The 137,500-nt window shown below is 44.2% G+C and overlaps 6 protein-coding genes across 22 annotated transcripts in view; 4 read left to right on the top strand and 2 right to left on the bottom strand.

Annotated features, from left to right (window-relative positions):
* The window catches only part of LOC129867982 (calcium/calmodulin-dependent protein kinase kinase 1-like), a 96,991-nt gene extending 87,303 nt beyond the window's left edge, over nucleotides 1–9,688 (top strand). For 2 of the 12 annotated variants that reach the window (XM_055941516.1, XM_055941515.1), the window contains one exon: nucleotides 1–9,688. This exon is cut by the window's left edge and continues 2,662 nt beyond it. The gene's annotated coding sequence lies outside the window, so the exon portion shown is untranslated. The other 10 variants (XR_008761705.1, XR_008761706.1, XR_008761707.1 and 7 more) reach the window with 10 other exon arrangements.
* A 1,627-nt stretch (nucleotides 9,689–11,315) lies between these two features.
* Nucleotides 11,316–63,678, bottom strand: p2rx1 (purinergic receptor P2X, ligand-gated ion channel, 1). 3 transcript variants are annotated; one of them, XM_055941518.1, is made up of 14 exons: nucleotides 63,357–63,678; nucleotides 53,829–53,973; nucleotides 42,625–42,696; nucleotides 38,471–38,528; nucleotides 34,015–34,105; nucleotides 33,688–33,768; nucleotides 23,786–23,927; nucleotides 21,208–21,353; nucleotides 20,008–20,098; nucleotides 19,819–19,884; nucleotides 14,541–14,636; nucleotides 12,080–12,121; nucleotides 11,859–11,948; nucleotides 11,316–11,450 (listed from the first exon to the last, which is right to left on the bottom strand). In XM_055941518.1, the coding sequence occupies exons 1-13, from the start codon at nucleotides 63,542–63,544 to the stop codon at nucleotides 11,895–11,897; spliced, it is 1,272 nt and encodes a 423-aa protein (XP_055797493.1). In that variant the 5' UTR covers nucleotides 63,545–63,678; the 3' UTR covers nucleotides 11,316–11,450; nucleotides 11,859–11,894. The 3 variants fall into 3 exon arrangements, with proteins under 3 accessions (XP_055797493.1, XP_055797492.1, XP_055797494.1); XM_055941517.1 differs by having other exon boundaries at nucleotides 38,459–38,528; nucleotides 63,357–63,676; XM_055941519.1 differs by lacking the exon at nucleotides 11,859–11,948 and having other exon boundaries at nucleotides 38,459–38,528; nucleotides 63,357–63,674.
* Nucleotides 63,679–78,510: 14,832 nt separating this feature from the next.
* dhx33 (DEAH (Asp-Glu-Ala-His) box polypeptide 33) lies at nucleotides 78,511–94,224 on the top strand. 2 transcript variants are annotated; one of them, XM_055941512.1, is made up of 12 exons: nucleotides 78,511–78,882; nucleotides 84,849–85,009; nucleotides 85,274–85,501; nucleotides 85,844–86,014; nucleotides 87,483–87,668; nucleotides 88,004–88,115; nucleotides 88,368–88,527; nucleotides 88,876–88,964; nucleotides 89,161–89,288; nucleotides 89,444–89,647; nucleotides 91,264–91,350; nucleotides 91,600–94,224. In XM_055941512.1, exons 1-12 carry the CDS (start codon nucleotides 78,675–78,677, stop codon nucleotides 91,906–91,908), a joined length of 2,043 nt encoding a protein of 680 aa, XP_055797487.1. In that variant the 5' UTR covers nucleotides 78,511–78,674; the 3' UTR covers nucleotides 91,909–94,224. The 2 variants fall into 2 exon arrangements, with proteins under 2 accessions (XP_055797487.1, XP_055797488.1); XM_055941513.1 differs by lacking the exon at nucleotides 78,511–78,882 and adding an exon at nucleotides 82,275–82,351.
* Nucleotides 94,225–94,507: 283 nt separating this feature from the next.
* c1qbp (complement component 1, q subcomponent binding protein) lies at nucleotides 94,508–101,291 on the top strand. The gene is made up of 6 exons (XM_055941520.1): nucleotides 94,508–94,939; nucleotides 95,502–95,652; nucleotides 96,042–96,135; nucleotides 100,326–100,421; nucleotides 100,586–100,711; nucleotides 100,957–101,291. Exons 1-6 carry the CDS (start codon nucleotides 94,687–94,689, stop codon nucleotides 101,104–101,106), a joined length of 870 nt encoding a protein of 289 aa, XP_055797495.1. The 5' UTR covers nucleotides 94,508–94,686; the 3' UTR covers nucleotides 101,107–101,291.
* A 29-nt stretch (nucleotides 101,292–101,320) lies between these two features.
* On the bottom strand, nucleotides 101,321–103,788 carry rpain (RPA interacting protein). Its single transcript, XM_055941521.1, has 7 exons — nucleotides 103,571–103,788; nucleotides 103,153–103,341; nucleotides 102,895–102,967; nucleotides 102,647–102,761; nucleotides 102,480–102,543; nucleotides 102,199–102,339; nucleotides 101,321–101,798 (listed from the first exon to the last, which is right to left on the bottom strand). Exons 1-7 carry the CDS (start codon nucleotides 103,640–103,642, stop codon nucleotides 101,769–101,771), a joined length of 684 nt encoding a protein of 227 aa, XP_055797496.1. The 5' UTR covers nucleotides 103,643–103,788; the 3' UTR covers nucleotides 101,321–101,768.
* A 15,463-nt stretch (nucleotides 103,789–119,251) lies between these two features.
* LOC129867987 (serine/arginine repetitive matrix protein 3-like) overlaps nucleotides 119,252–137,500 on the top strand; it is a 163,008-nt gene continuing 144,759 nt past the window's right edge. For all 3 annotated transcript variants that reach the window (XM_055941522.1, XM_055941524.1, XM_055941525.1), the window contains exon 1: nucleotides 119,252–119,454. The gene's annotated coding sequence lies outside the window, so the exon portion shown is untranslated. The remainder of the gene's footprint in view (nucleotides 119,455–137,500) is intronic.

Raw genomic sequence — 137,500 nt, forward strand, 5'->3', positions numbered from 1 at the left:
CAGGCCGGGATTCAATCCGATCGCCTCTTTTAGATTATGCACCCTTCTTAAAGGCAATGTTCCCATGTTCGCGGTGACCACATTCATGTTAACCGCTGCATATGTCGGCTCAATCAGAAATTACCTTTAAATGTCGAGCTAACTAATAAAGCAGATCTTGCCACTGATTGGATAGAATGCCAGGGCTCAATTTTTGTCTGTGCACACAATCATAGAAAAGATGGACACAGTTTATTTACCTTTTAAAACATGTTCCCTATCGTTTTAGTCATGCAACTTTGATATGCAGTATGGAACAGCTGATGATTTCAGGAGATCTGTGATTAATGCGGCTTTTAAAGGTTCACGTTTGTAATGTCACATGCTCAAGTACAGTGAAATGCCTTTCTTGCAACCTCTAAACCAATCAATGTAGTAATCAATAACAAAGTGTGTGTGTGCGTGTGTGTGTGCGTGTGCGTGTGTGCAGGGCCCTGTCAGTGTGCATAGATACAGTGAAAAAATAAAATCCAGGTGTCAACTCAGATAGTCCGTGTTATTTAGCAGTCGTATGTCTTGGGGATAGAAGCTGTTCAGGAGCCTGTTGGTGTCAGATTGCATGCACCGGTACCGTGCGGAAGCAGAGAGAACAGTCTATGGGTTGGGTGGCTGGAGTCTTTGACGATTTTCCGGACCTTCATTTCACACCACCTGATATAGAGGTCCTGGATGGCAGGGAGCTCGGCCCCAGTGATGTGCTGGGCTGTCCTCACCGCCCTCTGATATAGAGGTCCTGGATGGCAGGGAGCTCGGCCCCAGTGATGTACTGGGCTGTCCACACCACCCTCTGATATAGAGGTCCTGGATGGCAGGGAGCTCGGCCCCAGTGATGTGCTGGGCTGTCCTCACCACGCTCTGATATAGAGGTCCTGGATGGCAGGGAGCTCGGCCCCAGTGATGTGCTGGGCTGTCCTCACCACGCTCTGATATAGAGGTCCTGGATGGCAGGGAGCTCGGCCCAGGTGATGTGCTGGGCTGTCCTCACCACGCTCTGATATAGAGGTCCTGGATGGCAGGGAGCTCGGCCCCAGTGATGTGCTGGGCTGTCCTCACCACCCTCTGATATAGAGGTCCTGGATGGCAGGGAGCTCGGCCCCAGTGATGTACTGGGCTAGCTGCACCACCCTCTGTAGCGCCATGCGATCAAGGGCGGTGCTATTGCCATACCCGGCGGTGATGCAGCCAGTCAAGACGACCTCAGTGGTACAGCTGTATAAATTCTTGAGGATTTGAGGGCCCATGCCAAATCTTTTCAACCTCCTGAGGGGGAGGAGGCGCTGTTGCTCCTTCTTCATGACTGTGCGTGTGTGTAGACCATGTTAATTCCTTAGTGATTTGGACAACGAGGAACTTGAAGTTCTCGATCCGCTCCACTCCAGCCCCGTCGTTGTGGATGGGGCGTGCTCACCCCCCAATCCCCCCCCCCCTTGTTTCCTGTAGTCCACGATCAGCTCCTTGGTTTTACATGTATGGATTACAGACTAGGACAAGGAGAGATTGAAATGATTGTGAATATGCCTGCTAGCTGTTCTGCTCATGCTCTGAGAACGCCCCCTGGAATACCGTCAGGCCCCATGGCCTTGCGGGGGTTGACCCGATTTAAAGACCTTACTCACGTTGGCCTCGGAGAGCGAGATCACCAAATCCTCAGGGTCGGTGGCAACCCTCACACCCGGCACAATGCTGTTATTGTTGAAGCGTTCATAAAATGCACTGAGTTGGTCTTGTAGAGAGGCATCGCTGGGCAGATCAGGGCTGGGTCTTCCTTTGTCAACCGTAATGGACTGTAGCCCCTACAACATACGGCATGCGTCAGAGCCTGTGTAGTATGATTCCACCTTGTTACTATAGTGTCCTTTTGCTCGTTTGATGACTTCAGAGGTCATAGCGGGACTTCTTCTACTTGTTAGTGTCCTCAGCCGTAGCCTCCGGGTTGTCTGGGATAAGTCATGTTCCTGTCCTCGGCCGTAGCCTCCGGGTTGTCTGGGATAAGTAATGTTCCTGTCCTCAGCCGTAGCCTCCGGGTTGTCTGGGATAAGTCATGTTTCTGTCCTCAGCCGTAGCCTCCGGGTTGTCTGGGATAAGTAATGTTCCTGTCCTCAGCCGTAGCCTCCGGGTTGTCTGGGATAAGTCATGTTCCTGTCCTCAGCCGTAGCCTCCGGGTTGTCTGGGATAAGTCATGTTCCTGTCCTCGGCCGTAGCCTCTGGGTTGTCTGGGATAAGTCATGTTCCTGTCCTCAGCCGTAGCCTCCGGGTTGTCTGGGATAAGTCATGTTCCTGTCCTCGGCCGTAGCCTCCGGGTTGTCTGGGATAAGTCATGTTCCTGTCCTCAGCCGTAGCCTCCGGGTTGTCTGGGATAAGTCATGTTCCTGTCCTCAGCCGTAGCCTCCGGGTTGTCTGGGATAAGTAATGTTCCTGTCCTCAGTCGTAGCCTCCGGGTTGTCTGGGATAAGTCATGTTCCTGTCCTCGGCCGTAGCCTCCGGGTTGTCTGAGATAAGTCATGTTCCTGTCCTCAGCCGTAGCCTCCGGGTTGTCTGGGATAAGTCATGTTCCTGTCCTCAGTCGTAGCCTCCGGGTTGTCTGGGATAAGTCATGTTCCTGTCCTCAGCCGTAGCCTCCGGGTTGTCTGGGATAAGTCATGTTCCTGTCCTCAGCCGTAGCCTCTGGGTTGTCTGGGATAAGTCATGTTCCTGTCCTCGGCCGTACCCTCCGGGTTGTCTGGGATAAGTCATGTTCCTGTCCTCAGCCGTAGCCTCTGGGTTGTCTGGGATAAGTCATGTTCCTGTCCTCAGCCGTAGCCTCTGGGTTGTCTGAGATAAGTCATGTTCCTGTCCTTGGCCGTAGCCTCCGGGTTGTCTGAGATAAGTCATGTTCCTGTCCTCAGCCGTAGCCTCCGGGTTGTCTGGGATAAGTCATGTTCCTGTCCTCAGCCGTAGCCTCCGGGTTGTCTGGGAAAAGTCATGTTCGCACAGAGTTCATAGCGGGACTTCTTGTAATGTTCCCCCGGTTGCAGAGATTGTATTCACACTACAGATATCGGCTCAATCATAAATTATCTTTAAATGCTGCATTGTCGACAGCCATCAGATGAAATCCCAGCCTAAGTGTGCGTCCCAATGGGCCCTTGTCAAAAGTAGGGCACTAAATAGGGAATAGGGTGCTATAGTAGTGCACTATATATGGAATAGGGTGCCATTAGGGATGTACAGTACAGAGTACTGTACCCCCTGGTGGACGTATCAGTGCTGTTAGGTGCTACAGTGACAGGATGGATAGAGGGATGGTAGTGGTAGAAAAAGCCTCATTAAACATTTCCTGTTGGCCAGGTCACATGGTGTTTTCTCTTTCACTCACGCCATCTTAACACCCTCTCTTAATCCCGCTGGGTTTTTTCTTCATCGCCCTCCAGTTGCTTCAGTTTCACGTATTTACGGCAGCCATCTTTAATTATACTTCTTTCTTTGTGATTTCTATAGCATGCTATTCCAAGTGAAGGGTTTCAATCAATCTGAAGAGCTTGCTTTGTTTTCGGTAATGGCTTCTTGTTTTTCTACTTTTACTTTTCGTCCTGCTGCCTGTGGGCTGAACTCTATATTCATGTTACGCTGGAAGTGGTTGTTATTCGATGGAGGTTTTAAGGGGTTGTCTTTGTCACCTGTCAGTCTGTGGGTTAACCGTCACTCTGTCTGTGGGTTAACTGTCAGTCTGTCTGTGGGTTAACTGTCAGTCTGTCTGTGGGTTAACTGTCAGTCTGTCTGTGGGTTAACTGTCAGTCTGTCTGTGGGTGAACTGTCAGTCAGTCTGTGGGTTAACTGTCAGTCTGTGGGTTAACTAACAGTCTGTGGGTTAACTAACAGTCTGTGGGTTAACTGTCAGTCTGTGGGTTAACTGTCAGTCTGTGTGGTTAACTAACAGTCAGTCTGTGGGTGAACTAACTGTCAGTCTGTGTGGTTAACTGTCAGTCTTTGGGTTAACTGTCAGTCTGTGGGTTAACTAACAGTCTGTGGGTTAACTAACAGTCTGTGGGTTAACTGTCAGTCTTTGGGTTAACTGTCAGTCTGTGTGGTTAACTAACAGTCAGTCTGTGGGTGAACTCACTGTCAGTCTGTGTGGTTAACTGTCAGTCTTTGGGTTAACTGTCAGTCTGTGGGTTAACTAACAGTCTGTGGGTTAACTAACAGTCTGTGGGTTAACTGTCAGTCTTTGGGTTAACTGTCAGTCTGTGTGGTTAACTAACAGTCAGTCTGTGGGTGAACTAACTGTCAGTCTGTGTGGTTAACTGTCAGTCTTTGGGTTAACTGTCAGTCTGTGGGTTAACTGTCAGTCTTTGGGTTAACTGTCAGTCTGTGTGGTTAACTGTCAGTCTGTGGGTTAACTTTCAGTCTGTGGGTTAACTGTCACTCTTTGGGTTAACTAACAGTCTGTGTGTTAACTGTCAGTCTGTGTGGTTAACTGTCAGTCTTTGGGTTAACTGTCAGTCTGTGGGTTAACTAACAGTCTGTGGGTTAACTGTCAGTCTTTGGGTTAACTGTCAGTCTTTGTGGTTAACTAACTGTCAGTCTGTGAGTGAACTAACAGTCTGTGGGTTAAGTGTCAGTCTCTAGGTTAACTAACAGTCTATGGGTTAACTGTCAGTCTGTGTGGTTAAGTGTCAGTCTCTAGGTTAACTAACAGTCAGTCTGTGGGTGAACTAACTGTCCGTCTGTGGGTTAAGTGTCAGTCTCTGGGTTAACTAACAGTCTGTGTGTTAACTGTCAGTCTGTGTGGTTAACTGTCAGTCTGTGGGTTAACTGTCAGTCTGTGTGGTTAACTGTCAGTCTTTGGGTTAACTGTCAGTCTGTGGGTTAACTGTCAGTCTGTGGGTTAACTAACAGTCTTTGGGTTAACTGTCAGTCTTTGGGTTAACTGTCAGTCTGTGTGGTTAACTAACTGTCAGTCTGTGGGTTAACTGTCAGTCTGTGTGGTTAACTGTCAGTCTGTGGGTTAACTAACAGTCTGTGGGTTAAGTGTCAGTCTCTAGGTTAACTAACAGTCTATGGGTTAACTAACAGTCTGTGGGTTAACTGTCAGTCTGTGGGTTAACTTGTAACTGAAGGGCTGTTGCGATCAGAACAAAGACAGCACCTGGCTGTGAGTTAGTTAACCTAGAGACTGACAGCTAACAGTCTATGGGTTGCGATCAGAACAAAGACAGCACCTGGCTGTGAGCCAGCTGTCTGCCACCAGGATGACAAGTCACTATTTGATATTTCATCTAAAAGAACGATGATGCACACTGTACTGTATGTATGTACTGTATGTACAGGTATGTATGTACTGTATGTACAGGTATGTATGTACTGTATGTATGTACTGTATGTACAGATATGTATGTACTGTATGTATGTACTGTATGTATGTACAGGTATGTATGTACTGTATGTACAGGTATGTATGTACTGTATGTATGTACTGTATGTATGTACTGTATGTACAGGTATGTATGTACTGTATGTATGTACTGTATGTACAGGTATGTATGTACTGTATGTATGTACTGTATGTATGTACTGTATGTACAGGTATGTATGTACAGGTATGTATGTACAGGTATGTATGTACTGTATGTATGTACTGTATGTATGTACTGTATGTACAGGTATGTATGAATGATGCACAAGCTAAAGTGAAGAAAAAAAATTGGTCTGTGTGGAGCAGTGCACAAGAACCTTAATCAGTGTCTAATGTGTATTCACATGTATGTATGTACTGTATGTATTCACCTGTATGTATGTACTGTATGTATTCAGCTGTATGTATGTACTGTATGTATGTACTGTATGTATGTACTGTATGTATGTACTGTATGTATGTACAGGTATGTATGTATGTATGTACTGTATGTATGTACAGGTATGTATGTATGTATGTACTGTATGTATGTACTGTATGTATGTACTGTATGTATGTACAGGTATGTATGTACAGGTATGTATGTATGTATGTACTGTATGTACTGTATGTACTGTATGTATGTACTGTATGTATGTATGTACTGTATGTATGTATGTACTGTATGTACTGTATGTATGTATGTACTGTATGTATGTACTGTATGTATGTATGTATGTATGTACAGGTATGTATGTACTGTATGTATGTACAGTATGTATGTACAGTATGTATGTACAGGTATGTATGTACTGTATGTATGTACAGGTATGTATGTACTGTATGTATGTACAGGTATGTATGTACAGGTATGTATGTACTGTATGTATGTACAGGTATCTATGTACTGTATGTATGTACAGGTATCTATGTACTGTATGTATGTACAGGTATCTATGTACTGTATGTATGTACTGTATGTATGTACTGTATGTATGTACAGGTATGTATGTACCGGTATGTATGTACTGTATGTATGTACAGGTATGTATGTACTGTATGTATGTACAGGTATGTATGTACTGTATGTATGTACAGGTATGTATGTACTGTATGTATGTACAGGTATGTATGTACTGTATGTATGTACAGGTATGTATGTACAGAAGTGCAATATTCTTGCCATTCCCTCTTTAGTGTTGTGTCCTGATTCTAAATGCACTCAGCTGTTCTTTCCTTCTGTCTATCATGTACATTGTCTTGGGAGTTGAGCTTGGTGATATTAACACGGTCTATATGCTAATTAATATGAACGTTTTGCACGTTTCCCCTTTAGCCGGCCCTCTATAATACTGCCTGTCACTCCAGCTACACCTGTTAACGTGCCCATGTCATTATGACACATTCACACCTCTATACTGCTGCCTGTCACTCCAGCTACACCTGTTAACGTGCCCATGTCATTATGACACATTCACACCTCTATACTGCTGTCTGTCACTCCAGCTACACCTGTTAACGTGCCCATGTCATTATGACACATTCACACCTCTATACTGCTGACTGTCACTCCAGCTACACCTGTTAACGTGCCCATGTCATTATGACACATTCACACCTCTATACTGCTGACTGTCACTCCAGCTACACCTGTTAACGTGCCCATGTCATTATGACACATTCACACCTCTATACTGCTGCCTGTCACTCCAGCTACACCTGTTAACGTGCCCATGTCATTATGACACATTCACACCTCTATACTGCTGCCTGTCACTCCAGCTACACCTGTTAACGTGCCCATGTCATTATGACACATTCACACCTCTATACTGCTGCCTGTCACTCCAGCTACACCTGTTAACGTGCCCATGTCATTATGACACATTCATACCTCTATACTGCTGCCTGTCACTCCAGCTACACCTGTTAAGATGAGTTGAGATGAAGTGAATTTAATCGAGGGCTGTGAGTCTACATAGTATTAAGATAAGGACAGTTTTTTGCATCGCTGTCATTTATCATATGTGATTGTCCTGATCTCTGTGTTGAAGGTGTCATTTATCATATGTGATTGTCCTGGTCTCTGTGTTGAAGGTATCATTTATCATATGTGATTGTCCTGGTCTCTGTGTTGAAGGTGTCATTTATCATATGTGATTGTCCTGGTCTCTGTGTTGAAGGTGTCATTTATCATATGTGATTGTCCTGGTCTCTATGTTGAAGGTACCATTTATCATATGTGATTGTCCTGGTCTCTGTGTTGAAGGTGTCATTTATCATATGTGATTGTCCTGGTCTCTGTGTTGAAGGTGTCATTTATCATATGTGATTGTCCTGGTCTCTGTGTTGAAAGTGTCATGTATCATATGTGATTGTCCTGGTCTCTATGTTGAAGGTGTCATTTATCATATATGATTGTCCTGGTCTCTGTGTTGAAAGTGTCATGTATCATATGTGATTGTCCTGGTCTCTGTGTTGAAGGTGTCATTTATCATATGTGATTGTCCTGGTCTCTGTGTTGAAGGTATCATTTATCATATGTGATTGTCCTGGTCTCTGTGTTGAAGGTGTCATTTATCATATGTGATTGTCCTGGTCTCTATGTTGAAGGTACCATTTATCATATGTGATTGTCCTGGTCTCTGTGTTGAAGGTGTCATTTATCATATGTGATTGTCCTGGTCTCTGTGTTGAAAGTGTCATGTATCATATGTGATTGTCCTGGTCTCTGTGTTGAAGGTGTCATTTATCATATGTGATTGTCCTGGTCTCTGTGTTGAAGGTACCATTTATCATATGTGATTGTCCTGGTCTCTGTGTTGAAGGTGTCATTTATCATATGTGATTGTCCTGGTCTCTGTGTTGAAGGTGTCATTTATCATATGTGATTGTCCTGGTCTCTGTGTTGAAGGTGTCATTTATCATATGTGATTGTCCTGGTCTCTGTGTTGAAGGTGTCCTTTATCATATGTGATTGTCCTGGTCTCTGTGTTGAAGGTGTCATTTATCATATGTGATTGTCCTGGTCTCTGTGTTGAAGGTGTCATTTATCATATGTGATTGTCCTGGTCTCTGTGTTGAAAGTGTCATGTATCATATGTGATTGTCCTGGTCTCTATGTTGAAGGTGTCATTTATCATATATGATTGTCCTGGTCTCTGTGTTGAAAGTGTCATGTATCATATGTGATTGTCCTGGTCTCTGTGTTGAAGGTGTCATTTATCATATGTGATTGTCCTGGTCTCTGTGTTGAAGGTATCATTTATCATATGTGATTGTCCTGGTCTCTGTGTTGAAGGTGTCATTTATCATATGTGATTGTCCTGGTCTCTATGTTGAAGGTACCATTTATCATATGTGATTGTCCTGGTCTCTGTGTTGAAGGTGTCATTTATCATATGTGATTGTCCTGGTCTCTGTGTTGAAAGTGTCATGTATCATATGTGATTGTCCTGGTCTCTGTGTTGAAGGTGTCATTTATCATATGTGATTGTCCTGGTCTCTGTGTTGAAGGTACCATTTATCATATGTGATTGTCCTGGTCTCTGTGTTGAAGGTGTCATTTATCATATGTGATTGTCCTGGTCTCTGTGTTGAAGGTGTCATTTATCATATGTGATTGTCCTGGTCTCTGTGTTGAAGGTGTCATTTATCATATGTGATTGTCCTGGTCTCTGTGTTGAAGGTGTCCTTTATCATATGTGATTGTCCTGGTCTCTGTGTTGAAGGTGTCATTTATCATATGTGATTGTCCTGGTCTCTGTGTTGAAGGTGTCATTTATCATATGTGATTGTCCTGGTCTCTGTGTTGAAGGTGTCATTTATCATATGTGATTGTCCTGGTCTCTGTGTTGAAGGTGTCCTTTATCATATGTGATTGTCCTGGTCTCTGTGTTGAAGGTGTCTTTTGTTCAATGGGTTTATTCGATGTCTGTACTGTTCTGCATATTCCTGAAGCCTCTTTCATACCCGGTGCTAACGTGCCAGTTGTCCTGATGTTGTCCACATTTTGATTGTGCCCACATTTTTAGACGGTTGTAGTAAATATGCATTGTGATCTGATTGGGATCAGATCTTACAGGTGTAAACGGGACAAGTTTAGGATGCATGTTAGAACCAGGTGTAAATGGGAAAAAGCATGGCAAACCTGTACTGAATGCAACTGTTACCATGTAAATATGTACCAATATATAAATATGCTATTTTTTTTTTTTGCATGCTTTTTGTACACTAAGACATAATCAAATAATTAAAAATATCAGAATCATTTAAAAATGTCTTTTTTTTGTAAGTAATCTGTCAAGGTAGATGCAAGAGTACAAACTTCAACTCTGAAAGTTTTATTGAATTTGCGTATCAATCGCAAAATTGTCAATGAGAAAGATTTAAATATCAAAAGTATGTCATTATTACAGTATTTCAAAGTGGAATACCCCGCGCCATCTATTCTTCCGCTTCTTGAAGACAACCTGGTGTGTGCTGTGCTGATGGAAGAGGTTGGAAAACCGGCTTTGAACTCCGTCCAGCGTTCAACTTCCTCTTGAAAGTTGTTATAGTAGAATGCACAAGGTGCAACTTCTATATTGGGTATTACATCATCAGTTCCTCTTGTGATGTCAGTCATTACAGACCCTAGAGAGCTATTTATTACCTGTCAGAAACGGCCCAGATCAACTAGCCCATTTAGGCCCATATATTTTGTAGTAATGTTTGAGTCATTCAAATATCACAGGAATACACATTAGACATGGCAAAATGTATACAATTCCAAGAAAATTACCTTTAAAACGGCAACATTTTCCCTGCACCCCATGACAAAATGTGTAGAAATGTGTCCCCATAGAGGATGTGTCACGATGTTTCTGAGTGAACCACGGCTTTAAGGTAACGAATGTGTTATAAAACGCATGACTCTGAGTTAATGAACGAACCCTAAACTAACACAGTACTAATTATGACACATTGAGAGAGCAGCGCTTCAACAGTTGGTTTGGTTTTAGCAAACAGCCTGCACGACAGCAAACAGGCTACCCGACAGCAAACAGCCTGCACGACAGCAAACAGGCTACCCGACAGCAAACAGGCTACCCGACAGCAAACAGGCCACCCGACAGCAAACAGGCCACCCGACAGCAAACAGGCTACCCGACAGCAAACAGGCCACCCGACAGCAAACAGGCCACCCGACAGCAAACAGGCTACCCGACAGCAAACAGGCTACCCGACAGCAAACAGGCTACCCGACAGCAAACAGCCTACCCGACAGCAAACAGGCTACCCGACAGCAAACAGCCTACCCGACAGCAAACAGGCTACCCGACAGCAAACAGGCTACCCGACAGCAAACAGGCTACCCGACAGCAAGCAGCCTACCCGACAGCAAGCAGCCTACCCGACAGCAAGCAGCCTACCCGACCGCTCGGAGGCGTCCGCATGGTCCTAAAGCACATCGACGCCATGTTTTGTATCACATTCCAATGATAAAACTGGGGGGGGCATAAATGCAATTTCAGAATGTGGGGGGGGCCTGTCCTCCCTGTCCCCCTGATGATTATTATTAGACAAACAAAGGAGGGTGGCTGTCTGAAAGAATGTTCCGTAATTATCTATCGGCAGGTAGCCTAGTGGTTAGAGCGTTGGGCCAGTAACCGAAAGGTTGCTAGATTGAATACCTGAGCTGACGAGGTAAAAATCTGTTGTTCTGCCCCTGAACAAGGCAGTTAACCCACTGTTCCTAGGCCGTCATTGTAAATAAGAATTTGTTCTGACTTGCCTAGTTAAATAAAGGTAAAATAACATTTAAAAAATCTCTTAAACTGAGAGCATTGTTTCAGGTCTGTTGACATGATTTGAAGGCAATAAATATCAGTTGAATCATAGAGCAGGAAAGTGGACACAGGCAGAAAACCATCACACTTGTTTAATCATTTAAAAATGTACATTTCTCAGTGCAGTCTGGAGTCAGTTTGTTGGAGTCGCAGACACCTGTTACTGCAGACTGGAGCCCAGGAGTCAGGACCCCTCTGCAGAATCACTCCTGTAGGAGAGGAACACAAACCCGGCCTATGTTCAAATGGGACTCCTTAAAAAACACGCAATATTGCCCGTTTGGTTCAATAGGCCTACGGGGGGGGGGGGGGGGGTAGATTACAGTGTGCACATCAGGCAATAACTGTCAGATGCAAAATGTATTGAACTCCTCTTAATCGATCCCCCACCAATAGTTAAACATGCTTATGTGGTTGACCAATGTGTTTCTTCTGGGCCATGTTTGAATACATTCATCCTTCCTTCGTCCCTTCTATTGGGCCGAACACAGTCTGATAGCTGTCCACTGATCAAGTCATGTCAGATCAGACTGTAGTTCAGGAAGGGAGGGAAAGAGGATGTTTTTTTTGTAAGTATTCCAACACAAACCAGAGGACCCACACCAGTCAACACAAACCTTAAGACTGATCTGATCCCGGCAGCTGCTGTAGGGCTAAGTCTCTGACAGCGGTGCCTCGTGATGCACTAGAACCTCTTCTGAATGCTTCTGTGTGGCCAAGAAGACATCAATGACATGCTACACCACAATGTGTTGGCCTGTCACCCACGGTAACCACAAACAATAACAGTTTAAAGGTGATAACTGGTGTATGACACAAACACACACTATGTGCTTACCTTGGATACTTCTTTTTCAGACTTGAGCTCATCTAAAGGTTCCTGAAAGACAGACTCAGATTTATATCGATCCATTTCGTATCTGACCATCTTCTGTTTCACTTGTTTGAAACCAGTATTACACTCTCGACTAATGTATTTTAAACATATTTACTTTGTAAGATTTGAGTTTGAGTGTATTAAATAAAGACGAAGGGAAATAATATTCCAAACTATTGTTTCATCCTTTATTTAACCAGACGAAACACATTGAGATTTTACATCTCTTGTTCAAGTGATCTGAAGGGATATCTTCTTTACACTTTAACAACAGAGTGTCAGTTGGAGTTTGAATTTGCCCAAAGGCGTGCTCTCACTAAAGACTGGGATGAAAATAAACACTGCTTTGGATAACATGTTATTTGGAAAGTCTCCAATAGATGGTTTATAGATGTTCATTTGTCAACTAACTAACCCCTAACTTCAACCCCAGAGTCATGTCCCATATCCCAGCTCATTCCTAACCCTAGCCTCAAGCCAGAACTCCACCTTCATGTCCACATCCTGATTCAACCCTAGCCTCAACTACTATCCTAAACCTAGCTTCATGTCTACATCCTGATTCGCCCCTACCCTCACCACCATCCTAACCCTAGCTTCATGTCTACATCCTGATTCAACCCTAGCCTCAACCACCATCCTAACCCTAGCTTCATGTCTACATCCTGATTCAACCCTAGCCTCAACCACCATCCTAACCCTAGCTTCATGTCTACATCCTGATTCAACCCTAGCCTCAACCACCATCCTAACCCTAGCTTCATGTCCTCATCCTGATTCAACCCTAGCCTCAGCCACCATCCTAACCCTAGTTTCATGTCCTCATCCTGATTCAACCCTAGCCTCAACTACCATCCTAACCCTAGCTTCATGTCCTCATCCTGATTCAACCCTAGCCTCAACCACCATCCTAACCCTAGCTTCATGTCCATATTCACATCCTGATTCAACCCTAGCCTCAACCACCATCCTAACCCTAGCTTCATGTTTACATCCTGATTCAACCCTAGCCTCAACCACCATCCTAACCCTAGCTTCATGTCTACATCCTGATTCAACCCTAGCCTCAACCACCATCCTAACCCTAGCTTCATGTCTACATCCTGATTCAACCCTAGCCTCAACCACCATCCTAACCCTAGCTTCATGTTAAACAGCCATCACTAGTAATGTTTGAACCATGTTTTGTGTTGCTACCATGTTGTTGTCATGTTGTGTTGCTACCATGCTGTGTTGTCATGTGTTGCTACCATGCTGTGTTGTCATGTGTTGCTACCATGCTGTGTTGTCATGTGTTGCTGCCATGCTGTGTTGTCATGTGTTGCTGCCATGCTGTGTTGTCATGTGTTGCTGCCATGCTGTGTTGTCATGTGTTGCTGCCATGCTGTGTTGTCATGTGTTGCTGCCATGCTGTGTTGTCATGTGTTGCTGCCATGCTATGTTGTGGTCTTAGTTCTCTCTTTATGAGGTGTTGTGTTGCTACCATGTTGTTGTCATGTTGTGTTGCTACCATGCTGTGTTGTCATGTGTTGCTGCCTTGCTATGTTGTGGTCTTAGTTCTCTCTTTATGAGGTGTTGTGTTGCTACCATGTTGTTGTCATGTTGTGTTGCTACCATGTTGTTGTCATGTTGTGTTGCTACCATGCTGTGTTGTCATGTGTTGCTGCCATGCTATGTTGTGGTCTTAGTTCTCTCTTTATGAGGTGTTGTGTTGCTACCATGTTGTTGTCGTGCTGTGTTGCTACCATGATGTTGTCATGTTGTGTTGCTACCATGTTGTTGTCATGTTGTGCTGCTACCATGTTGTCATGTTGTGTTGCTACCATGCTGTGTTGTCATGTGTTGCTGCCTTGCTATATTGTGGTCTTAGTTCTCTCTTTGTGAGGTGTTGTGTTGCTGCCTTGCTATGTTGTGGTCTTAGTTCTCTCTTTATGAGGTGTTGTGTTGTCTCTCTTGTTGTCATGTGTTTTTGTCCTATATTTATATTTTATAAAACATTTTATTTTTAATCCCAGCCTCCGTCCCCACAGGAGACATTTTGGTATTCATTGTAAAATAAGAATTTGTTCTTAACTGACTTGCCTAGTTAAATAAAGGTAATATATAAAATAAATACAAATCTACGTGGCTTAAATGAGGACCAGCCAACCTTTTAATCCAGGATGCAGTGATGCGTATAAAAACTGATGCGTATTAAAAATAAAGTGGGACACAGTAGCCTTCCCCAAAGGAGGAGCAAATTATTATTATTACGTCATTCTTAGAGAGACAACACATGAACTGTTGGGTAAATAATCGTGTGTACTGTTGAGGATCTGTCTTCCCAGTTATCTTCACAACTATTTTATTTAAAAAAAAATGCCTCTTTGCTGCCACCTGGTGTTTAAACTGGATGTTACGCAACAGTTAGATGTAAACTCACCTTCTCCATCGTTTCAGTGACCTTGAATTTCATGTTGTTGTAGAATTCCCTCTTGGGTAGTAGATACAGGAGAATCAGATCACATACTACAGTCGCCTTTGGAAACAGCACAATTAGAGCAGAATTGGAGCCGTGGAAATGTGATATGAATGTAATTCTGTGATCACAACTACCTCCATCACATTGTTTAATAGATAAACATATGTTTAGTCTATTTCTATACAAGCTGTTTAAGAGATATACAGTAGGCTACTGGAGATTCTGTATGTTTTGCAATATCAGATAGGATATATATTATCAGATAGGATGTGTAGTATCAGGTGGGATGTGTAGTATCAGACAGGATGTGTAGTATCAGATATAATGTGTATTATCAGACAGGATGTGTAGTATCAGACAGGGTGTGTAGTATTAGATAGGATGTGTATTATCAGATGGGATGTGTAGTATCAGGTGGGATGTGTAGTATCAGACAGGATGTGTAGGATCAGATATAATGTGTATTATCAGACAGGATGTGTAGTATCAGACAGGGTGTGTAGTATTAGATAGGATGTGTATTATCAGACGGGATGTGTAGTATCAGACAGGAAGTGTAGTATCAAATGGGATGTGTAGTATCATATATACTGTGTATTATCAGATGGGATGTGTATTATCAGATGGGATGTGTAGTATCAGACGGGATGTGTAGTATCAGACGGGATGTGTAGTATCAGACAGGATGTGTAGGATCAGACAGGATGTGCAGTATCAGACAGGATGTGTAGTATTAGACAGGATGTGTAGTATCAAATGGGATGTGTAGTATCAGACAGGATGTGTAGTATCAGACAGGATGTGTAGTATCAGACAGGATGTGTAGTATCAGATTGGGTGTGTAGTATCAGATGGAATGTGTAGTATCAGATGGGATGTGTAGTATCATATATAATGTGTATTATCAGACAGGATGTGTAGTATCAGACAGGGTGTGTAGTATAAGACGGGATGTGTAGTATCAGGTGGGATGTGTAGTATTAGACAGGATGTGTAGTATTAGACAGGATGTGTAGTATCAGGTGGGATGTGTAGTATCATATATAATGTGTATTATCAGACAGGATGTGTAGTATCAGACGGGGTGTGTAGTATTAGATAGGATGTGTATTATCAGACGGGATGTGTAGTATCAGACAGGAAGTGTAGTATCAAATGGGATGTGTAGTATCATATATAATGTGTATTATCAGATGGGATGTGTATTATCAGATGGGATGTGTAGTATCAGACGGGATGTGTAGTATCAGACAGGATGTGTAGGATCAGACAGGATGTGTAGTATCAGACAGGATGTGTAGTATTAGACAGGATGTGTAGTATCAAATGGGATGTGTAGTATCAGACAGGATGTGTAGTATCAGACAGGATGTGTAGTATCAGACAGGATGTGTAGTATCAGATTGGGTGTGTAGTATCAGATGGAATGTGTAGTATCAGATGGGATGTGCAGTATCATATATAATGTGTATTATCAGACAGGATGTGTAGTATCAGACAGGGTGTGTAGTATAAGACGGGATGTGTAGTATCAGGTGGGATGTGTAGTATTAGACAGGATGTGTAGTATCAGACAGGATGTGTATTATCAGACAGGATGTGTAGTATTAGACAGGATGTGTAGTATCAGACGGGATGTGTAGTATCAGACAGGATGTGTAGTATTAGACAGGATGTGTAGTATCAGACAGGATGTGTATTATCAGACAGGATGTGTAGTATTAGACAGGATGTGTAGTATCAGACAGGATGTGTAGTATCAGACAGGATGTGTAGTATCAGACAGGATGTGTAGTATCAGATAGGATGTGTAGTATCAGACAGGATGTGTAGTATCAGACAGGGTGTGTAGTATAAGACGGGATGTGTAGTATCAGGTGGGATGTGTAGTATTAGACAGGATGTGTAGTATTAGACAGGATGTGTAGTATCAGGTGGGATGTGTAGTATCATATATAATGTGTATTATCAGACAGGATGTGTAGTATCAGACGGGGTGTGTAGTATTAGATAGGATGTGTATTATCAGACGGGATGTGTAGTATCAGACAGGAAGTGTAGTATCAAATGGGATGTGTAGTATCATATATAATGTGTATTATCAGATGGGATGTGTATTATCAGATGGGATGTGTAGTATCAGACGGGATGTGTAGTATCAGACAGGATGTGTAGTATCAGACAGGATGTGTAGTATTAGACAGGATGTGTAGTATCAAATGGGATGTGTAGTATCAGACAGGATGTGTAGTATCAGACAGGATGTGTAGTATCAGACAGGATGTGTAGTATCAGATTGGGTGTGTAGTATCAGATGGAATGTGTAGTATCAGATGGGATGTGCAGTATCAAATATAATGTGTATTATCAGACAGGATGTGTAGTATCAGGTGGGATGTGTAGTATTAGACAGGATGTGTAGTATCAGACAGGATGTGTATTATCAGACAGGATGTGTAGTATTAGACAGGATGTGTAGTATCAGACGGGATGTGTAGTATCAGACAGGATGTGTAGTATTAGACAGGATGTGTAGTATCAGACAGGATGTGTATTATCAGACAGGATGTGTAGTATTAGACAGGATGTGTAGTATCAGACAGGATGTGTAGTATCAGACAGGATGTGTAGTATCAGACAGGATGTGTAGTATCAGATAGGATGTGTAGTATCAGACAGGATGTGTAGTATCAGAAAGGATGTGTAGTATCAGACGGGGTGTGTAGTATTAGACAGGATGTGTAGTATCAGGTGGGATGTGTAGTATCAGGTGGGATGTGTAGTATCAGACAGGGTGTGTAGTATTAGACAGGATGTGTAGTATCAGATGGGATGTGTAGTATTAGACAGGATGTGTAGTATCAGACAGGATGTGTAGTATCAGGTGGGATGTGTAGTATCAGACAGGGTGTGTAGTATTAGACAGGATGTGTAGTATCAGATGGGATGTGTATTATCAGACAGGGTGTGTAGTATTAGACAGGATGTGTAGTATCAGGTGGGATGTGTAGTATCAGGTGGGATGTGTAGTATCAGACAGGGTGTGTAGTATCAGACAGGATGTGTAGTATCAGATGGGATGTGTAGTATCAGATGGGATGTGTAGTATCAGATTGGGTGTGTAGTATCAGACAGGGTGTGTAGTATTAGACAGGATGTGTAGTATTAGACAGGATGTGTAGTATCAGACAGGATGTGTAGTATCAGACAGGGTGTGTAGTATCAGATTGGGTGTGTAGTATCAGACAGGGTGTGTATTATCAGACAGGGTGTGTAGTATTAGATAGGATGTGTAGTATCAGACAGGGTGTGTAGTATTAGATAGGATGTGTAGTATCAGACAGGGTGTGTAGTATTAGATAGGATGTGTAGTATCAGATGGGATGTGTAGTATCAGACAGTATGTGTAGTATCAGATGGGATGTGTAGTATCAGACAGGATGTGTAGTATCAGATGGGATGTGTAGTATTAGACAGGATGTGTAGTATTAGACAGGATGTGTAGTATCAGATTGGATGTGTAGTATCATATAGGATATGTAGTATCAGATGGGATGTGTAGTATCAGACAGGGTGTGTAGTATTAGACAGGATGTGTAGTATTAGACAGGATGTGTAGTATTAGACAGGATGTGTAGTATCAGACAGGATGTGTAGTATCATATAGGATGTGTAGTATCAGACAGGGTGTGTAGTATTAGACAGGATGTGTAGTATCAGACAGGATGTGTAGTATCATATAGGATGTGTAGTATCAGACAGGGTGTGTATTACCAGACAGGATGTGTAGTATCAGACAGGATGTGTAGTATCAGACAGGGTGTAGTATCAGATGGGATGTGTAGTATTAGACAGGATGTGTAGTATTAGACAGGATGTGTAGTATCAGATTGGATGTGTAGTATCATATAGGATGTGTAGTATCAGATGGGATGTGTAGTATCAGACAGGGTGTGTAGTATTAGACAGGATGTGTAGTATTAGACAGGATGTGTAGTATCAGACAGGATGTGTAGTATCATATAGGATGTGTAGTATCAGACAGGGTGTGTAGTATTAGACAGGATGTGTAGTATCAGACAGGATGTGTAGTATCATATAGGATGTGTAGTATCAGACAGGGTGTGTATTACCAGACAGGATGTGTAGTATCAGACAGGATGTGTAGTATCAGACAGGGTGTAGTATTAGATAGGATGTGTAGTATCAGACAGGGTGTAGTATTAGATAGGATGTGTAGTATCAGATGGGATGTGTAGTATTAGACAGGATGTGTAGTATCAGATTGGATGTGTAGTATCATATAGGATGTGTAGTATCAGATGGGATGTGTAGTATCAGACAGGGTGTGTAGTATTAGACAGGATGTGTAGTATTAGACAGGATGTGTAGTATCAGACAGGATGTGTAGTATCATATAGGATGTGTAGTATCAGACAGGGTGTGTAGTATTAGACAGGATGTGTAGTATCAGACAGGATGTGTAGTATCATATAGGATGTGTAGTATCAGACAGGGTGTGTATTACCAGACAGGATGTGTAGTATCAGACAGGATGTGTAGTATCAGACAGGGTGTAGTATTAGATAGGATGTGTAGTATCAGACAGGGTGTAGTATTAGATAGGATGTGTAGTATCAGATGGGATGTGTAGTATTAGACAGGATGTGTAGTATCAGATGGGATGTGTAGTATCATATATAATGTGTATTATCAGACAGGGTGTGTAGTATCAGATGGGATGTGTAGTATCAGACAGGATGTGTAGTATCAGGTGGGATGTGTAGTATCAGATGGGATGTGTAGTATCAGACAGGATGTGTAGTATCAGATGGGATGTGTAGTATCAGACAGGATGTGTATTATCAGACAGGATGTGTAGTATCAGGTGGGATGTGTATTATCAGACAGGATGTTTAGTATCAGGTGGGATGTGTAGTATTAGACAGGATGTGTAGTATCAGGTGGGATGTGTAGTATCAGACAGGATGTGTAGTATCAGACAGGATGTGTAGTATCAGACAGGATGTGTAGTATCAGACAGTATGTGTAGTATCAGATGGGATGTGTAGTATCAGATTGGATGTGTAGTATTAGACGGGATGTGTAGTATCAGACAGGATTTGTATTATCAGACAGGATGTGTATTATCAGAGGGGATGTGTACTATCAGATGGGATGTGTAGTATCAGACAGGATGTGTAGTATCAGACAGGATGTGTAGTATTGAAAGACTCACCACTCCAAAGATGCCAACACCAGATCCTATAGCTGTTAGTGTTGGAATGATATCAAATTTTCTGGCCTGGAAAATAACAATAACATCAACAATCTTTTAGACTTTTTAAATCTACAGTCGTAAGGGAGGAATTCAAAAACACTGTCTGGAACATTACAAGGATCGCAATCGTGAACTTCATGAACTTACCACTGAACGAACAATGATGTCAAATCGAATCCCAAACACTTTCAGAAGCGTTCTTTTCTCCTGCTTGTCCTCCATATAATGCTTTGCATACCTAAAGCACAAAATGTAGACACACTTTTCATCCTCTATGCTAGTGTTCAGATCTGTATCTCTTCTGCCTTTCACATGACCCTAGCCATGCAACTAAGAAGAGTAAGCTGTGTAATGAATAGTGTAATTTCCTTAGTCGCATGGTTAGCACGACCCCCAATGGCTAACACGACCCCCATGGCTAACACGACCCCCATGGCTAACACGACCCCCATGGCTAACACGACCCCCATGGCTAACACGACCCCCATGGCTAACACGACCCCCATGGCTAACATGGCCCTCATGGCTAACACGACCCCCATGGCTAACACGACCCCCATGGCTAACACGACCCTCATGGCTAACACGACCCCCATGGCTAACACGACCCCCATGGCTAACACGACCCCCATGGCTAACACGACCCTCATGGCTAACACGGCCCTCATGGCTAACACGACCCCCATGGCTAACACGACCCCCATGGCTAACACGACCCCCATGGCTAACACGACCCCCATGGCTAACACGACCCTCATGGCTAACACGGCCCTCATGGCTAACACGACCCCCGTGGCTAACACGACCCCCGTGGCTAACACGACCCCCGTGGCTAACACGACCCCCGTGGCTAACACGACCCTCATGGCTAACACGACCCCTTTCTAAGGGTTTTTCTTTGATTTATTTAAAATCTTAACTTGAGATAGGACAGGAAATGTAGAAGAGATTGTGAGTCAGAAGGGCAGTAAGTTGGATTTCAAACCCATGCTGACTCTGGTACACATTTGTGCCAGGGATCTGCAGCACTAACCACAAGACCATGGCAGATGCTTCATGTACCATGTGTGCCAGGGTCTGCAGCACTAACCACAAGACCATGGCAGATGCTTCATGTACCATGTGTGCCAGGGTCTGCAGCACTAACCACAAGACCATGGCAGATGCTTCATGTACCATGTGTGCCAGGGTCTGCGGCACTAACCACAAGACCATGGCAGATGCTTCATGTACCATGTGTGCCAGGGTCTGCAGCACTAACCACAAGACCATGGCAGATGCTTCATGTACCTTGTGTGCCAGGGTCTGCAGCACTAACCACAAGACCATGGCAGATGCTTCATGTACCTGAAGTTGTATCCCACAGATGCTCTGGCCGTGTCTTTCTCGTCGGGGTTTCCATAGAGACCGTGGAAGGAGTAGATCGGTTTACAGTCTGACTGGGCATGGTCCAGGTTACAGGTCCAATCAATGATGATACCAATCGCCCCACCCTGTCAGATCAATCAATACATCCAGTCAATGATGATTACCAATAACACCATCATTATACCTCATGACCAATAACACCATCATTATGCCTCGTTACCAATAACACCGCCACCATACCTCGTTACCAATAACACCATCATTATACCTCGTTACCAAAAACACCGCCACCATACCTCGTTACCAATAACACCAACATTATACCTCTTTACCAATAACACCATCATTATACCTCGTTACTAATAACACCATCATCATATCTCGTTACCAATAACACCATCATCATATCTCGTTACCAATAACACCACCATTATACCTCTTTACCAATAACACCATCATTATACCTCGTTACTAATCACACCACCATTATACCTCGTTACTAATCACACCATCATTATACCTCTTTACCAATCACACCACCATTATACCTCGTTACCAATAACACCATCATTATACCTCATAACCAATCACACCATCATTATACCTCGTTACTAATCACACCATCATTATACCTCTTTACCAATAACACCATCATTATACCTCGTTACCAATAACACCATCATTATGCCTCGTTACCAATAACACTGCCACCATACCATACCAATAACACCATCATTATACCTCGTTACCAATCACACCATCATTATACCTCGTTACCAATAACACCATCATTATGCCTCGTTACTAATAACACTGCCACCATACCATACCAATAACACCATCATTATACCTCGTTACCAAAAACACCATCATTATACCTCGTTACCAATAACACCATCATCATACCTCGTTACTAATCACACCATCATTACACCTCGTTACCAATAACACCATCATTATACCTCGTTACCAAAAACACCATCATTATACCTCGTTACCAATAACACCATCATCATACCTCGTTACTAATCACACCATCATTATACCTCGTTACCAATAACACCATCATTATACCTCGTTACCAAAAACACCATCATTATACCTCGTTACCAATAACACCACCATCATACCTCGTTACCTATTACACCACCATCATACCTCGTTACCTATTACACCACCATCATACCTCGTTACCAATCACACCATCATTATACCTCGTTACCAAAAACACCATCATTATACCTCGTTACCAAAAACACCATCATTATACCTCGTTACCAATAACACCACCATTATACCTCTTTACCAATAACACCATCATTATACCTCGTTACTAATAACACCATCATATCTCGTTACCAATAACACCATCATCATATCTCGTTACCAATAACACCACCATTATACCTCTTTACCAATAACACCATCATTATACCTCGTTACTAATCACACCACCATTATACCTCGTTACTAATCACACCATCATTATACCTCTTTACCAATCACACCACCATTATACCTCGTTACCAATAACACCATCATTATACCTCATAACCAATCACACCATCATTATACCTCGTTACTAATCACACCATCATTATACCTCTTTACCAATAACACCATCATTATACCTCGTTACCAATAACACCATCATTATGCCTCGTTACCAATAACACTGCCACCATACCATACCAATAACACCATCATTATACCTCGTTACCAATCACACCATCATTATACCTCGTTACCAATAACACCATCATTATGCCTCGTTACTAATAACACTGCCACCATACCATACCAATAACACCATCATTATACCTCGTTACCAAAAACACCATCATTATACCTCGTTACCAATAACACCATCATCATACCTCGTTACTAATCACACCATCATTATACCTCGTTACCAATAACACCATCATTATACCTCGTTACCAAAAACACCATCATTATACCTCGTTAACAATAACACCATCATCATACCTCGTTACTAATCACACCATCATTATACCTCTTTACCAATAACACCATCATCATACCTCGTTACTAATCACACCATCGTTATACCTCGTTACCAATAACACCATCATTATACCTCGTTACCAAAAACACCATCATTATACCTCGTTACCAATAACACCACCATCATACCTCGTTACCAATTACACCACCATCATACCTCGTTACCAATCACACCATCATTATACCTCGTTACCAAAAACACCATCATTATACCTCGTTACCAAAAGCACCATCATTATACCTCGTTACCAATAACACCACCATCATACCTCGTTACCAATTACACCACCATCATACCTCGTTACCAATCACACCATCATTATACCTCATTACCAATCACACCATCATTATACCTCGTTACCAATAACACCACCATCATACCTCGTTACCAATTACACCACCATCATACCTCGTTACCAATAACACAACCATCATACCTCGTTACACCAAAAGGAAACCACAGCCATACACGGACTGACAGGTGCTTTCAGACCCCCTTTACTCATAAATATAATAGCATATTGCTCACCACTTTGGCTATGGCGGAGAAGTTGAAGCCAGACAGCTGTACCAAGTCGCCCAGTCTGAAAATTGGACACAGTGGGGACGTCTTTGGGTCATACAGGCAACTTTTGACGTATTCATTGTCGATACCTTCTACGAGGTTACACCTGGAGTGAGAACAGTAAGAGATCATTGTTAAAAAGATGGCAAGTTTATATCATACTCTACTGGTTATGTAGCAAATAGATATTTGAATCAACATCACATTTGGGACATCCTCTATATTCAGTGCATAGCTACATACACAATATGTGTGTGACGTAATGCATGTAACAAACATAGCAACCATTGCCTGAGGCTCCTTAATGGTTACTAGGCTGAAGAGGCAAAACAGGTGGTCTCTGGTCGCTTCACTCATAGAAAGAAAAGTGCCATCTAGAACCCTGTTCCTGGAGTGTGCAGGTACTGCAGGTTGTTGTTCCAACTAGCCACCACACCTGACCAACTGAGATCATTGATCAGTTCAGTAATTAGCCTACATTCAACACACCTGGTCTTCCAGGTCGGTTTAATCAAAATCATGAAGTGCCTGCGGCACTCCAGGACCACGGTTGTCTATCCCTGATCTAGAACCTTAAAGCGTTCTTCGGCTGTCCCCATGGTAGAACCCTTAGAAGAACCCTTTTTGGTTCCAGGTAAAACCCTTTGGAACCCCCTTTTCTAAGAGCACAGGCTGGTGGATGTTATTTATTCTCCTGTCGACCTACTCTATACAAAAAAATATATATTTCACCTTTATTTAACTTGTAAAGTCAGTTAAGAATAAATTCTTATTTAAAATGACGGCCTACCCCAGATGACACTGGGCCAATTGTGCGCCGCCCTATGGAACCCAATCACAACCGGATGTGATACTGTCACGGTTCATGAATCCACTGCCTCACTCTCTCTTTTCTCTCTCTCTCTCTCTCTCTCTCTCTCTCTCTCTCTCTCTCTCTCTCTCTCTCTCTCTCTCTCTCTCTCTCTCTCTCTCTCTCTCTCTCGCTCTCTCTCTCTCTTTCTCCTGTGTTTGTGTGGGCGTGGTTCCCAATCTTGGCCTGATTGTCTGCGCCAGCTGGAATTAATTATCTTCCCCTTTATATGTTCTGTAACCTGTGTTTCTTGTTGTCAGATCGTTGTTTCTTCCCTGAGGTTGTGTCGTGTGTCAGTGCTCGTTCTCTCGCAGCCCTTGTGGGGATTATCTGCTGTGCTCCTTCCTACCCAGCCGGACTCACTCCCTTGGATTTCTCAGCACGCTATCATCAGAGGATGTGCCCTAGGCCCTGGGTTGGATTCTGTCTGAGTATATTCTGTCTGTCCTGTGGATACTGTAAACTATTTCATTAAACCATCGTTGCTTGCATCTTGCATCCGCCTCTGTATTGTGACAGAACGATCTGACCATATCATGGATGCAGCGAGTTCAACGAGTCTGACCGAATTCATTTCCAGCAGTATCACGAGAATGGACCAACAAGAGGAGAACATCTCCAGCACAGGTCGGGCAGTACAAGCCATGGCGACGCAGGTATCCCAGCTGACCCAACAATTACAACATCTGAAGGGTCTCGCTGCGCCACCTACACCGGCAGTTCCACACGCCCCGCCAGAGCTGGATTCTCAGCTAGAGCCACGACTACCGCCACCAGAGGGTTATTCAGGTGATCCGGACTATTGTAGAGCTTTTCTTACGAGATGTTCAATGCATTTCTCGTTGCAGCCACGGACCTTCAACCGTGAACAGTCTAAGGTAGCATTCGTACTCACACTGCTATCAGGCAAAGCAGCTCTTTGGGGAACGGCGGTGTGGGCGAACCAGGACCCATGCTGCACCTCTTTCCAGACATTCTCCGAGGAGATGAGAAGGGTCTTCGATCGGGCCGTGGCGGGTAGGGAGGCGGCCAGACTACTCGCTGACCTTCGCCAAGGAGACCGTTCAGTATCGGAATACTCCATCCAATTCCGCACTCTGGCCGCAGAGTGTCAGTGGAACGAGGAGGCGCAGTGGGACATAACAGACCGTATAACGACACGGAGGGCTGGCATACCAGCGGCGGGAACACGGCCAGTTCAGCCTCCGCTCACGAACCCATGCAGCTGGGGAGAGCTCGCCTCTCCCGGGAGGAGAGGGAGAGGCGGAGATCACAAGGACTCTGTCTCTACTGTGGTAGAGCGGGCCACTTTATCCACTTCTGCCCGGTAAAAGATCAGGCCCGGTAGTAAGTATGAGGCTACTATCGGGTGGTGTCACCACAGAGAAGACCTCATCATCTACTCTCCTCCCGGTAAGACTAAGATGGGCCACCCACACGCACGACACCCAAGCTTTACTGGACTCAGGAGCAGAGGGTAATTTCATGGACTTCAAGCTCGCTCACAAGCTCCAGATTCCTATCACCTCACTCACGCACAAGATATCCGTCAACGCTCTCAATGGTCAAGAACTCCCCAACATATCTCACACCACTGAACCTATCACACTCATCACTTCTGGCAATCACACTGAGACACTATCATTTCTACTCATGGACTCACCCCTTGCACCATTAGTTCTCGGCCACCCTTGGCTCACCCAACACAACCCCAGAGTTGACTGGGGTCATAACTCTATATCCATGTGGAGTAACAAGTGTCTTGAGTCCTGTTTAGTGTCTGCTTGTTCATCTGTGTCTGATTCTGTGTTTCTAGAGGAGGCAGTGGATTTGTCTAACGTGCCCGTTGAATACCTCGACCTGAAGGAGGTGTTCAGTAAGTCCCGTGCTGCTTCTCTTCCTCCGCATCGTCCCTATGACTGTGCAATAGAATTATTGCCAGGTGAGTCTCCGCCTAAAGGCAAGTTATATTCACTCTCTGTTCCTGAGAGGGAGGCTATGGAGAGATACATCTCTGATTCTCTGGCATCTGGATTCATTCGTCCTTCCTCTTCTCCAGCGGGGGCGGGGTTCTTCTTTGTGGGGAAGAAGGACGGATCTCTGCGTCCTTGCATTGATTACCGTGGGTTGAATAACATCACAGTGAAGAATACCTATCCCTTACCGTTGATGTCCTCAGCCTTTGAAAGGTTACAGGGAGCATCCGTGTTCACTAAGTTGGATTTACGTAATGCATATCATTTGGTTCGCATAAGGAGGGGGGACGAATGGAAGACCGCGTTTAACACCCCCAGAGGGCACTTCGAATATTTGGTCATGCCTTTTGGGCTATCCAACTCCCCAGCGGTTTTCCAGGCACTCGTCAATGACGTGCTGAGAGATATGATTGATCAGTTCATATATGTTTACCTGGATGACATACTGATTTTTTCTTCTTCTCTCCAGGAACACGTTCAGCACGTCAGACGAGTGCTCCAGAGGTTGTTGGAGAATGGACTTTTTGTCAAGGCGGAGAAATGCATTTTTCATGCACAATCCGTTCCATTCCTAGGTTACATCGTCTCGACTGAAGGTATTCGCATGGATCCTGACAAGATTAAGGCTGTGGTGGAGTGGCCAAGCCCAGATTCCCGTAAGGCCCTACAGAGGTTTCTGGGATTCGCCAATTTCTACCGGCGTTTTGTTCGCAACTTTAGCCAGATAGTCGCTTCCCTTACCGCCTTAACCTCCCCCAGAGTGACGTTCAGGTGGACCGATACAGCCGAGGCTGCATTCGTCAAACTCAAGAGCCGCTTTGTTTCGGCCCCCATCCTCATAGCTCCCGATCCCTCGCGTCAGTTCGTGGTGGAGGTGGACGCTTCAGAGGTGGGGGTAGGTGCGATACTTTCCCAACGTGCCGCTTCTGACAACAAGATGCACCCTTGCGCGTTCCTTTCCCATCGGTTATCACCTGCGGAACGCAACTACGACATTGGCAACAGAGAGTTGTTGGCAGTAAAGTTAGCATTGGAGGAGTGGCGCCATTGGTTAGAGGGTTCGGGGGTACCTTTTATAGTTTGGACCGATCACAAGAATTTGGAATATATCAGAACAGCCAAGAGACTCAACTCCAGGCAGGCGCGGTGGGCACTCTTTTTCGGACGTTTTGACTTCTCTCTCTCGTATCGCCCGGGTTCCAAGAATGTCAAACCCGATTCCCTTTCTCGTATTTTTGACCATTCCGAACGCCCATCCACTCCCGAGTGCATCCTACCCAGGACCCTAGTGGTCTCCACACTTATATGGGAGGTTGAATCGAGGGTCAGAACGGCCTTAGAAGGGGTAACGCCTCCGCCCGGTTGTCCGCCTAATCGGTTGTTTGTGCCGGAGGGGTGTCGGTCCGATGTTATTCGGTGGGGGCATTGCTCCAACGTAGCGTGTCATCCAGGAGTCAGCCGTACTAGCTTTTTAGTGAAGCAACGCTTTTGGTGGCCGCTGATGGCTCGTGACATTCACAGTTTTGTCTTGGCTTGCTCGGTTTGTGCCACTGGGAAGAGTTCTAATCGACCCCCAGATGGGTTACTCCAACCGCTGTCGGTCCCTTCGAGACCCTGGTCCCACATCGCGCTAGATTTTGTTACCGGTCTCCCGCCCTCCCAGGGCAAGACGGTTGTTTTGACCGTGGTGGACCGGTTCTCGAAGGCGGCTCATTTTATTCCCTTGCCTAAATTACCATCTGCCAAGGAAACAGCGGTAACGGTCGTGGATCATGTCTTTCGCTTACATGGCCTGCCGATGGACGTAGTTTCTGACCGTGGGCCCCAATTTGTGTCCAAGTTTTGGCAGGAGTTTTGTAGGTTACTGGGAGCAAGTGTCAGTCTTTCTTCAGGGTTTCATCCCCAGAGCAACGGTCAAACGGAGAGGGCCAACCAAGATTTGAAGAGAGTGTTGCGATGTTTGGTTTCTAAGAACCCCTCTTCCTGGAGTCAACAACTCTCTATGGTTGAGTACGCTCACAATTCGTTGCCAGTGGCAGCCACGGGTCTCTCTCCATTTGAGTGTAGTTTAGGTTACCAGCCACCTATCTTTCCCAGTACAGAGTCCGAGGTCACTGTTCCCTCCGCTCACGCTTTCATCCAGAGGTGCCGTCACGTATGGAGCAGAGCCCGTGAGACTCTCCTCCGGGTGGGGGCGCGCACCAAGGCTAAGGTCGATCGCCACCGGTCGAAGCCTCCGGTATACGTTGTTGGACAAAGAGTGTGGCTTTCCACGAAGAACATTCCACTCCGATCCGTTTCTAACAAGCTTGCCCCCAAATTTATCGGGCCGTTCAGGGTCACCAGGATCATTAGTCCGGTGGCGGTCCGGCTCAAGCTTCCTCCGGCGTATAGGAGAATTCATCCTACCTTCCATGTGTCCAAGATAAAACCGGTGTTTCAGGCACGCATTAACCCGCCGGTCCCGGTCCCCCCGCCGCCACGACTTGTTGATGGGGAGACCACCTTTTCTGTCAATCGGATTTTGAACTCGAGAAGGAGGGGACGCGGATTCCAGTACCTGGTAGACTGGGAGGGTTACGGTCCGGAGGAGAGAAGTTGGGTACCCGCTAGGGACATTCTGGATCACTCCCTTATCGATGATTTCAATCGACAGGTAAATTTGTCTGGGAACGCCAAGAGGCGTTCCTAGGGGGGGGTATTGTCACGGTTCATGAATCCACTGCCTCACTCTCTCTTTTCTCTCTCGCTCTCGCTCTCGCTCTCGCTCGCTCTCTCGCTCTCGCTCGCTCTCGCTCTCTCTCTCTCTCTCTTTCTCCTGTGTTTGTGTGGGAGTGGTTCCCAATCTTGGCCTGATTGTCTGCGCCAGCTGGAATTAATTATCTTCCCCTTTATATGTTCTGTAACCTGTGTTTCTTGTTGTCAGATCGTTGTTTCTTCCCTGAGGTTGTGTCGTGTGTCAGTGCTCGTTCTCTCGCAGCCCTTGTGGGGATTATCTGCTGTGCTCCTTCCTACCCAGCCGGACTCACTCCCTTGGATTTCTCAGCACGCTATCATCAGAGGATGTGTCCTAGGCCCTGGGTTGGATTCTGTCTGAGTATATTCTGTCTGTCCTGTGGATACTGTAAACTATTTCATTAAACCATCGTTGCTTGCATCTTGCATCTGCCTCTGTATTGTGACAGATACAGCCTGGATTTGAACCAGGGACTCCAGTGAACCCTCTTGCACTGAGATACAGTGCCTTAGGCCGCTGCACCACTCGGGAGCCTAATATATGGTCTGAGGCCTCAAGGTTCTGCTCCCCCACAGAAGAGCAGAGAGGGGGCTGTATTATTAACAATGATGTATATAAACCCTGGATTGCTGATGCTATGCATCGGCCATTGAGAGGCTTTGAAGCCAACGGTCGGCCATATTGGTACTACCCGGTAGAAGAAGTCTTCCATAGGAATGAATGGAATTCTACACTATTTAAATTAAATGTTTCAAGGACAAAATTACATATATTTAAGTATTTTTGGTTCTTGTAGTGGGGACAGTAACATCAGTAATCTAAAACATTATACTTGAAGGAAAATGTTTTTATATACAGTACCAGTCAAAAGTTTGGACACACCTACTCATTCAAGGGTTTTTCTTAATATGTACTATTTTCTACATTGTAGAATAATAGTGAAGACATCGGAACTATGAAATAACACATATGGAATCATGTAGTAACCAAAAAAGTGTTAAACAAATCTAAATATATTTTATATTTGAGATTCTTAAAAGTAGCCACCCTTTGCCTTGATGACAGCTTTGCACACTCTTGGCATTCTCTCAACCAACTTCATGAAGAATCTCAAATATAAAATTGGAATGGCCATCACAAAGCCCTGTCCCCAATCCTATAGAAAATGTGTGGGCAGAACTTAAAAAGTGTGTGCGAGCAAGGAGGCCTACAAACCTGACTCAGTTACACCAGCTCTGTCAGGAGGAATGGGCCAAAATTCACCCAGCTTATTGTAGGAAGCTTGTGGAAGGCTACCCAAAACGTTTGACCCAAGTTGAACAATTTAAAGGCAATGCACCAAATACTAATTGAGTGTATGTAAACTTCTGACCCACTGGGAATGTGATGAAAGAAATAAAAGCTGAAATAAATCATTCTCTCTATAATTCTGACATTTCACATTCTTAAAATAAAGTGGTGATCCTAACTGACCTAAGACAGGGAATTTCTACCAGGATTAAATGTCAGGAATTGTGAAAAACTGAGTTTAAATGTATTTGGCTAAGGTGTATGTAAACTTCCGACTGCAACTGTATATATATTGTCTATATATATATATATATATATATATATATAGATGAGTTCCACGACCTACAAGACAGATCGGTTGAGGGGTGAGTGTCGGGTAGGAGTGACGCCATCTGACATGAGGCAATACTTAAATGGAAAAATAATCTATATCACGATTTATTTATTTATATTTATATTTATATTATTATAATCATTTATTTTTAGCTCACATAATATAATTTCAAAGTATTCAATAAGGTGTCTGTAATAGAATTTAAAAAAAATGTATGTAGACATTAATACATGTATTTCTGTCTCTTCCTAAATGCTGGAATTTACAATTTAATACACCATTTACAATGGTGAGGGAGTGCCAAGATGGAGGCACGATGGCTTCAAAACAGCGGCCCCTGTCAGTCATCTAGTGTATATATACATAATGAATTATGAATCTGTGGTTGTGTTAAATGTGTATTCACCAAGCCGTTACTGTCATGCCACTGGACACAGACGGCAGTTCAACGTCTATTTTTTTTATTTACATTTGGTTGAGTTGTCAACTAAAGTGAACAAAAAATATCACCATTGGATTTAGGTTAAAAGTTGGGTGAAAATCTGACAAAATTCTCTTACGTTGATGCCTTTTGCAAATCCAATCAGTTTTCCACGGTGATTCAAAGTCATCTGGTACTGCCCTCTGTTCCTGTTTTGATCAAATTGAATCTTTTTGTTGAAATGACGTGGAAACAACGTTGATTCAACCATGTTTTCCTCTATTGGGTAGTGTATATCTCTACATGATTTTATCCTATAGAATATGTCTCTTCTCATGTTTACCTATATATTCTGGGTCTTCTCATTTTAACCTAAAGGATCTGACTTTTCTCATTTTAACCTATAGGATCTGACTCTTCTCATTTTAACCTATAGGATCTGACTCTTCTCATTTTAACCTATAGGATCTGACTCTTCTCATTTTAACCTATAGGATCTGACTCTTCTCATTTTAACCTATAGGATCTGACTCTTCTCATTTTAACCTATAGGATCTGGCACTTCTCATTTTAACCTATAGGATCTGACTCTTCTCATTTTAACCTATAGAATCTGGCCCTTCTCACGATGACTTATGTTGCCTCTCATGATCCTAGGAGAGTTACTGGATGCCCTGCCTTACCTGACCTGACCTCAGCTCACTATCAGGGAGTTACTGGATGACCTGCCACTGACCTCAGGTCACTATCAGGGAGTTACTGGATGACCTGACCTGACCTCAGCTCACTATCAGGGAGTTACTGGATGACCTGCCACTGACCTCAGCTCACTATCAGGGAGTTACTGGATGACCTGACCTCAGCTCACTATCAGGGAGTTACTGGATGACCTGACCTCAGCTCACTATCAGGGAGTTACTGGATGACCTGCCACTGACCTCAGCTCACTATCAGGGAGTTACTGGATGACCTGACCTGACCTCAACTCACTATCAGGGAGTTACTGGATGACCTGCCACTGACCTCAGCTCACTATCAGGGAGTTACTGGATGACCTGACCTGACCTCAGCTCACTATCAGGGAGTTACTGGATGACCTGACCTGACCTCACTCACTATCAGGGAGTTACTGGATGACCTGCCCTGACCTCAGCTCACTATCAGGGAGTTACTGGATGACCTGACCTGACCTCAGCTCACTATCAGGGAGTTACTGGATGACCTGACCTGACCTCAGCTCACTATCAGGGACTTACTGGATGACCTGACCTGACCTCAACTCACTATCAGGGAGTTACTGGATGACCTGCCACTGACCTCAGCTCACTATCAGGGAGTTACTGGATGACCTGACCTCAGGTCACTATCAGGGAGTTACTGGATGACCTGCCACTGACCTCAGCTCACTATCAGGGAGTTACTGGGTGACCTGACCTGACCTCAGCTCACTATCAGGGAGTTACTGGATGACCTGACCTCAGCTCACTATCAGGGAGTTACTGGATGACCTGCCACTGACCTCAGCTCACTATCAGGGAGTTACTGGATGACCTGACCTGACCTCAGCTCACTATCAGGGAGTTACTGGATGACCTGACCTGACCTCAGCTCACTATCAGGGACTTACTGGATGACCTGACCTGACCTCAACTCACTATCAGGGAGTTACTGGATGACCTGCCACTGACCTCAGCTCACTATCAGGGAGTTACTGGATGACCTGACCTCAGGTCACTATCAGGGAGTTACTGGATGACCTGCCACTGACCTCAGCTCACTATCAGGGAGTTACTGGGTGACCTGACCTGACCTCAGCTCACTATCAGGGAGTTACTGGATGACCTGACCTCAGCTCACTATCAGGGAGTTACTGGATGACCTGCCACTGACCTCAGCTCACTATCAGGGAGTTACTGGATGACCTGACCTCAGCTCACTATCAGGGAGTTACTGGATGACCTGACCTCAGCTCACTATCAGGGAAGCCGGAGGGGAGAGATGTCCTCATGTTGTTTCTTTGCTAATTGGCAAATGTTGTGGTAACGGTATGGTGGTTATGCTGTATAATGTTTGGCAGGATCGTGTAGGTTCAGAGAGACAGACACCACCTGCGTCCAGCACAGGTTATCGCATGTGCAAATACTAACGCTATTAGGAAGAAGAAGCAACTTTATTTGATGTTTTTATGAGTATTATAGACTGGATCCATGGTTACTCTCATTAAAGGATGCATGTTGTGTATCAAACAGGGGTCTTACCTCGTAACACCATATTCTGGAAAGTTGATTGTGTTTTTGATGAACAGTGTGAAGTTCTCTGCCGACATCAACAGCGCAGGACTGCACAGAAAACAGTAGAACATATGAAAACAAAGACTAACAAAGCATAAACACATCATACACACACAGACACACACAGAAAGGTCATAACAAGAAACTGGTAGAGACCGTTTTCATTTCATCAGTCTACAAATCACTCGGTAGAGTCAAAAGTTGTTCAGTACCATTCAGTACATAACACTTCTGATGAGTAATAAAACATTATACCTGTAAAGTGTTAACATCATTTTCAGTGATCTTACATACTCTGGGATATAGCGGTCATCTTCCACAGGACACCAGGCTAGCACCTCACACATCTTGGTTGTGTTCACCAAACACTTCCCCGTCAGATGACCTTGGGGTGGGGGTGGGGGGCAGTGGGACAGAGACACGGAGCAGGGATATAGCTTTTCAACATGGAGTAGCAACTATGAGCCCACAGATTAGGGTTGTCACCATATCGGTATCGCGATACTCAAGAGGTATCGTGGCAGGGAAACAAAACATGAAGCTGACTGAATTTCCTGAGGAAAACAAACAGCCTGATGTTGTCTCCCAGAATCACATGTTTCTTTTAACAAGTTATATCGCACTATGTTCCATACAGCAGGGTTTTTAAAGAATCAAAGAGTTTAGTCTGCTTTGTGTTTACCTTTTTTGCCAGGCGGAAATCAGGTATCGTAGTATCGTGATACGATTGTCGTGACAACCCTACCACAGATGAGGTTGTCTTTTAACTCGAGGAAATGATTTCCCGCTTTAAATAGAATTGCTGTTTCAATCATCCACTCATCCAAACTTCTTAAAATCTCGACTAAAATGTGTCTCGTTACAGAACGCCAAAGGAAATGTGTCTCGTTACAGAACGCCAAAGGAAATGTGTCTCGTTACAGAACACCAGAGGAAATGGGTTAAGTGAGCGATGCGTCTCTTTCATCTCTCACTGATTTTATACTGTAAGGATCATTTCTTTCTGCATGATAAGCATGGCTATTATCTGTGTGTGGTCCTGTCTCCCTGGTCCTGCCTCCCTGGTCCTGCCTCCCTGGTCCCGTCTCCCTGGCCCAGTCTCCTGGGCCCTGTCTCTCCCTGTCCCTTCTCTCCCTATCCCGTCTCTCCCTATCCCGTCTCTCCCTGTCCCGTCTCTCCCTAACCCGTCTCTCCCTATCCCGTCTCTCCCTATCCCGTCTCTCCCTATCCCGTCTCTCCCTGTCCCGTCTCTCCCTGTCCCGTCTCTCCCTATCCCGTCTCTCCCTATCCCGTCTCTCCCTATCCCGTCTCTCCCTATCCTGTCTCTCCCTATCCCGTTTCTCCCTGTCCCGTCTCTCCCTATCCCGTCTCTCCCTATCCCGTCTCTCCCTGTCCCGTCTCTCCCTATCCCGTCTCTCCCTATCCCGTCTCTCCCTATCCCGTCTCTCCCTATCCCGTCTATCCCTGTCCCGTCTCTCCCTGTCCCGTCTCTCCCTATCCCGTCTCTCCCTATCCCGTCTCTCCCTATCCCGTTTCTCCCTGTCCCGTCTCTCCCTATCCCGTATCTCCCTATCCCGTCTCTCCCTGTCCCGTCTCTCCCTATCCCGTCTCTCCCTATCCCGTCTCTCCCTGTCCCGTCTCTCCCTGTCCCGTCTCTCCCTATCCCGTCTCTCCCTATCCCGTCTATCCCTATCCCGTCTCTCCCTATCCTGTCTCTCCCTATCCCGTCTCTCCCTATCCCGTCTATCCCTATCCCGTCTCTCCCTATCCTGTCTCTCCCTATCCCGTCTCTCCCTATCCCGTCTCTCCCTATCCCGTCTCTCCCTGTCCCGTCTCTCCCTGTCCCGTATCTCCCTATCCCGTCTCTCCCTGTCCCGTCTCTCCCTATCCTGTCTCTCCCTATCCCGTTTCTCCCTATCCCGTCTCTCCCTATCCCGTCTCTCCCTATCCCGTTTCTCCCTGTCCCGTCTCTCCGTATCCCGTATCTCCCTATCCCGTCTCTCCCTGTCTCGTCTCTCCCTATCCTGTCTCTCCCTATCCCGTCTCTCCCTATCCCGTCTCTCCCTATCCCGTCTCTCCCTGTCCCGTCTCTCCCTATCCCGTCTCTCCCTATTCCGTCTATCCCTATCCCGTCTCTCCCTATCCTGTCTCTCCCTGTCCCGTCTCTCCCTATCCCGTCTCTCCCTATCCCGTATCTCCCTATCCCGTCTCTCCCTGTCCCGTCTCTCCCTATCCTGTCTCTCCCTGTCCCGTCTCTCCCTATCCCGTATCTCCCTGTCCCGTCTCTCCCTGTCCCGTCTCTCCCTATCCCGTCTCTCCCTATCCCGTCTCTCCCTATCCTGTCTCTCCCTATCCCGTCTCTCCCTGTCCCGTCTCTCCCTATCCCGTCTCTCCCTATCCCGTCTCTCCCTATCCTGTCTCTCCCTATCCCGTCTCTCCCTATCCCGTATCTCCCTATCCCGTCTCTCCCTATCCCGTCTCTCCCTATCCTGTCTCTCCTTGTCCCGTCTCTCCCTATCCCGTCTCTCCCTATCCCGTATCTCCCTGTCCCGTCTCTCCCTGTCCCGTCTCTCCCTATCCTGTGTCTCCCTATCCCGTCTCTCCCTGTCCCGTCTCTCCCTATCCTGTCTCCCCCTATCCTGTCTCTCCCTATCCTGTCTCTCCCTATCCTGTCTCCCCCTATCCTGTCTCCCCCTATCCTGTCTCTCCCTATCCTGTCTCTCCCTATCTTGTCTGTCCTGTCTCTCTGGTCCCGTCTTTCTGGTCCCGTCTTTCTGGTCCCGTCTCTCTGGTCCTGTCTCTCTGGTCCTGTCTCTCTGGCCCTAGCTGGATTGGCAGAGAAGTATGAAAAAGATTTACAGACACGGTAAAGTGAGCCACCCCACAGGACATGATCATAAGACCGGTTCACCCTGAAGGCTTTAACAACAGCTTCTGTTCTGTTTGCTTGCCTCTAGTCTCAACCACAGTCTAACCATTAACCAGCACATCCTTCTCAAGGACACAAGGTTATATAGATGCCCCCAAGTCAACATGGCAGTGGTGGCGTCAACAGATCTAAATCATCTGCCAACAGCTTTCTGATTGAAAGTGAAAGGGCTGATGTGGTTCTGATAGGTTAAAGAGGCTTGGGTGTAACCCAGGGTCACATGAGGACTGTTACAAAATACACAACCAACCCTTTCAATGTTATATAGGCTTAGAATTATTATTGGATCCGCTGCTACTACTCTACTATTTATCTGCCTGTCTCTGACTGTCTGCCTGTCTCTGACTGTTTGCCTGTCTCTGACTGTTTGCCTGTCTCTGACTGTGTGCCTGTCTCCGACTGTGTGCCTGTCTCCGACTGTCTGTTTGACTGTCTGCCTGTCTATGCCTGTCTGCCTGTCTCTGCCTGTCTGCCCGTCTCTGACTCTCTGCCCGTCTCTGACTGTTTGCCTGTCTCTGACTGTCTGCCTGTCTCTGACTCTCTGCCCGTCTCTGACTGTCTGCCTGTCTCTGACTGTCTGCCCGTCTCTGACTGTTTGCCTGTCTCTGACTGTCTGCCTGTCTCTGACTCTCTGCCTGTCTCTGACTCTCTGCCCGTCTCTGACTGTCTGCCTGTCTCTGACTGTCTGCCCGTCTCTGACTGTCTGCCTGTCTCTGACTGTCTACCCGTCTCTGCCTGTGTGCTTGTGTCTCTGACTGTGTGCTTGTGTCTCTGACTGTGTGCTTGTGTCTCTGACTGTCTACCCGTCTCTGACTGTGTGCTTGTGTCTGACTGTGTGCTTGTGTCTGACTGTGTCTGTTTGCATGCTTTAATAGAATGATAATCCAAGTCACTCAACCATCCGGGATCCTGGCTGCTAAGAACATGGAAAGTTGTTGATCTAAATCAAGCATACTTTTTCTTCTTGAATGTATGACTTCGGGCAGGGAAATTCCTGACTAGTCAAAATGTTTATCTTGGTGGCTTTGTTTTGTGTGACTAATGTATTGTACATTTAGCTCATAGAAGCCCCAAAGTACAGAATACACCCAATACACTGCTCTGACTTTCCTACAGTCCACCATTACTCTCCTGCAACAACAAAAAATGAATGGAATCATCTGTCTCTTCCTCCCATCCTCTTTTGTCACAGGATTGTGAACTGAAACTGACCACTGACCTTTTGTTGCTCTCTGACAAGTGAAATCATGTGCCGTTTTCATTTCTGATGAATAACCTTTCATCACAATTATCAGTACAGAGACACTGGTGGCTAGAAATATGTAGAATGTGAATCCTCTATATAGTAATAATTTAAGAAAGTAAGGGATAGACAACGAAGGGCTCATTATTTCCACAGAATTCCCAGCCCCTCATTGTTTATCCCTCATAGCGTAGTCACAGAGACGATGGCTAGTGTGAGTAGTTAGGTTGGGAGGGGGTAGTGGTAGTAATGGATGGCTAGATTTGTCAATGCGGAGGGTAGTGAGGAGGGTTAGTTAGTCGCAGTGTTTCTCAACCTTTTTAATACCAGGGGCCAACAAGCAATGTTTTTTCCTCCTTCGGGGGCAATTTACATTCAAACTAGCACTGTAGAACTGACGACATTAGTGTCCGTTAACTATCTCAGGGACTGGCCGGCGATTTGCCATAGACTGGCGCTGGTCCAACCTCTGGTGGCGCTGGTCCACGGACCAGCGGTTGAGAAACACTGAGTTAGTAAAGGGGACTGTGCCACACTGTCACACTGCCATGCCGTCCGGACTTTACCATCTCCCGTACGTTCTGATCTTCCTTCACAGTCTGCGTCGGAGCTGCATGGACTCTTCAAGTTTTGGGGCTGAAACACAGGAGTTGGAGTGAGTGTACAGTGTATTCGGAAAGTATTCAGACCCCTTCCCTTTTTCCACATTTTGTTACATTACAGCCTTATTCTAAAATGTATTAAATATCTACACACAATACCTTTTTGTGTGCAAATGTATTAAACATTTTTTTATACTTATTTACATAAGTATTCAGACCCTTTGCTGTGAGACTCAAAATTGAGCTCAGGTGCATCCTGTTTCCATTGATCATCCTTGAGATGTTTCTACAACTTGATTGGGTCCACCTTTGGTAAATTCAATCAATTGGACATGATTTGGAAAGGCATGATTTGAATGCCAAATCAAATCACATTTTATTGATCACATACACATATTTAGCAGATGTGTAACGGGTATAGCAAAATGCTTGTGTTTCTAGCTCCAACAGTGCAGTAATATCTAACAATTCACAACATTACACAAATCTAAAAGTGAAATAAAATGTATATATTTCTTAATTCCATTAAGACGAGCAATGTCGGAGTGGCATTAACTAAGAATAGAATACAGTATATATATATGACCTGACCGTACCACCCTCTGGAGAGCCCTGCGGTTGCGGGCGGTGCAGTTGCCGTACCAGGCGGTGATACAGCCCAACAGGATGCTCTCAATTGTGCATCTGTAAACATTTCTGAGGGTCTTAGGGGTCAAGCCAAATTTCTTCAGCCTCCTGAGATTGAAGAGGCACTGTTGCGCCTTCTTCACCACACTGTCTGTGTCGGTGGACCATTTCAGATCGTCAGTGATGTGTACGCCGAGGAACTTGAAGCTTTCTACCTTCTCCCCTGCAGTCCCATCGATATAGGGGCGTGCTCCCTCTGCTGTGTCCTGATGTCCAAAATCAGCTCCTTAGTTTTGTTGACGTTGAGGGAGAGGTTAATTTCCTGGCACCATTCCGCCATTCCGGTGTTGTTTCCTACCTTCACTACGTGGGGACGCCCTTCAGGAAGTCCAGGGCCCAGTTGCACAGGACGGTGTTTAGACCCAGGGCCCCAAGCTTAATGATGAGCTTGTAGGGTACTATAGTGTTAAATGCTGAGCTGTAATCAATGAACAGCATTCTTCCATAGGTATTCCTCTTGTCCAGATGGGATAGAGCAGTGTGCAGTGCGATGGCGATTGCATCGTCTGTGGATCTATTGGGGCGGTAAGCAAATTGAAGTTTGTCTAGGGTGTCAGGTAAGGCAGAGGTGATATAATCCTTAACTAGCCTCTCAAAGCACTTCATGATGACAGAAGTGAGTGCTACGGGGTGATAGTTATTTAGTTCAGTTACTTTTGCTTTCTTGGGTACAGGAACAATGGTGGACGTCTTGAAGCAAGTGGGGACAGCAGACTGGGATAGGGAGAGATTGAATATGTCCGTAAACACTGCATCCAGCTGGTCTGTGTATGCTTTGAGGACGCGGCTATGGATGCCGTCAGCGAGAGTTAACACGCTTAAATGTCTTACTCACGTCGGCCACGGAGAACGAGAGCCCACAGCCACAGTCCTTGGGAGTGGGCCGCATTGGTGGTACTGTGTTATCCTCAAAGCAGGCGAAGATGGTGTTGAGCTTGTCTGGGAGCAAGAAGTTGGTGTCCGCGACGTGACTGGTTTTCCCTCTGTAATCCATGATTGTCTGTAGACCCTGCCACATAAGTCTTGTGTCTGAGCCGTTGAATTGTGCCTCCACTTTGTCTCTGTACTGACGTTTTGTCTGTTTGATTGCCTTATGGAGGTAATAACTACACTCTTTGTATTCAACCATATTCCCAGTCATCTTCGCATGATTAAATGCAATGGAACGCACTTTCATTTTTGCGCGAATGCCGCCATCTATCCACGGTTTCTGGTTTGGGTAGGTTTTAATAGTCAACGTGGGAACAACATCCCCTATACACTTCCTGATGAACTCAGTCACTGTGTCCGTGTAAGCGGCAATGTTATTCTCAAAGGCTCCCCGGAACATATCCCGCATGATCAAAACAATCCTGAAGCATGGATTCCGATTGGTCAGACCAGTGTTGAATAGATCTTAGCACGGTACTTCCTTTTTGAGTTTCTGCCTATAGGAAGGAAGGAGAAAAATTGAGGCGTGATCTAATTTGCCAAAGGGAGGGCGGGGGAGGGCCTTGTAGGCATCTGAAAAGGAGAGTAGCAGTGATCCAGTGTTTTTCCTAAGCGAGTAGCACAGTCAAAGTGTTGATAGAATTTCAGTAGCGTTTTCCTCAAATTTGCTTTGTTAACATCTTTATTCCTGTCTGCGTGATGAACTGAGAAGCCAGCTGGCTGTATGGACGGGGACAGTATATCCCGAGAGAACCATGATTCAGTGAAACAGAGTATGTTACAGTCACTGATGTCTCTCTGGAAAGAGATCCTCGCCCTGAGCTCGTCTACTTTAATGTCCAGAGACTGAACATTAGTTAGTAATATACTCAGAAGCGGTGGACGGTGTGCCCGCCTCCTGAGCCGGACTAGAAGTCCACTCCGAATACCTCGTCTCCGCCGTCGGCAACTTGGAGCAGCCTCTGGGATAAGTTAAATTGCCCTGGGGGGGTACGAACAAAGGATCCAATTCAGGAAAGTTGTATTCCTGGCCGTAATGCTGGTGAGTTACCGCCGCTCTGATAACCAAAAGTTATTTCCGGCTGTATGTAATATCACAAAAAACATTCTGGGCTGATAATGTAAGAAATAACACACAAAAAAACGAAATACTGCAAAATTGCTTAGGATCTAGAAGGAGAGCTGCCATGTCTGTTGACGCCATCTTGTGCATCACGGTGGCAGCATCATTATATGGGGATGTTTTTCAGCAGCAGGGACTGGGAGACTAGTCAGGATTGAGGGAAAGTACAGAGAGATCTTTGATATAAACCTGCTCCAGAGCACTAAGGACCTCAGACTGGGGTGAAGAGTCAGCTTCCAACAAGACAACGACTCTAAGCACACGGCCAAGAGTGGCTTCGGGACAAGTCTCATAATATCCTTGAGTGGCCCAGCCTGAGCCCGGACTTGAACCCGATCGAACATCTCTGGAGAGATCCGAAAATAGCTGTGCAGCAACACTCCCCATCCAACCTGACAGAGCTTGAGAGGATCTGCAGAGAAGAATGGGAGAAACTCCCCAAATACAGGTGTGCCAAGCTTGTAGCGTCATACCCAAGAAGACTCGAGGTTGTAATCGCTGCCAAAGGTGCTTCAACAAAGTACTGTGTAAAGGGTGTGAATACTTATGTAAATACTTACGTTTTTTTTTATTATACATTTGCAAAAATTTTAATTTTAATTTTTTGCTTTGTCATTATGGGGTATCTTGTTTAGATTGATGAGGGGGAAAAAATATTTAATCAATTTTAGAATAAAGCTGTAACGTTGCAAAATGTGGAAAAAGTCAATACTTTCCAAATGCACTGTACATCTATAGTTTCTCCCATTCCTCTCACAGGAGGTTGGTGGCACCTTAATGGGGAGGAACGGACTTGTTGTAATGACAGGAGCGAAATCAGTGGAATGGTATTAAATACATCAAACACGTGGTTTCCAGGTATTTGATGCCATTCCACTTTCTCCGTTCCGGACATTATTATAAGACACTCTCACCTCAGCAGCCTCCACTGATATAGTTATATACACACACAGACTAAGTATACAAAACATTAGGAACAACTTCCTAATATTGAATTACAGACGCTTTTGCCTTCAGAACAGACTCAATTCGTCGGGCATGGACTACAAGGCGTTCCACAGGGATGCTGGTCCATGTTGACTCCATGTTGTCCCAGAGTTGTGTCAAGCTTGGCTGGATGTCCTTTGGGTGATTGACCATTCTTGATACACACGGGAAACTGTTGAGCGTGAAAAACCCAGCAGCATTGCAGTTCATGACACACTCGAACAGGTGACATCAATAAGGGACCATAGCTTTCACCTGGATTCGCCTGGTCAGTCTTTGTCACGGAAAGAGCCAGTGTTCCTAATTTTTTGTACACTTAGTCTGTGTGTATATAACTATATCTGAAACATGATCTCTGTGCAAATTTAGGAAAAGCAAAGAATGAAGAAAGAAGTTGACTTACCTCAGAACATTTTTCAATTTTCTGACCTTCGGTCATAATGTAGTTGGTCATCACCACAAAAGAAGAGTCTCCCTGAGGTACGAGAGAGAGAGAGAGAGGAAGAGAGAGAGAGAGAGAGAGAGAGAGAGAGAGAGAGAGAGAGAGAGAGAGAGAGAGAGAGAGAGAGGGGGGGGAGAGAGAGAGAGAGAGAGAGAGATGGAGAGAGAGGGAGAGAGAGAGAGAGAGAGAGAGAGAGATGGAGAGAGAGAGAGAGAGAGAGAGATGGAGAGAGAGGGCGAGGGAGAGAGAGAGGGTGGAGGGAGAGAGGGCGAGAGAGGGGGAGGGAGAGAGAGAGAGAGAGAGAGAGAGAGAGAGAGGGAGGGAGAGAGAGAGAGAAACGGGGAGAGAGAGAGAGAGAGAGAGAGAGAGAGAGAGAGAGAGAGAGAGAAACGGGGAGAGAGAGAGAGAGAGATGGAGAGAGAGAGAGAGAGAGAGAGAGCGAGAGAGGGAGGGAGTGAGAGAAAGGGAGGGAGAGGGAGAGAAAGGGAAGGAGGGAAGTATGAAATAGAATAATCTGTGAAAGGACAATGTTGCAACTGTGATGGGGATCATACTCTGGACTTCCTTGAGTGCCCTTTTAGGGAGTTTGAGGTGTGAAGGATCAGGGCTGTACAGCGGATCTCCTCTGTGGAGGTCGAAGGGGAAAGAGGCAGCAGTGTTGAAGATATGGAGGTGGACACATTGCAACCAGTTGATAGTGTTTTAAGTCAATCGGGTGATCTGGATACACTCAATATGAAGAAGGTGTATTTTATGGCATTTACAGTGCTTTCAGAAAGTATTCAGACCCCTTCACTTTTTTCACATTCTGTTACGTTACAGCCTTATTCGAAAATGGATTAAATCAATAAAAATCCTCAGTAATCTACACACAATACCCCATTATGACATCACAATACCCCATAATGACATCACAATACCCCATAATGACATCACAATACCCCATAATGACAAAGCGGAAACAGGTTTTTAGACATTTTTTAAATTCTTTAAAATAAATACAGTATTTACATAAGTATTCAAACCCTTTGCTATGTGACTCAAAATTGAGCTCAGGTGCATCCTGTTTCCATTGATCATCCTTGAGATATTTCTACAACTTGATTGGAGTCCACCTGTTGTAAATTCAATTAATTGGACATGATTTGGGAAGGCACACACACACCTGTCTATATAAAAGGTCCCACAGTTGACAGAGTAAAGGGTCTGAATACTTAAGTAAATGTGATCCGTTTTTTAAAATTTTTTTTATAGATTAGCAAACATTTCTTAAAACCTGTTTTTGCTTTGACAATATAGGGTTCTGTGTGTAGATTGATGAGGAAAAAAAACATTTAATACATTTAGAATAAAGCTGTAACCTAACAAAACGTGGAAAAAAGTCAAGGGGTCTGAATACTTTCTGAATAGCCACAGTGATTAACTGTGCAGCACAATTGTCTAAGAAGTCTAAGAAGCAGAATATAATTATATCTGCAGCTGAGAAGTTTATGGGGCTCCAAGGCATCCCGGCAGAAGCACAGCAAGGACTATTGTCGCTAGGAAATGTCCCGTCCTCACAGGAGGCTTCTGCGCCTGTGTTGAGACCTGATTAGAATTAGTTTTTTTTAAAGTAAAGCAAGTTGATTTTGTTTAGGCAATATATTTTTTGATAGTTTGTATGATATTTTATTTATTTTAACCCAAATATTTTCCTTTTTGGGATCGTTATTATCCACCCGCCACAGTAGGTGGCGAAATGCACATCCAATTGTTGTGAACGACCCATACAAGTAGAATAAGAACTTCACCAGCCTTAAAAAGGAAAGAAATATCGGCGTCGCAAAAATAAAAACTGATCCCTCTGTCACGATCATTCGTAGAAACGGACCCCCGTCACGATCGTTCATAGAAACGGACCCCCGTCACGATCGTTCGTAGAAACGGACCCCCGTCACGATCGTTCGTAGAAACGGATCCCCGTCACGATCGTTCGTAGAAACGGACCCCCGTCACGATCGTTCGTAGAAACGGACCAAAGCGCAGCGTATGTTGAGTTCCACATAATTTAATAAAGAAGTGAAACTATAGCAAAGACAAAACAATAAACTAACAAACCGTGACTACAACACTACCTAAAAACATAAACAATATCCCATAACCCACAGGTGGAAAAAATGCTACTTAAATATGATCCACAATTAGAGACAACGATAGCCAGCTGCCTCTAATTGGGAATCATACCAAAAACCCCAACATAGAAAAACAACCTAGAACCCCACATATAAAATATAAACTAGACTAACCCCCCCAGTCACGCCCTGACCTACTCTACCATAGAAAATATAAACTAGACTAACCCCCCCAGTCACGCCCTAACCTACTCCACCATAGAAAATATAAACTAGACTAACCCCCCCAGTCACACCCTGACCTACTCTACCATAGAAAATATAAACTAGACTAACCCCCCCAGTCACGCCCTGACCTACTCTACCATAGAAAATATAAACTAGACTAACCCCCCCAGTCACGCCCTAACCTACTCCACCATAGAAAATATAAACTAGACTAACCCCCCCAGTCACACCCTGACCTACTCTACCATAGAAAATATAAACTAGACTAACCCCCCCAGTCACGCCCTGACCTACTCTACCATAGAAAATATAAACTAGACTAACCCCCACAGTCACACCCTGACCTACTCTACCATAGAAAATATAAACTAGACTAACCCCACCCGTCACGCCCTGACCTACTCTACCATAGAAAATATAAACTAGACTAACCCCCCCAGTCACACCCTGACCTGCTCTACCATAGAAAATATAAACTAGACTAGCCCCCCCAGTCACGCCCTGACCTACTCTACCATAGAAAATATAAACTAGACTAACCCCCCCAGTCACACCCTGACCTACTCTACCATAGAAAATATAAACTAGACTAACCCCCCCAGTCACGCCCTGACCTACTCTACCATAGAAAATATAAACTAGACTAACCCCCCCAGTCACACCCTGACCTACTCCACCATAGAAAATATAAACTAGACTAACCCCCCAGTCACGCCCTGACCTACTCTACCATAGAAAATATAAACTAGACTAACCCCCCCAGTCACGCCCTGACCTACTCCACCATAGAAAATATAAACTAGACTAACCCCCCCAGTCACACCTTGACCTACTCCACCATAGAAAATATAAACTAGACTAACCCCCCCAGTCACACCCTGACCTACTCCACCATAGAAAATATAAACTAGACTAACCCCCCCAGTCACGACCTGACCTACTCCACCATAGAAAATATAAACTAGACTAACCCCCCCAGTCACGCCCTGACCTACTCTACCATAGAAAATATAAACTAGACTAACCCCCCCAGTCACACCCTGACCTACTCTACCATAGAAAATATAAACTAGACTAACCCCCCCAGTCACACCCTGACCTACTCTACCATAGAAAATATAAACTAGACTAACCCCCCCAGTCACACCCTGACCTACTCCACCATAGAAAATATAAACTAGACTAACCCCCCCAGTCACACCCTGACCTACTCTACCATAGAAAATATAAACTAGACTAACCCCCCCAGTCACGCCCTGACCTACTCTACCATAGAAAATATAAACTAGACTAACCCCCCCAGTCACGCCCTGACCTACTCTACCATAGAAAATATAAACTAGACTAACCCCCCCAGTCCCACCCTGACCTACTCCACCATAGAAAATATAAACTAGACTAACCCCCCCAGTCACACCCTGACCTACTCTACCATAGAAAATATAAACTAGACTAACCCCCCCAGTCACGCCCTGACCTACTCTACCATAGAAAATATAAACTAGACTAACCCCCCCAGTCACGCCCTGACCTACTCTACCATAGAAAATATAAACTAGACTAACCCCCCCAGTCCCACCCTGACCTACTCCACCATAGAAAATATAAACTAGACTAACCCCCCCAGTCACGCCCTGACCTACTCTACCGTAGAAAATATAAACTAGACTAACCCCCCCAGTCCCACCCTGACCTACTCCACCATAGAAAATATAAACTAGACTAACCCCCCCAGTCACGCCCTGACCTACTCTACCGTAGAAAATATAAACTAGACTAACCCCCCCAGTCACGCCCTGACCTACTCTACCATAGAAAATATAAACTAGACTAACCCCCCCCAGTCACGCCCTGACCTACTCTACCGTAGAAAATATAAACTAGACTAACCCCCCCAGTCACACCCTGACCTACTCCACCATAGAAAATATAAACTAGACTAACCCCCCCAGTCACACCCTGACCTACTCTACCATAGAAAATATAAACTAGACTAACCCCCCCAGTCACGCCCTGACCTACTCTACCGTAGAAAATATAAACTAGACTAACCCCCCCAGTCACACCCTGACCTACTCCACCATAGAAAATATAAACTAGACTAACCCCCCCAGTCACGCCCTGACCTACTCCACCATAGAAAATATAAACTAGACTAACCCCCCCAGTCACACCTTGACCTACTCCACCATAGAAAATATAAACTAGACTAACCCCCCCAGTCACACCCTGACCTACTCCACCATAGAAAATATAAACTAGACTAACCCCCCCAGTCACGACCTGACCTACTCCACCATAGAAAATATAAACTAGACTAACCCCCCCAGTCACGCCCTGACCTACTCTACCATAGAAAATATAAACTAGACTAACCCCCCCAGTCACACCCTGACCTACTCTACCATAGAAAATATAAACTAGACTAACCCCCCCAGTCACACCCTGACCTACTCTACCATAGAAAATATAAACTAGACTAACCCCCCCAGTCACACCCTGACCTACTCCACCATAGAAAATATAAACTAGACTAACCCCCCCAGTCACACCCTGACCTACTCTACCATAGAAAATATAAACTAGACTAACCCCCCCAGTCACGCCCTGACCTACTCTACCATAGAAAATATAAACTAGACTAACCCCCCCAGTCACGCCCTGACCTACTCTACCATAGAAAATATAAACTAGACTAACCCCCCCAGTCCCACCCTGACCTACTCCACCATAGAAAATATAAACTAGACTAACCCCCCCAGTCACACCCTGACCTACTCTACCATAGAAAATATAAACTAGACTAACCCCCCCAGTCACGCCCTGACCTACTCTACCATAGAAAATATAAACTAGACTAACCCCCCCAGTCACGCCCTGACCTACTCTACCATAGAAAATATAAACTAGACTAACCCCCCCAGTCCCACCCTGACCTACTCCACCATAGAAAATATAAACTAGACTAACCCCCCCAGTCACGCCCTGACCTACTCTACCGTAGAAAATATAAACTAGACTAACCCCCCCAGTCCCACCCTGACCTACTCCACCATAGAAAATATAAACTAGACTAACCCCCCCAGTCACGCCCTGACCTACTCTACCGTAGAAAATATAAACTAGACTAACCCCCCCAGTCACGCCCTGACCTACTCTACCATAGAAAATATAAACTAGACTAACCCCCCCCAGTCACGCCCTGACCTACTCTACCGTAGAAAATATAAACTAGACTAACCCCCCCAGTCACACCCTGACCTACTCCACCATAGAAAATATAAACTAGACTAACCCCCCCAGTCACACCCTGACCTACTCCACCATAGAAAATATAAACTAGACTAACCCCCCCAGTCACGCCCTGACCTACTCTACCATAGAAAATATAAACTAGACTAACCCCCCCAGTCACACCCTGACCTACTCCACCATAGAAAATATAAACTAGACTAACCCCCCCAGTCACGCCCTGACCTACTCTACCATAGAAAATATAAACTAGACTAACCCCCCCAGTCACGCCCTGACCTACTCTACCATAGAAAATATAAACTAGACTAACCCCCCCCAGTCACGCCCTGACCTACTCTACCATAGAAAATATAAACTAGACTAACCCCCCCAGTCACGCCCTGACCTACTCTACCATAGAAAATATAAACTAGACTAACCCCCCCCAGTCACGCCCTGACCTACTCTACCATAGAAAATATAAACTAGACTAACCCCCCCCAGTCACGCCCTGACCTACTCCACCATAGAAAATAAAGGCTCTCTATGGTCAGGACGTGACTTCCCCCTTAAAACCCGTTTCTTTCAATTGTTCAGCAACTCCGTTTGGAAGCCTATAATCAATCAATCGATCAATCGATCCACTGTTTGGAGAGGCGCACCGGAACGGGAATGCTTTGCGCTTATTCCAGATGCCTAACAGAGATCTAAAAAAAAAAACATTTTACAGATTAAATGCTGTAGAATTTTGCGATTCTAGGTCACAAACAGATACCGCGTTCAAAACAACTGGGAACTCGAAAAATACGACGTCAGGTCAGATATTTGACACCTCTTTTCTCCCATCAGCCCCCGGCGGTACTTAAAGATACACCATTTGACAGTGCATTCAATGAAAAAATAATAAACATAAGATCATAGACCAGACATACCCTTCTTGGTCAGTTGGAAAAAATACATAATCTTACCTCTCTATCTACTGGGCTGTTCCCAACTAACTTGATAGTTCACTGGCCTAAATGTGTAACATGTGTTACAACATGACAAACCTTTTGTCACTGTTGTTATGGTAACAGACCTATAGCCCTCCCCATAGAAATATAATGACTGAATTAACATGAGGGTGCAGTAAAATAGCCCTGGTCTAGGCACTTCCTCATTCTAGTAACTGTAACGGCAGTCTAGCTCTTCCTCCTCCTCGGACGAGGAGAGGCGAGAAGGATCTGAGGACCAATGTGCAGCGTGGTCATTTTCCATGATTTAATAAACACAAAACAAGACACTATACAAAATGACAAAACAAACTAACCGTCACAGTCCCGTGTGGCACCAACACTGACACAGGAAACAATCACCCACAAACAAACAGTGAGAACAGCCTACCTTAATATGGTTCTCAATCAGAGGAAACGTCAAACACCTCCCTCTAATTGAGAACTATATCAGGCAACACATTTAACCCAACATAGAAACAGACAAACTAGACACACACCATAGAATTCCCACCCAGCTCATGTCCTGACCAACACTAAACAAGCAAAACACATACGAACTCTGGTCAGGACGTTACAGTAACAATATATCTATGACCCTCGCTATCTGCTTTCCTTCTATTGGCCCTCTCCCTAGTCTTGACCATGATGTCATTCATGTCAATGTAAACTAACTCATATGTAGAGGCCATATATAGTACAGTACATGTGGCCCTGCATTAATAAGGACTGGTACAGGACGCCTTCCTGCCTGGGTAACTGCATTAGATGTCATCAGACTTGGGTTCAGATACTATTTCAAATCATTTAGCCGAGCTTGATTAAACTTGCTTGTGAGCTTGGCCCAAGCTTTCCAAAATGCAAACCTCGGGCCGTCTGACACTCAAGGCAGGCTAATGTATTTGAAAGATATGAAACAGTACATAAACCCAAGTCTGGATGACATGCTTGAGTCATTTCGGTCACTGGATCCTAAGTCATTGATTGTGACCACATCGGGAAGAAGTGGTTATTATCATGCAAAGAGACCGATGGGATAGCATCTACTCCTGTCAATGTTATAGAATGGCAGATAATTGACAATGCAGTTGGTCAGTATGATTGAATTGTGGATGAATCTAATTAAGACATGTCTGTGTAGTGACAATAGTACAATACCATTTGTACTACTACTACTGTAAATGCTCAATGTACGACCTATTTTCATACTACTGTAAATGCTCAATGTACGACCTGTTTTCATACTACTGTAAATGCTCAATGTACGACCTATTTTCATACTACTGTAAATGCTCAATGTACGACCTATTTTCATACTACTGTAAATGCTCAATGTACGACCTATTTTCATACTACTGTAAATGCTCAATGTACGACCTATTTTCATACTACTGTAAATGCTCAATGTACGACCTATTTTCATACTACTGTAAATGTACGACCTATTTTCATACTACTGTAAAAGCACAACCTATTTTCATACTACTGTAAATGCTCAATGTACGACCTATTTTCATACTACTGTAAATGCTCAATGTACGACCTATTTTCATACTACTGTAAATGCTCAATGTACGACCTATTTTCATACTACTGTAAATGCACGACCTATTTTCATACTACTGTAAATGCACGACCTATTTTCATACTACTGTAAATGCACGACCTATTTTCATACTACTGTAAATGCTCAATGTACGACCTATTTTCATACTACTGTAAATGTACGACCTATTTTCATACTACTGTAAATGCTCAATGTACGACCTATTTTCATACTACTGTAAATGCTCAATGTACGACCTATTTTCATACTACTGTAAATGCTCAATGTACGACCTATTTTCATACTACTGTAAATGTACGACCTATTTTCATACTACTGTAAAAGCACAACCTATTTTCATACTACTGTAAATGCTCAATGTACGACCTATTTTCATACTACTGTAAATGCTCAATGTACGACCTATTTTCATACTACTGTAAATGCTCAATGTACGACCTATTTTCATACTACTGTAAATGCACGACCTATTTTCATACTACTGTAAATGCACGACCTATTTTCATACTACTGTAAATGCACGACCTATTTTCATACTACTGTAAATGCTCAATGTACGACCTATTTTCATACTACTGTAAATGTACGACCTATTTTCATACTACTGTAAATGCACAACCTATTTTCATAGTCTAGAAAATAAATGCCTTTGGGTGTAACACAACGTTGAATCACTGAATCAAATACTATATAACCAGTATCAATGTAATTGTTTTGGAAATCACCGGGATACTCAGGTAGATACCGCGAATAGATAAACAAATACCATACTGTATATCATTATAACAGACAAGGTCATCTTCAGGTAGATACCTTGAATATTATAGGTAAATAGATACGGACATAAACTGAATAATCTAGATATGTGTTTTATCATCTTCTTACGGTTTGGCATTGATCTCCCTCCTCCTCCTCAGTCAACCAGTTCAGAATGAAATAGACCAACCGTGGCCACCCCTCTCAGAGCACACAGTAGTGTTTTCTTTATGGCTTAGACATGGGCAAACAACGGACTGTCACTTTGTTTACAGAGAGTCTCATGTTTGTCTCTGTATTTGCCTAACGTGTGAGCAGGATCAGGGTGCGTACAAAAGGAACCACTGGTGAAAGTTAGGTACAGTCTCTCTCTCTCTCACGCCTGTTTGTTGACAATCAGGAGGTGAGTGTTTTAAACTCCTGTCTCCGTAATCTTTATCTTTGTCAGTCTGTCAGACGTCTTCTGACTTCCGTAGATGAATCTCTCTGTAGTACTTTATACTACACTACTATTACAATACTACACTACTACTATTACACTACTACACCACTACTATTACACTACTACTACACAACTATTACAATACGTCTACACTACTACACTACTACTAAAATAATACTACACTACTACTAAACTACTACTACAGTACTATTACAATACTATTACCTTACTACAATGCTATTCCAATACTACTACACCACTTTTACCTTACTACACTACAACTATTACACAACTACACTACTACTATTACACTACTACTAAACTACTTCTACACTACTATTACAATACGTTTACACTACTATTACAATACCACTAAACAACTACAACACTACTACCACACAACTATTACAATACTATTACCTTGCTACATTACTATTACAATACTACTACACTATGTTCACCTTACTACAGCACTACACTACTATTACCTTACTACACTACTACACTAATATTACCTTACTACACTACTATTACAACACTACTACACTACTGTTACACTACTACTACACTACTATTACACCACTATGCTGCCAGCAGCATACCACCCTGCTGGCTTGCTTCTGAAGCTAAGCAGGGTTGGTCCTGGTCATTCCCTGGATGGGAGACCAGATGCTGCTGGAAGTGGTGTTGGAGGGCCAGTAGGAGGCACTCTTTCCTCTGGTCTAAAAAATATCCCAATGCCCCAGGGCAGTGATTGGGGACACTGCCCTGTGCCGTCTTTCGGATGGGACGTTAAACGGGTGTCCTGACTCTCTGAGGTCATTAAAGATCCCATGGCACTTATCGTAAGAGTAGGGGTGTTAACCCCGGTGTCCTGGCTAAATTCCCAATCTGGCCCTCAAACCATCATGGTCACCTAATAATCCCCACTTTACAATTGGCTCATTCATCCCCCTCCTCTCCCCTGTAACTATTCCCCAGGTCGTTGCTGCAAATGAGAACGTGTTCTCAGTCAACTTACCTGGTAAAATAACGGTAAAATAAAAAAAACAAAAAAATAAAAAAACACTACTACACTACTACACTAATATTACACTACTACTACACTACTACACTAATATTACACTACTACTACACCACTACTACACTACTACACTAATAGTACATTACTACTACACTGCTACACTAATATTACACTACTTCTACACCACTACTACACTACTACACTAATATTACACTACTACTACACTACTACACTAATATTACACTACTACTACACTACTATACTAATATTACACTACTACTACACTACTACACTAATAGTACATTACTACTACACTGCTACACTAATATTACACTACTACTACACCACTACTACACTACTACACTAATATTACACTACTACTACACTACTACACTAATATTACACTACTACTACACTACTACACTAATAGTACATTACTACTACACTGCTACACTAATATTACACTACTATTACACTACTACACTAACATTACACCAGTACTACACTACTATTACAGAACTATTACCGTATTACACTACTACACTACTATTACAGAACTATTACAGTATTACACTACTACACTACTACACTACTACACTACTATTACAGAACTTTTACAGTATTACACTACTACACTACTACACTACTACACTACTACACTACTATTACAGAACACTGGTAGATGTACTGTGAGGCTCAGTTCCTAAAGGTTCTAGAGATCGGTGACCTTTCATGTCATTCATTCATTCAGTAAAATGCCCTTCTTATAACAATACTACCTTAGTAGATCCACACTCAGCCAATGACCCACCTGTACAGGGAAGACATAGTCGGCCACGTCCCAGATCCTCTCCTCTCCGGTCACGTTGGTGTAACCCACCCCCTTCATCTTAGTCAAGACAGAACCCACGGCCGTGTCTGACGACTGGTAGCCTTTCTCATAGATGAACACCCACCTGGACAGGACAGAGGATACCACCAGTCAATCAAACATTTTCAGAAAGCCCCAACAGTCGTTGTTTACAGTAACCCGGCCAAGACCCTAAAAAGCAGAAGAACAGTGGTAAGGAAAACATCCCTGGAAGGCAGAAACTTTGAGAGGAACCAGACTCATGCTGGTCGTTTCAGCGTTTGGACACCTGCTTGTCGAACATCTCGTTCAAAAATCATGGACATTAATATGGAGTTGGTCCCCCCTTTGCTGCTATAACAGCCTCCACTCTTCTGGGAAGACCTTCCACTAGATGTTGGGACATTGCTCCTGGGACTTGCTTCCATTCAGCCACAAGAGTATTAGTGAGGGGGCACTGTTGTTGGGCGATTAAGCCTGGCTCGCAGTCGGCGTTCCAATTCATCCCAAAGTTGTTCGATGGGGTTGAGTTCAGGGCTCTGTGAAGACCAGTCAAGTTCTTACACACCAATCTCAATAAACCATTTCTGTAAGGACCTCGCTTTGTGCACGGGGCATTGTCATGCTGAAATAGGAAAGGGCCTTCCCCAAACTGTTGCCATGAAGTTGGAAGCACAGAATCAACGAAAATGTCATTATTTGCTGTATAGTTAAGATTTCCCTTCACTGGAACTAAGGGGCCCGAACCATGAAAAACAGCCCCAGACCATTATTCCTCCTCCACCAAACTTTACAGTTGGCACAATGCATTCGGGCAGGTAGCATTCTCCTGGCATCCACCAATGCCTCTAGCACTGAGATGCACTGCCTTAGACCGCTGCACCAGTTGGGAGCCCAGAATTATTAAATGAGATGATTTAAATTGCAGACAAATCCTAATTGAACTACATGTTGAAAACCAATATGAGAATAATACTGGTAGAGAAGTTATAGCACTTCTGTTTCCTCAGTATCAGGAAGTGAATTCATATCATTACAGGTCTAATACCACAGCTCACTGTCCTAGTACTGAATATTAAAACACTGAACTTCAATTAGGTGGTCATTGGGTCACTAAAACCTGACAAAACAAATGTACTCCATATTATTCAATGCCATATCCACATGTCAATTTCAAAAACGGATCCTCAATGCCAATACAAGAATGATAAAATCGAAATAATGATTGTCAAATCTTTCATACCATATCAGAGAAATGATTATGAAGGTTGGTGAAATAATAACATAAATATTCACAATCCATTGTTTAAATGTAATTACTATTCCTGCTTTACGTCACCTACTGTAGGTGAGGTCACAGCCGGTAAGCTACTACATAACCCCAATATTTAAATTGAAACACAAAGTACAAACAAAACAGGGCAAATGATAACATTTCAATTGTCTATGCTAGTCAAAGTGCATTAGAAAATGCTTATAACAAAGACATCGTTACAGACTTGAAATACGTCTGTGTTGATAACACAGTTTCCAACAGATCAAGTAACTGTGGACTCGAGAGGGCTACAAAACTGTGCCTCTATTACCTGATTACACTACTACTACTACACTACTACTACTACACTACTACTACTACACTACTACACTACTATTACACTACTACTACACCACTACTACACTACTATTACACCACTACTACACTACTATTACACTACTACTACACTACTATTACACTACTATTACACTACTATTACACTACTACACTACTATTACACTACTACTACAATACTATTACACTACTATTACACTACTACTACACTACTATTACACTACTATTACACCACTATTACCTTATTACACTACTACTACACTGGACTCGGGAGGGCTACTAAAAGTTGGAATATCAACATCGGCATGAGCAGACAACCCTCAGATGCAAGGCAAAACACATTCCTCCTTAATAAAAGGTTCATTTACAGAAGAACAAATCTTAACATTTGAATTCTTCATATGCACAATTGTCACTTCAATATTATTAAAGTTAACAGACAAGTGTTTAAGTTTAACATAGTAAACAAGTGTAGATGTTGTTGTAAACAAACGACAGGGAAGTACAACAGTCATTTTCTCTAAATGAAGAGATGGTTGTGACATTGTGTGGCAGATTTCTTAAATTAGATTGCACTTCTTCAGAAAAGAGGAAATAGACAATGCAATATCTTCAAAGCGTGACTAATCTGAATGTGAAAATTACAAAGCAATATTGCTAGTAATCAGTTGAGATAAACATAACCTAGATCCAGATGAACTGAACATGTCTCCTAAGTGTTAACTTAAAGAAGGGGGGGGGGGGGGACTTCACAATCATACACCGTCTAAAAACACAAGGTCCCTATTCTCATCTTATTCACATTGAGGCCTTGGGATTCAATATGGCCCCACTACAGATAATCCCTGATATAAAGCACCTTTTCCTGGTCTACAGAGTGGCTATTAGTAGCAGCTGTGGCTCCTCCTGTACCATTTCTTCAGTAGATATTCAGACTGGCCATTTAGTGGACTCACTATAGCCCTGAAGAGAACAAGTGGGGACAAAGTGGTCAAATATGAGGACTAGTTTCTACCACTCAACTCTGTTAGATAAAAACGATAAACAAAAGAACTCAAATATATTAAACACATTTGCACATTTGTGGCCTGCTGGAGGTCATTTTGCAGGGCTCTGGCAGTGCACCTCCTTGCACAAAGGCGGAGGTAGCGGTCCTGCTGCTGGGTTGTTGCCCTCCTACGGCCTCCTCCACGTCTCCTGATGTACTGGCCTGTCTCCTGGTAGCGCCTCCATGCTCTGGACACTACGCTGACAGACACAGCAAACCTTTTTGCCACAGCTCGCATTGATGTGCCATCCTGGATGAACTGCACTACCTAAGCCACTTGTGTGGGTTGTAGACTCCGTTTCATGCTACCACTAGAGTGAAAGCACCGCCAGCATTCAAAAGTGACCAAAACATCAGCCAGGAAGCATAGGAACTGAGAAGTGGTCTGTGGTCACCACCTGCAAAACCATTCCTTTTTTGGGGGTGTCTTACTAATTGCCTATAGTTTCCACCTTTTGTCTATCCCATTTGCACAACAGCATGTGCAATTTATTGTCAATCAGTGTTGCTTCCTAATTGGACAGTTTGATTTCACAGAAGTGTGATTGACTTGGAGTTACATTGTGTTGTTTATGTGTTCCCTTTATTGTTTTGAGCAGTGTACATAAAGACAGCTAGACCCTAACAGTCCAATATGCATCAAAACAGCTAGACCCTAACAGTCCAATATGCATCAAAACAGCTAGACCCTAACAGAACTGTATATTATACATAAAGACAGCTAGACCCTAACAGAACTGTCTATTATACATAAAGACAGCTAGACCCTAATAGAACTGTCTATTATACATAAAGACAGCTAGACCCTAACAGAACTGTCTATTATACATAAAGACAGCTAGACCCTAACAGAACTGTCTATTATACATAAAGACAGCTAGACCCTAACAGAACTGTCTATTATACATAAAGACAGCTAGACCCTAACATAACTGTATATTATACATAAAGACAGCTAGATCCTAACAGAACTGTCTATTATACATAAAGACAGCTGGACCCTAACAGAACTGTCCATCATAAATAAAGAGAGCTAGGCCTTTGATATTGGATACTGGCAATGAAAGGTAAAGGAATGTCATCACAGACTATCCTAATTCACAATTACCTGTTTTAACCTGTGAGAATGCTAGGACTTCAACTTATCTCTAACATCTTTAACAAACACAGGTGTTGCAAGTTCAATCAAACATTGTCGATATGTAAACCTTTCCATTTGAACAGTGATTACTGATGAGGTCTTCTGTCAACACCCACTGCTCAAGACATTTTCACATCTACCACTGACCATCCTAGCTGTCTGTATGTATAATGACGGAAGGGGTCGGATGACGTGGATGAATTGAAATTAATTGCAAAGTCCCTCTTTGCCATGCAAAGGAACTGAATCCCCAAAAAACATTTCCACTGCATTTTAGCCCTGCCACAAAAGGACCAGATGACAACATGTCAGTGATTCTCTCGTTAACTTCTACTTGCACACAATCCCGGATCACCCCCATCAGTAAAAAAGCTGACTAGCATAGCCTAGCATAGCGTCACAAGTAAATACTATCATCTAAATATCATTAAATCACAAGTCCAAGACACCAGATGAAAGATAGACATCTTGTGAATCCAGCCATCATTTCTGATTTTTACAATGTTTTACAGGGAAGACACAATATGTAAATCTATTAGCTAACCATGATAGCAAAAGACACAACTTTTTTTTCCCACCATTTTTTTCCTGCATAGGTAGCTATCACAATTTCGACCGAATAAAGATATAAATAGCCACTAACCAAGAAACAACTTCATCAGATAACAGTCTGATAACATATTTATTGTATAGCATATGTTTTGTTAGAAAAATTTGCATATTTCAGGTATAAATCATAGTTTACCATTGCAGCCACCATCACAACTCTCACCAAAGCAACTAGAATAACTACAGAGACCAACGTGAATTACCTAAATACTCATCGGATCATAGGAAGTATATGATTCCCTTTGGGAATCTAGTGCAGAGCTAGAGTATATGATTCTCTTCGGAAATCTAGTGCAGAGCTAGAGTATATGATTCCCTTCGGGAATCTAGTGCAGAGCTAGAGTATATGATTCCTTTTGAGAATCTAGTGCAGAGCTAGAGTATATGATTCCCTTTGGGAATCTAGTGCAGAGCTAGAGTATATGATTCCCTTTGGGAATCTAGTGCAGAGCTAGAGTATATGATTCCCTTCGGGAATCTAGTGCAGAGCTAGAGTATATGAGTGAGCGGAGCGAGGACTGCAGAGCTAGAGTATATGGTTCTCTTCTGGAATCTAGTGCAGAGCTAGAGTATATGAGTGAGCGGAGCGAGGAGTGCAGAGCTAGAGTATATGATTCTCTTCTGGAATCTAGTGCAGAGCTAGAGTATATGAGTGAGCGGAGCGAGGAGTGCAGAGCTAGAGTATACGAGTGAGCGGAGTGAGGAGTGCAGAGCTAGATTCCCAAAGGCAGGAGTGTAGGCCCACTCCAACTTCACTCCAGTAGGCTCACCTCGTGAGCTCAGGGCACTTTGTGAGCCCAGCATGTATTTGTAGTCTACTTGCGCACTGCTATAGCCCCTTGCTTTAGTTACTGTCATGGAGTTCACTAAATATTTTCATAAAGAAACTGATAAAACACACAGGTACTAAATCAAGGTGACTTACAAAGACGAGGACCAAGATCAAGAGAGGGAGTGTGGTGATGTAATGTCCACAACTAAAGAAGAGAGGGAGTATGGTGATGTAATGTCCACAACTAAAGAATCATTTTGGAATCTGAAAAAGCATGATGGTGTACTTACTATGTGCACATGCTAAAAGCTAGGAATGAGGTACGTAGATAACTAAGATAATTGTGTCATTGCAGCAAAGTTTTTATAAACAAAACATCTGATATCTTAAAACCTCTTAAATATAATGGCAAAATTTAGACATACCCAAAAGTAAATCCAAATCCCAAATCAAATTGTATTTGTCACATGCGCTGAAATGCTTACTTACAAGCCCCTAACCAACAATGCAGTTTTAAGAAAATACAAATAGTCTGGGTAGCCATTTGATTAGCTGTTCAGGAGTCTTATGGCTTGGGGGTAGAAGTTGTTTAGAAGCCTCTTGGACCTAGACTTGGAGCTCCAGGACTGCTTACCGTGCGGTAGCAGAGAGAACAGTCTATGACTGGGGTGGTTGGAGTCTTTGGCAATTTTTAGGGCCTTCCTCTGACACCGCCTGGTATAGAGGTCCTGGATGGCAGGTAGCTTGGCCCCGGTGATGTATTGGGCCGTACGAACTACCCTCTGTAGTGCCTTGCGGTCGGAGACCGAGCAGTTGCCATACAGGGCAGTGAAGCAACCCGTCAGGACGCTCTCGATGGTGCAGCTGTAAAAGGATCTGCCTAGAAGGCCAGCATCCCGGAGTCGCCTCTTCACTGTTGACGTTGAGACTGGTGTTTGGCGGGTACGATTTAATGAAGCTGCCAGTTGAGGACTTGTGAGGCATCTGCTTCTCAAACTAGACACTCTAATGTACTTGTCCTCTTGCTCAGTTGTGCACTGGCGCCTCCCAATTGTCTTCCTATTCTGGTTAGAGCCAGTTTGCTCTGTTCTGTGAAGGGAGTAGTACACAGCGTTGTATAAGATCTTCAGTTTCTTGGCAATTTCTCGCATGGAATAGCCTTCATTTCTTATAACAAGAATATACTGATGAGTTTCAGAAGAAAGTTATTTGTTTCTGGCCATTTCGAGGCTGTAATCGAACCCACAATTGCTGACGCTCCAGATACTCAACTAGTCTAAAGAAGGCCAGTTTAATTGCTTCTTTAATCAGCACACAGTTTTCAGCTGTGCTAACATAATTGCAAACGGGTTTTCTAATGATCAATTATACTTTTTAAATGATAAACTTGGATTAGCTAACACAACATGCCATTGGAACACAGGAGTGATGGTTGCTGATAATTGGCCTCTGTACGCCTATGTAGATATTCCATTTTTTTTTTAAATCCGCCTTTTCCAGCTACAATAGTCATTTATAACATATATAGTGTCTACGCTGTATTTCTGATCAATTTGATGTTATTTTAATGGACAGAAAATGTGCTTTTCTTTCAAAAACAAGGACATTTCTAAGTGATCCCAAACTTTGAACGGTAGTGTATGTTAAAGGATGGATACTGGTGTTATATAAAGGAGGTATAAAGCAATAAACTATTAGCATCAAGCATCAAGATGGAGGGAGGGAGGAAGGGAGAGAGGATGGAGGGGAGGTGGGAAGGGAGAGAGGATGGAGGGGAGGGAGGAAGGGAGAGAGGATGGAGGGGAGGTGGGAAGGGAGAGAGGATGGAGGGGAGGTGGGAAGGGAGAGAGGATGGAGGGGAGGGAGGAAGGGAGAGAGGATGGAGGGGAGTGAGGAAGGGAGAGAGGATGGAGGGGAGGTGGGAAGGGAGAGAGGATGGAGGGGAGGGAGGAAGGGAGAGAGGATGGAGGGGAGGGAGGAAGGGAGAGAGGATGGAGGGGAGGTGGGAAACGGTTTCACGCTGACAGAATAACTGTTGTGTTCACTCACTAATATCAACAGACACTGGAGATAACCACCTAACTTTCAGGGACAAACCCATTAAACTTTTACTTTATAGTCAAAGAAAACTTTTCAGCATTTTTTTGGTGGTGAAAACATTCAACCTTGAATGTGGTTTGGAATTTCGCCCCTGATAAAAGAGGATTTAGGACCAATGATAAAGAGAAAGATGAACCCTGATTAGCATCATAACAACAATGACCTGTCACCTTATAAAAGGTCACGCTTGTTGTTCTAGAACTCTCTCTGAGAAACCTGTCCTGAAAATGTCCCAAGAAATGGACATCTCTGAGGTCACTTTGATGTGACACTGTAGGATGAGTAAACATCTGAGGGGCTATAATTCTGGGATGACTTAATCTGCAGAGCTGAGTGCATGTCCTGTACGTTTCTCTGATGTGTATTGTCTCTTGACTTTCCAGCCTTATCCAAAGAAGGAAAATTACACAGCTTTGTGTGTACCCAAGTTTGATTGTTATCTGTGTGAGCCAAAGCCTGTTCACATCCTGTAGGTCCTAAAGTCTGGCTACCTGAAGATGTATACAGACAGAATACACATGCAGGCATGCACACACAGAAAGTGTTAACAAGTGTTAACAAGTGTTAAGTAATTTGTTTTGTTGAGACATAACACAGTCTGTCTCCATTAAGATAGAACGTACAACAATAAATATACAAAGTACAAAATGAAAAAGCACTGTTCTTTTCCAAAGAATGAATTCGTCCTCCATGAATCATCATACTATTTGCAAACCTACATGTGGTAGCAAGTTTGCAAGCTAAGATGTTTGGTCCAATGTGACTATCTATCTGAGCAAGTTGCCCAAAATGCAGTTATGTTGTCTTGACACGAATCTCTATGAGCTGGAAAGGGCATTACCACAGATAGAACAATGAGACAGATATTTTCACCGGATGTATAAATGTGAAACATCTGCTTAATTAATGTCTCCATTCACTACCAAATATGGTAGTGAGAGGAAGCCCAGTGGCAGGCAGTGGGAGATGGATTTTGGCCAACATACTCATCAAAGAAACATATGATCTCAAAGCTGTTGTTACATCATCTATTTCTCCAGATAAATAAACTTAACAACTAAAAATATAAACGCAACATGCAACAATTTCAAAGATTTTACTTAGTTACAGTTCAATATAAGGAAATCAGTCAATTGAAATAAATAAATGAGGCCCTAATGTATGGATTTTACATGACTGGACAGGAGTGCAGCCAATCAGAATTAGTTTTTCCGGACAAAAGGGCTTTATTACAGACACAAATCCCCCCCCCCCCCCCCCCGCAGGTGAAGAAGCCAGATATGGAGGTCTTGGGTTGGCGTGGTTACACATGGTCTGTGGTTGTGAGGCCGGTTGGACGTAATGCCAAATTCTCCAAAATAGACATGGAGGCAGCTTATGGTAGAGAAAAATATTAAATTATCTGGCAACAGCTCTGGTGGACATTCCTGCAGTCAGCATGCCAATTGAACGCTCCCTCAAAACTTGAGACATCTGTGGCATTGTGTTTTGTGACAAAACTGCACATTTTAAAGTGGCCGTTTATTGTCCCCAGCACAAGGTGCACCTGTGTAACGATTATGCTGTTTAATCAGCTTCTCGATATGCCACACCTGTCAGGTCGATGGATTATCTTGGCAAAGGAGAAACACTCACTAACAGGAATGTAAACAAATTTGTGCAAACATTTTTGAACGAAACATGAAACAGTTGACATGTTGCGTTTACATTTACATCAGTGTAAGATAGTAAGATAAGATAGTTCCTGTTTACATCCATTCATCCTGTACGCAAAAAAAATATATTGTTTCTGTTTGCGTTTAGAGTAAGTCATTAGACTCATCACACATAATTATCAAACCTGAATTCATCCTGATGTCATTCATCCACAAGAGAGTTCCATACCATACATACATCCCTCCTGTATGCAATTTTTTTGGGGCCAAATTGCAATATAAAGTCATCACCCTTAAATATCACACCTTGATTTTGTTAGAGGTCTCTTGATTAATTAACAGTAGTGTTGTACTTCGTGAAGATTGCCATTTACCCCAAGTCATGTAACAAGCTATGAAAACAAGCTAGAAAAGCTGGGTCATGGATTTTGCAGTTGAGGAATTTCTTAGCCATAGACATGCTGAAACATGATGTCAACAGACAAGCTCTAACACTACCTCTACATGCAGTCCACTCTAAGTTTGTAGAATTCTTTAAAGGGGAGGAGGGCTTACCCGATGATGTAAGCCAGGACCCCCAGCTGGATCAATCGGCACACGACCCCCACCCTTCTGCTCCGTACCAGCACCTGACGGGGGGTCTCGTACTCGAAGAAGAAGTCAGAGAGGGTGTTTGTGATGAAACTCTTCATCTTGCTGCTCCGCTGGTGAGAGGAAGGTCTCTCAACCCCGCTGGTATACATACTCTCTCTCTCTCTCTCTACCTCCCTTCTTCAGCCTCCCTTAACCAACAGCTGACACGTTTCAGTAGCAGTGTTGGACTTTCTCCCTCCCTCTCTCCCTCTCTTTGTCTCTGACTGTCTCTCTCTCTCTCTCTCTCTCTCTCTCTCTCCTCACAGGCGGTCCCCGGCACCCTTCCCTCTCTCACACTTCCTCATTCACTAACCGAGTAAATCTCTTTCTCTTTCTCTCTTCTTCCCTCACTCCAAAACAAACAAATACTATTGAATCTTGCCGTAAACCAAGGTGTTACTGGTCCCCAGTCCTTTAAAGCAAATAATGACTACAGTGAGCCACTGATCAAATCATTCACCATCTGTCACAGACATCCTTCTCTCACCATCCCCCTGTGACACTGTCTTCCTGGTGTACAGAGATAGCAGGGACACGCTTGACCTAAACTTAGGCTAAAACAACAGCTCCCCAAATGTATATTGGATGGTTTTGTTGTTGTTGTTCAACACACAATTAAATTGTCAATGACATTCCACTAATGTGAATGAATTAAATGAACTTGGACTATGTTTCCTGTGTCTTTAGCTATTCATTACAGATGTTATATACAGTAATGCCATTTATTTTTTGGTTAAAGGGGGGGGGGGGGGGGTAGCCAACACAAAGTATGAGCAAGAGACAGAAACTAATACATTAATAAAAGATGAAACAATAATACAATTACATTAATAATATGGAAATCTTCCGTTCTGAATGTAATTAAACCACATCTGTTAGATCAACACAGAACCGTTGAACGAGCGCAATTCATTTACTTGTGCTGTGTGTTGCTTAGGAACGAGTTCAACACAACACCGCACAACAAAATGTTGTCATGTTGATTTAAAATAGAATCTATAATCATATCTCTGGCCAGCAATGGAAAGTACAATTTAAATGTGTTATTTATCCCAACTTTTCGAATAGCAAATGCTAGCTAGCATTTAAAACTTCAAAATTACCACACAATTAGCCCTATTTATACGGGGTAAGTTACAGCTGTATCGCCTACATAAACAGTAGCATTTTTAACTACTGTTCTATGCTCTGATGCTCTGAAGGTTTTCAAAGGTTACTTCTAGTCCAGGGCTCTGTCAAATGCATATTAAATACTTCAGGTGTACTGATTGACTTACTGTAGTTTGCAGTGTCCAAGATAAATCAAGCGTGTCTCAAATACTTAGCCCGAGGCCTATTTATTTGTTGTATTTTTTTTATTTAACTTTTATTTAGCTTGTCAGTTAAGGCAAGTCAGTAACGAACAAATTCTTACTTACTGTAGTTTGCAGTGTTCAAGCTAAATCAAGCGTGTCTCAAAAACGTGGCTCTAGGCCTATTTAAAGTAGGTCTGTTTACTCCCAGAGAATTTATTCACCCCAGTGTGTGTGCGTATTTGCGTGACAGAACTCGAAACAGTTCAATAGGGATTTGTGTCGTTCCAATAACGATACTGTAGATACTGATGTTCTGAGTCTTATCCTGGACAACCATGTCTGTGTACTGACAACTGAACTGTAAGCTACTGGAGAAAATAGTTCAATATATCAAATGTGTTATAGTTTATTATAAACTGGGTGGTTCAAGCCCTCAATATTGATTGGCTGACGGCTGTCGTATATCAGACCGTATACCACGGGTATGACAAAACATAACTTTTTACTGCTCTAATTACGTTGGTAACCAGTTTATAATAGCAATAATATACCACGGCTAAGGGTTGTGTCCAGGCACTCCGCGATGCCTCGTGCCTAAGAACAGCCCTTAGCCGTGGTATATTGGTCATATACCACACACCCCCGAGGTGCCTTATTGCTTCAATATATCACAGGATATGACTGGGATAGACTAGTTGAAGTAGGCTAAGCTGGAATCATTCAAAGAACATTTGTAAACCGTGTACAGTGTCTGCTTTTAATCAGGAAAAACATGTATTGTAATTGGATAAACTATGTCTGGATCACTGGATCACTGCCTCACAAGTTTGTTAAAAGGGCAGACCAGTCAAAAACGTGATTTCTGTTATTTTCAAATGATATTTCCACACCATGAGGTCAAAATAACACTCTGAAATTGTTTTTTGAAAAAAATGCCAGAGTTTTTGACCCAGCACATGACATCACAATCTGATGTGATTATTCTGACCAATGACCAGTCATCTTTTATTTAAGCAGTAAGGTCTGAGGGGGTGTTGTATATGGCCAATATACCACGTCTAAGGGCTGTTCTTACGCACAATGCAACACGGAGTGTCTGGATACAGCTCTTAGCCGTGGTATATTGGCCATATACCACAAACCACCGAGGTGCCTTATTGCTATTATAAACTGGTTACCAATGTAATTAGAGCAGTAAAAATAAATGTTTTGTCATACACGTGGTATACGGTCTGATATACCACGGCTGTCAGCCAATCAGCATTCAGGGCTCGAACCACCCAGTTTATAATTTCATTTATACAACGGGTGGGTCTAATCCTGGATGCGGATAGGTTAAACCGCATTCCAGCAGGTGTCAATTACACAACTTCCCATCGGCTAAATATATGACGTTGAAATGCCTGTTTACTCTGTTCCATCTGACTGTCTCATCAGCCCGGCCAGGAAATGTATCATTTGAAGGCTCCCGAGTGACGCAGGTGTCTAAGGCATCACTACAGACCCTAGTTCGATCCCAGGATGTATCACAACCGGCCGTGATCGGGAGTCCCATAGGGTGGCGCACAATTGGCCCTGCGTCTTCTGGGTGAGAGGAGGGTTTGGCTGGCGTAGCTGGTCATTGTAAATAAGAATTTATTCTTGACTGACTTGCCTAGTTAAATAAAGGTTCATGGAAATATAGCCGACTAGATACACACCATAAAAAGTATCAAAACATTATCTCCCATTTCTTTTACACTAGCATTTGGTTTTCAACAGCTGAGATTTGTATTAAACTTATTGTCTGTTTCTCCGACATTTGCAACATTGTTTCAATACTGAAATTCGATCTCCAGCTGTCCCATAGTAATGAAAGTGTCACGAGTCGGGACGAGACAGACAAGCTGGCAGCTTTTCTCAGCCTGTGTAAATCATAAATCGGCATCATTTTAATGCATATATACAAAGAAATGTCAATAGAAAACCACAAAATGCAGCTAGTTTGCTGTCATTCCAGCTTCAGTTTAAAGTGATTGTGTTAGCTGTGTAGTTGGCTATCTCTTCTGAACAGTGGCCTGGCGAGAGAGAAAATGTTCTATGCCAGGCGAAATTTCACATCATTAGCTCGTTTTTTTTGATGCACCTCCCCCCAAAAAACACTAGAAAACAGCCTAAACCAACAGAAATGCAGCTACTTTGCTGTTATTCTGGCTGCACTGTTTGACGTGACTATATTAGCCAAAGTTGGCTAGCTATTAAGCACAGGATAAGAACGTTGACAGCCATCATGGCAATGGAACATTTAGAACGAACATCCATAGATTTAGAACAAAAATACTTAGACTGGGTCGCGTCTCTGGCAACCGTACCGATAGAATGAGCGACCAACCGGCTTTGATAGCAGCAACCCTCGTTTTCGGGACTACATCTCGTGGAAGGATGTGTTGGGTGGTTCTTTGCATGGGGTGATGTAAGTAACCTTTAACAATCAGTGTTCCAGATAGACGACACAGTAACCTTGGTGTAAAACTCTTTAGTAATAAAATGCAATTGCAGACAGAGATTCACATACAGAGTACCTCAGCAGTCTATAGTAAATATCTGTGTGGCGAAACAAGAGACCACAATCTTTAAAATCCACCTTTCCAGAAACGAGTCTCTTACCGTTGCCGTTTGCTATAGACCACCCTCTGCCCCCAGCTGTGCCCTGGACACCATATGTGAATAGATTGCCCCCCATCTATCTTCAGAGCTCGTGCTGCTAGGTGACCTAAACTGGGACATGCTTAACACCCCGGCCATTCTACAATCTAAGCTTGATGCCCTCTGTCACAACTTCCACCGAAGTCGTTTCCTCTCCTTGTTCGGGCGGTGTTCGGCGGTCGGCGTCACCGGTCTTCTAGCCATCTTCGATCCACTTTTCATTTTCTATTTGTTTTGTCTTGTTTTCCTACACACCTGGTTTCCATTTCCCTCATTATTTGTTGTATATTTAACCCTCTGTTCCCCCATGTCTTTGTGTGGGATTGTTTGTTGTAAGTGCTTGGGTTTTTGTACCCATATTCTGTTGTATTTTTATGCCGTTGGTTTTTGGATTAAACTGCTCCGGCTCCTATCTAGTTCTCCTACCCTGCGTCTGACTTACCTGCCACCAGTTACGCACCCCCTTACACCCTCAATCTCACTCAAATGATCAATGAACCTACCAGGTACAACCCCAAATGAGGAAACACAGGCACCCTCATAGATATCATCCTAACCAACTTGCCCTCCAAATACACCTCTGCTGTTTTCAACCAAGATCTCAGCAATCACTGCCTCATTGCCTGCATCCGTAATGGGTCTGCGGTCAAACGACCACACCTCATCACTGTCAAACGCTCCCTAAAACACTTCAGCGAGCAGGCCTTTCTAAACGACCTGGCCCGGGTATCCTGGAAGGATATTGACCTCATCCCATCAGTAGAGGATGCCTGGTTGTTCTTTAAAAGTGCCTTCCTCACCATCTTAAATAAGCATGCCCCATTCCATTTTTTTTTAACCAGGAACAGATATAGCCCTTGGTTCACTCCAGACCTGACTGCCCTTGACCAGCACAAAAACATCCTGTGGCGTACTGCATTAGCATCAAATAGCCTCTGTGATATGCAACTTTTCAGGGAAGTTAGGAACCAATATACACAAGCAGTTAGGAAAGCTAAGGCTAGCTTTTTCAAACAGAAATGTGCATTCTGTAGTACAAACTCAAAAAGTTCTGGAACACTGTAAAGTCCATGGAGAATAAGAGCACCTCCTCCCAGCTGCCCACTGCACTGAGGCTAGGAAACACTGTCACCACCGATAAATTTCCGATAATTGAGAATTTCAATAAGCATTTTTCTACGGCTGGCCATGCTTTCCACCTGGCTACCTCTACCCTGGTCAACTGCCCTGCACCCCCCACAGCAACTTGCCCAAGCCTCCCCCATATTTCCTTTACCCAAATCCAGATAGCTGATGTTCTGAAAGAACTGCAAAATCTGGACCCCTACAAATCAGCCGGGCTAGACAATCTGGACCCTCTCTTTCTAAAATGATCTGCCAAAATTGTTGCAACCCCTATTACTACCCTGTTCAACCTCTCGTATCGTCTGAGATCCCCAAAGATTGGAAAGCTGCCGCAGTCATCCCCGTCTTCAAAGGGGGAGACACTCCAGACCCAAACTGCTACAGACCTATATCTATCCTGTATCTATCTATCCAGACCTATATCTATCCTACACTGCTCACCCCTTCAGTGTTTGGAGGATATATATAAATCAAATTAAACTTTATTCGTCACATGTGCCGAATAAAACAAGTGTAGACCTTACTGTGAAATGCTTACTTACAAGCCCTTAATAACCAACAGTGCAATTCAAGAAGAATTAAGATCATATTTACCAAAAACTAAAACTAAAAAAAGTATAAAAAGTAACAATAATAAAATAACAATAACGAGACTATATACAGGGGGTACCAGTACCGAGTCAGTATGCGGTGGTACAGGTTAGTTGAGGTAATTTGTACATGTAGGTAGGGGTGAAGTGACTATGCATAGATAATAAACAGTGAGTAGCAGCAGTGTACAAAACAAATGGGGGGAGGGGGGGGGGGGGTCTATGTAAATAGTCTTGTGGCCATTTGATTAATTGTTCAGCAGTCTTATGGCTTGGGGGTTGAAGCTGTTAAGGAGCCTTTTGGTCCTAGACTTGGCACTCTGGTACCGCTTGCCATGCAGTAGCAGAGAAAACAGTCTGTGACTTGGGTGACTGGACTCTCTGACAATTGTATGGGCTTTCCTCTGACACCGCCTATTATATAGGTCCTGGATGGCAGGAAGCTTGGCACCAGTGATGTACTGGGCCGTACGCACTACCCTCTATAGCACCTTACAGTCAGATGCCGAGCAGTTACCATACCAGGCGGTGATGGAACCCGTTAGGGTGCTCTCAACAGTGCAGCTGTATAACTTTTTGAGAATCTGGGGAACCATGCCAAATCCTTTCAGTCTCATGAGAGGGAATAGGATTTGTCGTGCCCTCGTCATGACTGTCTTGGTGTGTTTGGACAATGATAGTTCGTTGGTGATGTGGACACCAAGGAACTTGAAACTCTCGACCTGCTCCACTACAGCCCTGTCGATGTGAATGGGGGCCTGTTTGGCCCGCCTTTTCCTGTAGTCCATGATCAGCTCCTTTGTCTTGCTCACATTGAGGGAGAGGTTGTTGTCCTGGCACCACACTGCCAGTTCTCTGACCTCCTCCCTGTAGGCCGTCTCATCATTATCGGTGATCAGGTCTACCACTGTTGTGTCATCAGAAAACTGAATGATGGTGTTGGAGTCGTGTTTGGTCACGTAGTCATGGATGAACAGGGAGTACAGGAGGGGACTAAGTACACACCCCTGAGGGGCCCAATGTTGAGGATCAGCGTGGCAGACGTGTTGTTGCCTACTCTTACCACCTGGGGGCGGCCCGTCAGTAATTCCAGGATCCAGTTGCAAAGGGAGGTATTTAGTCCCAGGGTCCTTCGCTTAGTGATGAGCTTTGTGGGCACTATGGTGTTGAATGCTGAGCTGTGGTCAATGAACAGCATTCTCACATAAGTGTTAATTTTGTCCAGGTGGGAAAAGGGCAGTGTAGATGGAGATTGCGTCATCTGTGGATCTGTTGACTTGGTATGCGAATTGGAGTGGGTCTAGGATATCCGGGAGAATGCTGTTAATGTGAGCCATGACCAGACTTTCAAAGCAATTCATGGCTACCTACGTCAGTGCTATGGGACGGCAATCATTTAGGCAGGTTACCTTCACTTCCTTGGTCACAGGGACTATGGTGGTCTTCTTGAAACATGTAGGTATTACAGACTCGGTCAGGGAGAGGTTGAAAATGTCAGTGAAGACACTTGCCAGTTGGTCCGCACATGCTTTGAGTACACGCCCTGGGAATCCGTCTGGCACCCCGGCTTTGTGAATGTTGACCTGTTTAAAGGTCTTGCTCACATCGACTACCGAGGGCGTTATCACACAGCCATCCAGAAGAGATGGTGCTCTCATGCTTGTTTCAGTGTTATTTGCCTCGAAGCGAGCATAAAAGGCATTTAGCTCATCTGTAGGCTCACGTCACTGGGCAGCTCGCGTCTGGGTTTCCCTTTGTAGTCCGTAATAGTTTTCAAGCCTTGCCACATCCGACGAGCGTCAGAGCCGGAGTAGTAGGATTCAATCTTAATCCTGTATTGACGCTTTGCTTGTTTGATGGTTCGTCTGAGGGCATAGCGGGATTTCTTATAAGCGTCCGGATTAGTGACCCGCTCCTTGAAAGCGGCAACTCTAGCCTTTAGCTAGGTGCGGATGTTGCCTGTATTCCATGGATTCTGGTTGGGATATGTACGTACAGTCACTGTGGGGACTACGTCGTCGATGCACTTATTGAAGAAGCCGGTGACTGAGGTGGTATACTCCTCAATGCCATTGGATGAATCTCGGAACATATTCCAGTCTGTGCTAGCAAAACAGTCCTGTAGCGTAGCATCCGCGTCATCTGACCACTTCCGTATTGAGCGAGTCACTGGTACTTCCTGCTTTAGTTTTTGCTTGTAAGCAGGAATCAGGAGGATTGAATTATGGTCAGATTTGCCAAATGGAGTGCGGGGGAGAGCTTTGTATGCATCTCTGTGTGTGGAGTAAAGGTGGTCTAGAGTTTTTTTTCCTCTGGTTGCACATGTGACATGCTGGTAAAAATTTGGTGAAAATGATTTAAGTTTGCCTGCATTAAAGTCCCCGGCCACTAGGAGCGCCGCTTCTGGATGAGCATTTTCTTGTTTGCTCATGGACTTGTTGAGTGCGGTCTTAGTGCCAGCGTTGGTCTGTGGTGATAAATAGACGACTACGAATAATACAGGTGAGAACTCTCTTGGTAGATAGTGAGGTCTACATCTTATCATAAGGTACTCTACTCAGGCGAGCAATACCTTGAGACTTCTGTAATATTAGACATTGCTTGCCAGCTGTCATTGACAAATAGACCCCCCCCCCCCCGCCCCTCATTTTACCAGATGTAGCTTCTCTGTTCTGACGGTGCATGGAAAATCCCACCAGCTTTATATTATCTGTGTCGTCGTTCAGCCACAACTCGGTGAAACATAAGATATTACAGTTTTTAATGTACCGTTGGTTGGATAATCTTAATAGTAGGTCATCAATTAGCCAATAAAACGGATGGTAGTGGGAGTTTACTCACTCGCCTACGAATTCTCAGAAGGCAGCCCGACCTTTGCCCCCTTCTTCTCTGTCTTTTCTTCAAGCAAATGACGGGGATTTGGGCCTGTTCCCGGGAAAGTAGTATATCCTTCTCGTCGGAGCTCGTTAAAGGAAAAAGCTTCTTCCAATTTGAGGTGAGTAATCACTGTTCTGATGTCCAGAAGTTATTTTCGGTCATAAGAGACGGCAGCAGCAACATTATGTACAAATTAAGTTACAAACAACGCAAAAAAACCTAACAAAATTGCACAGTTGGTTAGGACCATGTAAAACATCAGCCATCTTAGCATATACTCTGTCAATTAGGGTGGGGGGGATTTTAGGAACCTTTAAGGTATCAAAAATATATTTAAAATGTATTTGATCAAATATTGAATGTTGAATATTGAGCACAATCGTTTTCACGAGTCTCCTCTTTCTATAGAGTCATATTAGTTTTGTAGGTCAAACCGTTGTGATGCCAGAGACCGATTTTCCGGGATGTTCTCCTGGTCTGACAAACAGCGCTGTAGTTCTGCCACTTTCCACAGTAGTTGCGGAAGTTGGACATCGGAGGATGTGGTGGATTGAGATGCAGCCCATGTAAAAAAAATGTTTTTATCTCTAGCTTAAACTCTGTAACTGTTTTAAAGTCACCATTGGCCTCATGGTTAAATCGCTGAGCGGTTTCCTTCCTCTCCGGTAACTGAGTTAGGAAGGACTCCTGTATCTTTGTAGTAACTGGATGTATTGATACACCCAGGGGTGCAACTTTGGTTTTAGAAGACTGGGGGGACATAACTTTTTTATTTATTTTTATCCAGTAGGATAAACAATCCAAACAGCCTACCCGACCTCTCGGAGGCGTCCGCATGGTCCTAAAGCACATCATTGCCTCGTTTTGTATCACATTCCAATGATAAAACTGGAGGGAACAAAAGTGAAATTTCATATTGTCCCCGTCCCCATTGAAAGTTGCACCCCAGGATACACCATCAAAGGAATATTCAATGTCTGCTTTGTTTTTACCCATCTACCAATAGGTGCTCTTCTTTACATTGGAGGCATTGGAAAACCTCCCTGGCCTTTGTGAATCTGTGTTTGAAATTCAGTGCCCAACTGAGATACTTTACAGATAATTGTATATGTGGGGGTACAGAGATGAGGTAGTAATTCAAAAAATCATGTTAAACACTATTATTGCACACAGAGTGAATCCATGCCACTTATTATGTGACTTGTTAAGCACATTTCTACTCCTGAACTTATTTAAGTTTGCCATAACAAAGGGGTTGAATACTTATTGACTCAAGATATTTCGGATTTTCATTTCTCAAAGTGTAATTCCACTTTGACATTATGGGGTATTGTGTGCGCCAGCCAGTGACACACAATCTCAATTTAATCCATTTTAAATTCAGGCTGTAACACAACAAAATAAAACATTTTTTTAAAAAGGTAAAGACTTGTCAATGCTTTGTAAAGGCACTGTAAAACAGATTACTGTGAAAGCACAACTTTGAAACTGTTGAAGAAAAAAGGAGCTTTACATATAAAACAAATAAAAATATCAACAATGTACCGTTTGATTAATTTATTAAATTATGATAAACAACTTGTGCTAACAAACTCATTAAGAGATTCCGTTTCACAAGAAAATACTGCAGATTTAACAGACCAATGTAATTGTATGGGTTCACAATAAGAGGTCACAACGGATAAATAACCACACAATACACAGTAACTACATTGCCCCTTTCCCCTTTCCTTTCCCAAAGCCTGTGAATTCAAGCTTAATTCGTGACAACATATGACATATGAAGGACGCTCTGGAGCAGGGCTGTTCAATGTCAGTCCTGGAGGGCCAAAACACTTCTGGTTGTCATCCTCTCATTCTAATCAGGGACTGATTCAGACCTGGGAAACCAGGTTCATCTCTAATCAGGGACTAATTTAGACCTGGGACACCAGGTTCCTCTCTAATCAGGGACTAATTTAGACCTGTGACACCAGATTTGTGCAATTAACTACCAGGTAGAAAAAAAGAACAGAAGCGTTTCAGCTGTAGAGGACCGGAACGGAAAAGCCCTGCTCTTGAGGGTTTACTGCATTGTTTCCCAACTCCAGTCTTCCAGTACCCCCAACAGCCCAACTCCAGTCCCCCAGTACCCCCAACAGCCCAACTCCAGTCCTCCAGTACCCCCAACAGCCCAACTCCAGTCCTCCAGTACCCCCAACAGCTCAACTCCAGTCCTCCAGTACCCCCAACAGCCCAACTCCAGTCCTCCAGTACCCCCCACAGCCCAACTCCAGTCCTCCAGTACCCCCAACAGCCCAACTCCAGTCTTCCAGTACCCCCAACAGCCCAACTCCAGTCCTCCAGTACCCCCAACAGCCCAACTCCAGTCCTGCAGTACCCCCAACAGGCCAACTCCAGTCCTCCAGTACCCCCAACAGCCCAACTCCAGTCTTCCAGTACCCCCAACAGCCCAACTCCAGTCCTCCAGTACCCCCAACAGGCCAACTCCAGTCCTCCAGTACCCCCAACAGCCCAACTCCAGTCCTCCAGTACCCCCAACAGCCCAACTCCAGTCCTCCAGTACCCCCAACAGGCCAACTCCAGTCCTCCAGTACCCCCAACAGCCCAACTCCAGTCTTCCAGTACCCCCAACAGCCCAACTCCAGTCCTCCGGTACCCCCAACAGCCCAACTCCAGTCCTCCGGTACCCCCAACAGCCCAACTCCAGTCCTCCGGTACCCCCAACAGCCCAACTCCAGTCCTCCAGTACCCCCAACAGCCCAACTCCAGTCCTCCGGTACCCCCAACAGCCCAACTCCAGTCCTCCAGTACCCCCAACAGGCCAACTCCAGTCCTCCAGTACCCCCAACATCCCAACTCCAGTCCTCCAGTACCCCCAACAGGCCAACTCCAGTCCTCCAGTACCCCCAACAGCCCAACTCCAGTCCTCCAGTACCCCCAACAGCCCAACTCCAGTCCTCCAGTACCCCCAACAGGCCAGCTCCAGTCCTCCAGTACCCCCAACAGCCCAACGCCAGTCCTCCAGTACCCCCAACAGCCCAAATCCTCCAGTACCCCTAACAGCCCAACTCCAGTCCTCCAGTACACCCAACAGCCCAACTCCAGTCCTCCAGTACCCCCAACAGCCAAACTCCAGTCCCCCAGTACCCTAAATAGCCCAACTCCAGTCCTCCAGTACCCCCAACAGGCCAACTACAGTCCTCCAGTACCCCCAACAGCCCAACTCCAGTCTTCCAGTACCCCCAACAGGCCAACTCCAGTCCTCCAGTACCCCCAACAGCCCAACTCCAGTCTTCCAGTACCCCCAACAGCCCAACTCCAGTCCTCCAGTACCCCCAACAGCCCAACTCCAGTCCTCCGGTACCCCCAACAGCCCAACTCCAGTCCTCCAGTACCCCCAACAGCCCAACTCCAGTCCTCTAGTACCCCCAACAGCCCAACTCCAGTCCTCCGGTACCCCCAACAGCCCAACTCCAGTCCTCCGGTACCCCCAACAGCCCAACTCCAGTCCTCCGGTACCCCCAACAGGCCAACTCCAGTCCTCCAGTACCCCCAACAGCCCAACTCCAGTCCTCCAGTACCCCCAACAGCCCAACTCCAGTCCCCCAGTACCCTCAATAGCCCAACTCCAGTCCTCCAGTACCCCTAACAGCCCAACTCCAGTCCCCCAGTACCCTCAACAGCCCAACTCCAGTCCTCCAGTACCCCCAACAGGCCAACTCCAGTCCTCCAGTACCCCCAACAGGCCAACTCCAGTCCTCCAGTACCCCCAACAGCCCAACTCCAGTCCTCCGGTACCCCCAACAGCCCAACTCCAGTCCTCCAGTACCCCCAACAGGCCAACTCCAGTCCTCCAGTACCCCCAACAGCCCAACTCCAGTCTTCCAGTACCCCCAACAGCCCAACTCCAGTCCTCCAGTACCCCCAACAGGCCAACTCCAGTTCTCCAGTACCCCCAACAGCCCAACTCCAGTCCTCCAGTACCCCCAACAGGCCAACTCCAGTCCTCCAGTACCCCCAACAGCCCAACTCCAGTCCTCCAGTACCCCCAACAGCCCAACTCCAGTCTTCCAGTACCCCCAACAGCCCAACTCCAGTCCTCCAGTACCCCCAACAGGCCAACTCCAGTTCTCCAGTACCCCCAACAGCCCAACTCCAGTCCTCCAGTACCCCCAACAGGCCAACTCCAGTCCACCAGTACCCCCAACAGCCCAACTCCAGTCCTCCAGTACCCCCAACAGCCCAACGCCAGTCCTCCAGTACCCCCAACAGCCCAAATCCTCCAGTACCCCTAACAGCCCAACTCCAGTCCTCCAGTACCCCCAACAGCCCAACTCCAGTCCTCCAGTACCCCCAACAGCCCAACTCCAGTCCCCCAGTACCCTCAATAGCCCAACTCCAGTCCTCCAGTACCCCCAACAAGCCAACTACAGTCCTCCAGTACCCCCAACAGCCCAACTCCAGTCTTCCAGTACCCACAACAGCCCAACTCCAGTCCCCCAGTACCCTCAATAGCCCAACTCCAGTCCTCCAGTACCCCCAACAGCCCAACTCCAGTCCCCCAGTACCCTCAACGCCAGTCCGCCAGTCCTCCCAACAGTTCACATTTTTGTATCCCTGGACAAACACAGCTCATTCATGGATTGATGATTAATTGACAAGTTGAATCAGGTGTGCATGTCCAGGGTTACAATAAAAAATGTGTACTGTTGAGAGTATTTGAGGACCAGGGTTGGGAAACACTGGTTTACTGCGTGGCGTCATAAAAGGTCAGGTTATGATCCAGGCGCTGTCCCAAATGGAACCCTATTGTCTTTATAATGTACTTCTTGGGTCTCCCGGGTGGGGCAGTGGTCTAGGGCACTGCATCGCAGTGCTAGCTGCGCCACCAGAGTCTCTGAGTTCACGCCCAGGCTCTGTCGCAACCGGGAGGTCCGTGGGGCGAAGCACAATTGGCATAGCGCCGTCTGGGTTAGGGGTCAGGGAGGGATTGGCCGGTAGGGATATCCTTGTCTCAGTATGTAAAAAATGTAATAAAAATGTATGCACTCTACTTACTGTAAGTCGCTCTGGATAAGAGCGTCTGCTAAATGACTAAAATGTAAATGTTCTTTTGACCAGGGCCTATAAGGTGACATTTGGCACGGAAACAGAGTCTCTTTTGACCTTTTTTGAGTCTCTATAATTGACCTTTTTGGTCCGATCATAAGACCAATAGATCAACATGTACCTAGTTATATGTATTCATAATCAAACAAAAGGATATTTTTAAGTAATTAGTCCAGCTCTACCTGTGGACATTCTGTACAGTACACAATCTCTTGAGTTATATGACCTTGCACGAGGTGTTTGTGCTGTTTCGCTCTGCAGTTTGGTTGTGCATGATATTGTAATGACCTGACTAGATCATAAAAGAACGACTGTCCAGACAGAGGATTGAGTTTACGAATGGACGGTTTATTAAACCAACTTTACACAGGCTACTGTTTGGCCGTAGCCCACGCCAAATAAATGAAAGATAACCCACAAGCCAATCGTGACCTTCTCTTGTGAAGCCCAGACGTAAGAGAGAGAACAAAGGCTGAACCTGGTCTTAACTTCCAATGCTCCATCCCCCTGCCCAACCCCCCTCCACGCCACTCCGCCAACCGCCAGGATGCCCGGCATCAGAACATTCCAGGCATTCCCGTGATTGGCAGATAGCAGGTTGACTGACATGTCGGATCCCGCGAACACAACCACCTACTAGCCTAACACATAACACACAGCTGTCTGTGCGGGTCGCTACAATATATATTTTTATAACTAACCCAAGGTAGACCAGAGTTTGTCGTAGTGGGCAGAGTCAAGCACGAGCTAGTGCGATCCTATTGGCGCATTTACTTGGATATTTCCATTAGGGAACACCTACTCTGGTGAGGTCCTTGGGGCGGCAGGTAGCCTAGTGGTTAGAGCGTTGGGTCGGTTGCTGGATTGAATCCCTGGGCTGACGAGGTAAAAATCTGTCATTCTGCCCCTGAACAACACTGTTCCCCGGTAGGCCATCATTGTAAATAAGAAGTTGTTCTTAACTGACTTGCCTAGTTAAATAAAGATTACATTTTAAAACAACTCAATTTGCCCTTGCACTCCTTCTAAACAACACCATTTTTTTTACATATTTGGCAAAGGGTAAAGTCTTTTTGAATGCAGTCCCCTCTGTGTTACAGGTTCTAGTTTTGGAAACAGAAAACTGTATGGAGAAAATTCGCAGAATATCGGCCAAAATCCATCTATCTCCATGTTCTCCCACTGCCGTCCACTTCCTCTTATCACCATATTTGATAGCGAGTGGAAATGCCACCCAGGTGCTTCACATTTATACATCCGGTGAAATATCTGGCTCATTATTCTATCTGTGATACTTCTTTGGATTTTTTGGCTCCAATGTTGAATGTGAGGTGACGCGTGTAGGCCTATATTGCCATAGCACAGTCTCACCGTTAGGTGGGGCTATATGACGTCATACTCCTGCGACGGAATTTACCACGTGGGAAGGATTTAGCTGTGTCGATGAGGTAAACAACCGCAGTGTAGCTTGGCTGTATTTGTCCATAAAATATATATTTCCATTTCATTTTGAACAAGCCTTAAGTTTTGCTTTGTAAAGCGGTTCTCTCTAGACCATGCCCCACAACCCCGATCATCCTCCGGCGAAGAAATTTAAGCCGGGGTCTCCTTTTTTCCGTCTTGACAAGAAGCCTGGGATGCTGCTACCTAGAAAGGAAAATGCATCGGTACCAATAGACGTGCAAAGGAAAAATCTTCCCATTTACCAGGCGAAGTCTCAACTTATTAACCAGCTTAGACAGCTTCATAGTGCTGTATTGATAGGTAAGTTGGCTTAACCTAGTCACAAGGTAATGCAATAGCCACTGTAGCACAGCACAGGTGGGATTGCAAATGTTCATCATCGCTTGCCAAACAACAGGTTTCCTGACGCAGATCTTCGGTTGGATATTTAGCCAATTTATTACAGCAAGAATTCCATACAGGCAGATGTAATAGTTCCAACCCGTATGCTTTCCATACCTCTACCGCCATAGGCTATTTCCCGGTCACATGTGGCGATATAGCTACACGTTTAGTGTATATACAAAGACCGACAAACTACAAAACAACAACCACTTAAGTAGGCCAAAATGGCTCATACACAAAGAATCTGACTTTGTCTCGTGGAGGGGATTCGATTAATCTGGCCCGGCGACTAGGTAGGCGTGTTTTGCATCAGTTGAAAGTTAATTGTAGTAATGCATCGACATTTTTGGGCAATACCAATGTCCGAAATTTTACTTGCCCCCCAAAAAACAATACCGATAACCGATTATTTTAAATTTTAGCAGCCTTTTAATCATTCTAGTACAATTTAAATAGTTAACCCACACACATGGACACAGTGGTCTAACATGCTGACCAGATTGGACACGTCGCGTGCGCGAGCTCGCAAAATAAATTTAGAAATCCATGTTATTCAATTATTGCACCCACACTGCTCATGCGACGCCAAGGGCTAAAATAGAAGTCATTCCTATTTCTGACTCAGATCGTGCTCAAAGTCCTGCCTGTCCCATCTTCTCATTGGTTTATAGAAGCAGGTACCCACGTGCCATCTCCTCATTGGTTATACCCACGTGGGTGATTGAAAGACGAACTTTGTTGCCTGTTGTCGTGGTAAAACAATGAAAGTTTAGATGCGATCACCATATAAGTTCAAAGATGAAAAGCCTGAAAGGAGGAGAAATGACTAGAAACGATTCGGTTGGCCGTTTTATGTGTGGATTAATTGTCGGAGTAGAGGTCCTTGTGCATTTCAGGTAAAATAAAAACTCAATGTTTATATCCCAGGACGAATTAGCTAGCAACAGCAAGCTAGCTAAATAGGACAAATTAACATTAGCTAGCAAGTGCAAGCTAACTAGCTAAATTGCCGTACATGTTTAATGCTTTTCAACCTGTCTCCAAATGAATGTCATTGGTTCACAGTTTGTTTTGATATTTTAACCTGCGTGTCGTGATCGCGTTTGGTGTGGGCGGTAAAATAAATCCATGCACGATAGCGGACGATGGCGCACGCGTGCAGCCGGTTTGGGTTCCGTGTAAGGCATTGCATCTCAGTGCAAGAGGCGTCACTACAGTCCCTGGTTTCGAAACCAGACTGTATCACATCAGGCCGTGATTTGGCGATAGGGCGGCGCACAATTGGCCCAGCGTCGTCTGGGTTTGGCCGGGGTAGGCCGTCATTGTAAATAAGAATTTGTTCTTAACTGACTGGCCTAGTTAAATACATGTTACACACACCACACTGACCAAAAGGTTATTTTGTTGGCATTTACGTATGTCCCCATTACCAGTAAAACATAATCAAAACCTATTTCTTTCACTTACTTGCTGTGCTGTTTCGTTGTTCAGTCGTTTCAGTCTCAACCAGGACTTCATCATGCATGTCAAGCAGTGAAGTTTCAGCTCTGTCTGTCTGTGGCCTCTCTTCCTCTGTGCTCACTGTCACTCTGTCCATTTCCCTCTTGTCCGGCTGTGTCTGTAACATTTCACGTAAACCCTGTTTCTTGTCTGCATCGCAGTAATGGTACATGTACATAGTCTTGAGTATGGTGGCGACACAGTAAAGAGAGAATGCCACCGAATCGCTTGTTCACAGCCTGTTGAGCAGGTGTTTCAATGCCATGACAGAGGTTATCACGTCTGCTGCAGACGCAGTTGATGAGCTTATTTCTCCAGTCAGTTGTCAGTTGTTTGAATGGAGTCAGGTAGTGTGTCCATGTTTCAAACATGTTCTCACATGCCATTAAAATGGCAGCAGCGGTATGACAAAAAGCACAATCATGAGCAATACGACTTTCCTCAGTATGAAATCCTCGACGACCCACTGTGCTGTCGGACTCGGCATGCTCATGAGGCTGATATCGCTGATCCAAATGTCAGTCGTGAAGCTGATAGCAGTGACGTTATTATTGTTTTAAGTCCGGTAGGTGCAACATCTGAAAAATAGTGCACTTGGTAGTGTGTAACTGTGCTCGATCAGTCGGTGAAAGCCAACATCACCCACGACAGAGAACGGTTGATTGTCAAGGGCAATGAATTCCGTTATCTTGCCGTTAATGGATTTCACCTTTGAGTTGTCTTGCTGAAATGTTCTTACTCTTTCAAATGACTGCTCGACTTGTTGACTGCTCGATCCACACAGCAGACATTGTGGGTTAGGTTAGGAATGCTGTGTTGCACGTGTAGCGCTACATTTTACGTGGCGTCATTACGTCATGTACCTACGTTATATAGGTTTGTACGTCAGCTTTGACATCGGTTTTGAACATCGGGGTTAAACAAAAAATCGGGCCGATATAGATGTTGGCATTTTTGGCTAATATCGTCCGCTTCCGATATGTTCACCGATATATCGTGCATCCCTAGTAAATTGCATTATTTGTGTAATCGCTCGTGAGCCAGGTGCCGCAGTCAAAACAGTCATCCAACTCGGAATTCCAAGTCTGAAACTCGGGCGTCTTTCTAGACCCGAGATCATTGCCGTTATGATTTGACCTCCGTTTTTTTCCCAAAGTTCCCATGATGCATTCATGACATCTGGGTACTTGGAAAAATGTGAGGTCAAATCATGATTGATAAATAGCTAGTGATCTTAATGGCCAGCTGTCAGTGGTTTATCAGGTGTGTATTCATTAGTCGCATATCGTAGCAAAACGTTTTGCAATAAAAGTTTACCCCAAATGTGTTCCGGGGCTCTAGTGGAGCGGGTTGAGAGTTTCAAGTTCCTCCGTGTCCATATCACTAAGGAATTATCATGGTCCACACACTAACATAGTCATGAAGGCACGACAACGCTTCTTCCCTCTCATGAGGATGAAAAGATTCAGCAAAGGCCCTGAGATCCTCAGAAAAGTTCTACAGCTGCACCATTGAGAGAATCTTGACTGGCTGCATTACCATTTGGTATGGCAACTGCTTGGCACCCGACCGCAAGGTGCTACAGAGGGTAGTGTGTACGGCCCAGTACATCACTAGGGCCGAGCACCCTGCCATCCAGGTCCTCTATACCAGGCGGTGTCAGAGGAAGGCCCTAAAACTTGTCAGACTCCAGCCACCCAATTCATAGACTGTTTTCTCTGCTACTCCACGGCAAGCGGTACCGATGCACCAAGTCTGGAACCTGAGCTAGAGGTTGACTGATTAATCAGAAGGGCCGATTTTCAAGTTTTCATAACAATCGGTAATCGCCATTTTTGGACGCCGATTATATTGCAATCCACGAGGATACTGGCAAGGAGCCATGGTAAGTTGCTAGCTAGCATTTAAACTTATCTTATAAAAAACAATCAATCTTAACCTAATCACTAGTTAACTACACATGGTTGATGATATTACTAGTTTAACTAGCTTGTCCTGCGTTGCATATAATCAATGCGATGCCTGAAATTGTGTCACTTCTCTTGCGTTCTGTGTAAGCAGAGTCAAGGTATATGCAGCAGTTTGGGCTGCCTGGCTCGTTGCGAACCGTGTGAAGACCATTTCTTCCTAAAAAAGACCATAATTAATTTGCCAGAATTTTACATAATTATGACATAACATTGAAGGTTGTGCAATGTAACAGCAATATTTAGACTTATGATGCCACCCGTCCTACAAAATACGGAACGGTTCTGTATTTCACTGAAAGAATAAACGTTCCGTTTTCGAAATTATTGTTTCCGGATTTGACCATATTAATGACCTAAGGCTCGTATTTCTGTGTGTTTATTATAATTAAGTCTATGATTTGATATTTGGTAGAGCAGTCTGACTGAGCGATGGTAGGCAGCAGCAGGCTCGTAAGCATTCATTCAAACCGCACTTTCGTCCGTTTGCCAGCAGCTCTTAGCAGTGCTTGAAGCACAGCGCTGTTTATGACTTCAAGCCTATCAACTCCTGAGATTAGGCTGGCAATACTATTGTGCCTATAAGAACATCCAATAGTCAAAGGTCTTTGAAATACAAATGGTATAGAGAGAAATAGTCCTATAATAACTACAACCTAAAACTTCTTACCTGGGAATATTGAAGACTCATGTTAAAAAGGAACCACCAGCTTTCATATGTTCTCATGTTCTGTGCAAGGAACTTAAACGTTAGCTTTTTTACATGGCACATATTGCACTTTTACTTCTCCAACACTTTGTTTTTGCATTATTTTAACCAAATTGTTTCATTATTTTTTTGTGACTAAATTGATTTGATGTATTTTAAGTTAAAATAAGTGTTCATTCAGTATTGTTGTCATTATTAGATATATATCTATGTATCTATCTATATATCGCCCAATTAATCGGCATCGGCTTTTTTGGGTCCTCCAATTAATCGGTATCGGCGTTGAAAAATCATAATCGGTCGACATCTACCCTGAACAGTTTCCACCCCAATGATATACATCGCCTTCAGAAAGTATTTTGACCCCTTGACTTTATCCACGTTATGTTATAGCCTATTCTAAAATTGATTAAATTGTTTGCTACACACAATACCACCATAATGACAAAACAAAAAAACAGGTTTTTAGAATGTTTTGCTAATTTATTACAAAGAAAAAAACTGATATTACATTTACATAAGTATTCAGACTCGGTACTAAGGTGAAGAACCTGTTGTCAGGCTGAAGCTGAAGTGCAGCTGGGTCATGCAGCAAGACAATGATCCAAAACACACAATCAAGTCGACATTAAAAAAAATGTCTAAAAAGCAACAATTTTGAAGTTTTGTAATTATCTAGTCGAAAGTCCTAATTCCAATTGAGATGTTTTTGGCATTTGGTTGGAGTCATTGCAGCTAAAAGCGGAACAACCAGTTATTGAGTTTAAAGGAGGCAATTACTTTTTGGGTGTTACATAACTTTGTTTATGAAATAAATTAAACGAGTACGTAATTGTTATTTGTTCACTCAGGTTCCCTTTATCTAATATGAGGTTTTGGTTGAAGCTCTGATTAACATTCAGTATCAAAAATATGCTAAATTAGAAAGGGGGCTAACACACCTTTTTCACTGCATTTTACATATTTACCTCGTACGCCGACTCGGTACCTACCCTGTGTTATTATTATATTATATTTTTAACCTTTTATTTAACTAGGCAAGTCAGTTAAGAACAAATTCTTATTTACGATGATGGCCTACCGGGGAACAGTGGGTTAACTGCCTTGTTCAGGGGCAGAACGGCAGATTTTTAATCTAGCAACCTTTCAGTTACTGGCCCAACGCTCTAACCACTAGGCTACCTGCCGTAAGTTAATGTTACTCACTGTGTATTTATTCCTCCGTTTAAAAAAAAATATTTTCTAAATTTCTCTGCCGCGCTGGGAAGGGCCCGTAGACTTTTTACTTTGGCTCTGGAACTTTGTTTTTGTGTACCCGAACAGCCGAAAACCCCCCCACCGAAATCCAAAACAAACAAAAAAACGTTGTCAGAATATATGCACACACTCCACAGAAGTGTTTCAGCTGGGAAGCATGTGGACGCCCTCAGTCTACATCTGTTGTTTACAAAGCATGTGATAAAGACAATTTTATTTGGCTATTTGTTGGCTTCTGTCTGGAAGTGAACTCAGCTGAGGTGTAAGCATTAGTCGGGAAAAAAACGTTTTGCAACGAAAACAATTTTTTTTTTTTTTATTGAACAAATTCAGAGGTCCCGTGTTGATTGTTCATGTGGTTGCAATCGTCATAACCTGTAGATTTTGCCTTCAACTATTATAACATTGGCTAACCAAACCATTGTGTCTTCCGATGCCCTGTCCCTCAGGTGAGACGGGTTCTGGGAAGACCACCCAGATTCCTCAGTACCTGTATGAAGCTGGCATCGCGCGACAGGGCATCGTCGCTGTGACACAGCCACGCCGAGTGGCAGCGATCTCCCTGGCAACGCGGGTAGCAGAGGAGAAGAGAACTCAGCTGGGGAAGCTGGTGCGTAAAAACCTTTGTTTACAGTCTGGTGGTCAAACTCTTGTAGAAAACATGTGTTTTTGTACTTCATTCAATAGCAATGTGGTGGTTGTTACCTTTGTATCATCAGTGGCTGCATGTACCCAACGACAATCCATGTCTTGTAGTTTTATAAGTCTTGTACAAAACTTCAATCTTGTAAACTCTCTAAAGCTAGGCTGTATGTGGACTGTTACCAAACAATCAAATCGAGGGGGGGGGGGGAATCCAATCCTCCTTTTTCAGGTTGGCTACACGGTGCGATTTGAGGATGTCACCTCCTCGGAGACGAAGCTGAAGTTCATGACAGATGGTATGCTCCTGCGTGAGGCCATAGGAGACCCCTTACTACTACGCTACACCGTGGTGGTGCTGGATGAGGCCCACGAGCGCACTGTGCACACTGACGTGCTTTTCGGAGTGGTTAAGGCTGCCCAGCGCAAACGCAGAGAACAGAACAAGATCCCCCTCAAGGTAGGTCATTGCTAGCCCTCAGTAGCCTGGAATCCAACGTGATACGATCTGAAACAATGGTGAAACGGAACATTTAATTTTGAATTCCAGGCTAGGTCACCGACTGTAGACTACATAGAATAGTGTGTGTGTGTGTGTGTGTGTGTGTGTGTGTGTGTGTGTGTGTGTGTGTGTGTGTGTGTCGCTCACCCTTGATCTGGTGTTCCATTGTCAAAGCACCCAATATAGAATGTCAACAATACTCTCCCAAGACCACTTCAAGACTAGTGTGTGTAAAAAAATAAATATAAAAAGGCTTTATAAATAAATCTGATGTATTGCCTCTTCAATGTACCGTTCTAGGTGATTGTAATGTCAGCCACCATGGACGTGGACCTGTTCTCTCAGTACTTCAACAAGTCTCCTGTGCTGTACCTGGAGGGCAGGCAGCATCCCATCCAGATGTACTACACCAAGCAGCCCCAGTCAGACTACCTGCAGGCTGCACTGGTGTCAGTCTTCCAGATCCATCAGGTATGGACATGTGACTTAACGGAGCAGACCTAAAAGTGTATCCATCTCTGTTCGAGCCGGAAAAGAAACAGGCCAATGGCCAATTATGGGCGTTGCAGTTAATTACCACGTTTGTGAGGTGAACTAGGTTGAATTTTTGCTTAATAAAAACTACTGCAGTAGGCGGTGTATGGGGTCTGTGTGTATCTAACCTAACGTAGCAGGCGGTGTATGGGGTCTGTGTGTATCTAACCTAACGTAGCAGACTGTGTATGGGGTCTGTGTGTATCTAACATAGCAGGCGGTGTATGGGGCCTGTGTGTATCTAACGTAGCAGGCGGTGTATGGGGTCTGTGTGTATCTAACGTAGCAGGCGGTGTATGGGGTCTGTGTGTATCTAACGTAGCAGACTGTGTATGGGGTCTGTGTGTATCTAACGTAGCAGGCGGTGTATGGGGTCTGTGTGTATCTAACGTAGCAGGCGGTGTATGGGGTCTGTGTGTATCTAACGTAGCAGACTGTGTATGGGGCCTGTGTGTATCTAACGTAGCAGGCGGTGTATGGGGTCTGTGTGTATCTAACCTAAAGTAGCAGGCGGTGTATGGGGTCTGTGTGTATCTAACGTAGCAGGCGGTGTATGGGGCCTGTGTGTATCTAACGTAGCAGGCGGTGTATGGGGCCTGTGTGTATCTAACGTAGCAGGCGGTGTATGGGGCCTGTGTGTATCTAACGTAGCAGGCGGTGTATGGGGCCTGTGTGTATCTAACGTAGCAGGCGGTGTATGAGGTCTGTGTGTATCTCCCTTCAGCCCAGCATCTCATATAGTTTTTCACTTACAGTACCAGTCAACAGTTTGGACACCTACTCATTCGAGGGTTATTCTTTCGTTTTTACTGTTTTCTACATTATAGAATAATAGTGAAGACCTCAAAACTATGAAATAACACATATGGAATCATGTAGTAACTGAAAAAGTGCTAAATGAAACTACATGTATATTTGAGATTCTTCAAAGTAGCCACCCTTTGCCTTGATGACAGCTTTGCACACTCTCTTGGCATTCTCTCAACCAGCTTCACCTGGAATGCTTTTCCAACTGTCTTGAAGGAGTTCCCACATGTTGAGCACTTGCTGTCTGCTTTTCCTTCATTCTGCAATCCAACCAAACCATCTCAATTGGTTGAGAGAATGTCAAGTGTGCAAAGCTGTCATCAGGGCAAGGGGTGGCTACTTTGAAGAATCTCAAATATACATATAGTTTGATTTAACACTTTTTTGGGTTACTATATGATTCCAAATGTGTTAATTCATAGTTTTCCTTCACTAGTTCAGTCTTCTTTAACCAAGCTACCAGACACCCTCCTATCACGACTCAACCTCACAGCGTAACATGAATCATACCTTTCTGAAAAACACAAGTTAGACGTGATTCCAAATCAACATATGATGACAGACAAGATTGTGTTTGTGATGCGTCCATCCTGAACAGGAAGCCCCTGCGTCACATGACATCCTGGTGTTCATGACAGGACAGGAGGAGATAGAGGCGCTGGCTCGTACCTGCCGTGACATCGCCAAGCACCTCCCTGACAGCTGTGGTCCCATGACTGTCATCCCCCTGTACGCCTCCTTACCCCCTTTACAGCAGCTCAGAGTCTTCCAGCCTGCACCGAAGGTAGGATACGTCCCCCTTAGAGGGCCGTGTACAATATCCTGCAATCATTTATTTGTGATGCTCAAGCAACTAAGGCTTCATATTAAAGTAAGTGTCCAGTGACAATCAGTTTTAAAAGTGAATATTCTGTTATCTCCAACCTGAATAAGGCTGTTGACTCATCCTGTACTTGTGGCCTAAATTGGAGGGAAACATTTTTTTTTAAAAACATTTTCTGTAAGGGAAACTATTTCACTCGTAATTCATTATAGGTCATTATTTCATAGTAGTCTGGAAATACCGGACAGTTGGAACTTAATATATCTATTGTCCTCTGTGTTTTTTTGTCTTGCCAGGGTTGTAGGAAGGTAATCCTGTCAACCAACATTGCAGAGACGTCGATCACCATCTCGGGGATCAAATACGTCATTGATACAGGCATGGTGAAAGCAAAGCGTTTTAACCCAGGTGAGACTTCTCATTGTGACAGGACACAGAGCTCTTTAACCTCATGTCCTATCTCTTTCTCTACTTGTCAGTCACTCAGTTCTGTGGCCCTGGTGTGAATTAATAAATTAATTTGATCTCATAATTGTTTTCCAACTTTTTGAAGAAGAAAAAACAACAATACACACACATATATATATTTTTTTAAGGATTGAAGATTTTTTAAACAGCTGATTTATTTCCTTTGTAATGTACCTTGTATCCGCCCCTCAGAGAGCGGTCTGGAGGTGTTGGCAGTGCAGCGGGTATCTAAAGCCCAGGCGTGGCAGAGGGCGGGCAGGGCTGGCAGAGAGGACTCCGGCTCCGTCTACCGTCTCTACACCGAGGACGAGTTTGACAACCTCATCCCCATGACCGTGCCTGAGATACAAAGGTAGGACACACGCACACACAGATCCCCATTCCTGTGATGGAGGTTGGACCATCATGGCTGGAGTTGAATCAGGTGGACAGATGTGTGTATGAGCAACCAAAGCAAGTGTAGTCACTGTTGACCTGTTGGAAGAGAACAGAACTATTTTCAGTAGACGCCAACCAGAGAAATACTATCTCAACATGTCCAATAAGAAATGCTCGTTTTAAAAAATATATATATATACTCCGTTGCGAAAGGTTTTTGCTACAGTGTGCTCTAATGAACACGACCCAGTTGTTGCTGCAGTATGAGAAACAGGTCTCTGTGGTTGTGATTGGCTGTTCTGCTCTTGTGTTCTCTCTGCAGGTGTAACCTGGCCAGTGTCATGCTACAGCTTCTGGCTCTGGGGATCCCTGACGTGATGAACTTTGACTTCATGTCTAAGCCTTCTCCTGGTAAGCAGTGTGTCTTCGCTGTGATGATAAAGTAATCCGACATGGTAGAATCCATTAAAACGGGGATTAATCCACTGCGTTGTCGGGTCTCAGATAAGAGTTGTACTGCTGGAGTGTTGCAGTTTTGTGTTGATGATGTGTTTGGTCAGAATGTGTTGTAATGGCGTAATGTTGTGGGTGTGATGTGGCTGTTCAGAGGCGATGCGTTCGGCGGTGGAGCAGCTGGATCTACTAGGGGCTGTAGGGAGGAAAGGTGAGCAGGTCACCCTCACTCCTCTGGGCAAGAAGATGGCCAGCTTCCCCCTGGAGCCACGCTATGCCAAGGTAAGATAGGCACACAGGAAATGGGCCTTCAGTTGTGCAACTGACTAGGCATCCCCCCCCATTTTATTTGTTTATAAGTAGCCACACTAAATACTGTATTAAAACATTCTTTCTGACTGTGTCTCTCTCTCTCGCGTGTGTATTTGTGTCTACAGACCATCTTGCTGTCACCAGACTTCCAGTGTTCTGAGGAGGTGCTGACCATCGTGTCTCTGCTGTCGGTGGACACGGTGCTCTATAACCCGCCCGCACGCCGAGAGGAGAGTCTCGCCGCACGCAAGAAGTTCACCACCAGCGAGGGAGATCACTTGACACTGCTCAACATCTACAGAGCCTTCAAGAAAGTAAACGCCAACAAGGTCAGGGGTCAGAACGAAGAGGCCTTTAGGAGCCTTCACACAGTCTGTATAATATCTCTGGACATATAGGGTCAGAATGAAGAGGCCTTTAGGAGCCTTCACACAGTCTGTATAATATCTCTGGACATGTAGGGTCAGAATGAAGAGGCCTTTAGGAGCCTTCATACAGTCTGTATAATATCTCTGGACATATAGGGTCAGAACGAAGAGGCCTTTAGGATCCTTCACACAGTCTGTACAATATCTCTGGACATATAGTGTCAGAACGAAGAGGCCTTTAGGAGCCTTCACACAGTCTGTATAATATCTCTGGACATATAGTGTCAGAATGAAGAGGCCTTTAGGAGCCTTCATACAGTCTGTACAATATCTCTGGACATATAGTGTCAGAACGAAGAGGCCTTTAGGAGCCTTCACACAGTATGTACAATATCTCTGGACATATAGTGTCAGAATGAAGAGGCCTTTAGGAGCCTTCACACAGTCTATAATATCTCTGGACATATAGTGTCAGAATGAAGAGGCCTTTAGGAGCCTTCACACAGTCTATAATATCTCTGGACATATAGTGTCAGAATGAAGAGGCCTTTAGGAGCCTTCACACAGTCTGTATAATATCTCTGGACATATAGGGTCAGAATGAAGAGGCCTTTAGGAGCCTTCACACAGTCTGTACAATATCTCTGGACATATAGTGTCAGAATGAAGAGGCCTTTAGGAGCCTTCACACAGTCTGTATAATATCTCTGGACATGTAGGGTCAGAACGAAGAAGCCTTTAGGAGCCTTCATACAGTCTATAATATCTCTGGACATATAGTGTCAGAATGAAGAGGCCTTTAGGAGCCTTCACACAGTCTGTATAATATCTCTGGACATGTAGGGTCAGAACGAAGAGGCCTTTAGGAGCCTTCACACAGTCTGTATAATATCTCTGGACATATAGGGTCAGAACGAAGAGGCCTTTAGGAGCCTTCACACAGTCTGTATAATATCTCTGGACATATGGGGTCTGGTCCACAGACTAAAATGCTTCTCCAGGTCTCCCGAAGTAGCGCAGTGGTCTAAGGCACTGCATCACAGTGTGCCACTAGGAGATTCTGGGTTCGAGTCCAGGCTCTGTCGCAGCCGGCCGCGACCGGGAGACCCATTTTTCCCAGCGTCGTACGGTTTAGGAGAGGGTTTGAACGGCAGGGATGTCCTTGTCTCATCGCGCTCTAGTGACTCCTGTGGCGGGCCGGGCGCAGTGCACGCTGACCAGGTCACCAGGTGTACGGTGTTTCCTCCGACACATTGGTGCAGCTGGCTTCCTGGTTGGATGTGCAGTGTGGCTTGGTTGGGTTGTGTTTCACAGGACGCACGGCTCTCGACCTTCGCCTCTCCCGAGTCCGTACGGGAGTTGCAGCGATGAGACAAGAATGTAACTACCAATTGGATACCATGAAATTGTGGAGAAAAATGGCTAAAAATAAGTAAATTGGTAAATAAATCAAATGTTTCTCCATCGAGCATTGTTTTTTAGTCCAGATGTTCATCACCAGCCCTGAGTGTTTATTGATGAAGTGTTATGGTTTCTAGATTGTGTAGTCAATAAGGGCTCTGATGTGTGTGTTGTAGGAGTGGTGTCGGGAGAACTTTGTCAACAGCAGGAACATGAGCATGGTTGGAGAGGTCCGTGCACAGCTCCGAGAGATTTGCCTAAAGGTAGGAGAACAAGTCCCTAACATCACAAGTAACCAGGTCTCTTAACATGGCTGTTCCTCAGCAAGAGTGGAATCTGCACACTGTAATTTCTCCAAATGCGTTGGCGGCAACATTTTAAACTCTTAGGTCTTCTAATCGGCTGATGAATTCAAACATGGATATCTTTCACCTGAACACGTTCATGATATTTCCATATGATTTATCTCTTTTCACACACAATGACCTCTCCTTCTCCCCTCTGTGTACCAGCTGAGCATGAAGCTGGAGTCGTGTGGGTCGGACACGGGGAGCGTGCGTCGCTGCCTGGCCCACGGTCTGTTTATGAACGCTGCAGAGCTGCAGCCAGATGGCAGCTACACGGCCCTGGATACCCACCAGCCTGTTGCCATCCACCCCTCCTCTGTCCTCTTCCAGGCCAAGCCTGCTTACGTAGTCTTCAATGAGCTCCTGCACACCTCCAAGTGCTACATGAGGGACCTGTGTCTGGTGGATGCTGATTGGCTGGTCGAGGCCGCGCCTGAGTACTTCCGCCGGAAGCTACGCCCCACCAAGAGCTAGCCTCTGATTGGACAGGACTCTGGGGTGACGAGAGGCTACAGCAGAACCAAACCTCCCTGAGCAGTGACACACCTGACCCACGTCTCCCTCGGTGTCAATAGGAACTGGATGGAGGCATGATGGGAAGAACATCTTTCTACTCTTTCCTGTTTGCTGAATCGCTCGTGTCTGTTTACACAAAGCGTAGAAAGACTCTTCAGGACTGCTCGTGTCGAAGACAGAACATTTAGCATTTGGTCTGACAGTTTGGCAGCGTTCAGACAAGCAGACCAATTCTAAACTTTTTTTCACTAATTGGTCTTTTTGAATAATCAGATCAGCTCGGAAACATATTTGATGTGATTGGTTAACAGACCAATTAGTGGGGGGGGGGACTCAGAATTGGGCTGCCTGTCTAAATTCAGCCAAATAGAGGGGGGTCTGGGTGAGGGTTCCTCTCTGGGTTCTTCTACCTATTCATGGGAAAGCGGCCATGTTTTATTACAGCAGACGTCTGCTGAACCATAGAAGAGCTAGATTCCCCTGACCTAGATCTGAGGTTACAAACTAATGTTCCTGTAACTGTGGTTACGAACTGACCTTTTCCTTGTTCATTCTACTCTCCTCTAGCTGTTGGCTAATCATTGCTTGTTGCCACATATTTGCTTCACAACCAGAAATGAGGTTTCATCATGATTGAGTTCAAACACTGATTCTAAATATCTGCATGTTTCTTGGCAACATAGATTGACTCACAGAAGTGGGATGGCATGGTTATTCCTTCAAACAAATATATTCAACAACTGACTTGAATTGGCTGTTCATATTTAAATTCTGGCCCCTTGGTCTAACTTATTGGCTGTTTGTCACTTGCTTAGAAAACAGAGGACATATATAACATAACTGCCATTCCATGTACATAATATTTTCTGTTGACATATTGAAATATATAGATATATCACAGGATTGAATTAGATGTTTTAAGCAGCAGTTTACATAAACACTTGGGCATAGGTTGATTTTTGTTTTGAGTTTAGTCACACACATCTACGGTACATCAACTACCAGGGAAATGAGTGATAATGCTGACTAAGATGAAGGAAAAAGGAAACTGCACACTGCTTCTTGATAGTAGCACCGATATTTAATAAGCTTTACGTATCGGCCACACGGCCTTCGTCAGAGCTTTGACGATACGTAAAGCTTATTAAATATCGGTGATACTATCAAGAGCAGTGTGCAGTTTCCTTTTTCCTTCATCTTGTTCAATTGTTGCCATGGCACTTGCAAATCAGATTGCTCAGATGTGCGAGTGCCTTTTGGAATTGATATTGCTGACTAAAAATGACTCGTCTGTCATTTGTCCTGAAAGGATAGCGAGACATCTGTCCACATCATTTGAGGTGGGCGGTCATAGTGTGGAGGTTGTGTGTGTGTGGCTGGGTTAATACGTTATGGCGTCTGTCAGTTGAGGTGGTGTAGGAGGAGCGTAATTGAATGTCTTTCATTAACAAACACCTGCTTTTTCAAACTGTTCACTCACTATTACCTGATGCATGCTCCTGCTGCAGTAACTGGCAGCTCCAAAGACCGATGCATTGACCCTCTGGGTAAATGGACTTCAAAGCTTATTGTGAAGTTGGTCACATCAGTTAGCCTGTTTTTAAATGTGGAGCACTGTTGCACAAATTCCTGCTAAACCATGTCAAGTAGGTGTACTTGTACATTGATAATGCAATGCATGGAGATTTTATATAGTAGGAATTGATTTGATTACTCAGGTCTTTGATACACTTGTAAAATGTCTTGAATGAAATGGATTGTATTTATTCGCTGTTCTCTTTTTGTATTGTTCAGAGCAACCTGAGGATTGAAGCTGTGGCGGCGGGATTTGAACAGGGTGTCTGTTGTGCGGACATGGCATTCTTCACCCATCTTTCTATTGTAAAAAAAAAAAAAAAAAAAGATAATACGTAAATAATATTGTCTTTAAACTAAATGAATGCCACATTTAGATCTTGAAGAGCATCTTAACATGTGATTCCTAAAATATTTCTTTACGGAGAATATAATAATCAGATAATGTCCCAAAACAAGAATGATTGATTAAATGGGTGTGATAGGTTTACACGATAACCAATGGTCATATGTTTGATTGAAACGTCATTGATGACAGAATATTTGCAGTGTTTTATTGGATGATTAACAACCTGACCTGAGTGTGTTGAAAGGCAAAAGATTATAGTGGCGGATGTGACAGGGTGACTTTATATTATATATGCTGGTTATTATATCCACTTGTTTTTTCTAATGAATTAAACAACTTTTCCTCATCAATTGTTTTGTTTGATTTGCAATCATGTTTATGGTTTTCAACTGTATAGTGAAGCATCAACGTGAACGTACAGTATGACCAAGGATCATGCGTTGTCTTGTGCTCATCATTAATTTGAACGCAGGGGGGCGCTCCACGCCGTAGACCAATAAGAACCGCTCTGTTTGCATTCTGCAGCGAGTTATCATAACACACGGTTGTTGGATTTATTAGAAATATTTCATTACATGTATGTATTGACTATTAATACGTATTTTACCGCAAAACGTGTCTGGTCTAGTCATTGGTTTAGACCTTGTGATCACTTCCGGTTCAAAGTTTGAGGAGGTCACGGTGTCCTTCCACACATGTGTTTCCAGGCATACCTTATATTCGCAGTACAGTAGCTGGTAACTTGAACTTGGGGCTTATCAAACCATTGTATTTTTATTTTATTTACTAGTCAAATTGACCAACCTATAATCATGCTAAAGACGCTTTCCCGAGCGGTGACTACCGCAGTTCGAATGTCTACATCCACAATGTCCTCGACTCGTGCTCTCCATCCTCTTACGAGATCGTCGTTATGCTCTCCAAACTCGGGAACAATCCAGCCTTTCACCCGGTCTCTCTGGATGATGAGCAACAATGGTGCAGCATCGGGGTACAGACCAAAACTCTTCAGTTCAAAGGGACAGAGTCCTGTATCCTGTGAATGTGTGTCGCTACATACGGAAGGTAATAATCGCTAAATTGGGTAGCTAGTTAGTTACTGTAGTGAGTACTAGTTAACGTTAGCTAGCTAAATGACCCCCCCCTCCACTTGCTTGATCTTGTTGAACTAGCTAACTAGTTAGTTGTGTGTAAAACAATGGAGGAATAGCTGCGACCAGCTTGTAAAACATGGACAACGTTTGTAACATATGTTCTCATGTAACTATCTGACTGGAGGGGCAAGATATGTCACCAATGCGTGTCCCCCAATGTATGGAACCATCATGTCTATAGTATCTAGTCAAAAGTTAGTTCATGGTTTATCAAGCAAGACCGCATGTTTTAGAGCAGTGCCTAATGCGAAGCTGATGATGAAACCAACTAATGGGTGTGATGTTAGCTGGCTAGCTATCCTTAATGGCATCTCCATCTGGACCTGTGTGTCGAGCAATGCGCATGTGACCTTGGAAATGGAACATGGGTGGGTGCAAAAATCTTTTGGACAGTATAGGACTAGCGTGTAGTTAATAACGACTTCTCCGTTTTTAATTTTTTTTTAAATATTTTTAAACTGCTCTGTTTCAAGGAGACAAAGCCTTTGGAGATTTCCTGTCTGATGAAATGAAAGAAGAGAAGAAGGTTCAGAAAAGCAAGACTCTTCCCAAGATGTCTGGAGGGTGGGAGCTAGAGCAGAACGGCACCGAAGCCAAACTCATCAGGACGCTCTCTGGAGAAAAGTATTATATTATATTACAATACATACCTCCCCCTTCCTGAGTAAATGTCACATTTTTACCTTCGTTTAACTAGGCAAGTCAGTTAATAAGAACACATTCTTATTTTCAATGACAGCCTAGGAACAGTGGGTTAACTGCTTTGTATAGGGGGCAGAACGACAGATTTTTACCTTGTCAGCTCGAGGATTCGGTCTGGCAACCTTTCGGTTACTAGTCCAACGCTCTGACCACTAGGCTATCTGCCGCCTCGGCAGACATTTTATTTTGATTATGAATACAGTTGGATGTCCTATCAATAAATGCACACCTGCACGAAATTAACCCAGTCATGATTCACATAATTTGAAATGTATTCTTTATAGAATCATTGTCTGATCCCTTCCTTGCAGAGTGACCGTCACATTCAACATCAACAACAGTGTTCCCCCTAACTTTGAAGAGGAGGCTGAACAAGTGCAGGGACAGAAGTCGGCAGAAAGTGAGGTAAGTCTAGAGCTGGAATGATAAACCGAAATGTAGACACAGACATCGGCTTCCTCTTACATTTTGATTATGTAAGTACTTTTCTGTGATTTTGCAACACAACATTCCTGTAGATTATTCTAAATGTAAAATCATTATTTGGTCAACAGTAATAGCCTGCCTATGCATTATGTTGATTCTTGCTATGAGTCTCTTTTTCGCTTTTGGTTGTTATGTGAGCGAGCCACTCACTCCCTCTGCCCACTGTGACACGGAGGGAGGAGAGATCCATTCTGAGAAGCACAAGCATATGACCGTTGCGCAGAATGCGATTGTGGGCGAAAGACAGTTTTCAAGGCAACTACTGCTGGACTATTCTAATCAAGTGAGAGAGACTTTGTCATTTCCTCAAACAATCATCTTTATTCAATATCAATTAATTATTGCAATAGTGAGGCTGGTCGACTGTTGGGCTGAGAGTCTAACCTTTACAGACAATGCTCTTTCTTAACCTGTCTAGGACTCTCGCCAACAGCCAATGAAATTGCAGGGCGCCAAATTCAATCAACAGAAATCTCATAATTCAATTTTCTCAAACATACAAGTATTAGACACCATTTTAAAGATAAAATTCTCGTTATTCGACCCACCGAGTCCGATTTCAAAAAAAGCTTTACGGTGAAAGGAAAAACAAAAAGTGACGGTGCTACCAAACCAACTGCAGCTGTTGATGGTTGTGTTGGAGGTTGTGGTTGGATAACAGTTACAGCTAGAGTTAGGTCAGCAACTAATCACAGAAAGCATACAGTGATTTTTCCAACCAAAGAGACATCACACAAAAAGCAGAAATATTGATAAAATGAATCAATAACCTTTGATATTCTTCATCAGATGACACTCCCGGGACAACATGTTACACAATACATGTATGTTTTGTTCGATCAAGTTCATATTTATATCCAGAAACCTCAGTTTACATTTGGCTTTGCCTCCAAAACTTCCCGTGAATTTGCACAGAGCCACATCAAATCACAGAAATACTCATAATAAACATTGATAAAAGATACAAGTGTTATTCACAGATTTAAAGAGATACTTCTCCTTAATGCAACCGATGTGTCAGATTTCAAAAAAACTTTACGGAAAAAGTAAACCATGCAATAATCTGAGTACCGGCGCTCAGAGACCAACACAACCCAAGAAGATATCCGCCATGTTGGAGTCAACAGAAGTCAGAAACGGCATTATAAATATTCACTTTGATGATCATCAGAATGCACTCCCAGGAATCCCAGTTCCACAATAAATGTTTGATTTGTTCCATAAAGTCCATTTATGTCCAAATTACTCCTTTTGGTTCGCGCGTTCAGTACACAATGTAAACTCACGACGCGCGGGCAGGTCCAGGCAAAAGTTCAGACGAAAAGTAATATTACAGTCCGTAGAAACATGTCAAATGAGGTATAGAATCAATCTTTAGGATGTTTTTAACATAATTCTTCAATAATGTTCCAACTGGAGAATTCCTTTGTCTTCAGAAATGCGATAGAACAGAGCTCGCTCTCACATGAACACGCATGGTCAGCGCTTGTTCAGGTCATGGTAGACCTTACTCAATCCCCTCTAATTCGGCACCACTTCACAGTAGAAGCATCAAACAAGGTTCTAAAGGCTGTTGACATCTAGTGGAAGCCTTAGGAAGTGCAAAATGACCCCATAGACACTTTGTATTCGATAGGCCAAGAGTTGAAAACCTACAAACCTCAGATTTCCAACTTCCTGGTTGGATTTTTCTCAGGTTTTCGCCTGCCATGTGAGTTCTGTTATACTCACAGACATCATTCAAACAGTTTTAGAAACTTCAGAGTGTTTTCTATCCAAATCGACTAATACTATGCATACATTAGCAACTGGGACTGAGTAGCGGGCAGTTTACTCTAGGCACGCTTTTCATTTGCGGTGAATAGGCCAAGTGGCCTAGCGCTGGATCGTTTCTGTACGACATTACATTTACTGATAGCCATGTAGGCTAATAGATTGCCAACTCTAAGTATTATCTTGTTGCTAGATCGATCAATCTAAGTGCTCCGACTTTCTCGGGTGGCGAGTAATATGAATGAACAAAGATGACAAATTCATCCCCGACGAGCCAAAAATAAATCTGATAATTCTGGATCCTGTTTTTGGCAGGTGGCACATCAAAATATCAGTCCTGCATTCCCTGGATATGTAAATTAAATAACTTATTTTTTGAATCACTAGGCAGGTTTCCATTGACCCATTTTTATTTTACAAAAGCAATGATGCAAAATAAAATCTTTGACGTGTTTAATGGAAACTGCAGATATGAGACATTTTCTAAAGACCTGGGTTAATTTGTCTTTTGTCAAAATGTATTTATTGCAACAAGTTATGATGGAAAATGTTTTTTAAATTTTTTATAAATGATGATCGCTGAATACTTTTGAAGGTACGTGGGGAACGTGATGTAATCACTTAACTATAAGCTCCGATCCGCATTTAATTCAAAATGCCTACTGCAAAATGGATTCTTTCAACAACAAAAAAATCGGTTTTCTTTTGAAGGACAGGGATTGTCCTGACTTTAAAGTATGCCTGAATTGCTTCGCCTTGCTTTTCTGTTTGGCTGGCAAGTATCACCATCCAATTATTAGTTAAGACACTAACAGCTTGCAGGTTGCCTAGTGGTTAAAGCGTTGGACTAGTAACCGAAAGATCGAATCCCCGAGCGGACAAGGAAAAAATCTGTCGTGCTGTCCCTGAACAAGGTTGTTCCTAGGCCGTCATTGAAAATAAGAATTTGTTCTTAACTGACTTGTCTAGTTAAGTAAAGGTAAAAACAAAAAGACAGTAAGCAATTTAGGTCACAACTATGAAAACTTAGGACACTAAAGAGGCTTTCTACCGACTCTGGAAAAACACCAAAAGAAAAATGCCCGGGGTCCCTGCTCAAATTCGTGAACGTGGCTTAGGCATGCTGCAAGGAGGCATGAGGACTGCAGATGTGGCCAGGGCAATAAATTGCAATGTCCGTACTGTGAGACGCCTAAGACAGGACGGACAGCTGATTGTCCTCGCAGTGGCAGACCAAGTGTAACAACACCTGCACAGGATCGGTACATCCGGACATCACACCTGCGGGACAGGTGCAGGGTGGCAACGACTGCCCGAGTTACACCAGGAACGCACGATCCCTCCATCGGTGCTCAGACTGTCTTCAATAGGCTGGACTGAGGTCTTGTAGGCCTGTTGTAAGGCAGGTCCTCACCAGACATCACCGGCAACAACATCGCCTATGGGCACAGATCCACCGCCGCTGGGCCAGACAGGACTGGCAAAAAGTGCTCTTCACTGACAAGTCGCGGTTTTGTCTCACCAGGGGTGATGGTCGGATTCACGTTTATCGTCGAAGGAATGAGCGTTACACCGAGGCCTGTACTCTGGAGCGGGATGGATTTGGAGGGTCCGTCATGGTCTGGGCCGGTGTGTCACAGCATCATCGGACTGAGCTTGTTGTCATTGCAGGCAGTCTCAACGCAGTGCGTTACAGGGAAGACATCCTCCTCCCTCATGTGGATCCATTCCTGCAGGTTCATCCTGACATTACCCTCCAGCATGACAATGCCACCAGCCATACTGCTCGTTCTGTGTGTGTTTTCCTGCAAGACAGGAATGTCAATGTTCTGCCATGGCCAGCGAAGAGCCCGGATCTCAATCCCATTGAGCACGTCTGGGACCTGTTGGATCGGAGGGTGAGGGCTTGGGCCATTCCCCCCAGAAATGTCAGGGAACTTGCAGGTGCCTTGGTGGAAGAGTGGGGTAACATCTCACAACAAGAACTGGCAAATCTGGTGCAGTCCACGAGGAGGAGATGCACTGCAGTACTTAATGAAGCTGGTGGCCACACCAGATACTCACTGTTACTTTTGACCCATTATTCCATTTCTGTTAGTCACATGTCTGTGGAACTTGTTTAGTTTGTCTCAGTTGTTGAATCTTACGTTCATACACACGTTACGTTTGCTGAAAATAAACGGCGTTGACAGCGAGGACGTTTTCTTTTTTGCTATTTTAGTTGTGTGTGTATATAGTTATTGGGCAACATAGTTACATTTATCTCTATATGAATTTGTCCATACCAGCCAGCTGTTACAACACTAAGGCTTTGAATCTTGTGTGTTTCCTAACAGCCAGATATTGTGTCAACACCCAACTTTGTTGTCGAGGTGACGAAACCAGCAGCAAAACATTCCTTGGTGTTTGACTGCCATTATCCTGAAGATGAGGTAAGATATCCTACAAGTCAATCATCATTGGCTATAGAAACATTTCATTAATAGAAGACATCTTTATCAACAGAGTTATTGGGAAGCAGGCTTTGATTTGTTCCTTACCACATTGTGTTAATAAGCAATAAATCTAACAATGTTGGGTTAAATTGATTTCTCAGGTAAGCCATGGTGAAGGGGAAGAGGAGAGCGACATCTTTTCCATACGCGAGGTCAGTTTCCAGCCGGAGGGAGATGAAGATTGGAAGGAGACGTCCTACACACTCAACACAGAGTCTCTGGATTGGGTAAGAGCTGATACTCATGGTCTTTCTCTCGGCATGTCTAAATATCATTGCTTCAGTATTCTATCCTGATCTGTTTGTGGTGTTGCCAAGAGGGCAGAAAGACTGGTACCCAGTCTATTATTCATCTACGATGACTTTACTGCCTACAATAGGACATTTTCAGGAAGGCTGCTCTACTTGAATTTGGCCTGGCTTATAGGTTTTCCTCATTCCGATGCTTCAAACTGGCCCGTCTCTCTCTCTAGGCTCTGTATGACCACCTGATGGACTTCCTGGCTGACCGGGGGGTTGACAACACGTTTGCTGATGAACTGATTGAGCTGAGCACTGCCATGGAGCATCAGGAGTACCTCAAGTTCCTGGAGGACCTTAGTGGCTTTATCAAATGCAATTAATGTGTAGATGGAACAAAATTCATTTTTAGACACCATCCCAATCTAATTTTGGGTGAGGGGGGGGGGGGGGTAATAGGTACAAGAATTGTGACTAGATGTTTCTGCAGCTTTTAATTTCATATTGAATCACTTTGCTGCATCTGTTTTACTGTAACTGAGGCTAATAAAGGCTGTTAGTGTCATGAGCAAGATGTGGTGAGACTAATGACACGGGTAGGTTAACCATGGTTTTATTGCTGACATACGTCAGTTATGTACATTTCCCCTCATGAGGACAACAGTGCAGAAGAGAAATTAAGCAGGTGATTATATCAAAAGGACTTGTTTCAGGCATTGAGCTAGTTGTCGCAGTATATGCATACCTTTTTAGGGAGGAAGGTCTCCAGAAAGATCACAGGAAAACACCTGAGACACTGGTAACAGAGGACTCATCAGCTGTCATGATCAGAGCTATGGCGTCCCATTAGCCAGCTGGAACTACTTTTGGCAGTCGATTGTGCCGTCGTAACGTAAGTCTAAGACATGCTCTGAATACCAGTCAAACTAAAACGGCCCAATCTTACTGTACAAATACAAAGTCTTTATTTCAGAGTACAAAAATCCTCCCACGGACACGGGATGGTTAAAAATCTGACTTTTCCCCCCCCGGTAGGACAGGTGACTCACAGCACTATGGCCAGGTAATCACAAGCCTGAAATCAGAAACAAGATCCAGTCAGTGATCGGTCACTCTGCATTCAACGATATGATATTACTATTCATGGATAATTGCTTTGACATCTAAAATTAAACAATATAAACCTGTGCAAATTGTGCAGGGCCCCCTTTAATCAAAATATGACTTATCAGAAGAATACATAAGGAACTACGTGTAGGGGGCGCAGTAGTGATACTAGTTAAGTGTCACATTATGGCCCGAACAGAAGAGGATTGTAAGTATGATAAAAGACAATTTGTGTCCCAAGTGGTACTGTTCCCTTTATAGTACACTACTTTTAACCAGGGCCCATAGAGTTCAGGTCAAAAGAGGTGCACTATGTAGGGAACAGATTGCCATTTTGGGACACGCATGTATTCAAGCCAGTCTGTCACCTTGCAGCTCATCATGAGGTTTGGAGAGCTATCTGCATTGGAGGCCATGGAGAAGACAGGGTTCTGAAGACAATCCTCCATGTGTTCAGTTACACTCCTCTCCAACAAACACCGCAGAGACTCGATGGTCACGTTGCTTTGCTGGAGACGAGATGAACAGACGTCAATCAGCCAAAAGTGTAGTACGTTAACTAGAAAGTGCCTCGTCGTGATCACGAGGAACAGAGTGGTCAGCACAACAGGGGTTGGTCAATTTGAATTGTATATGAGATTATACAAACCCTTGTGTTGATGTAAAGCCCACAGGGACAGGAGGTAAAATGGCAGTTCACAGTTAGGTTGTGTCTGAAATGTAGATAGTCACACAGTCCATGGTTTTAGAGTCTTAACTATGACACATCAGAGCAAGTGCAATAGCATATCAAGTCACATCTTGGGAGAGACTTACACGTAACATACGGGACAGATGATTTGCCTTTCTCCTTCCAGCCCTTCCACAACTGAATTCAAGTACTGCTCCTCAAACCACATGCTTTTCTCATATTCCTCAATGATGGAGAGCTCTGGAGAGAGAACAATGTCATTCAGAGAGAAGCATCTATGCCCAGGGGGTTCCAACCGGTTTTCCTGTCTGTTTGTGTAGCTGTGTGTGTGTACTAATACATTCAGGCAAGATTCATTAGGGAATTAAACTACCTTGAGCCATAAGTTCCTGTTGGATTTCTTCAAACACTGCCAATTCATCATACTCCTTCATGACACTGTACATCTGTAGAGAAGACACGAGGTAAGCTCTAAGTAGCCATCTGGCTTATTTTAAAGAAATGTATTTCACCTTTATGTTATGTTACATAACTCATGTAAAATTAGCTGTAGATTAGTTGTATGCATGTGTCATGTTAGCTACACGATTACCTCTGATGCACAGTCATTATGCAACGGACAAACCCTCACCTCTTCCATGCCGTCTTTACGCCACGGGGTGGGCAGCCCTCTGTTGGCCGACTGGAGCGCAGTCCACTCCTCCTCCATCACCTCCTGGACGAAAACAGAGCCGTTGGCGCTGCAGTGTTGACCATCTCCCATCTGACGGTACTTCTCCAGTAACCTGGCTCGGCTGTTCTTCAACCTGTCCACGCAACGCTGAGGAACAAAAACAAACGCTAACAACCATCAAAACATGATACACTTCATGAGCTAAAGTCTTGGCATTAACTCGGCGAGCCACGCAAGTCTTCAAATGTTGAGCGTTATTCCAATTCTGGTTTCAGATCACGCCTAATGTTTGGCCTGTCAGTCTATCAACTAGCCGTGGTTAACTTGTTAGCAAGCCACCGTCCAGATAATGATAGATCCCATAACTAACGTTTACCTTCCTGTAGGTTTCCTTCCATGGTGGAGTCGTCCCCTTGTGAAGAGAACGATGTCTGTGTAACGCATCCATGATATCAGTAGCTTTGATGACGTACCGTCAGTGTATATAAAACAAAAAAATCTAACTAGCTACAAGTTCACAACAACAAACCAAACAGTTCTGCTTTTGCGCATTTTGGTCGAGTTTTAAGCTTTTCGACAACCCTCGTGTCCCGGAAGTTGTTACTAAGCCTGGGACATGTAGTCAATCGAGTGGGTCACTGCCTACACGCAACTCTTCCTCTCTGATATGAATTAACAACCTGTGTTTGGCAAAAATATGAGCAACTCTTTTAATACATTGAAACTATGTTTTATTTTTATAATTCCTAATCGTTGATCATTCTAAAAATGTCAATTCTAGGCAGAGATAAATATATGTGTTGTCCATTTGCACGTTATTGCTGTCACAGTGTATGTAGACATGATGATATGCATCTACTTTTTCCCACCAAAAGACTAAATGTCCATAGGTACTTCACATGGACACTGTAGGAGAAGTGGTGGAATACGTACTTTTCTAGTATCGATAGCAGTCTTTATTCAGTCTGCTATCACTTCTAGGTATTGGCAATGCGTCCATAGGGCTAGGGGAGGCTATGAGCTTTCCCTAAAGTAAATTGAATTACCAAAATTATACTTATATAAATAAAATAATTAAAACAGGCAAATATACCAGAAAGCATGATTTGGCCAAAGAGGATCATTAGCGTTTAAAAATAATAATTTTGACTTGTTTTAAATCGCATAGCCTACAGTCAGAAGAGCTCACAATTTGAGCAGCTCGCACGGAGAAATACCAAATAGATGACTGTCAGTGAAAAGCACAGAGACCCAGACAGGCATATCACAATATTTAAAAATACAATCACGGAAAAAACTATTTGGAAAGCAAATGGCTATTGCTGTAAAGAGAAGACAATGAAAATTCTCCAATATGTCTTTTAGATATCAAAAATGCTCAACTTAAATGAGCGAACTGTAGCCTATCTTATTGGCACCAGAGGAGGACATCGGCCATATACCCGGTAAAAGTACATATTCAGTCTTTATCATTGGGTCAGTGACACTTCTGTTTTGTTTAAGGACAATCATTTCCTCCAGGTTGTATTTGTCCCTCCTTTTTGAAGACCTATTATATGGCTCAGTGTCAGCAGGTTAGCGCTATTCTGTAATTGTTGTCATATTAAAAGATATTCGGCTAATGTTTCCAACCATATAAAGTGTAGTAGAGTTGCATAAAATGTGATTATAAAAAAGGCAACATTTTCCTGTGCAAAGAAAGGAGAAGAAATGTATCTGATAGCCTATAGGCTACTCTACCCCACGCTGCGCTGCATTGAACAGTATTTTATGCGATCAGTGCTTGAGTTATATTATTTTGACCGTCCATTTTAATGATCAGATTAAGAATAGTAGTCTTACATAATTTTGCATGGAATGCTTTATTATAAAGGTGAATTTTTATGGTGAAAATTTGCTTCTCCAAACTTGAAACCTATGTGCTGCCTATGCTTCCAGGCAAAGGCCTAGTCCCATTGGCTGGTCTGGGACATTGGGTCTCCTCTTATGTCATAACATAGCCTAGTGAACTTATCATCCACTGTTTGAGATAAGGTATTGTAAGAAAGAGTGGCCACCTTTCAGCTGTTCCTGAGTTAGCTGTTCCCAGCTGAACCTTAAAGGGGCCATAACAGGGCATTCCAATGACATGGGACAACACATCTGACTGTGCCACACACTCCACTAGGCTAGGAGTGCTTTTGGATTGGACATAGCCCACGCGTTCCAGATTCCATCTGTCAACTTCAGCACGTGTTGCGCTTATTCAAATGCCACAGTGACTGGTCAAATAAGAATTGGGACCTAAATTGTGGGGGAAGTTAATTGCAGCGCGGATCAAGTGGAGTTCTATAATGAAATGACAATGGCAGAAACTATATCCCTAGAATTGTCTCAGGGACAAGGCAAGCAGCAGAACCAGCTCAACGACTTGGAATACGATTCGAACCAAGAAGAAAATCATGCCACGACCATCGGGATCGGACCGGCTGTTGCTGGTTCTTCTTTCCACGCGCAGGTCATCCATAGCGGACACTTCATGGTGCCCCCCCTCCCCCTTTCCACAGAAACAGCGCCCAGCGGAGGCGGAAAAGCGCAGCCACGTTGGGATATTATTTCCATATACGGTGAACAGGACTTGGTGTCAGACATACAGATTCAGTCCGCTTAGTTCTGGGAGCCTCAGCATCGACCCAATGCTGACCCGGTTATTTGAGTGTATGTCACTGGCCTACAGGTAAATCATTACGTCACTGTTCGTCAAGTTTGTTAAAGGGGTTTTTACCTACTGTAGACCTACTGTAGACCTATAGACCTACTGTAGACCTACTATAGACCTTCTATAGACCTACTGTAGAAAGATTATATTTTTTGTCAATGCTACAGAAGGTAAGTTAAAGACTTTAAATAGTCAACTCTACTTTTAATTTATTTTTGGAACAGGCCTTGACAGTCTGCGTACTCTTTAGTCAAACACTGAAAACTTGATGGGATTTTTCCACATCTCAATAATTAAATGTTTGGTCCAGAATGAGAATTTGATCATCCTCTGATAGCTGATTGTTTGTGCTTTTAAGTTTAGTCAAACATGTGCGTGTGTGTGTGCGTGCGTGTGTGTGTGTATGCGTGTGTGTGTGATAATGACAGAGGGGATCAGTGACCCAGTGATATTGTGTTTAACTTAGTAGGTTGGGAGCTCACCGTATGTTTGAGAGCTCACCGTACGTTTGGGAGCTCACCGTACGTTTGGGAGCTCACCGTACGTTTGGGAGCTCACCGTACGTTTGGGAGCTCACCCTGTACTTTTGGGAGCTCACCCTGTACGTTTGGGAGCTCACCGTACGTTTGGGAGCTCACCTTACGGTTGGGAGCTCACCGTACGGTTGGGAGCTCACCGTACGTTTGGGAGCTCACCGTACGTTTGGGAGCTCACCGTACGTTTGGGAGCTCACCGTACGTTTGGGAGCTCACCCTGTACGTTTGGGAGCTCACCCTGTACGTTTGGGAGCTCACCGTACGTTTGGGAGCTCACCGTACGTTTGGGAGCTCACCGTACGTTTGGGAGCTCACCGTACGTTTGGGAGCTCACCGTACGGTTGGGAGCTCACCGTACGGTTGGGAGCTCACCGTACGTTTGGGAGCTCACCGTACGTTTGGGAGCTCACCGTACGTTTGGGAGCTCACCGTACGTTTGGGAGCTCACCGTACATTTGGGAGCTCACCGTACGTTTGGGAGCTCAAGATACGGTTGTCACTCAGATTCTGTTGGTCAGTCTGAGAATAAAAAACAGAGGGAGGCAGAAGAATAAAAAAATAGAAGACGCAAAATGACCCAGTGATATTGTGTTTAACTTAGTAGGTTGGGAGCTCACCGTACGTCTGGGAGATCACCGTACGTTTGGGAGCTCACCGTACGTTTGGGAGCTCACCACCAGGTAAACAAGTCGTTACTAGAATAGATGAATACCATGTACTGTATCACAGTGTGTATCGAACCACACCACCAGGTAAACAAGTAGTTACTAGAATAGATGAATACCATGTACTGTATCACAGCGTGTATCCAACCACACCACCAGGTAAACAAGTAGTTACTAGAATAGATGAATACCATGTACTGTATCACAGCGTGTATCCAACCACACCACCAGGTAAACAAGTAGCCAGGTAAGCATTACATGCATCTTCAATCTGTGGTTTGTTCATCTATTATATATTTGGGGGTTTTCTTCTGAATATGCTGAGTCTGTGTTATTGAGTCAGATATTCCCCTGAGTCTGTGTTGTTGAGTCAGATATTCCCCTGAGTCTGTGTTGTTGAGTCAGGTATTCCCCTCGGCCTGTATGTTGAGTCAGGTATTCTGTCTGTGTTGTTGAGTCAGGTATTCCCCTGAGTCTGTGTTGTTGAGTCAGGTATTCCCCAGGGCCAGGCTCTTTGTGTCCTCTTCATGTGTGCCATGTCAGGGGTGAGCTGGAGGTCAGTGGCTGGGTTGAGGCGCAATAGAATAGGGAAGTGGAAGCGGATGTGGTTAACCATGACTCGTGGCAAAAGGGCCCAGGATGGAGGGATGTAGATGGAGGGATAGACAAAAGAGTGATGGAAGGATGGACAAATGGAGATGAGGAGATGCCGGAAAGGAGAAGTTTTTTGTTTCCTTCTCCGGTGGTTTAAGTAGAGTGCTACTTTATTTATTACAGTCTTTCAATGTATCACGTCCTAGCCTTTCAAGGCCCCTGTACTGTAGGCCCCTATACTGTACTGTAGGCCCCTATACTGTACTGTAGGCCCCTATACTGTAGGCCCCTATACTGTACTGTAGGCCCCTATACTGTAGGCCCCTGTACTGTAGGCCCCTGCACTGTACTGTAGGCCCCTATACTGTAGGCCCCTGCACTGTACTGTAGGCCCCTGTACTGTAGGCCCCTGCACTGTACTGTAGGCCCCTGTACTGTACTGTAGGCCCCTATACTGTACTGTAGGCCCCTATACTGTACTGTAGGCCCCTATACTGTACTGTAGGCCCCTATACTGTACTGTAGGCCCCTATACTGTACTGTAGGCCCCTGTACTGTAGGCCCCTGCACTGTACTGTAGGCCCCTGTACTGTACTGTAGCACCTGTACCTGTATATGTAACTGTTATGAAAGTTGTATTGTCAATTTTGTTTTGTATTTAAATGCCACTTTAAACGTGCCACTTTAAACGTGTACATGACACTGCAACAAAATTTCCCCATGGGGACAATAAAGTCAGTAAGTAAGTAAGTAGGCCCCTGTACTGTACTGTAGGCCCCTGTTCTGTACTGTAGGCCCCTGTACTGTAGGCCTCTGTTCTGTACTGTAGCCCCCTGTACTGTAGGCCTCTGTTCTGTACTGTAGGCCCCTGTACTGTAGGCCTCTGTACTGTACTGTAGGCCCCTGTTCTGTACTGTAGGCCCCTGTTCTGTAGGCCCCTGTTCTGTACTGTAGGCCTCTGTTCTGTACTGTAGGCCCCTGTACTGTACTGTAGGCCCCTGTTCTGTACTGTAAGCCTTGTTCTGTACTGTAGGCCTCTGAACTGTACTGTAGGCCCCTGTACTGTAGGCCCCTGTACTGTACTGTAGCCCCTGTACTGCACTGTAGGCCCCTGTACTGTACTGTAGGCCCTGTACTGCACTGTAGGCCCCTGTACTGTACTGTAGGCCCTGTACTGTACTGTAGGCCTCTGAACTGTACTGTAGGCCCTTGAACTGTAGGCCCACTGTGTGTGTGTGTGAGTGCGCTGCAGTCAAAATTTGTATTTTTTTACAACTTTTTTTTATGTTGGAGGACATCCTCCGGAAGTTGTCATAATTACTATGGAAGTCTATGGAAGGGGGTGAGAACCTTGAGCCTCCTAGGTTTTGTATTGAAGTCAATGTACCCAGAGGAGGATGGAAGCTAGCTGTCATCCGGCTACACCTACTGTAGACCTTCATTGCAAAATATTGTGTTTTAATCAATTATTTGGTGCCATGTGAATATATTTGGTATAGTTTAATCTAAAAAATAAAACTTTTTTTCATGTTTTACAATAATAAAACAATGAAATTCACCTGAGGAGGATGGTCCTCTCCTTTCTCCTCCGAGGAGCCTCCTCTGAGTGAGTTGGTATTATCCTCAGTTGTTGGGTTGTCCACATTTTGTCTTAACTGAAGTCAGGTTTTGTATTACTAAGTATTCTTGTAGTAAACTCTCTCTGAATGTTTGCTCTATTTAAGAGCTTTTGATTTGATTTGATTTGTTGGGCGAGTTGTCTGTTTGAAGAGGACCCTCCCCGGAACATATTTGATTCCCTTTTTTTGAAGTTACTAAGATATTCTGTCATGATTCCACTCCCAGACCTAGGGCATACAGGTCGTGTAGTGCGATGATTGTCTTTTTTCCCTGTCCTATCTTAGATATCTTTATGAGCTATCGGGGACAGTCGTTGGAGCGGCTGGACCAGCAGGCTGGTTATGCTGACTTTGAGAGCTGCTCAAACGGGCCTTTCTCCTCTGTGTCGACCCGTGTGGTGACCGCTCCTCAGTTAAACGTCTACACACAACTAGCTCAGGTACAGTAGCTAAGCACTTCTGCTTGTCGCTTTGTAAACGTTGTTCTTCCACTGCTAGGGGAGGAAAGGGAAACTATTCACATCCAATCACATATCGCCTGGACTATGTATTCCTCGTTTTGTGTTCCTGTGTTTTCATTGCATAGTTTGTAACGTTAAAGGCTTTTTTTCCTGTGAAAGTGATAATATGACCCCAAATTGCTTTATTCATGATTAATCAAATTTACAATGAATGTCTCTTACAGCCCAACCTCTCATCTGACCGCCTGTCTCAGCCCTCCTCGTCCAACTCAGGCCCTGGTTACCACAGACAACCCCTGACCTCTGACATGACTTTCAACCCCATCAACAACCCTAAGTTCAAAGGTCACCAACAACAGGATTACTACATCGAGTATCATCCTCCCAGCATGGTATCAGGGACCATCCCCTCTTATGGACACCAGCCTTACCCCGGCGCCACCATCTCCGTGGCAACCACTAACATACAACAGCAAGGAGACAGAACCAAAGGTCACAGGTCAAGCTCTCCCAACTCCCCAGTAAGGCCAATGTCATTTGTTTAGTTAACACTTTGAGTTTCAAAAACAGAAATCGAACCTTAACTCCAGATAACAGTTGTACTTTTAATCAGAGAATGTGTTTGGGTCAGCATTCTAGCAGCAGCGTGCATATTGGAAGGTGTGGATCTCAGCTGCAGCCTGGGTCTCCCTGGTCTTCAGGGATCCCACTGCTGACACCAATACACTGCCAGACGTCCACCCTGGGCCACACTGGGTTCCACACTGGCACCTCCCACGATTCTGCTGTCTCTGCCTTCCTCACCCAGGACTCAACCCACACTAACACACCCCTCCTCATCCCCAAGACAGAGAAACTCTCCCCTGTACAGATCTACGGCTCTGAGATAACTAGTTTAACAGGTAATTAAGGACAAATATAATTGAAATGTTAAAATGTTTACATGGCATGTGTGGTTGTAAAGAAAAGTTAGCATTCCTCTTTTGTTGGTTTGTTTCTAGTGAGCTTTTCAGGACACTCAGGCCAGACGTCCCCAACCAACCTTCACTCAAGCCAGATGTCCCAAACCAACCTTCACTCAAGACAGACGTCCCCAACCAACCTTCTAGAGAGGGAATCCAACCCTGAGTCTCCACCTGGACATTCCAAAATGGAGTCAAACAAGGTAGATAAAACAACTGCAGTACTCTACTTATAATCTCGGTTAACCTAGAACTAAAATCTAGTGTAATTTGGTCAGATGCTCGAGTAATTTAACAACTTACGTTAAGTCGTCTGTCCACGAGAGATTACTCAACATACATCCTATGGAATACCTAAAAGTACTGTCCGGTTGAAAGAAAATGATGAATCAACAAAAGACTGAATGGTAAGTTCCTATTATGTCTTTCCTGGATGAGTGGCGGTCGGTGCCGTTTACGATGAGGGAGCGTGACCTTATTTCTATTACAGCGTATTGGATGACCGTCACCCAGCTCAATGTAACAGCGGTAGGTTTAGGCCACTACATGATACTCCAATTTTCCCTGTATCCATCATGAGGTTGCTACAACCTTGCCTACGATTGAAAGTTTACAACATCGGTGCACAGGTCGAAAGAAATTTGAGTAATCAAGGTGACAGACAGTGACAAATTCAATACCGCCTTGAATACTCTTGCCTGCATCTAGCTGATCTAGGGTGTAATCATTAGTCATTAACAGTTGCAAACTAGAATTTCTATTGGACAAATTCAGTTATGTTTATACCCATTTTGTTCCATTTGCTTCCGTTAAAAAAAACTTTTTCAACAGAATCGGCGGAATGAATACGCCCCTGATCATACACAAACACAGTTCACTTTCATAGCAGCCACATACAAACAGCATGATCACTTTGATCGTTAATTCCTTCTTGTATCTACGCGCTCTCCTCCCCTCACCTTTTCCCTTCGCTTGTGGACTTCAGTGCAAAACCCATCAGCTGTCTGTGACTAGGCAAAAAAACCTTTCCCAGCCAAACTTTCATATCATAACCGTTAACCACTACACACAGCCTACGTCGTTGTCACCATATTAGCTAACATCATAGTCAACATAGCTACTGTTAATTGGACACTGCAGTTAGATTAACAAGAATTTAAGCTTTCTGCCCATATAAGACATGTCTATGTCCCGGGAAGTTGGCTGTTTTATGCAATGTCATTCTAGTCACATTAGCATGTTAGCAACAACCGTCCCAGTTTAGGGACACCCATCCCGTAGAGGATATAAGCTACAATAAGGCCGTGACAACAAAAAGACAAGTCACACAGTGGCAGAATAAATTAAACTACACATACATTTGTTTCATCACAAAACCGGAGAGAAACATCTGTCCGGTGAAGGCCACAATGTACATATTGCACGTAACAAACAGTTATATGACCTGCAGCATGGTCAAGCAAGTTAATGTTTTGGACAGTTCACTAAACTACTGATTTAGAACCACAGAGTTACCGCAAGTCAACACAAAGACAACAGGAGCACTGCCTCCGCTATTCCAGCTCCATTTCACCTTAAACATTTAAACATCATCAAATCAAAAAGACTATATATGCTTAGTTTAATACATTGAAAACAAACTTAAAGATACCAAAAACAATTTAGTCCAATCAATATTGTTAAATATCATGTGGCTGTCCATGGCTACTGATTTTCTACCTCTCTGTGTGTTAGTGCGTACTTGCGTGAGCATGAAACAAAATAATTGACTCACTCTACTTGTAGACTAGTTGAACACCAATGCCATCCTCCTCTCTTTCATGTTGGCAAAATGATCGATGACTCTGTCATGCAGTACACTTTACATTTTTTGTTTTCATTGGCTACCGAGCTAAAATGCTTGCTCGCCTAACTTCCTCGCATGGGCAACAATGAACCAGCTGAGTTAGCTAGCTAGTTAACGCGAGCCTACTAGGCTACATATTGAACTTCAATAATCTCAGGCCAGTGGCACAACATATGCATTTATGGTTAGATCAGAATCTTCGTCATAATCAAGGTCCTGTACAGAGAATTGAGTCAAAACCACAAGTCCAAATCCACATTACCATCCATGACTTAGGAAAAGGGTCGATTTTAGCAAGCTAGCTTCTGTAGGACATCAACACAAGCAGACCAGGAACAGACACGTTTGTCTGACAATGATGACATTTTGCATCAGGATGTGATTTGATTGGTGTGAAGCCAATTCCAAACTGCTGCACCAGGACAACAAAGCTCAGCTCAACTCTACTTGGCTAATTCTTTTCGATTTTTGTTTTTTTAGCAAGGGAGGCCAAATGAAAATGAAATGCTACAGCAGCAATATTTCATACTCTTTTGTTCCAGACAGCATCAGATACATGCGCTACACGTACTGATGCAGAGGGGGCGCTGTTTCCCTCGCTCTGATCATTATACTAAGCTAACATATGGAATTGTTTTAAGATGGTCATACCATGGATCATTTAGTTATTTGATATTGAATATTACACAATTATTTAATAAAATATTGAATACTATAGCCCATAGAAACGCATCGAATAAGAGATTCATCAATTACAAGAAAAAATAAGGATCTGTCTGTAACGGTTTTCCTCCTCCTCTTCATCCGAAGAGGAGGAGCAGGGATTGAACCAAAATGCAGCGGAGTTTGAAGACATGATTTTAATAAACAAGACGGAAAAAACACGAAACGAAATACACTTGACTAATTAACAAATTAACAAAACGGAGTAGACAAACCTGGACATACGAACTTACAATAAAACACGAGAACGCACGAACAGGGAAAATAGCCTGCACATAAATGACGATGAACAAACAAACCGAACAGTCCCGTATGGTGCGACAAACACTGACACAGGAGACAACCACCCACAACGAACACTGTGAAACAACCTACCTAAATATGACTCTTAATTAGAGGAACGCCAAACACCTGCCTCTAATTAAGAGCCATACCAGGCAACCCATAAACCAACATAGAAACAGAAAACATAGAATGCCCACCCAAACTCACGTCCTGACCAACTAACACATACAACAAACTAACAGAAATAGGTCAGGAACGTGACACTGTCCAATATCTAAGAGATATAAGAAAGCTCAGGAAATATATATATATATATATATATTTTGGACACATATTTAACCCTTCCATAGTTCCATTTGTTTGTATTTGTTATGTATGGGTTATGTATGGGTTATGTATGGGTTACCTTCAGATGAGTCCCCTGACACTTGTGGGGGTCGTAGAGCAAAAATGAAGAACAGCCGTTTCCATAGAAGGGCCATGATGGTTTGTAGGCCAAACCGTTCGGACGCGACAGTTGTTTTTTTTGTGAGAAGACTGGTTTTCAGGATGTCTCATGGTCTGACAGACACCGCTGTAGCTCGGTCACCTTCCACAACAGATGTCTGACAGACACCGCTGTAGCTCGGTCACCTTCCACAGCAGACGTCTGACAGACACCGCTGTAGCTCGGTCACCTTCCACAACAGATGTCTGACAGACACCGCTGTAGCTCGGTCACCTTCCACAGCAGATGTCTGACAGACACCGCTGTAGCTCGGTCACCTTCCACAGCAGATGTCTGACAAACACCGCTGTAGCTCGGTCACCTTCCACAGCAGATGTCTGACAAACACCGCTGTAGCTCGGTCACCTTCCACAGCAGATGTCTGACAGACACCGCTGTAGCTCGGTCACCTTCCACAGCAGATGTCTGACAGACACCGCTGTAGCTCGGTCACCTTCCACAACAGATGTCTGACAAACACCGCTGTAGCTCGGTCACCTTCCACAGCAGACGCGGAGGGCCGACATCGGAGGATACGGTGGATTTGAGTCCATGCCAAAAAAACAAATAGATATCTCTAGCTTAAAATGACGGATTTTGATGGGAATTTTTTAAATATGTTACTTAGATTGATGCACTGATGCGTCAATAGACTCTTAAGGTTAATCTGTAATCCGGAACCTCCAACGACGGGCCACAGTCCAGAACCTCCTGAGGCGGTCTACAGTCCGGAACCTCCTGAGGTGGTTTACAGTCCAGAGCCTCTAGCGACGTTTCCCAGTCCGGAGCCTCCAACGACGGTCCCCAGTCCGAAGCCTCCAGCGACGGTCCCCAGTCCGGAACCTCCAGCGATGGTCCCCAGTCCGGAGCCTCCAGCGACGGTCCCCAGTCCGGAGCCTGCAGCGACGGTTCCCAGTCCAGTTCCTTCGGTGATGATCTGCGGCCCGGTTCCTCCAGTGAAGGTCCATGCACCAGGGCTGCCACCAAAGCGGAGGGATCTGCGGGCGGAGGGGGGTCTACGTCCCGCACTGGAGCCGCCGCCGTAAGGGATGCCCACCCGGACCCTCCCCTTTAGTGTCAGGTTTTGCGGCCGGAGTCCGCATCTTTGGGGGGGGGGGGGGGGGGGGGGGGGTACTGTCACACCCGGGCCATAGAGAGGCTTTTATTCTCTATTTTGGTTAGGCCAGGGTGTGACTAGGGTGGGCATAGTTTCTTTATTTCTATTTTTTCTATTTCTTTGTTTTTGGCCGAGTGTGGTTCCCAATCAGAGACAGCTGTCTATTGTTGTCTCTGATTGGGAATCATACTTAGGCAGCCTTTTCCCACCTGTGTTTTGTGGGTAGTTATTTTCTGTTTACCTGACAAAACTGTTCGCTTTCATTTTGTTACTTTGTTCGAGTGTTTTTGATAATAAATAAAATCATGGACACTTACTACGCTGCGCTTTGGTCCCCTCTTCCTTACGACGACGAGCGTTACAGTAATGCCCAGTTTCTCTAGAGATAAATCAGATCAAGCCTGAACTGTGCGATGTAGTAGACCAATATTCTACATAGTTTAGCGCAGAAACGTGGTAATTAACTACAATAACCCTAATCCATTGCACGTCTAGTTGTCCGGTTTGTGTTGGGCAGACACAGACGAGGAGAGAATGGACAGGAGAACGATGGAGAGGGATAGAAAGCAATTCCTTCGCTAAGTATCTCTACCTGAAATACATGATCTAAGAAACTGATAGTTCGTATTCAGCAGTCAAAGTATTTACTTTGACTTATTTACTTTGAAGAACAACTAAAATAGTGATTTTGTCAGACAGCATAGACTGCAGCTCTGTAGAGATGAGATAATGACTTGGAATTAAATAATACAGTCAACAAAAACTAAAACTAAAACAAATAGAATGTGTAAGGGCTATTTGACTAAGAAGGAGAGTGATGGAGTGGTATGGTTTGGTTTGGGATGAGTTAGACCGCAGAGTGAAGGAAAAGAAGCCAACAAGTGCTCAGCATATGTGGGAATTCCTTCAAGACTGTTAAAAAAGTATTCCAGGTGAAGCTGATTGAGAGAATGCCAAGAGTGTGCAAAGCTGTCATCAAGGCAAAGGGTGGCTACTTGGAAGAATCTAAAATATAACATTTATTTTGATTTGTTTAACACTTTTTTGGTTACTACATGATTCTATGTGTGTTATTTCATAGTTTTGATGTCTTCACTATTATTCTACAACGTAGAAACGATAGTTGATCCGAGAGCCATCTATTTAGAGAGATGGGACTTTGAGTTTTTCCTGCATTATGATGCATTTACATGACACTAGAACATTCTATGGCAGCCATGTTTGCGCCCCATTAGAACTGGAATTGTTAAAAGGGAAACTGCCACTGCCATTTGCGATATTACAACAACAAAGAAGTTACAAGCAACAAACACTTTTTACAAATATTTTTTCCCCTCTGACATCATTACATGCGTAGTAGAACGGCAGCATATGAACAACCCCCCCCCCCCCACGGGCTCCCCAACTCTGCTTCATCAACAAAACAATAACAATAACAGCGGCCGTGGGGAAGACAGTGATGCTTCCTTTCCCCTACTGCGGATTCCATCTTTAACATGACATTATGTAACGGTCTAGAATTAGAACAATATTCAACATTCTAGAAGTTGTCCCAGCTCTCTGTCTGTCTCTGGTTTATCCCAGACCAATGTGAAAACACCCAACGCCTCACCATCTCCTAACGAACCAATGTACTCCAATGACCACAAAACATTTCAAAGCTATACTTTTTTACCTTATAATCTTAGCTATAACCTCTCTGTAGGCCTCAGTGCTTGATTTGGGATGAAAGAAGTGCAGGAGCTGTATTTTTCCATGTTGGTCCATTAGACTGTGTTCACTGAAATTCACACCTGACATTATGCTATAGAGACCTTGGACAATTCACTGTTAAAGAGTTCATACACATTTTCCATGACTTTTAATCAAATGTTCATGACTATTATTATAGCCTACATGAAAAAAAAAAAGCATTATTGATACTGGAAAACAGCTGTGTCTGATCCCATGAAGGCCTTCCATCACCTGCCGTTGTGCCCTTGATCAAGGCTCTTTAACCCCCCCCCCCCCCCCCCCACAAAGTAGAATTACACTGTCAGTCACATGATGTCAACATCTAGTCAGCCCTCCATCTAGAGACCTCCTGGGTGTGCAGGCTTGGCTTTTGATCCAGCCCTGAAACATCCAAGTCTGCTTCTCAAGGTCCTTTCTGTTGAGCAGCTGATGTTTAGGCTACGGTGTGGTTAGACCTGGGCCTTGAACAAAAGTCTGCAAAACCCATGCAGTAGCTATCCTGGAGGATGGTTGCCACCCTTGATATAAAATAATGCAACATTACAACCAAATACTTTTTTGTCTTTATAAAAGTATTCCTTCATTCAAAGAATCAGGGATCAAATGGATAAGGTAGGCTACTTCCGAGCAAGGTGTCTAACTAGACATGTTTATATACTAGGCTCCTATATTCATGTTTCAAGGGGAGATCTATGCACAGCCAGTTATTTTTCGATTAGGCTATTAGAATCTGTTTTTTTACGTTGTCGCAATTACATGGCTACTTCGGAATCCCAGTTTTCCAACGGCGCAAATGTATTTACACTATCTAGGCTACAGTCCCGTTGGAATGGCGACAACGACACTAATGCTTAGTTAGCTATAGGCAACTAGCGAGATAACTGCTACAAGTTATGTTTGGAATTTGTTATCTAGTTAGTCTGTTTCGCTGTCATTATTTTATACCTGCTGCTGAAATGTCGAGTTCTCTCTCGGGAAACGGGCCTCTTGCACTGGCACACACCAGACACACACTGAAGGGTCATTCCGACAATGGCTGATATGTCGATTTTTTTGTTGTTGTGATTGATAATATTTAAAGGTGTTCCTTCAAAGATTATATTAACAAAATTTAAGAAAGTAATTTCCATGACTTTTCATGACCTCAACAAACCCTAATTTGACAATTTTGATCAGGGCATTATGCGCATTCAGGCTGGCCCATTTTCAATCTGCGCAATCTTGTATTGTCACGCACAGATTCACAGACTAGCGGCAAATAAACGTGAACAAAATAGAATCAGGAAATGATTTCCCACTCTCAAATACTATGCAATCCATATCCCGCCTTCATCCCGGTTTGATAAACTTGTTTCGCCTCGTTGTGTGAATCTGGGTAGGCAATAGGCTATTTTGGTTTAAGTGGGCTCCCGAGTGGTGCAGCGGTCTGAGACACTGCTTATCCGTGCAAGACGCGTCACTACAGATCCTGTTTCGAATCCAGGCTGTATAACCGTGATTGGGAGCCCCCGTATGGCGGATAGGCCGTCAATGTAAATAAGAATTGGTTTTTAACAGACTTGCCTAGTTTAAATAAAACAATTATGGAGGAGCTGGTAAGCAATTTCCCAAACATTAGAAGTGCCGGTACGGTGTCCGGACAGCTCTGACGCAAATCAAGCACTGATAGTCCTACTTCAGATAATGGACTTTTACGGATTGTTTTTATAGCACTCAAATCATTTTTTAATTACAATTTCTGTGCTCTGTTGTCCCAATAAAATTAATCTGAGTATATGGAGGCAGAGTCAACTGAACGGGTCGCTTCTCAATCCACGTAGGCTATTATAACTGTGAATTAAATATTAATCTATGCTCTTTTGAAATGGCATATGGTAACACAGCTACCAAGTCTATTTAACTTGTCTGTACTAATTGTCTATCTCAGTTTATTGTTGCATTGTATATTGGAAGTATTATCTTTACCCAACAACGCTCTATCCCCTGCTTAATAAAACCCTGTATTTACATAGTGTCTTGAATGCAAATAGATGAGCCATAGGTTTCCTACAGACCAAGGACAGAGTGGGGTTTTTACATGCACACTAATTATTCGATATGAATCTGTTTATGCCAATACTCTAAACAATCAGCATGGGCTTGCGGTCAAAACGGCCACGCTAGATGGCGCCTTCCGAACGTAAACGTCAAATATCACCCTTCCAGGCTTTTGTAGACTATTTTTTTTTATCAGACAGCGTCCTTTGCATTGTTCATGGATGAAACGTTCCCTCCCATCCGGTAGAGGTCGCTGTGCAGTATGATGGCGAGGAGCGCTGTGTTTTTACAGCACTGCTTAGCTGCTTCGTGCGCTGTCCACTTCAGCACCAGGCAGGAGAAAAGTCAGCTCGAGATTGGGAATCCAGGACCACGGACAAATCCTTCATAAGAGGACGGCACCCCTCAGCGTCACACGTTGTCCGAAATACAGAAACACTCACCGCTGTCGGCCGTCCAACAATTCCCTTATTCAGGAGAGAGGGATACGAATAAGGTAAGAGAAATCACATCACCTCGTGCTTTGTCATAGAAGAGGAATTAAGTTGACAAGCTCGCGACAGCAGGGCTGTTCGCGCATCGGTAAAGAATGAACGGTAGCTCAAACCCCGTTAGCACACTCAGGCTGGACGAAATGAACAGATTAACTTTGCAGTTATATTTTACTATTACTTCTGTGTAAACACGACAGTTTGTTTTGTTAGCGTAAAATTGAGCGTTCGAGAAATGTCCGTGTACAAACAAATACCGTTATTGTTGTTTAACCACACAGATCGTGGCGCTGCAGATGTCCCTGTTTTTTGTACTAATCGATTTCCGGAGCTCTGTTGCCTGCTACTTCTTTCATTCGTAGGTTCATGCTTTTATATGTTTACCGTAACCGTTCAGTGAACGGGTTGTTCATAATCATTTTATCCTCAAATATGAGCCGCGCTGATATGAGTTTGGGGGATGACATAGTTCATTGGATATGCTTGGAGGATATGTGTATATAGCGTGCTACTATCATTCATCTTACCTGATAGTGAATCAAATGGATTAGTATGTTTGATAATAATCGTCCTATTCAAGACTACCTTCCCTGAGCCATTATTGAAATCATACACAATTTTACATTTCATACTATCATATGATGAATCCTGACTGAGTGTGATGAATGTCCTTGATGTCCCCGACATAAATGATAACGGTGCAGTGTACAGAATGAAATTGACCGGCATCCTTGAATACAGGAATCCACATCAGTTCAGGTGACTACTCTCAATTCAATGGGTAAATTGCTCCCATTTCACTATGGCTCCAGGTGCATTTTACACTGGTTTAGCAGTGGGTCTGACATAGTTCTGCATGGAGGTAGACACTTTAAAAAAATAAGTAAATATAGCATACACATGGCAAGCATCGAAAGACAGGCAGTGTCATCCTAATCATTATTGCTGGGAACAACTTTACCATGTTCTTTGGGCTGAGGAACTGGTTGTACAGAAGTCGTTGGTTGTCATACGATGTTATTGTTTATTGGCATACTGTAAATTGGTTGTCATACTGTAAATTGGTTGTCATACTGTAAATTGGTTGTCAAACTGTAAATTGGTTGTCATACTGTAAATTGGTTGTCATACTGTAAATTGGTTGTCAAACTGTGAATTGGTTGTCATACTGTAAATTGGTTGTCATACTGTAAATTGGTTGTCATAGTGTAAATTGGTTGTCAAACTGTAAATTGGTTGCCATACTGTAAATTGGTTGTCATACTGTAAATTGGTTGTCATACTGTAAATTGGTTGTCATACGGTGTAACAGTTGGTTGTCACATGGTGTAACAGTTGGTTGTTGTGTTAGGTGTGTCCTGATAAGTGTCATCCAATGTTACTGTGAGTGTTCAAAATCAAACAACATTTTATTTGTCACATGTTACAGTGAAATGCTTTTCTTGCCCTTAAATGCCCTTAACCAACAATGCAGTTTTAAGAATAAAAAATAAAATAAATAAATGTAACAAATAATTAAGAAGCAACAATAAAATAACAGTAGCAAGGCTCTATACGGGGGTTCCGGTACAGAGTCAATGTGCGGGGGCACCGGTTAGTCGAGGTAATTGAGGTAATATGTACATGTAGTTAGAGCTCTCACCTTAGCCACCCTTATGCAGCCAGCTAGTCAGCCAGCTAGTCAGTCAGCTAGTCAGCCAGCTAGTCAGCTAGTCAGCCAGCTAGTCAGCCAGCTAGCCAGCTAGTCAGCTAGTCAGCCAGCTAGTTAGCCAACTAGTCAGCTAGCTAGTCAGCTAGTTAGCCAGCTAGTCAGCCAATTAGTCAGCCAGCTAGTCAGCCAACTAGTCAGTCAGCTAGTCAGCCAACTAGTCAGTCAGCTAGTCAGTCAACTAGTCAGCCAACTAGTCAGCCAGCTAGTCAGCCAGCTAGTCAGCCAACTAGTCAGCCAGCTATTCAGTCAGCTAGTCAGCCAGCTAGTCAGTCAGCTAGTCAGCCAGCTATTCAGTCAGCTAGTCAGCCAACTAGTTAGTCAGCTAGTCAGTCAGCTAGTCAGTCAGCTAGTTAGTCAGCTAGTCAGTCAGAAAGTTAGTCAGCTAGTCAGCCAGCAAGTTAGTCAGCTAGTCAGCCAGCTAGTCCAGTCCAGACTAAGAGAGTCCAGACTGATAGAGGGATTAAATTGGTGTGTATTAATATGAAGCTATCTGCTAGCAGAACACAAGGTTGCTAAGAAAGAAACGTGGTTGGAGTCTGTAGTCTGGACAATAGAGACCTACCGTCTGGCCAACAGTAATCTCTAGTCACCTAGTTGGTCTAGATGTTGAAGCTGGTCACTGACCAACTACTCTAAGCTCAAGTCTCTCCTGTACTCTATATCTTTCTGCTTCTCTCTTTCTCTCTCCATTTGAAACCATCTGTCTGCTGTTTTATAAACGTTGTTATTTAATGAGCAATGCCATTTCCCACTGTCTGCTACATCTCTCTCTCTCTCCCTCCCTCACCTCTCTATCCTTCTTCCCGTCTCCCAACAGCCCTAAACACCTCTCTATCCGTCTTCCCGTCTCCCAACGGCCCTAAACACCTCTCTATCCTTCTTCCCGTCTCCCAACGGCCCTAAACACCTCTCTATCCTTCTTCCCGTCTCCCAACGACCCTAAACACCTCTCTATCCGTCTTCCCGTCTCCCAACGGCCCTAAACACCTCTCTATCCTTCTTCCCGTCTCCCAACAGCCCTAAACACCTCTCTATCCGTCTTCCCGTCTCCCAACGGCCCTAAACACCTCTCTATCCTTCTTCCCGTCTCCCAACAGCCCTAAACACCTCTCTATCCTTCTTCCCGTCTCCCAACGGCCCTAAACACCTCTCTATCCTTCTTCCCGTTTCCCAACGGCCCTAAACACCTCTCTATCCGTCTTCCCGTCTCCCAACGGCCCTAAACACCTCTCTATCCTTCTTCCCGTCTCCCAACGGCCCTAAACACCTCTCTATCCTTCTTCCCGTCTCCCAACGGCCCTAAACACCTCTCTATCCGTCTTCCCGTCTCCCAACGGCCCTAAACACCTCTCCCTACACAGATCGGCGTGTCTCTCTCTCTCTCCCTCCCTCACCTCTCTATCTGTCTTCCCGTCTCCCAACGGCCCTAAACACCTCTCTATCCTTCTTCCCGTCTCCCAACGGCCCTAAACACCTCTCTATCCGTCTTCCCGTCTCCCAACGGCCCTAAACACCTCTCCCTACACAGATCGGCGTGTCTCTCTCTCTCTCCCTCCCTCACCTCTCTATCTGTCTTCCCGTCTCCCAACGGCCCTAAACACCTCTCTATCCTTCTTCCCGTCTCCCAACGGCCCTAAACACCTCTCTATCCGTCTTCCCGTCTCCCAACGGTCCTAAACACCTCTCTATCCGTCTTCCCGTCTCCCAACGGCCCTAAACACCTCTCTATCCGTCTTCCCGTCTCACAACGGCCCTAAACACCTCTCTATCCTTCTTCCCGTCTCCCAACGGCCCTAAACACCTCTCTATCCGTCTTCCCGTCTCCCAACAGCCCTAAACACCTCTCTATCCGTCTTCCCGTCTCCCAACGGCCCTCTACACCTCTCTATCCTTCTTCCCGTCTCCCAACGGCCCTAAACACCTCTCTATCCGTCTTCCCGTCTCCCAACGGCCCTAAACACCTCTCTATCCGTCTTCCAGTCTCCCAACGGCCCTAAACACCTCTCTATCTGTCTTCCCGTCTCCCAACGGCCCTAAACACCTCTCTATCCGTCTTCCCGTCTCCCAACAGCCCTAAACACCTCTCTATCCGTCTTCCCGTCTCCCAACAGCCCTAAACACCTCTCTATCCTTCTTCCCGTCTCCCAACGGCCCTAAACACCTCTCTATCCTTCTTCCCGTCTCCCATTGGCCCTAAACACCTCTCTATCCGTCTTCCCGTCTCCCAATGGCCCTAAACACCTCTCTATCCTTCTTCCCGTCTCCCAACGGCCCTAAACACCTCTCTATCCTTCTTCCCGTCTCCCAACGGCCCTAAACACCTCTCTATCCGTCTTCCCGTCTCCCAATGGCCCTAAACACCTCTCCCTACACAGATCGGCGGGTTGTTAAATCCAAACAGTAAATGTTAGTGCACAACGGGTGGCAGCGGTAGTTCTCCCTAATTCAAAGACAGCGATTCCTTCCAAATGATGTTCTTATCTTTGAGCAGCAGGGAGAACAAAGCCAGAAACTGTTCCCCTTCATTCCCCTTAAACCACCAGGCAGCACCGGGGTGGGCTGGGTTGTGTGTTTGTGTGGATCCCATGTAGTGTGATCCAGGAAGTCTCTTTCAGATCTGTACTATCAAGGGCTTTATTTACTAGTTCTAATGGTGCAAAGGATTTCAATCTGTATTGTTTAGCATTTTCAGTAGACAGACGAGTGTAGTTAGCACCTTCCAGTCTTCTAGTTGGGTTAATTAATATAAAATATTACAGAAAGACAAGCCCCCAGTCTCCCCTGTCTTTCAGCCCCATACTGTACTCCCAGGGACTCCACACACAGTGCTGGTGGCCATATTAAAAGGCCTCTGTTCCCATCCATATTTCAACCTATCACCCTCCATGCACACACACACAAACACACACCCACACACATGCATGTGTGTGGGTGAGTGAGAGAAAAAGAGAGAGAGAGAGAGAGAGCGAGGAGAAAGAGAGAGGAGAGAGGAGAGAGAGAGTTGATGTCATCTGGCTCACGTATCTGTGTGTCTCTGTGTGTCTCTGTGTGTCTCTGTGTGTCTCTGTGTGTCTCTGTGTGTAAGCCTACTGTCTGTCTGGAGTAGCTCAGTCCTGGACCCAATGGACTGTTCCTCATAGATGGGAGAATGTATACTTCCCCTGCATTCAAGACTCCCTCTGGCTAAAATAATTAAAATAAATAGTGGGTTCCTCAAGGGTTCTACGGGAGGGCTATGCAACCATAATGACTCATAGAACCCAGTGAGCTCATCAATGGTTCTTTACAGTTCACAAACGTTATTTTTTTTCTTTCTCTCTTTTAGTGATAATTAAAATGTAGGGGAAGCGGCTCATTTGAATATTTTGGGGTGTGATTTGCGTACAGCTCTTTTTGTGCAACTTTGAGTGAGAATGACATTCCAGTTGATCTAATGTGTTGCGTTATGCCTTTTACATTTTCTATCAGACTACGGCCAGTGACGGTGACTTGTGAAAGACTCACGTGTGGCCTTGTGTTAATTGAGAACAGTTGACTAAATTAGTCAGTGGTTCTCATTTCTCACCTCGTGGACCTCCAGCTGTTCCAGAGGTAGCTGCCCTTGATTACACTTGTCAATGAGCACAATAATTAATTAAACCTATGACATTTTAACAACATACTGTAATATGGCTGACCAGAATAAAAAACAACCTGTATGCTTCTCCAGATTGTGAAAGGTTCTTTATAGAAACATTCTCCATAAAGGTTCTATAGAGAACCATAATATAGTGTTCTATATAGAACCATAGTGGAACCCTTTTTAAATGGTTCTTTATTGGAACATTCCCCATAAAGGTTCTATAAAGAACCATAAAAAAGTGTGTTTTTAATGTTTTTTTTTATAGCACCATTTAAAAACTTATGGACGTGTTTCTATACAGTATAGTACCAAAAAGGGTTCCGCTACAGTTACCAGCCTAAGAAACCCTATCTGGTACTGTTTAGAAGAATTGTGTGTGTGTGTGTGTGTGTGTGTGTGTGTGTGTGTGTGTGTGTGTGTGTGTGTGTGTGTGTCTGTGTGTGTGTGTGTCTGTGTCTGTGTCTGTGTCTGTGTCTGTGTCTGTGTGTGTCTGTGTGTCTGTGTGTCTGTCTGTCTGTCTGTCTGTCTGTCTGTCTGTCTGTCTGTCTGTCTGTCTGTCTGTCTGTCTGTCTGTCTGTCTGTCTGTCTGTCTGTCTGTCTGTCTGTCTGTCTGTGTGTGTGTGTGTGTGTGTGTGTGTACATGAGTTGCTCTGTAGCCCTCAGCCTCCAAAGCGGATACTACTGAAGAGGGCTTGTGAATCCAGACCCATGGAGCGTTAAAAACGACTCACTACTGAACTGGTAGAGGCTTTAAGATAAGCCACTTTGCTGCTGTTCTCTTCACGTCATTTTCTAAAACTGACATCTGTTTGTAATTGGTGTTGTCAGTTGTATGTCGTGATTTCTCAGATTGGTCTTGAGTAGTGTGTCTGTGTGTGTGGGGTTTTACTATCCTCGTGGGTTTCACAAGTCCTTAGGGTTACAGTTACAGTTAGGAGTAAAGGTTTGGTTAAGGGTTAGGGAAAATAAGTTTTTGAATGGGAATCAATTGTTTGGTCCCCACAAGGATAGTAAAACAAACGTGTGAGTGCGTGTGTGCGTGTGCATGTGTGTGTGTGTGTGTGTGCGTGTGTGCGTGTGTGTGCATGTGTGTGTGTGTGTGCGTGTGCGTGTGCGTGTGCGTGCGTGCTCGTGTTAGCTACCTGACGTATGTGAGAGGAGGTCAGCATTACAGCGTGTGATCTAGATATTCCTTTAGATCAGGAAGAAGCACTGTTTTACATATCCTTTGATCAGAGACAGTCAAGTCTTAGATTCACTCATCAAGCAGAAGGAAAAAACACGAGGTAATATTTAGATCCAAACGGAATCAGTCAGTAACTCAACAAGACACATTTCTATTTTGAACGTTTTATTCGTTAAATGATTTCCTCGGATATATATTACTCAATTAAAACGTAGCGTTGTAATTCATCATTTGTTATGAATTATAAACATTTCCTTTATAAACAAACTCTTCTACAGGGCTAACAGGCGTCTGTGTCACGGCCGTTAAAAGAGGAGGACCAAGGTGCAGTGTGGGTAGCGTACATTTTCCTTTATTGAATCAAAATGACGCCGAACAAAACAATAAACACGACAAAAACAAACCGTGAAGTTAAAGGCTTTGGGCCCTAAACAAAGTCAACTTCCCACAAACACAGGTGGGAAAAAGGGCAGCCTAAGTATGGTTCTCAATCAGAGACAACGATAGACAGCTGTCCCTACCCGGCCAAAACATAGAACTACAAAACATAGAACATAGAATACCCACCCCAACTCACGCCCTGACCAAAACAAAATAGAGACATAAAAAGGATCGGGCGTGACAGTACCCCACCCCCCAAAGGCGCGGACTCCGACTGCAAAACCTAAACCTATAGGGGAGGGACTGGGTGGGCATCTATCAGCGGTGGCGGCTCAGGTGCGGGACGCAGACCCCGCTCCACCACTGGCTCACCCCACTTTGGTGGCACCTCTGGTGCGGGGACCCTCGTCGTCGACACCGGACTGGGGACCCTCGTTGCGGGCCCCGGACTGGGCACCCTCGTTGCGGGCCCCGGACTGGAGACCGTCGCCGGAGGCTCCGGGCTGGAGGCCGTCGCCGGAGGTTCCGGACTGGAGACCGTCGCCAGGGGCTCCGGACTGGAGGCCGACACCGGAGGCTCCGGACTGGAGGCCGTCGCCGGAGGCTCCGGACTGGAGGCCGTCGCCGGAGGCTCCGGACTGGAGGCCGTCGCCGGTGGCTCCGGACTGGAGGCCGTCGCCGGAGGCTCCGGAATGTAGGCCGTCGCCAGAGGCTCCGGACTGGGGACCGTCGCTGGAGGCCTGGTCCTTGGAGGATGCACTGGATGGACCGTGGAGGCGCACTGGAGGTCTGGAGAGCAGGGCTGGCACAACCCGTTCTGGCTGGATGCTCACCCTAGCCCGGCAGATGCGGGGAGCTGGAATGTCTCTCCTCTCCTGGCTTGGGTTACAGGGTCAATTCTGCTTGGATTACAGGGTTAATTCTGCGTGGTTACAGGGTTAATTCTGCATGGTTACATGGTTAATTCTGCGTGGTTACAGGGTTAATTCTGCAAGGTTACAGGGTTAATTCTGCAAGGTTACAGGGTTAATTCTGCGTGGTTACAGGATAAATTCTGCATGGTTACAGGGTTAATTCTGTGTGGTTACAGGGTTAATTCTGCATGGTTACAGGGTTAATTCTGCATGGTTACAGGGTTAATTCTGCAAGGTTACAGGATAAATTCTGCATGGTTACAGGGTTAATTCTGCGTGATTACAGGGTTAATTCTGCGTGGTTACAGGGTTAATTCTGCAAGGTTACAGGATAAATTCTGCATGGTTACAGGGTTAATTCTGCATGGTTACAGGATAAATAAGTTACAACAGAAATAACTCAAAGGCTAATAGTTTATGTATTCATTCTGAGAGGTTCAGGTTATGGTTTGGGGAAGGCTTAAAACAAAATGATTCAAAACAACGAGCTGTTTCCATGAAGTATCATCAAGTGTCCTCATGGTTGGAGTATTGTGAACTGTGGAGGCACGGTGGTCTGAGCAGTGCTCTACAAGCATCACAAGAATGGTTTATTTTTAATATGTGAGCCTTAGCAAGGCATTTATCGACGTTCTCAGGACCTTTACAAACGTCCTAAATCGTGTCTATTTCTAGTGATCAGGCTGGTTTGTGTGTGTGTGTCAGAGAAGGCTGGTGGGAGGAGCTATAGGAAGATGGGCTCCTTGTAAAGGCTGGAATGGAATAATGGAACGGTATGAAACACATCAAACATATGGGATACCACATTTCACTCCGTTCCATGAATCCCGTTCCAGCTTTTACAATGAGCCCGTCCTCCCTTATTAGCTCCTCCCACCAGCCTGTGTGTGGGTGGATGGAGAAGCTGACAGAAGCATGGTGACGTACAGGATGTGAACAGCTGCTGCTAAACTCAACAACCCAACACACACACACACACACACACACACACACACACACACACACACACACACACACACACACACACACACACACACACACACACACACACACACACACTGAATGTCTGGAGTACCTGTTAGACATTACACTCTCATCAACTCCTTCAAACACGCCATGTGCCTTAGAGAGAGAAAGATCAAATTGAAACATTTTCTCTACGCCCCAAAATGTGTCGATTTGCTCCGAAATGAACTTTAAATCTATTGTTTTTCTCTTCTCTGTCACGAGTTGGTGTCACGATCGTCATAATAAGCGGACCAAGGCGCAGCGGGATATGAGGACATCTTCTTTTATTAGAGATGACGAAACACGAAACGAACACTTTTACAAAACAAAACAACAAACGACCGTGAAGCTACAAACGTTAGTGCACACACAAGCTACTAACGTTCAACATAGACAATTACCCACATTAACCTAAAGCCTATGGCTGCCTTAAATATGGCTCCCAATCAGAGACAACAATAAACAGCTGTCTCTGATTGAGAACCAAACCAGGCAACCATAGACTTTCCTAAACACCTACACTGAACACTACCCCATTCACTATACAAAACCCCCTAAACAATACACACACCCTCAACTAGACAAAACACACAAACATCCCCCATGTCACACCCTGACCTAACTAAACTAATAAAGACAATCAATATAACAAAGGCCAGGGTGTGACAGTTGGTTGGTGGGGGATATGGATGTGGCTACACAGACCCACGAGCCCCTGCTGCCCCTCGTGAGGAGTTTTGTTTTTTGTTGGCCCCCACCCCCATCAAAGTTGCCCGTCATAAACAGCTCTACTGTACAAGTAATGGCATCATGATTCAGCTGTGTAGACATCTCAGCTCTCTCCAAGAAAAGAGACATCTTTTTTTGCAAAGACTTCACAATGTGATGGATAGCAATGATACCATGTTGGAGGCAGAGAAACAGACAGAGAAACAGACAGAGAAACAGGCTGAGAAACAGGCCGAGAAACAGACAGAGAAACAGGCAGTCAAACAGAGAAACAGACAGAGAAACAGACAGAGAAACAGGCAGAGAAACAGGCAGAGAAACAGGCAGAGAAACAGACAGAGAAACAGGCAGAGAAACAGGCAGAGAAACAGACAGAGAAACAGGCCGAGAAACAGACAGAGAAACAGACAGAGAAACAGACAGAGAAACAGGCAGTCAAACAGAGAAACAGACAGAGAAACAGACAGAGAAACAGACAGAGAAACAGACGGAGAAACAGGCAGAGAAACAGGCAGAGAAACAGACAGAGAAACAGACAGAGAACAGACAGAGAAACAGGCAGAGAAACAGACAGAGAAACAGACAGAGAAACAGACAGAGAAACAGGCAGAGAAACAGACAGAGAAACAGGCCGAGAAACAGACAGAGAAACAGGCAGAGAAACAGACAGAGAAACAGACAGAGAAACAGGCAGAGAAACAGACAGAGAAACAGGCAGAGAAACAGGCAGAGAAACAGGCAGAGAAACAGGCAGAGAAACAGACAGAGAAACAGGCAGAGAAACAGGCAGAGAAACAGACAGAGAAACAGGCAGAGAAACAGACAGAGAAACAGACAGAGAAACAGGCAGAGAAACAGGCAGAGAAACAGACAGAGAAACAGACAGAGAAACAGGCAGAGAAACAGACAGAGAAACAGGCAGAGAAACAGGCAGAGAAACAGGCAGAGAAACAGGCAGAGAAACAGGCAGAGAAACAGAGAAGGCCTGAACAATGCTGTGAATGCAGCTCCTCGTCCCTGGCTGCCTCTCTCTCTTTAACAGGGAATGTTTGACTTCATTGCTCCTTATTGGAAATAGGTACACACACACACACACACACACACACACACACACACACACACACACACACACACACACACACACACACACACACACACACACACACACACACACACACACACACACACACACACACACACACACACTTATAGAGAATTGGAAAACCGTAGGTGGTTGGAGGGGACAGGCAGGGAGTAGCGTGGGTGGCAGTAGGAGGCGAGAGCCCAATTTACGTTGCTGCGCTCCTCTGAGGCTAGCGCTACGGCCTCTCTTAGTCACGGGGCGTAACGACAGACACACACACATAAACAGGGGCTGCATGGAGGCACATAGAGGGAAGACGGAGATGAAGGGGGCCGTTTTAGTATTGTTATTGTATTGAAATCAGAGCATTTGTCCGCGTGATAACATGTTAGACATGGCAAAATGTATAGAACTGCAAGAAAAAATAGCTTTATGTTACGTCCAGATCCTGGTTATATTACCTCCAGATCCTGGTTATATTACTACCAGATCCTGGTTATATTACTACCAGATCCTGGTTGTATTACCTCCAGATCCTGGTTATATTACCTCCAGATCCTGGTTATATTACTACCAGATCCTGGTTATATTACCTCCAGATCCTAGTTATATTACTACCAGATCCTGGTTATATTACTACCAGATCCTTGTTATATTACCTCCAGATCCTGGTTATATTACTACCAGATCCTGGTTATATTACTACCAGATCCTGGTTATATTCCTACCAGATCCTGGTTATATTACTACCAGATCCTGGTTATATTACTACCAGACCCTGGTTATATTACCTCCAGATCCTGGTTATATTACTACCAGATCCTGGTTATATTACCTCCAGATCCTGGTTATATTACCTCCCGATCCTGGTTATATTACCTCCAGATCCTGGTTATATTACTACCAGATCCTGGTTATATTACTACCAGACCCTGGTTATATTACTACCAGATCCTGGTTATATTACTACCAGATCCTGGTTATATTACCTCCAGATCCTGGTTATATTACTACCAGATCCTGGTTATATTACTACCAGACCCTGGTTATATTACTACCAGATCGGTTATATTACTACCAGATCCTGGTTATATTACCTCCAGGTTCGGGTTATATTACCTCCAGATCCTGGTTATAGTACTACCAGATCCTGGTTATATTACTACCAGATCCTGGTTATATTACTACCAGATCCTGGTTATATTACTTCCAGATCCTGGTTATATTACTACTAGATCCTGGTTATATTACTACCAGATCCTGGTTATATTACTACAAGATCCTGATTATATTACTACCAGATCCTGGTTATATTAATTCCAGATCCTGGTTATATTGCCTCCAGATCCTGGTTATATTACTACCAGATCCTGGTTATATTACCTCCAGATCCTGGTTATATTACTACCAGATCCTGGTTATATTACTTCCAGATCCTGGTTATATTACCTCCAGATCCTGGTTATATTACTACCAGATCCTGGTTATATTACCTCCAGATCCTGGTTATATTACTACCAGATCCTGGTTATATTACTACCAGATCCTGGTTATATTACTACCAGATCCTGGTTATATTACTACCAGATCCTGGTTATATTACTACCAGATCCTGGTTATATTACTACAAGATCCTGGTTATATTACTACCAGATCCTGGTTATATTAACTCCAGATCCTGGTTATATTACTACCAGATCTTGGTTATATTACCTCCAGATCCTGGTTATATTACCTCCAGATCCTGGTTATATTACTACCAGATCATGGTTATATTGCCTCCAGATCCTGGTTATATTACTACCAGATCCTGGTTATGTTACCTCCAGATCCTGGTTATATTACCTCCAGGTTCTGGTTATATTACCTCCAGATCCTGGTTATATTACTACCATTATATTACTACCAGACCCTGGTTATATTACCTCCAGATCCTGGTTATATTACTACCAGATCCTGGTTATATTACTACCAGATCCTGGTTATATTACTACCAGATCCTGGTTATATTACTTCCAGATCCTGGTTATGTTACCACCAGATCCTGGTTATATTAGCACTGGAACCTGGTTATGTTACCAATTTGATAAAAAAAGAGTCAGCCCGCAGAGACTGAAGATGGGGCATTCGCTTGGCTTTGTGAGATTCTCAATGCTTTTGTTAAACCCCTTTTGTGGATCTTTTCACTTTTAAGGGGTGTGATTTGAAGATTTGCTTTCTCAGCAAGACAGGACAGGAGGATAGGCCTGTTAGATTTTTTCATGGGGTTTTATCCCTTCTCCTAGCATCAGCAGTGTTTAGGTTGTCAGTCTTTTATGATGTTCCACAGTTATTCTATTTGCTGTTTAATATGCTTGTTTGGTTCCTACAGAGACGATGAGCTCACAACTGCATCAGTAAATAACGTCCGCGACTGCAATAAGTGATGCTTCATTTCTGAATGCAGCTGCCTGAATCATTGCTCCAAGAGAGGAGAGAGAGAGAAATAGAGAGTAGAGAGGGAGAAGGGAGGTACAGTAAGAGAGGGAGAAAGAATAAAGAGGGAAAGGGAGAAAACAGAAAGAGAGAGTGGAAAGGGAAAGATGGAGAAGAGATAAGAAAAGAGAGAGATGGAGAAGAGATAAGGAAAGAGAGAGATGGAGAAGAGATATGGAAAGGGAGAGATGGAGAAGAGATAGGGAGAGATGGAGAACAGATATGGAAAGGGAGAGATGGAGAAGAGAAGGAAAGAGAGAGATGGAGAAGAGATATGGAAAGGGAGAGATGGAGAAGAGATATGGAGAAGAGATAGGGAGAGATGGAGAAGAGATATGGAAAGGGAGAGATGGAGAAGAGATAAGGAAAGAGAGAGATGGAGAAGAGATATGGAAAGGGAGAGATGGAGAAGAGATATGGAGAAGAGATAGGGAGAGATGGAGAAGAGAAGGAAAGAGAGAGATGGAGAAGAGATATGGAAAAGGAGAGATGGAGAAGAGATATGGAGAGATGGAGAAGAGATAAGGAGAGATGGAGAAGAGATAAGGAAAGGGAGAGATAGAGAAGAGATATATGGAAAGGGAGCGATGGAGAAGAGATATGGAAAGGGAGAGATGGAGAAGAGATATGGAGAGATGGAGAAGAGATATGGAGAGATGGAGAAGAGAAATGGAGAGATGGAGAAGAGATATGGAAAGGGAGAGATGGAGAAGAGATATATGGAAAGGGAGAGATGGAGAAGAGATATGGAGAGATGGAGAAGAGATAAGGAGAGATGGAGAAGAGATAAGGAAAGGAAAGGGAGAGATGGAGAAGAGATATATGGAAAGGGAGCGATGGAGAAGAGATATGGAGAGATGGAGAAGAGATATGGAAAGGGAGAGATGGAGAAGAGATATGGAGAGATGGAGAAGAGATAAGGAGAGATGGATAAGAGATAAGGAAAGGGAGAGATGGAGAAGAGATATATGGAAAGGGAGCGATGGAGAAGAGATATGGAAAGGGAGAGATGGAGAAGAGATATGGAGAGATGGAGAAGAGATATGGAGAGATGGAGAAGAGATATGGAAAGGGAGAGATGGAGATGAGATATGGAGAAGAGATATGGAAAAAACAGAAGATAAAAGAGATGCTACGGTAGCTAGCTTATTAACCGTAGGAGGTGCTGACTGCCTCCCTGTCTACTCCGCTGGCTGCTGAAGCACACGGCCAGGGGAAATGAGCTTGAAGGAAAGGGCAGCCTGGCAGCCATGTTCTCCAGGTGACCTTCTTTCAGAGTGGCAAAACGGGGAAGAGCGTGGTGGAGGGGGCCACATGACCTTTTTCCAGCCCAGTGGAGATGGCTGGCCCTGGGTCACAGGCTTTCTGAGCCCAGCCTGTAGCATCTATCCTCCAGGCCTGGTTAATAACACAGTGGCTTTGATTGGCCTCTCAGCTCGCCCAGCCCTTTGTGTCCTGATCCACTACACAATGGGAGCTGTCCGTCAGGAGCTCTGAGCTTTAAAAAGGACTGCATGGATGGTAGGCAGAGGGAGAGACAGCGAGAGAGAGAAGAGAGATAGAGAGAGAGAAAGAAAGAAAGAGGGAGGGAGAGAGAGAGAGAGAGAAGAGAGATAGAGAGAGAGAAAGAAAGAAAGAGGGAGGGAGAGAGGGATAGAGAGAGAGAAAGAAAGAAAGAAAGAGGGAGGGAGAGAGGGATAGAGAGAAGAGAGAGAAGAGAGAGAGGCAGAGCAGATTTAATTCCCACAGGATTTCACAGAGCAGAAAGAATCAGAGCTGGATGAGACAGTCAGGTTAGCGTTTTTCATCATGGATCTTGTTTTGGAGGTAGCTCTGCAGTGTGGTCACTAGCTGGCACAGCCACAAAGTCTGCTTTTAAACCTAACTCTAACCTTAACCCTAACCACACTGCCAACCCTAACCCTAACCTTAACCCTAACCACACTGCCAACCCTAATGCCAAACCCTAATCTTAACCCTAACCACACTGCTAACCCTAATGCCAAACCCTAATCTTAACTCTAACCACACTGCTAACCCTAACCCTAATCTTAACCCTAACCACACTGCCAACCCTAACCCTAATCTTAACCCTAAACACACTGCTAACCCTAACCCTAATCTTAACCCTAACCACACTGCCAACCCTAATGCCAAACCCTAATCTTAACCCTAACCACACTGCTAACCCTAATCCTAATCTTAACCCTAACCACACTGCTAACCCTAACCTTGAATTAAGACCAAAGAAAACATTTTTAGTTTTCATGAATTTTTACAATATAGCCAATTTGGACTTTGCAGCTGGCCCATGTAGCAGAAATTGCTCAGTTCTGCCTCCAGGACAAGACTATAAACATCCACCTGCTATAGAGAGGGATGAGAAGGAGAGAAGCAGTTTTAGCGATCAGATGTTTATCTCTCCGTCTTCTCTGTCTGATCAGTATTCTACCTCTGTCTCCTCCATCCGTTAACCCAACAGTACAGCAACAGATCCTCTGGTGGGTTTAGGAGAGACTGGTGTCGGGGGGGATTTCATGCCCCCTTTTCCATTAGGGAGGTAGAAACAGTGGAGTCCACCTCCCTTCCCTGGGCCCCACTACCACAGAAAGTTGTGGATTGTGAACCCTAGGATGAGAGAGAGAGAGAGAGAGAGAGAGAGAGAGAGTGGGGGGGGGGGGGGGGGGGGGGGGGGAGAGTCCAGGGAGATGAGAGGAGACTAGTCCAGGGAGATGAGAGGAGACTAGTCCAGGGAGATGAGTGGAGCCTAGTCCAGGGAGATGAGAAGAGGATGGAGAAGAGGATAAGGAAAGGGAGAGATGGAGAAGAGATAGGGAAAGGGAGAGATGGATTAGAGATAAGGAACCACCGTGTCTTTGTGAGACACAGAGTAGGTGAACGGATGATCTCTGCATGTGTGGTTCCCACCGTGAAGCATGGAGGAGGAGGTGGGATGGTGTGGGAGTGCTTTACTGATGACACTGTCAGTGATTTATTTAGAATTCATGGCACACTTAACCAGCATGGCTACCACAGCATTCTGCAGCGATACGCCAACCAATCTGGTCTGTGCTTAGTGGTGACTAGCATTTGTTTTTCAACAGGACAATGACCCAAAACACACCTCCAGGCTGTGTAAGGGCTATTTGACCAATGAGAGTGATGGAGTGCTGCATCAGATGACCTGGCCTCAACAATCACGCGAGCTCACCCCAATTGAGATGGTTTGGGATGAGTTGGACCGCAGAGTGAAGGAAAAGCAGCCAACAAGTGCTAAGTATATGTGGGAACTCCTTCAAGACTGTTGGAAAAGCATTCCACGTGAATCTGGTTGAGAGAATGCCAAGAGTATGCAAAGCTGTTTAAAAAACAAAAAAACATGTCTAGAAAAATAACCTCAATCTAATGGTGACACCTCGTTGCTCATTTACAAAAGGTACAAAAAAAAACAAGAAACGCAATAAGACATGTGAAACCACGAGAAACCATGAAAAAACCATGAGAAACCATAAGAAACCCTTGAGAAAACATGAGAAACAATGAGAAAACATGAGAAAACATGAGAAACAATGAGAAAACATGAGAAAACATGAGAAACAATGAGAAAACATGAGAAACCATGAGAAACAATGAGAAAACATGAGAAAACATGAGAAAACATGAGAAACCATGAGAAACACTGAGAAAACATGAGAAAACATGAGAAACCATGAAAGGCATAGGGTGGCTACTTAGAAGAATCTCAAATATAAAATGTATTTTGATTTGTTTAACACTTTTTTGGGTTACTACATGATTCCATGTGTGTTATTTCATAGTTTGATGTCTTTTCTATTATTGTACAATGTAGAAAATAGTAAAAATAAAGAAAAACCCTTGAATGAGTAGGTCTGTCCAAACTTTTGACTGGTACTGTACATACATTTAAACAATTGATTTTCAGGACAGACTCTTAAAAGTTTATGATCTAGGAAAACGGAACCTGTATGTGAATATTCGAAGTTATTACATTTTTTACATTTTATTATTATTTACCCTCATTTTCTCCACAATTTCATGATATCCAATTACGATCTTGCAACTCCCCAATGTGCTCGGTGAAGGTCAAGGCATTCGTCCTCCGAAACATGATCCCCCAACCCGGCCTTCTTAACCAATGTGTCAGAAGAAACATGATCCCCCAACCCGGCCTTCTTAACCAATGTGTCAGAAGAAACATGATCCCCCAACCCGGCCTTCTTAACCAATGTGTCAGAAGAAACATGATCCCCCAACCCGGCCTTCTTAACCAATGTGTCAGAAGAAACATGATCCCCCAACCCGGCCTTCTTAACCAATGTGTCAGAAGAAACATGATCCCCCAACCCGGCCTTCTTAACCAATGTGTCAGAAGAAACATGATCCCCCAACCCGGCCTTCTTAACCAATGTGTCAGAAGAAACATCGCTGATGACCGAAGTCAGCCTGCAGGCGTCCAGCTCACCACAAGCGTGTGATGAGCCAAGTAATCCCCCCCCCGGCCAAACCCTGACCTAACCCGGCGCCTCCCTTTGGGACTCCCAGTCACAGCCGGTTATGACACAGTCTGGGATCGAACCCGGGTCTGTAGTGACACCTCAAGCCTTAGACGCTGCGCCACTCTGGAGGCCCTTTATTGATCACTTACATTTAGTTCAATATGGATAAAACACTACATTAACTAGAATGCATTAGCTTAACCTTCAAGTTGACCAAAAAAGCCTTCCAAAAAGAAACCAAGCAAATGAAAATAGTTTGATGGAAATATAACTGGCTATTTTAAGCACTTAGATTAAAATAGTATATAAACATTGTTTCCAGAGAAAAGTTGTATTTTCTTTGGTGTCTGGAAGTCTGAGTGGTCAGATTCAATGAAACTCTCATGTTCTGTGACTGATTGGAATTACTTTGAATTGAACCACA

This window comes from Salvelinus fontinalis, chromosome 13 (genome assembly GCF_029448725.1).
Source record: "Salvelinus fontinalis isolate EN_2023a chromosome 13, ASM2944872v1, whole genome shotgun sequence".
In the NCBI taxonomy this organism is placed as follows: Eukaryota; Metazoa; Chordata; class Actinopteri; order Salmoniformes; family Salmonidae; genus Salvelinus; species Salvelinus fontinalis.

Bases quoted from the DNA above. Each gene is read 5' to 3' on its own strand.
- p2rx1 (XM_055941517.1), bottom strand. From the start codon at position 63,544: ATGTATACCAGCGGGGTTGAGAGACCTTCCTCTCACCAGCGGAGCAGC. The intron at 53,974-63,356 runs GTAAGCCCTCCT...TGTCCTGTCCAG, and splicing joins GTCCTGGCTTACATCATCGG to GTGGGTGTTCATCTATGAGA. The intron at 33,769-34,014 runs GTATGTAAGATC...TTTTCTGTGCAG, and splicing joins GATGACCGCTATATCCCAGA to TCCTGCGCTGTTGATGTCGG.
- dhx33 (XM_055941512.1), top strand. From the start codon at position 78,675: ATGCCCCACAACCCCGATCATCCTCCGGCGAAGAAATTTAAGCCGGGG. The intron at 85,502-85,843 runs GTAGGTCATTGC...GTACCGTTCTAG, and splicing joins AGAACAAGATCCCCCTCAAG to GTGATTGTAATGTCAGCCAC. The intron at 86,015-87,482 runs GTATGGACATGT...CATCCTGAACAG, and splicing joins CAGTCTTCCAGATCCATCAG to GAAGCCCCTGCGTCACATGA.
- c1qbp (XM_055941520.1), top strand. From the start codon at position 94,687: ATGCTAAAGACGCTTTCCCGAGCGGTGACTACCGCAGTTCGAATGTCT. The intron at 95,653-96,041 runs GTATTATATTAT...CCTTCCTTGCAG, and splicing joins AGGACGCTCTCTGGAGAAAA to AGTGACCGTCACATTCAACA. The intron at 100,422-100,585 runs GTAAGATATCCT...TTGATTTCTCAG, and splicing joins GCCATTATCCTGAAGATGAG to GTAAGCCATGGTGAAGGGGA.
- rpain (XM_055941521.1), bottom strand. From the start codon at position 103,642: ATGGATGCGTTACACAGACATCGTTCTCTTCACAAGGGGACGACTCCA. The intron at 103,342-103,570 runs GTAAACGTTAGT...TTTGTTCCTCAG, and splicing joins GGAAGGAAACCTACAGGAAG to CGTTGCGTGGACAGGTTGAA. The intron at 102,544-102,646 runs GTAAGTCTCTCC...TCTACATTTCAG, and splicing joins ATCTGTCCCGTATGTTACGT to ACACAACCTAACTGTGAACT.